The sequence below is a fragment of the Halichoerus grypus genome, chromosome 8 (assembly GCF_964656455.1).
Source record: "Halichoerus grypus chromosome 8, mHalGry1.hap1.1, whole genome shotgun sequence".
NCBI lineage: Eukaryota > Metazoa > Chordata > Mammalia > Carnivora > Phocidae > Halichoerus > Halichoerus grypus.
This window is the reverse complement of record NC_135719.1, coordinates 117,019,066-117,163,244: the sequence shown is the minus strand read 5'-3', so window position 1 is coordinate 117,163,244 and position 144,179 is coordinate 117,019,066. Positions and strand designations below refer to the sequence as shown.

The 144,179-nt window shown below is 45.1% G+C and overlaps 2 protein-coding genes and 1 long non-coding RNA gene across 11 annotated transcripts; 2 read left to right on the top strand and 1 right to left on the bottom strand.

The window, feature by feature from the left end:
* The first annotated feature begins 37,385 nt into the window (after positions 1-37,385).
* On the top strand, positions 37,386-62,426 carry MAX (MYC associated transcriptional regulator X). 9 transcript variants are annotated; one of them, XR_013440735.1, is made up of 5 exons: positions 37,386-37,539; positions 46,164-46,271; positions 59,566-59,689; positions 60,168-60,268; positions 60,943-61,081. XR_013440735.1 is itself a non-coding variant. In XM_036120208.2 (5 exons), the coding sequence occupies exons 1-5, from the start codon at positions 37,714-37,716 to the stop codon at positions 61,128-61,130; spliced, it is 483 nt and encodes a 160-aa protein (XP_035976101.1). In that variant the 5' UTR covers positions 37,546-37,713; the 3' UTR covers positions 61,131-61,370. The 9 variants fall into 9 exon arrangements, 6 of the variants coding, with proteins under 6 accessions (XP_077909945.1, XP_035976101.1, XP_035976103.1 ...); XR_013440736.1 differs by having other exon boundaries at positions 60,168-60,256; positions 60,943-61,069; XR_013440737.1 differs by having other exon boundaries at positions 60,168-60,252; positions 60,943-60,975.
* A 1,283-nt stretch (positions 62,427-63,709) lies between these two features.
* On the top strand, positions 63,710-69,358 carry LOC144382789 (uncharacterized). Its single transcript, XR_013450190.1, has 2 exons — positions 63,710-64,019; positions 65,637-69,358. It is a non-coding gene; the product is annotated as an uncharacterized LOC144382789 (long non-coding RNA).
* A 3,755-nt stretch (positions 69,359-73,113) lies between these two features.
* Positions 73,114-135,024, bottom strand: FNTB (farnesyltransferase, CAAX box, subunit beta). Its single transcript, XM_036120202.2, has 12 exons — positions 134,739-135,024; positions 122,012-122,076; positions 111,130-111,202; positions 108,876-108,967; positions 100,154-100,300; positions 99,972-100,055; positions 95,224-95,310; positions 88,582-88,711; positions 85,819-85,951; positions 80,262-80,373; positions 79,342-79,456; positions 73,114-74,511 (listed from the first exon to the last, which is right to left on the bottom strand). The coding sequence occupies exons 1-12, from the start codon at positions 134,880-134,882 to the stop codon at positions 74,380-74,382; spliced, it is 1,314 nt and encodes a 437-aa protein (XP_035976095.2). The 5' UTR covers positions 134,883-135,024; the 3' UTR covers positions 73,114-74,379.
* Positions 135,025-144,179: the final 9,155 nt, after the last annotated feature.

Genomic DNA, 144,179 nt, shown 5'->3' with positions numbered 1-144,179 from the left:
TGACCCCAGCTATGTAAGCAGTAGCCCCCAAACCTCCACCTCCCATGAGATTAGCCATTCCCTTGCTTGCTCCCCCCAACCTGCCCTCGATTTCCTCCTGCAGCCGCAGTCCCTCTTTCCAAGAACCCCGTATCCTACCTACCACACGATGCAACCAAAGGGAGAAGACTGGCTCCCACTCTGGCTCAGCTGCTTGGGGTTGTTCGTCCTTGGGGAAGTTTCTCAACCTCCTGAGGCTTGTGTTCTGAGGCCTAAATAGAAATTGTCATCAGTGCTATTGAGAGAATGAAATTGGAATGTGTGTGAAAAAGAATTTATAAATCAGACTGTTACATAAATGGTTATTTTTCTGCCTGAGAGAGGTATTTACAATGTGTTTTTTCTCCTTATAAAAGGAACATGAATTCTTTGTGGACATTTTGAAAAATACATTTGAATAAAAAATAAATAAACAAGAATCCCTCAGAGTTAACTACTATGCACATTTGGTATTTTCCCCAGGTCTTTTTTCCCATCTGTATAGAGATATGCCTTTGTTAAAAGCGAGGATAAGGATACTTATGACCCAAGGGTGGTGCTCTCCCCTTCACCAGCCCACAGACCTGCTCCAGCATTCCCCTCCATCCTCGCTGCAGGGAAGAGGGTGGACTTAGTCTCTCACTAGACACAAGGCTGGGGGGCCTGCTGGGTCCCCAAGTAAGGAGACCTTAGACTAGAACCTGTTCTTCCTGATAGAGACCTTCAAACTTTGTACTCTGCAAACCATTTTGGAAAGATCATATGCCCCTATGGATCACTTGTCTGCCTATCCTCATTTACAAAATAAATTTTTAAAAATTAAAAGAGAGGGTGCCTGGGTGGCTCAGTTGGTTGAGCAACTGCCTTCGGCTCAGGTCATGATCCTGGAGTCCCGGGATCGAGTCCCACATCGGGCTCCCTGCTCAGCAGGGAGTCTGCTTCTCCCTCTGACCCTCCCCCCTCTCATGTGCTCTCTCTCTCCTCTCATCCTCTCTCTCAAATAAATAAATAAAATCTTTAAAAAAAAAAAAATTAAAAGAGGGAAGGTTTTTGCTTAGTAAGGCATATGCTGCTGCAGCAGTGTTGTTAAAATGCTCCTACTCACGGGGGCGCCTGGGGGGCTCAGTCGTTAAGTGTCTGCCTTCAGCTCAGGTCATGATCCCAGGGTCCTGGGATCGAACCCCCATTGGGCTCCCTGCTCAGCGGGGAGTCTGCTTCTCCCTCTCTCTCTCTCTCTCTCTCTCTCGCTCTCTCTCTCTGCCCCTCCTCCCCATTTGTGTGCTCTCTTTCTTTCTCTCTCTCAAATAAATAAATAAAATCTTTGGAAAAAATGCTCATATTCAGGCCCTTTTCAGTGTGGAACTGAATTTGCTGTAGGAAATACTTTTGGAAACATCACACATTTTTCAGTGACTGGCCCATGAATCGCCAAAGGAACCCATGTAGAACATGAATGCAAATTTGCTCCACTGGGTTCTCTCAGTATCTGACAAAATATCATCTTTCCATCAATGTGTTCCATCTTTCCAACCAAGATTAGCCCTTGCTTCTGCCCTAAAACAGGTGTTTCTTGGCTGTCAGCAACTGTCTGGGTCTCCTCTCATCTGTAATGGCAGCGGCTGGCTCCTCCTGCCTGAGTCCACCTCCCCTTGACTTCTCCCATATTCCAGTCCAACTGGGAGTAGGAGTAACTCGGGTCTCTGAACCCTTGAGAGGGGGTGGCAGATGCTCACAGGACTTAAAGTGCGTTGTTAGGAGAATGTGTCCCAAGCCAAGTCCAAAAGTCACTTCTGAGTGGCTGTATGTACCAGAAGAGCCGGTGGCTAAATATTTCCACTCCAGCTGGATAGCGGTGAAAACCAGGGCAAGCGCTCTTCCCTTGAATGCCAACGACAAGTGCAGCAGCTTCTTTCCAGATGCACATAAACCAAGGAGCAAAGGACACCCACTCTGTTGGTCCTCTTGCTGCTGCCAGAAAAAAAGGTCTCAGGGACTCCTGTCTCGTAAGAGAGTGTTCAGCCAGAGGACAAGTCCAGTTGTGTTCCTTCAGAGTCCTGCATGTGTATGGAAGGCCACAACAGTAAACACCTGGGTTTGGGACCCAGGCTGACCTCAGCTTGAATCCCCACGCCATTTCCCATGAACTTTGGCCTCAGGCAAGTGTCTCTACCTGGGGGCGCCTGGGTGGCCCAGGCGGTTAAGCGGCTGCCCTCAGCTCAGGTCATGATCCCGGGGTCCTGGGATTGAGCCTCCGCATCGGGCTCCCTGCTCAGTGGAGAGCCTGCTTCTGCCTCTCCCACTCCTCCTGCTTGTGCTCTCTCTCTCTCTCTCTCTCTGACCAATAAATAAATAAAATCTTTAAAAAAAAAAAAGTGGCTTCTACCTGGAGCTTGAAGCAGGGGCTATGTGTCCAGAGGACATTTGTAAAAGAATGCTTTGCAGGAGTTTAGGGAATGGAACAAGACCCCTGCAGACCCCCCAGCGCAACCATGTACACAGCCTCCTTCTTTCCAGGGGCAGAAGTCAATGTAGAGGCAGAAGACCATCTAAGCCTGGAGACCATCAGGATAATTTAATTATGTTTTTCATCTGTCACCACCAGAACCCAGGATGTCCAGCTCATCCCTTATCTCCAGCGCTCTTCTTTGTAAGGCTCAGACGTCACCCGTCAGTGAGGCCACCCCTGGACAAGTACACCCTCCCCACCATTTCCTGTCCCCCGCTCCCTATTGAATGCAAAGTCTCATTTTCCACAGAGAAAAGTTTAAGAAAGCACTTCTCCTCCCAAACTCTCTTGAGATGTGACTCAGACAATGTCACCCTCAGAGTCCTTCCCTCAGGAAACCAGACTTCCGGCCCCTCCCCCAGTCCTGGGAGCAGCGCAGCTCTGAGGGGTCAGTAGGATCATTGTGGGAAGCAGCCATCACATCCCTCATTCCGGGGCCAGCACCGCAGTTATGACAAAGCAATTTTCCAAGATCCTCATCAGACAAGCGGGGAGCCCTTTGGACCCGTGGAATAGTAATGAGGGATAAACCTCTGCTTGTTTCCCCACCCGAAGCGGTCTCCCGCCCAGGTTACAGAGGGCCCCACAGGCCCGCAGAACGGGAAAGCCACAGAGGGAAGCAGCCTCTGACTGGGAAAGTGAAAGGCACCAAGAGCCCAAAAGCTCAGATGACTTGTAGGGGCTGGTCTGGGAGGCCAGAGCCAAGGCTTGGAGCTCGGAGACACTGGAGACAGAGTGGAGACAAGGAAAGGGAACTGAACCGTCGTGGTCCTCTGGCCTCCCGGGCTGTAGCTGCCCCTCCTCCACTGACCCACCCCAAGGACAAAGTCACCTGCTGCATCTGCCGCCAGCACTTCCTAGACCCAGGAATCACAGAGTGTGACCACAACTCCTGCCAGGCCTGCTCACCCGCGGCTGGGAGGGGGCCTCACCCACCCCTCCTGCCCCCTTGTCCCCGGGGCCACCACAACCCCCAGGCTGAAAGCTTCAGGCCCCACAGGCCCCTGGGAAACATGGTGGACACGGCCAGGCTGCTGCTGGAGCAGAAGGAAGCAGGATCCTTGCTCCTCAAGGTCCACCGGGAGCACTTGGAGGACATAAAGCTGTTGGTGAGGACCAGAAGGCCCACATTCCGCGGGGTTTGCCCAGACAGCTGAGCAGAGTGAGGATTCCCGTTCACGTAGGCCAGCACAGGTTTGGGGCAAAGGGATGGACAAGGGGGTCTAAGCTGGAGACAGGCAGAGATGGGGAAGGGAAGGGAAGGGAGGGAGGAAGGGAGGGGGAAGGGAAGGGAATCTCATAGACATGCCTGGTTTTAGTGGAGTGGAATATTTCCCAGCATCAGCTGCCAGATAGCTGCCCAACATGTTCACAGAGTTATCATTAAAAGCTTTACAGGAAAGTCATTTTTCAGGTGGCCTAGTGGCTAAGGGATCTGGAGTCTGTCATACGTAGATTTAAATCTGTGCTCCGTATCTTCCCCTAGGAGTCACCTTGGATAAATGTCTTTAACTTCTACAAACCTCCATTTCCTCATCTATAAAATGATGACAGTAGTTCCTAGCTCTTAGGGTTGTTGTAAGGATTAAGGGAGGAAACGTTCATAAAGCCCCTAGCACAGTGCCTGCCACATAGTAAACTCTCGATAATTGCTACTCTATTAATTTATTGCTGTTGTCATTAGTGGTGGATAAGCATCTGCATAACAGAGCTTCATTTCCCATGGCTAGCCTTTATGAAAGATGCGTGTCCAGCCTAAAGCAACAAGATCCAGAAAACCAAATTACAAACTGCTAATGGTGGAGTGTTAATGGTTCCTTCTACAGTGTTCGTTGGACACGGCTTGACCTAGGAAGTGGGTAGTCAGACCCGCTGCAAACGTAGTCCATTGTGACAAAAACAGGCAATTTGATTTCCCTTTTTCTTGTTTCTTTTTCTTTTTTTTTTTTCCTTACGGTAAATTTTCTCTGCTTCCCTCCCAGATGAGATCTGCAAGGACAAGGAATCTTACTAATTCACAGGAAGGGGGAAAGCATTCCCCAGACCCGCTCATGGCCATCACTTGGGCTGTAATCCTCTCTGCTCCTCCCCAGAATATGCACGGAAGGAGTGAAGACGCCACGATACATTTCATGTTTCAGGGCTGAACTGTGATGTCAGGAGATGCGCCCAGCACTGGCAGCTTGAGGCCCCCCGTCTCAGTGTTCACAAGGTGACCTTCACTCTCCTTCAATCAGGAGAGGATTGCAGGGTCTTGAGCTACACAGTCGTGATGCGTCAGGAGCCCCCAGCTCTGTGGCATGAGGTCAGAGGTGCTGTAAGACCTGCCCCTCCAAATCTCCCTTCCACACCCTTGGCCCAACACCTGAAACTTAGACCATGAAAGTCACTCTTTTGGTCATGGGGATGGCACGTGGGTTTCACAGTAAGTGCCAGCTCCAAATTATGGAGAGTAGAATTTTTTCAGAAAGGTTCTGAGGTCTTTTCTGGGCTTAGCAGTAGGAAGTTTGTGATCAGATAGCAGTGTCTACCATGGAAAAAAAGTGCCAGTGGTTTTGCTACAGAATTGTCATCCTTAAAAAAATTTTTTGACATGTATAGTTTCAACTCTATGGCCAGGAGAGAACGTACAGGAACCTGTTATTGCTGACAACCGTTTCTGCAGGGCCCTAAGGGCACAGGAGTCAGGACAGGGACTTTCTGATGAGGGGGTTTGAGAATGGCATGCTGCCTGGTGTTGGCAGTTGAGGAAGACAAGCCCAGTTGGGGGTGCAGATAGAAATCTGGGATGGTCTTGGAGCAGCTCCATTCCTTGGGTGTCTTGGGAAGGGACCAAAATGGAGACAGCAGCCTCCAAAAGGGTCACCACAGCAAATTCTAGTGCAGCCCCATATTTTCTGCCAGTCTACAGCACTCCCATGCCCTTTGCCCAGAGGGGATTCTGACTCCAATGTAAGTAGCAGGCATCATATGCCTTCCATCTACCAGCTTCAAGCTTGGTGTCTTCACACACCTTTAATCCAATCCTATATGGTAGGATTTTTTTAATTCCCCAATATTATATATAACCGATGTAATTACTTTTAAAAATCATGTGCTCATAGTTTTAAAAAATTCAAATAGTATTGAAGGGTCTAAGGTGAAGAATAACAGTACTCTCCGAGCCCTGGTCTCACTTTCCAAGGATAACTCTTCTTAAAAGTCTCTTAAAGGACATCCATGTTCATAGAAGCATTATTCACAATCGCCAGAAAGGTGGAGGCAAGCCTAGTGTTCATCAACAGATGAATGGATAAACAAAACATGGCATATATGTACAATGGAATATTATTTGGCCACAAAAAAGGATGAAATGCTGACACAGGCTACAACATGAATGAACCTTGAGGACATCATGCTAAGTGAAATGAGCCAGACGCAAAAGGAAAATATTGTATGATTCCACTTTATATAAGGTACCCAGAATAGCAAACCCATAGAGACAGAGAGTAGGAGGGTGTTTAGCAGGGGCTGAGGGGAGAGGGGGAGGAGGAGCTATTGTTTATTGAGTACAGAGTTTCAGTTTGGTAGGATGGAAAAGCTCTGGAGATGGAGAGTGGTGATGTTTGCACAACATTGTAAATATATTTAATGTCATTAAATTGTACTAAAATGGTAAATGTTACGTCATGTATATTTCAGCACAATTTAAGACGACAGAAACACCAACAACCGAAGTCCTGCCCTGCAGGACCACAGGGGACCAGCAAGCTGAAACCATTCAAAGGGACCTCGATTGTCAATGGGAAAAACTACAATTGTTCTTCGACCTTTAGATTTTTTTGTCAAAGCACTAAAAACTCTCTCACTCTCAGTTTTAAAAATAGAGGAAATTTTTTTAAAATAGTAACTCTAATATTTACGTGGCACATCTGTTATTTTAAACAGTAGGAACACTGAGTTAACATGTTCTATTTCTCTGTAAAGAATTTACAAGAGTAGTTTGGACAGGGTTTGCCTTCTTTTTCTCATATAATTTACAATACGGTGTGAACATCACATATACACTTGGTGAATGTTCATGCTCCTTTGGATCTTAACCTCTCTGTACCGCAGTTTCTTATCCAGTAGGCAGAGGGGAATGGTACCTGGTTCTGAGTGGTTTCTTGAGAATTAAGTATGTTGATATGATAATTCCGAGCAGCGCCTGGGGCAGAGCGAGTCCTCTATGTGGATGCGGCCCTGAGCCCTCAGCCTGCACAGAGTGTTCATCTCTCCATGAGGATGAATTCATTTAACCCCGGAAACAGTCCTCAGTATTTCCGCTTGGCATCTGAGGAAACTGAGACCCACCCATGTCACTCACCCCTGAAGTGAAGGAGCCAGACTTCAATCCCAGCCCCCAGACCCATGCGCACCTTACACTGCAAACATAAGTGGAGCACAGCAAGAGAGATGTTCTAAAGTAGGACAAACAAGTCCTCGCTTCTTTGAGGTCCCGCACTCCCCCATGTGCTCCCCTGGTATTGACTCAAAACCCCTTTTGTTGCCTCGATCCGGTTGCTTCTCAGTATCAGCTTCCACCTTTTCATTTTAGAAATACCACACCCAAGTGTGCAGAGTGCACTGCAGCATGGGGATGAACACGATATTTGGACTATGTGAAAACAGGCAGGATCAATGAGAAAGGGAAGAAAGGGACAGGTTCAAAGATGCTTGGACACTAGAACCTAGTGACAGGTACATACAGGGCTTGAGGGAGACGACAAATCCCAAGTTTCTCAACTGAGCCTGAATGACTTCTGTATCCTCAGTGGAGCAGCCGGGGAGTCAGTGCTGAGACTGGGGTAGGAGACTCGGACTGGCCGTTTGTCCCCTGCAGAGCTGTTGCCTTGTTATACAAAGAAGGTGATCTGGAGAACTTCTTTTTTAATCTTTACTATTTCATTTCAAATCATTTTTATTTAAAAACCATTTTATTTTAAATTATAGATTAACTCTTTTTTAAAACACAATTTTTTAGCTTTTATTTTTTTAAAGATTTCGTTTAGTTATTTGAGAGAGAGAGAGGGAGAGCAGGAGAAGAGGGGAGGAGCAGAGGAAGAGGGAGAAGCAGACTCTCCGCGGAGACTTGGGGTCTGTTCCCAAGACCCTGGGATCATGACCCAGGCTGAAGGCAAATGCTTAACCAACTGAGCCACCCAGGTGCCCCCAGATTAATTCTTAATAACAAATGATAACCGAAATTTTTCTCTTGTTATTATCTGTCCTCAAACAGCTCTTCATCATGTTAGCTACCAAAAGCTTCAAGAAGATAATCACCCATCTCGAGGTGCTTCTCTAAGCATTACGTGCCTTGGCATCTGAGTGACTGCTCTGTGTAAGACTTTGAAGACAAACTGAGGCATGGGAGACATGACCTCAGCCCTCAGTCTTTGGTGTAAAATGCTTCAAATCAAAAGAATAATGTTTGGATACTAAGGCCATTAGTCCCTCCCATTGACTATTTTATGTCTGGTGTTTGGAAAAGTGATTTATCTTAGGTTACTATTAACAAAATTTCCAAGCAGCTTCGGGACCTTCTGGATACGGACACTTAAAGGAAAGGAGAGTTTCATCTCTTAGCAAAGGACATGACTGAAGAGGTTGGACTGCGCAAGCAGATGGACGGTTTAAATCGGGGCTCTAGCTTCACTGGCTGTATGTGTAAGTGCAACCTGTCTAAGCCTCAGCTTTCCTATCAGTAAAATAGGAAGTAATCTGCCTCGTAGGCTCAATGTGGCAGTTAGGTGAGAAACTACATGAGAATGACTGAGAATGTCTGATGCTTGGAAAGCATTCAATAAACAATGGTTTATATCAATCATTAATTCCTTATTCATTCAATGCCCTCAGTCTGGACAGGTGAGCTAAACATAGTTACTGCCTCTTTTTCCCCATGTTCTCCATCACTTTGTCTAATCAAAGCCACGTTGGTCGGGTAGAAGAAATTCTACTCCCCTTTGTCTTGGATTTTTTTCTATAGATGCTGCATTATACATTCTTTATTTGGTGAGAGTGCTTCCTGGCCTATGACAAGCTCCTCCCCCAAGTCACTGATGAGACGTGAATTGGGAACCAGAACTTGAGCTAAGATCTATTACGATCCTTTTCAGCTGATTCCTGTCACCAGTGATGAATAGTGACAAATTAAGGGAGCATAAGACCATGGTTAGATTTACTTGTAGCACAGAGAAAGGCACACAGTAAAAATTGACTATTAAATATCTCAGACGATTTTTACATATTTTCAACACGTTCCCCCTAAAGCATAAGCCATGCAATGGGAAACCCAAGTGCTGGCCATCTGGCTGTCTCCACGTCCTCCTGCTGGCTCTGGTCACTTGCATGATTGGAAACCCAAAATGTCCACATGCTCCCAATGGGACTGTGTTCCCTTGGCCACATTTCATCCAACTTTTTGTTTACGCTGAAATCTGAGTCTCCTTTTAACTTTGCCTCCTTACTACTGTTTTGTTCCCTCAGCCTGCATAACCCAAACAAGGAAATCAGTCCCCTTTGTCTTTAATTTGCCAGCAGGCCCAACACCAGGCTGTTTACGTAGCAGCTTTTTAGCAAGGGTATGGAAATAAAGGTGTGGGGACAATTTCTTTTCAGTAAAAACAAAGTAAAAGTGATTAAACATCATGAGGGCTGGGCTCGTGGGTATGCAACTAATGAGGTCTCATAGGGCCCTCTGCTCAGAGGGGTCCCTTAGTTGGGGTTTCAAGCTCTGTAGACCCTGTCTTAAAGTCTTAATAATTTTATGTTTGAGTTTGTGTTTGTAAGTGAAGTCCGATAGCTCAATGGAGCGTGTACCAGGGACTCATGCTCAGTCCTGCGTCCCAACTCCCTGCCTTCCTAGGCCAGGTTCTTGGCTGACTTCCAACTATCTTTCACCTCTGCCTGGGGTCCCAGGCCTCCTCCCCACCCATGCCCACTGACCTGTCCTCCGCCTCCTGCTTCTCACCAGTCCACCATGAGCTGGGGCCATGGGAAAGGGTCCGACTTCCCACTCCTAGCTTACATGGCCCCTGGGTCCCGAGGCTGGCATGAGGGAGAGCCTTCAGCCAGTGGGCTGCCCACATAGGCACCAAAGTCACAGAGCTGGACCCCTGGATGCCTACAAGCATCTGCACTGTGGATTCCCTATGCCCGACTTGATATTAAATAGCAAATCAAAAACAGCATGACAAATGCACAAAGAGATTGCAGCTGAATGGAAAAAGCTTTATATTTTAGTAGCTCTAACAGCCCCTTTTGTTACATTTTGAACGGTGTCATTTTGCAGTGGGCTCCACAAATTATCTAGCTGGTCCTGGCCATCACTGTTCTGATGTTCTGTAACCCTCTCTACCGTAGGGAATTTCTCACCGGCCAATCTTCCCTGCCAGGTTTCTTTGATTCTTCTCAAAGTCCCACAGACCCTTCTCATCTCTGTCTTTTTCTGTCCTGTTCACCTCTCAATCCCTTTTCCGAGGCTAGCCCCAAACTCCAAATCACCCTCACAGTGCTATGCAGAATTACTTAATGCTCTCTTTGTTTCCATTTCCCATCTTCCAGATCAGTTCCTGGAACTTAACTTTTCATGACCAAATGACCTGCTAAAGTGCTTTGTGAAACAAAATACAGGTTTCCCTCTGAGAGAAATTCTACTAGAAGTTGTTTTTTTTTTAAGTATCGTTAACATACAGTGTTATAGTGATTTCAGGTCTACAATGTAGCGATTCAACATTCGGTACATTTCTCAGTGTTCATCATGATAAGTGTACTCTTACTCCCCATCACCTATTTCAGCCATCCCCCTACCCACCTCCTCTCTAGCAACCATCAGTTTGTTCTCTGCATTTAAGAGTCTGTTTTTTTGTTTGTCTCTTTTTTTTTCTTTGTTTATTCACTTGTTTTGTTTTGTTTTTAATTCCACTTTTGAGTGAAATCATATGGTATTTGTCTTTCTCAGACTTATTTCACTTAGCATTGTACCCTCTAGGTCCAACCACATTGTTGCAAATGGCAAGATCTCATTCTTTTTATGGTTGAGTAATATTCCATTACATATATTCATATACACCTGTTCTTTATCCATTCATCTATTGATGGATACTTGAGTTGCTTCCTTATCTTGGCTATTAAATGTAATGCTGAAATAACCATAAGGGTGCATATCTTTTCAAATTAGTGTTTTCATTTTCTTTAGGTAAATACCCAGTAGTGGGATTGCTGGATCATATGATAATTCTATATTTAATTTTTTGAGGAACCTCCGTACTGTTCTCCACAGCGACTGCACCAGTTTGCATTCCCACCAACGGTGCACAAGTGTTCCTTTCTCCCACATCCTCAGCACCACTTGTAATTTCTCGTCTTTTGATTCTAGTCATTCTAACAAGTATAAGGTGATATCTACAAGTTTTTTAAGTAGCAAGATTTTCCCCCATTGTCTAGATATAAATCACTAATACTTTTCAGTGGTATTTATCAATAAGTTATGTTCCCTGAAGCACTAGTCCCACAAAAAAAGCCCATTCAAATAAAGTGAAAGAGAGAAAAAAAGAAAGAAAAAGAAAAAGATTCCATAGCCAATAAGTTTGGGAAACAGCAAATACTCTGCTTTCCTCCTCCCTGACACTTTTTTGTAGATTTCCAAGTCTCATTAGCTTATTAAAGAAACTGTTTTCCTTTTTAATTTAATTTAAAATAGTATTTCCCAACTTATTTGGAGCCCTTTTTTCAGGGACCAGCTACTAACTGCCCACTTTGCAAGTCTTGCCATAGAGCAGACAAACTTTTTCTGAAAAGGGTCGCTAGTAAATATTTTAGGGTTTTAGGTCTCTGCAATTGCTTACCTGTGCTCTTGTAGCTCAGAGCAACCACAGACAATACATAATGAATACGCTTGGCTGGGTTCCAATAAAACTTTATTTACGGACACTGGAATTTGAATTTTCTATTATATTCACATGTTACAAAATATTCTTCTTTTGATTTTGTTTCAACCATTTAAAAATGTTAAACCGTTCTTAGCTCAAGAGCCAAACAAAAACAGGCAGTGGGTGGTTCTTGGCCAGCAAGTAATAGTTTGCCAATCCCCAACTTAGAAGAAGACCAAGAAAAAAAGTTACTTGGAAACACAAGTTGGGTATGGTCTCTCTATCTTAACTGTTACTGATTCTGAATTTTTTCTAGTTAATCATTTTACACTTGGGTTTTGTTTTTTTTTTTAAGCATTATTACCATTTCTGGTTCAGATGGCTTCAGTTCCCAGTACTTCAGCTCATAGTGGTTAATCTTTAATTATCTCACGTCTGCTGCCGTCACTCAGCACGCACCCTCCTAGTCTGAGCAGGATAGCCTCATGGAGCGTCTCTTCATTCTCCATCACGGAGTCGCTCTGTTACTTGTCAAGATAGAGTCTGGATGCAGCAGAACCAGTCGTGTTCCTTGATCTCTCCCCATTTGCTCATCTGAAGATAGATAACTCCCCTAGAGCCCAACACCAGGGCCAACAACCAAACCACAAGGCAGACAGCCACATGGTTTGCAGAGAACTCACCCATTTCCAGTCTTTTCATAATTACGCCCACAGACACATGTTCTTGACTTCATGACACATTCCGTTCTCCTCTTAGTAATACATGGGCGCATCTATGTTTTGAACCAAAATGAATTAAAATTAATTTTCTGAGAAGTTCATAATTAAGATTATCCTTTAAGATAGCTGGAGATAGCCTTGGAGTTGCAAAAACTCAATTCGAAATCACATTGTGTGACATACACTCTAAAGTTCTTAAGTACGTTTATGTTTTGTCTCTTTTTTTAATTTCCTTACGGTGCGTATGTGATGGGAATAGAATCAAACAAAGAGGAAATTATGGGGCAGCATCTTTGGGCAGGATGAAAAGGAAAGATGCATGTGACTGCTTTCGTGTTCGTGTGGCATCTTATCTCTACCTATTTTAGAAACAAACAGAAATTGAATGACAGAAAGTCACTTGTGAGTTTGAGAAACCCCATCAATTCCTAGAGGACAGAGAACAAATCTTCTGTCCTGAGAGGCATTCACAAAGACATTTTAAGAAACCAACATGAAGGGCGCCTGGGTGGCTCAGTTGGTTGGGCGACTGCCTTCAGCTCAGGTCATGATCCCGGAATCCCTGGATCGGGTCCCACATCGGGCTCCCTGCTCGGCGAGGAGCCTGCTTCTCCCTCTAACCCTCCCCCCTGTCATGTACTCTCTCTCTCTCTCTCATTCTCGCTCTCTCAAATAAATAAATAAATCTTTAAAAAAAAACAAACCAACATGAAAATGTGAACAAAGACTTAAATGAGAGGTGTCTCCTTAACGGCCCACCCTCAGTCAATAAAGTGTTAAAGGAGGGTGCCCTGGAGGACTGAGAATCAGGATGGCGGCAGCGGGTGGGTGGCTGGCTGGGGACACTTGCTGGGTTGAGGCAATTCCAAGCATGTGGTTTGGCTGAGCTGTGGAAAGACAGATGAGGGCAGCCACCAAAGCAATACTCCAGGAGGAAAGCCATTGGTATTGTCCATGTTTAAAGCTCCCCGAAGACATTCAGGCCTCACTCTAAGGAAGGGGAAGTTGAACACCTGAGTCTGGTCACTTTTGACATAACACTTTTAGAATAATTACACCTCAGCCCAGCCATTGCTGGGGGGCATTGTGTGGTGAGTCAGAAGAGCTAGACTGTCGTCTCAGCCCTGCCACTGACTTGCTGGCTAGGCTTGAATTCCCCTCTCCAAGATGCTTATTAGCACATCAAGACCTTGTAGCTCAGTGGTTGAGAACATGAGCCCTGAAGCCAGACTGCTTCCAAATCCTGTCTTTCACCTACAAGCTGGGGAGCCTTCTTCATATTATTTATCATCTGTCTCTGGGTTCGGTTTCCTCTTCCATAAGCATGTTATAAATGTTAGTTATTATTGTGAAGATTAAGAAATTGGGGTACCTGAGTGGCTCAGTCAGTTAAGTGCCCAACTCTTGATTTCGGCTCAGGTCATGATCTCAGGGATGTGAGATGGAGTCCCATGTCTGGCTCCACACTTGATGTTCCCCCCTCCCTCTGCCCCTACCCCCCACCACCCCACTCACATACACACTCTCTCGAAAGAAAGAAAGAAAGAGAGAGAGAGAGAGAAAGAAAAGGAAATGCCCCAATCCCCTCCTAGCCCCTACCTCAAGGGGTGAAGAGAGAGCCAGGTCTAGCCCAGGTGGCCATGAGAGTCTGGGAATTTAGGGGATACAAACAGAAAACTGTCATTGGATGCAATGAGACACTGACAACAAGGAGGGGACAGCATGCTTACTGAGAGTTGATGATATTCCTTTGAGGGTAGTATAATGTGCACAGAACAACTCTGTGAGGGCTGTTACTCTGATTCTTACCAGTTCCATTTTGCAGCTGAGTAAACCAAGACTTGAAGAGATCGGCAAATTATTCAATGTGCCAGAGCAGGTAAGGGGCAGAACCAATCAATATTCCAGCTCGGACTGGGTGTTACACGCAAACAAGAAATCATGGAACACTACATCCAAAACTAATGATGTGATGTATGGTGATTAACATAACATAATAATTTAAAAAATAAAAATAAATAAAAAATAAATTTAAAAGACTCCACTCATTCCCCCCCCACCAAAAAAAAAAAATTTCCAACTCGGGTTCCCCACTCTAAAGTGCATTCGCAAGCTAGGGACCACAATGCCAGGTTTAGGAAGTTATTGTTTAATGGGTATAGTTTTTGTTTGGGGTGATGAAAAAGTTCTGGAAATAGTGGTGATGGTTATACAACATTGTGAACCTGCTTAAGACTACTGAATTGTTATTTAAAAATGCTGAAAATGGTAAATTACACATCACGTATATTTTACACACACATACACAAAAAAATGCCAGGAGAGAGGTTGAAAGGGCTTGTCAACAACCTGAGGTCAAAGACAGATATGGAAGTCAGGTACCAAGCTTGAGTTAGCAATTGAGAAAAACAAAAACTAGAATGTACTTTTGTCTTTCCCATGCAAAGAATATAGTTTGCAAAACTCTGGAGCAATAATAAACTTGAGTTTACTCCTTGAAGAAAGCATTTTGCACCTTTGGAAGCCCACAGGTTCAAACACACCACACTTAGGAACCATTCCTAGGGCTTCACAGAGAAAACTTATTGAAAAAGCTGAGGAACTACCAAGAAGAGAGAATTTTAAATTAAGAAAACCTTAATCAATACAGTAAGAACCGTGTCTGTTGGACAATATTCCTTTCTTATATAATTAAGACTTAGAATAAAAAATGTTCTTGCCAAATAATGAGTGAAGTTAAATAAATGCATGAAAGAGCAGGAAAATAGAACAGACGACACCTCTGTAAATCCCACAAGAGAGATTTACAATAAGCAGGTTATTTCCAGTCATAAAAGAACCTATAAAACAAAGGCACAGGATGAATGCTGGTTCATTTTGTTAAGGAGGCTGTGAATTATCTAGGAAAAGTCAGGAAGTCGCACGCAGGACAAGACTGGGGTTGGCATTTGGGAGGTACCTGAGACCTCTATGTTTTTTTTCTTTATTTTTAATTATTTGTTTTTTAACTTTTTATTTTAATTCCAGGTAGTTAATATACAGTGATATACTACTTTCAGGTGTACAATATAGTGATTCAACACTTCTATACATCACTCAGTGCTCATCATGACAAGTGCACTGCCTAATCCCCATCACCTGTTTCCCCATCCCTCCCCCCTTCCCCCCCCCCAACCATCAGTTTGCTTTACAGAAGAGCAGGAACATCTTAAACAGGGATGGGGGGTGGGGGGCAAGGGGGAAGGACTGTGGTGTCATTGAGATGTCATTGTGATGGCTTTTACTTCTCTATCCAGAGAGTGAAGCAGTCTGAAAATGAACAATTAGCCTGGCAGGCTCTGACATGATTAACAACATCCTCCTTGTCTCCTTTCCATTCAAGGCATTTGACTGGATTCCATAGAACCTGGGAATGGCCATTTTTCTATTGTAGTAGTGGCTCCAATCCAATGCAGTGGTCATTAGCAGTTGCTGGAGACCTGGAGCTGATAAGAAGGTGGTTCACTGAATACCTTTTAGACTGGTGTCCATGTGGCATTGAACCCTGGCCCAGTGCCTCCCTACTGGCTTCTTCTTTGGTGGTCCAGAGCAAAGGTGAGGGCAAGAACATGGAGAAGACAGCGTCTCCATAGAAGAGGAAGGTCCTGGAAGGGGAGTTGTTTATTCCTGGCAAGGAATATGCCTGGGCAAGAGGCTCCCCTGCCCTAGGCCCCAGGCATTAGAAGTCCCCTCTCCAGCCCTCCATGGGCAGCTGCCCTCCCTCAGAGTCAGAGATATGCTCACCACACACCCAAGCCCCAGCCCTCTCTTCTAGACAACACACCCAGAATTTCATGCCCAAAGAGCCCTGAGCCTGCTTCCAGGACCTGCATCAACCCCTTCTCTGGGTCTGCTCTTCTAAGGACAGATCTGCACACAGGCAAATACTCCCCAAACCCAAGGGGTGGCTAAGGAGCCTGGACACGTGGGCTGGGCTGTCTGCACACGTGTGCATGGGCCCCTTCACAATGCAGAGCGGAGCCAGGGTGGGAGGAAAGGGGTCGGGTGGTGTAGGGCCTGGACAGGCACTCCCTGCGCTGCCGGGCCCCTGTGCAGAATCCTGAGAAGTCCAAGAATTTTCCATTCGAACCTGACCTTCTAGGTTGTTGTGAAAGTATATGTGTCATATATACGTATTCTTTTATTAAGCAGTTCACTGCCTTGGTGTGTAACTTTTAAAGAGGTGGACATATGGTGTGTGGGCCTTCAGTTCTTCTCTTGCTCCAGGCCCTGCAAATGTGAGGGCGGGCCTTGATCCTCAACTGTAACCCTCTCTTCCACATGCCATTTCTGGAGAGCAGACTGTTCCATTTGCCCTTCTCCTTCTTACAGCTAGGAAGTAAATCAGCTCATTCTTGATTGGCAAAATGTATTCCCAGGGGTGAAACTATTTAAGCTAAACCATCAGTCCTCAAGCTAACTAAACCGGGCAAGAGGACTGACACTTTCTTCGGGAGGAGTAAACAACTCAGTGCCCTGCATGAGTTCAAAAGTAATGAAAATTCCTGCTTGTTCTTGGGGTGGCCACTATTGATCTAGAAGCAGAGAAGGGAGGTCAGACTTCTCCCTGCAGCTGGCTTTTTTTTTTTTTTTTTAACTTTAAAAGAAGATACATGTGGAAGGCACCTGTTGGCTGGGAGCTCAAAGCATTTTTCTATCCCTAGAGAACCAGGCCTGGAGGAAGCGGGAGGTAAATTGCTCAGAATAACAAGCCCGGTGAGGCTATCTAAATGGGCACTAGCCCATGCTCCTTATGGAAGGGAGGGGGATAACACGTCTGGCAAACCCTGGAGATTAAGCCAGGTTTGACAGAAATCTGCTAATGCCTGGGTATGCCGAGAGGGCACCAGGCAGGCCTCCTGCGCACATTTCTCACAGCCCTAAAGTGTCTCAAAACACTTAAGAAGAGCACATAGGTAAGGGTAGAGGGTGTAGAGGGATGATGGAAGGGAATCAGGCCCAGGAGGAAGGAGCAGTGAACAGTGGGTGTGAGCCCAGCTGTCTGGGCCTGTCAGGCCGAGCTTGGCCAGCAGCCTCAGGATGGCAGTAAAGACCAAGCCTAAGAAAGGCTGGCTCCGTCCCTAAGTTTCAGCCCAGTGCTGGGAGAGTTGCCAGAACTCAGGGAACGGGGCACTCGCCCGACTCCAACAGTGAGCAGCTCCTTTTGCTCCATGCCCCAAGCACCCTGCTTGCCCGCCCTTGCCACACCCAGCAGGGGTCTCTGGGGCCCTATGCTGACCACACACTCCTGGGTTTCCCAGGTGTGCCCTGTCCTGCGAGAGGAAAAGGGAAGCCTGTCACAGAGAAGGGGTCCTCTGACAGCCAGTGGCTCTCCAAGCCTGGAGCACGCCTGGCTCCCTTTCCCTGGGAGAGGTGGGGGGGCGGGGGCGCATCCAGCCCCAGCCTTTTGCGGGCTTAAGCCTGCTTTCCCAAACCGACTTCTTCCCTGCCCTCAGCTGCCTATCCAGCACTCCCACTGGTCTTCTCTCCCCCCAGCCCCTCCGCGCCGTGCTCCTGGCCCCAGAAACTGCCAGCACGTACCTCAAGTAGTAGGTGACCTGAGCAGCATAAACACAGAGGCGGACTATCTGTCCCTTCCAACCCAAAGTGCTCCTCTGACTTCGGTGTGCTGGGCACTGTGGGGCCTCAGCAGACAGACGCTGCTGGGATGTATAGGTGGCCTTTGGCATCTCCTGGGGGCTTGGCATGGTCAGAGAATCTGTGTGTAAGAAAGAGTGGTTTCCACCAAAACCTGAAGAAGCCTGAGCTATAGGGCTCCAGGGAGTTGTTATCGGGCTCTCACAGACCTCGGCGCTAACATCTTCCCAGAAGACAGACCCGGTAAGACTCGAGGGTCTTCGGGCTACAGGGCAGGCCAAGTGTCATTCTACAATGTGGAGAGTTTCACCCCCATCACCACCTTCTCAGCCATGTTTACTGAGAAAATCTTTCCTTTGTTCTGGTGGTCCTCCAAAGGTGCCAGTATCACTCTCTGCTCCTAGAAAGAAGCCACTTCTGAGCATATTCCTTCCCAGGAAACTCAGGGTGTGGGTCACAAGCGTCCGGGAGCTGCTGGGTCAGCCATCTTTGCTGTTGCCAGGAGAACATGGGACTTCTGTTGCTTATGGGACAATTTGTGTGGTTGACAACATAGCAGAAATAAAATTAACAGGAAACCCCTAACCATGCACTTTCCCCTATTTTTGTGTGGTAGTCAGACTTCTCAGAGCTCATTCTTTTCTTCTACTTTCATCTTCACCAAATGCCATTTAAAATTCTACTTTGACCTCTCAAATAAAACCCAACTGGCCTGCTCTAAAAACTCTCTTCCAGGGACACCTGGGTGGCTCAGCATCTGCCTTTGGCTCAATTCATGATCTCAGGGCCCTGGGATCAAGCCCCACATCAGGCTCCCTGCTCAGCGGTGAGTCTGCTTCTCCCTCTCCCTCTGCTGCTCCCCTGCTTGTGCGCACGCTCTCTCTCCCTCTGTCAAATAAATAAATAAAATATTATAAAGCATGTATGATTTCTAAACAAAGAGCTACTTTAACAGGAAATTTGTGAGATGTTGTTTGTTCTCTTTTTTTATTGCAACCATCAGCCTATCTTCTGGGGTGGGCGTTGAGCTCTTGGAGCTCCATGCAGAATTACAATAGACAGACACCGTAACAACACACTCTGAAGCCTGACTGGACTGACTGGATTCAGATCCTGGCTCTGCCATTTACTGGCTATGATGTTTTAGGGACCTCGCAACCTCCCTGTGCCCTAGCTCTATGGAACTAATGACAGTCTTACCTCAGAGGGCTGTTGGAGGCTTGCATGAGCTACCATTCACACAACACTAAGCTTATAGTTAGTACTAGAAAAGAGTTCGTAAAATTAATATATAATTACAAGTCTATTCATCTTATATGCCTCCCACAGGAAAACTAAAACCATTTCTTGGTAGTGTTAAGAGGTCTCAGGCCCCATAGAGGATTTCCTAAGGGTCTCCCATAAAAGAAGCTCAAAGACTTGTCAGCATCACAGAGCTCAACAAAGCCACAGAACTAAAACAACACCTGATATAGACCCTCATCTTAGAAAAAGCTACATAAAAATTACCCTCAAATAAGCCCAGTGAAAACTGAATTACTCCCTGAAACTACTATAGACAGTAATTATTTTAACAGAAGGAATTTAAATTACTTATACTTAGAGGTGGGTTTTACAGTTTTCCCTATATTGATTTGGACATGGACACAACTGGTTTTTTTAAAATAACTTATTGAGGTGAAATTCACACAATTGTTCTTTAATCTTTAAACCACCTAGTTGAGAAAATTGCTGGGAAGTATATCTCAAGCTTTCACTTGCTAGCAAAGCTACTCCCAGCCTACCCAACATGAGCCCTCCAGGCAAGATTTCACCACCTCACTGGGTAAATGAGAATGACTGTCCTCATACTATAAATATACTAATTCATACTGTTCGAATTGTATATTTACTATGTAGTTATTACTATGTTGTGAAACTGTAACAGGCAGATTTTTACAAGACCCTTCATTGTGTATCAGGACTCATTTGAATGAATCATCACAAAATGTTTCTAGAGTGGAGCCAGAGACCTAAGTAGGAAGGGCTGAAAGATGCCCATCAGCATTGCCTGATAGCTCAGTTGTGAACTAAGTGTGTCTTTATACCAACTTGCACTAGACGAGAATGAGAAGCTTCTAGAGGTTCCAGAAGGTTGAGTTTTAATGGAGCTGGGTTTGTCCTTACATGGAACCAGATGTATTTGTTGGACCAGCTTCCCTGGATTAGGAAACAAGATGGTACCCAAAGATCACATGGCTACGTGCAGGAAGAGGAACTGGGAGAATAGGAAGCCAGACCAGATGTCTACAAACTGATGCTGGGGCCTTTAAGAGTTAGAATGAAATTACTTCAAGAGCAGGGAAACTTAGGGCTATGTACAGATCTTAGATATTTTCACAGAATTTTTTTAGAATAAGAAACCAAACATGGGTGGCTCATTTTTGTGTTGTATTATCAGACATTATTTTCTTTATTCCGTTGTTTTTTTATAAAAATTTTCATTCATGTTAACTCTTTCAACTCTATTAAAGGAGTTTTGTCCATGCTTTCCTTGGAGTGAATAGGAATGTGTTTTATCCTTGGAGCCCTGAACAGTGGGGAGGGAGGAATAAAAAATGAGAGAAGTTAAAGGACAAAACTCGGGAAGGAATCTGCTTATCATGTCACCTAAGCATCTCCCTCTAGCCACCCACCTAGTTCAAATCTCTGAACCAGGGGCCTACTCCTCGGCACTCAGAAAACAGCCATATCTCTGCCTCTTATGACCCTCTGCTATTCAAAATCCTCAAAATCCATCTCATAACCAAGACCTTTCCAGTTGTGCCCCATTTGTTCAGTTTCTCTCAATCCTCCCACACATCTTTCATTCCTTTTTTTTAAAGATTTTTTTATTATTTATTTATTTGAGAGAAAGAGAGAGAGAGTGGGAAGGAGAGGGAGAAAGAATCTGAAGCAGACTCCATGCTGTGTGCAGAGCCTGACGGGGGGCTCCATCCCACAACTGTAAGATCATGACTTGAGTGGAACAGACACTCAACTGACTGAGCCACCCAGGCACCCCCATACATCTTTCTTCCCTCCTATATCCTCAAACATTTTTTTAAAGCTGCAGTTTGCTTCTAAATTTGTGTTTTCTCTCTGTTGTTTTTATAAGTATTCTGTGCCACATAATAACTTTTACACTGTCCTATTAGACTTGAAGTTCTTTGAAGGGGAATAGCTTCTATCTCCTTTGTAAGCCTCTGCCACATCATTTATATTAAAAAGTTCTTCAAAAGTGAAATCTCTTACTGTGCTTTTCACCCTAAGAAAAACCCAAACAGTATAGAAAAGAAGAAAATTCATAATTCCATACCAAAGAAATATTAACCTTTAACATTTCAGAATACATCCCCTTGGTGTTTACATGTACAAAAATTGATAGAAAAGGGGGTCCTGCTTCATATTCTATTTTATGACTTTCTTCTCTTATTTTTATGCTGCTACATAGACCTATTTCAATCTTCAGAATAGCCATATAATATTCCAAGGCACAGATGTTTCATAATATTATTGGTCTATCAATAGATATTTCAATTGCCCTAAATGGACTTTGAGGTTGTAAGAAACCTGCCAAGGATGACTCCCTTGTTCCAAGCTTGTTTCTGGATAGATGGTGGTAATGCCAATTAAGATAGAGAATACCAGAGAAGTAGTCCGTCTTGGGTAGATAAATTGCTTCTTTTTTGCTGATTATTTTCTCTTTACAATATTATAACCATTAAAATCATAAACCAGCATCAATACATTAGCATGATCTAATTCTCATATTCCATTCAAGTTTCACTAATTGTCCCAATATCATCCTTTAATGCCTTGCATTTAGTTACCATGTCTCTTCAACTTGCTTCAATCTGAAATCGTTCCCCAGTGTTCCTGGTCTTTCACTGACTGGAGACTTTTAAAGATTATAGGCTAGTTGTTTTCTAGAAAGTTACTTATTTTGGGTGTGCCTGATATGTCCTCATGATTAGATTTAGATTATGCATTTTTGTCAGAGGTATCACAAAAGAGATGCTGTGTGCTCTTGATTGCATTCTATCAAGAGGTGCTTAATGCCCATTTGTCCCATTACTTGTGATGTTAATCTTGATCACTTGATTAGGTGGTGTGTGCCAGACCTCCACTGTAAAGTTACTCTGTTTTCCTTCTTAATCATCAAATATTTGTTGGGAGGTATTTTGAAGTGATGTAAATTTCCATTCCTCATTCAACTTTCACCTACCATGCATCTCTTGATGGTTCTTGACTGAATTTTTTTTTTTAAGATTTTTATTTATTTATTTGACAGAGAGAAACACAGCGAGAGAGGGAACACAAGCAGGGGGAGCGGGAGAGGGAGAAGCAGGCTTCCAGCTGAGCAGGGAGCCCGATGCGGGGCTCGATCCCAGGACCCTGGGATCATGACCTGAGCCGAAGGCAGACGCCCAACGACTGAGCCACCCAGGTGCCCCTTGACTGAATTATTTTTATTATTTTGGTTGCCAAAGTGATTTTCTAATTCCATCATTATTTTACATTCATTTGTTGACATTCCATGGTAAAGAAGAGCTTTCTCCTTTCCCCATTTATTGTTCATTTATTTATGTCAGCATAGACTCATTGATTCCCATTTTATTAAATGGGTTATCATCTGTAATTATTATTACTTATCTTGATGCTCAAATTATCCCAGATTTGGCAAGTAGGAGCCCCATCAAACTGGCTTCTTTGTTCTTTTGACATGTCTCCATTATTCTTCCAGCACTCCTTAATTTCTGACACAAAAATATATTCCAGACTCACCTTGTACTTTCCCTGCCATAAGCCTTAAATCAGTCATTTCTCTGAAGAGCTTTAGGGGAGAATGTTATTTAGAAGCCAAGATCTGGGTACTAGGTGTGCTCATTGCTATTGGGATGTTATTTCTCCCAGAGGATAGAAGCTAAAGAGATCTATTTTTGTATATCTATTGAAATACGTGAAAACTGTAAGTTTACACAGTTACCCTCCATTCTATTCCAACATCACAAGATTCATTCATTCTAGTTACCTTCCTCTCCATATCATAACTTCTTTCTCTGATCAGGAGACACCTGTCTTTCATTATTCTCAATATGTTTCTTTATTTTATCAAGGCTCCATGTGTAACCAATCTTCTGTTGCTATCATTACCCTTGCACAGATGCCCTCATCACCTCACCCACTCTGGGCCCAACCTCACCCCCTACACTGGCATAGAGGCCTTCCTCTCTCAACTCAGACCCTGACGATCCTGTTGGGCCGTCACCACTCCAGTTCACTGATGCTGCCTCAGCCCATTTGGGCTTCCATACCTAACAGGTCACTGAAACTCTCACTCCCCACTGATGCATACTTTGTTTGGCACAAGCTAATGGTTTTACACTAAATTATTCAGAAGTACGGAAAAGAGAGAGAGAGGAAAAAAGTTTCCTTGATTATTTTTTAATTTAAAAATTAATACAAATATCATTAAAAATAAAGAAAGACTGAGGAAATTTTTTTAAAAATAAAGGATACTCAAGAGACATGACAACTAAGTGCACTGTGGAACCCTGGACAAGAATAAGGCCATTACTGAGAAAGTGGTAAAATTTCAATAAGATATATAAATTAATTAATAATAATATATCAATTTAATTTCCTGGTTTTGATAATTATACTATGATTATGTAAAATGTTAACATTAGGGAAATCTGGGTGAAAGGTATATAGGAGCTCTCAGTACTGTTTTTGCAATTTTTCTGTAAGTATAAAATTATTTCAAAATAGAAAAATTTTTTAAGCATTGCATTCTCTTTAGGAAAAAATTCAAATAACGTAGAAATATTCAAATTAAAAAATGAGGAAGAAAATAAGGAAGAAATAGTACCAAGTTTACACAAACTCTCTCTCAGGAAACAGAAGAGGAAAGAACACTTCTCCCTTCATTATCCTGATATCAAAATCAGAAAAAGAAATTACAAGAAAACTGTGAGCCAATATCCTTATGAATCTAAACATGACAATTCTTAACAAAATATTAGCAAATCAAATCCAGAAATATATATCAAATATATATCAAAATATATATATTTTGAAATCAAATATATATAATAACATATTAAAATATATATACTTAAAAATATATATATAAAGCCATATAATAGCCAAGCAGAGTTTATCCCTGGAATGCAAAGTTGGTTTAACTTTCAAAGAAATCAACAGTGTAATTCACCATGTCAGCAACCTGAAAAAGAAAAACCATATGGTTATCTCAATAGTTTTTTTAAAAAGCACTGGCCAAAATCCAACATTTTTTCATAATAAAAACACTCAGGTAACCAGGAATAGAAGCTTTCTCAAACTGATAGAGGACATCATACTTAATGGTGAAAAACTGAATATTTTTCCTCTAAAATTGGGAACACAACAAAATGTCTGTTCTCACTGAATCAGTGCTCTTTGACAGTGCAATAGACGAAATAAAGAAATAAAAGGCATACACTTTAGAAAAAAATAAAAATATTATCATCCACATAGAAAATCCCAAAGAATTAGGGTGCCTGGGTGGCTCAGTCAATTAAGCGTCTGACTCTTGATTTCAACTCAGGTCATGATCTCAGGGTTGTGAGATTAAGCTCCACATCAGGCTCCAAGCTGGGTGTGGACCCTGCTTAAGATTCTCTCTCTTCCTCTCCCTCTAACCCTCCCCCTCCCTCTCTAAAAAAAGACCTTAAAAAAAAAAAAGTAAGAAAATCCTAAAGAATCTACAAAACAATGAATAGAATAGAATAAGGGAATTAAGTAAAGTCAGAACATAAGATCAGTTTACAAAAATCATATTTCAAGATAGTAAACAATTGGAAATTGAAATTTTAAAAATAACATTTACATTAGCACCAAAAAACCATGAAATTCTTAGGAATAATCCTAACAAAAATTGCAGTATCTAATGCTGAAAACTATAAAATACTGCTGAGAACAATTAAAGAAGACCTAAAAAAGAAAGGAGAGATATACTAAGTTCATGAATAAAGAAGACTCAATATCATTAAAATGTCAATTCTTCCTAAATTAACCTAAAGATTCAAAGCAACCCCAATCAAAATCCTAGGTGGCTTGTTTTTTTTTTAGAAATTAACAAACTGATTCTAAGATTTATATGGAAATGCAAAAAATGTAGTCAAAACTATTTTGAAAAAGAACAAAGTTGGAGGCCTCACATATCACTTTTTAAATCTCTTATGAGGCTATATTAATCAAGACAGTGTGGTTTGGGCATATGGATAAACATGTAGATCAATGAAACAAAATAGAGAGTTCAACGTGACTCACACATATAAGTCCATTGATTATGGACAAGGATGACAGAGTAATTCACTAGAGAAAAGATAATCTTTTCCACAAATGATGATGCTGTAACAATTGGACAGACATGTACAAAAGTGAACTTTGACGCTTATCTTTACCATATATAAAAATTGACTCAGTAGGTAAATCTATAGAGGCAGAAAGTAGATCAGTGGGTGCCGAGACCTGAGGGCGTGGGAAGAGAAATATGGAATCACTACTAACTGGTAATGAGGTTTCTTTTTGGTTTGATGAAAAGTTTAAAATCAGATTAGTGATGATTGCAACTTTAAATATGCTAAAAACCATTGAATTGTACACTTGGAATGGATTAAATGTATGATATGTGATTTATACCTATTCAAAAAGCTGTTAAATATGAGAGACTATGGACTCTGAGAAACAAACTGAGGGTTCTAGAGGGGAGGGGGGTGGGGGGATGTGTTAGCCTGGTGATGGGTATTAAAGAGGGCACATATTAAATGGAGCACTGGGTGTTATACACAAACAATGAATCATGGAACACTACCTCAAAAACTAATGATGTACTGTATGGTGACTAACATAACACAATAAAATAAAATTTAAAAAATAATAATAAAATAAAATAAAATAAAAAGCTGTTAAAAATCAACTCAAAATGAATCATAGACCTAAATGTAAGAGGAAATCTAAAAAGTTCTAAGAGAAAATATAGAGAAAAAGCCTTTGTCACATTGGGTGAGGCAAATAACTCTTAAATAGGACACAAGAAGGAAAAACTACATAGAAAAAAAGAGAACAAATTACATTGCATCAAAATGAAAAACTTTTGCTCTTCAAAAGAGACCATTCAGAAAAATGGAAAAACAAGTCACAGACTGGGAGAAAATATTTGCCAAAACAACTCTCTAATAAAGAACTTATATCCAGAACATATTAAGAATGCTTACAGTTCAATATTAGAAAGATAACCCAATTTTTTATTTTTATTTTATTTTATTTTTTGATAACCCAATTTTTTAATAAACAAAAGATTTGAAGACCCTCATTGAAAATAACATACACATGGCCAACAAGCACATGAAAAGATGTTCAATATTATTAGTCATTAGGAAAATGCAAATTAAAACCATAATGAAGTAATACTACATACCTACTAGAATGACTCAAATCCACACAACTGCGAACAAATAAAGCTGATGTAGATGTGGGGCAACCAGATATTCATGGTGGGAATGCAAAATGGTACAGTCACTTTGAAAAATAGTTTGCCAGTTTCTTATAAAATTAATCATACATTTAATATATGACCCAACAATCTCAATCCTAGGTGTTTACCCAAAAGAAAACTTATAGCTACACAATGACTTGTACGGAAATGTTTATAGCAGCTTTCTTTATAATTGCCAACAGCGGAAAACAAGCCACATTGGTGAATGGAGAAACTATGGTACAGTGTAGTAGGAGTCACCAATGAAAAGGAACAAAGTCCTACAAGTAACAGCATGGTCGAATCTCAAAAGCATTGTGCTACCGAAAGAAGCCAGAATAAAAAGCTACCTGCATACCATAAGATTCCATTTATTGATATTTTTCTTAAAGATCAATGGTCATTTGGGGCAGGGAGTAAGAGCAGGAGATTGACTGCAAAGAAGCAGAAGAAAACTTTCCAGGTGATGGAAATGTTCTGTATCTTGATTGCGGTAGTGGTTACATGACTGTATAGATTTACCAAAACTCATCTAACCACACACGTTTAAAACAGTGCTTTTACTAATATAGATGTGTAATTACTATGTAATTATATGTAAATTTGACTTCAGTAAAACCCGACTTTAAAAAAAAAAATGATATTGTAATAATTACCAAAGAATACTGGGGGGAAAAAAGCAGCGCATTCTCTTCAGGAAAAATTCAAATAATAACCAAAGTATACTTAGTGAAAAGTGAAAATTCCCTCTCTGCCTTGTTCAATCCCACTTGTATATATTCTTTTAGATAATTTACATACTCATTTGTTTGTAAAAATACCTAAATGTGATATCATGTTACGTATTGTTTTGTAACCTGCTTCACTGGTGTCCCTCTCCGCTGTGGGCATCTTCCTGTTGTTTATCACTACATAAAAATCTCTATCCTCTCCTGCCTCGGCACATCTCACTGTCAAGGATGGAGTGGGCTTTCCATAAATGTCGTTGACCTTCTCCACTTGCCAGTAGTCATCTGGCCAAAGAGGGTCGGCCTGACCATCAGGAAGAACACACTTAACTCCAGCAGCTGTCAGCATCCAGAGGACGCTGTGTTCTTTGGACTTGTTGCCAAACCAGCCAGGTCAGTTTCTCCTCCTATTCCAAAGCAAATTTCCTCTCATTCTCCTTGAATTGCCACAGCTTTTGGCCTGTAATGGCGTTACAGAGGTGGGGGAGGTGTGGCCTAGAAGAAGATCTTTCTATAAACACAGAACAATTGTTCACACATTATCATTCCTATCTATCTGTTTGTTTTAATCAATATGCTTACAGCTTGAACCGTTCAGCTGATCCCCGAGAGACTCGTTCCAGGTCACACAGGTCCTGGCCGTGGCGGGAAGGAAGAGCGGGAGACGCTGTGTTGTCTTCAGTCAGCGGGCAGGCTGGGCCGGGAGCTGCCGTCCCTCCAATGCCCCGCGCAGAACGCCCGGAGCGCGGGGTTCAGCTCCGGCAGTTGGAAGAGACTGTTGGATTTTGGAAAGTGATATGACAGCTGCCACAGCCTTTTCCCCACCTACCCTCGGAAAGAGCCTCTGAGTGTCCTAGACACCTCAAGGTCTACTTTGTAGCCCCAGGGAGCCGGCGTCTCTAACTGCTGCCTTTCCTTGCCCTGACACCCCTTGAACGCCCACCTCGGTCAAGGGCATGACAACTTCAGACTATGCTGACCACACGGGGGTCTCAATCCATACAAGGAATTCGCAAGCCAGGCTTCTCCAACTCACTATTCTACCAAATGGGGCGGGCAGGGAGTAACTTCACAGAAATAGAACAGCAACTATGCTGTTTTTGACCAAAAGGAGGGGTTTGGGGTCATCTGACTAGGTCATTTCCAAGCTTCCTTTCCATTCTAAAGCTCTCCCTTATGTTCCTAATCAAGGCAGCGGTGAAGAGCACACATTTCAGCATCCCAGAGACTAGGTTTCAGATCCTGGTTCTGCCACCTACCAGCTAAGTGACCTTGGGCAAGTTACTTGACCTTGCTCAACACCAGCTTCTGGGAGGTTTCTATGACGCCACGCAGGGCTTGGCACCGCGCCTGCACGGCGAAAATGCTCAGTACCGGGCTATCATTATTTCTATTACATATTAGGAGCTTTATCTTTCTGGGAATACACACAGAAAGTTTTTCTAGCCCTAAGGATCCTTTCTTCTAAAACTATTACTGAGTAGAACAAAGGAGGATGTGATAATCTGAAGGAAAAGACTAGCCAGATAGTTCTTTTTATTTTTTTACTCTAAGAGATCTGAATGATGGCCAGAAGGAGCAGTTCTCAGAGATAATCGCGGAAGATAAGTGAGAGGAGAAGTTCAGGGACTGCTCAAGATCACAAAACTAACTAATTTGACAATCCATTTTTAGCCTCAAATTTCTCCCGTGTCCCAGCCAAGCATCCGGTTTGAGGCACCACACGGCCTAACTCTAACTCTGCTCTGAGAAACGTTAATGTTAGAAGTGTCACTTACAGTCTCTGTCTTGTATCAATAATAAGCTATCACTTATTAAGCACTTACGATTTGCCTGGCCCTGAGCTCCAATCATTGCTTATGCAGTCCTTAAAACACCCTGTATGTATCACTTCCCTATTTTATGGGCAGAGAAACTTAGGCACAGAGAGGTCAATCACCTTGCCAAAGGTCACACAGCCAGTAAGCAATAGAATCAGAAGTCCACAGTGAATTAATTCTGTGGGTCTGAGGGGTCAGAATATGTGATCTTCAGGGTCCCTGTCAACTCTAAATCACAGCTATCTGGATCTGATGATTCCAAGGCACTCGGAAGCAACCAACATTTGGAATACAAGTGATCCCCCTACAACTCTTCCTCCTTGGGCTTCTGCGTGGTGGCAGGAGTGGACCAACATCCAAGCAAAAGCTGGAGAGGAAGAACCGGCTCCAGTTCTTGGCAGCAGACTCTCAGCCCAACCTTCTCAAACTGGAAGGGAAAGGTCATTCCCCTGGGGTTTCCTACATTCAATGGCAAGAGGCTGTCTTCCCAAAATATTCTCCAAAGAAATGACGTGTGACTTACAGCATGTTTCGGAGGAAGCCGGGAAGGCTGAGAGTGGAGGACTGAGCCCAGTTTGGATTCGAAGAACAACAACGGAAAGTCCCAGAGCTGCTGGGCACAAAGCTTGAGTTCTGCCCCGTGTTCCTGGGCCCAGTTTTTGTGTGCAAGGAAAAGCAGAAGGTAGAATCTGATGAATGCTAATAACTAGTAATTATAAGGAGCTAAAACACCAGCATAGGGGAGCAGTTTTAAGGATACGGTGTCTGGAATCCAACACACCTGGATTTTATTCCCTGTTAGTTCTCTTATAGGCTGGGTTGCCTTTGTTTGGTATGTTGTTTACCCTTTTTGGGCCTTGTGTCCCTACCTGTTAGGTGGGCTAATACTAAGGCCATTGTGAAGATCTGCGTAGAGCAGGAAACTCAAGGCCCAGGGCATGGTAAGTGCTCGATAAATGTCTGCTAGTATTAACTGTGATCCTAAATAAACAATATTCTTTGCAGCATTGCTCCAAAGACTCAGTAAACATTCTCAGCTGATTTCTGTGCGTTCTGCTGGCAATCTGTGTGTTTGGCAAACAATTTAGAGTTGTCTCTAAGTTGCCCCTCTCAATCCTGGGAAAATTGCTTTCTACCTACTTTTATAAGTGATATGTAGAAATTTTTATTTTTCAAAATATTATCACAGCACTCATACAGTGCTGGTGGGGATGCAAAAGAGTGCAGCCACTTTGCAAAACAGTTTGGCAGTTTTTAATAAAGTTAAACATACACTTACCATAAGACTCGGCAATCCTGCTTGTAAGTACATATCCAAGAGAAATGAAAACTTATGTTCACACAAAAACCTGTCTGCAAATGCTTATAGCAGCTCTATTCATAATCGAAACTGGTCAAAACAGGAAACAACCCAAATGTCCTTCAGCTGGTAAATGGATAAACAAACTAATACATCCATCAATGGAATACTACCTAGTAATCAAAAGAGTGGACTAGTGACATATGCATGAATGAGTCCGAAATGCAAAGCAAAAGAAGCTGGACCCAACAGGCTACATACTGTCTGATGCCACTTCCGTGACACTCCAGAATGGGCAAAATTATAGATATAGGAAATAGGTCAGTGGTGGTTTTCAAGGGCCAAGGATGGCAGGAGGGGTTGACTAGAAAGGGGCACAGGAGAATTTTAGGGGGTAAGGGAACTATTCTATATATTGATTGTGGTGGTAGGTTGCATGACTATATGCATTTGTCAAAACTGACAGAAATATACACTAAAACGGGGCCTCTGGGTGGCTCAGTCAGTTGGGCAGCCGACTCTTGGTTTCAGCTGGGGTGGTGATCTCGGGGTCATGGGATCAAGCCCCACATCGGGCTCCACGCTCAGTGCAGAGTCTGCTAGTTCCTCTCCCTCTGCTCCTCCCCCCACTCACTCTCTCTCTCTCTCTCAAATAATAAAATCTTTTTTTCAAAAAAAAGAAATATACACTAAAAAGGGTTATTTTACTTTATGTAAATTACACCTCAGTTAAAAGAAAACCAAAAGAAAAATGTTGGTGTACACATAATCTCATTTTATTCCCAAATCCTCATCATCTAGTGCAAGTTCTCTCATGTTTGCTCTGGGAAGATGAGGCATGTAGAGGGAAGTAGAACTCCAGCGGAACCAGCACCCCAGGGCCCCTGCTTGGAGCTACTTCCACTCTGACTCGCTCAGACACCTCAGTGTTGGACCCGTGCAGCCACTTCTCTCTCCCATCTTCCCTTTCCTATGAATGTCTAATGTTTTAAGCCATCGGCTTAAATAACACCATTAATGAACCAATTGATTTGTTTAAAGTTTGGCAATGGGTATCTGAATTCCACAAAGTTTCTGAGAAACATTCTCTGTCCAGGGTCTCTACTTTGTCCTGGGGAGGAGACAAAGGACGCCCTATTGAGGAACCACATGCCCTGGGGCGTCCATGTTCCCCTACTTGTAATATCTGTAGGCAAATATTCTTGCTCCAGAAAGCAGGAAGCCAGATCGAAGCTGCGGAATCTGTCACACTACGCGCTGACTTCCACACTGACCCTTGTATTATTTTTGCCTTTTGGAGAGCGTCACAATGGAGACTGATTAAATTATTATTTAAAGTAAAAGTGATCGTCCCATTCAACCTCACACATCTCCATTAAAGATCTGTGATTTTTATTTATTTGCTCTTTGTAACTTGGGCTTTGATGCTATGATGGAACAAATAATATATGCAAAATTGTTCCATCGTATTAAAATTCCTCCTGCATAATATAAACTCTATTGTATATCACTGACAGTAGCCAAAGTGATCAATGGAACAAATTCCATCAACAAACTTCCAATGTCTGCAAGGAAGCTAACCCTGGCTCAAATGAACAAAACAGCCCCCGCTGGCTCTTTCTTATACAAGCTATGAACCAATGCCTTTGGTTTCCTGACAAAGGAATCAAATTAGTTCAAGGGCTACAAGTAAAGTATAGGCTAAACACAGATTGGCCCTTGACATAATCTCCTCCTCTCCATCCTGACCCCTAAGTCCTCAGAATTGTTGAAAGCCATTTTGAGAATTCCAAGCCAGGCACTGTTAGCAGGACTGCCCTGCCAAGCACAGTGTGCCGAGCAGGACCCAAATAGTCTCTTGGTTTTCCATCCACCCAGGGATGTTTAGGCCAGGGAGGGAAGCTCTATTCAACCCCCAGGGCAAAGATGAAGCAATCTTCATGATTTTTTTCCCCCAGATACTTCTAAGAGTGTTTTAACATTTGTCCATGCAGCCTATAAAGTATGATGGGGTTGAAATAAATAATTGCAAGGTTCAGTCCCACCCTATTTATTGTACATCACACCCCCCCCCCTCTTTGCCAGCTACAGTGCTGGTGCCATGGATATGAGTAGGAGCAAAATGGGCACGGTCCCTGACCTCCTAGAGCTTATGGTCTGAGGTGGGAGGGTGATAGTTCATAAATAAATCAACAAACACCAAATCAAAACAGCTGGGGATTGTCTTAGTCCATTCATGCTATCACAGAGTACCACAGACTGGATGGTTTATAACAACAGAAATTTATTGTTCCCAGAACTGGAGGCTGAGGGTTCAAGGGACTGAATAGTGCTCTTTGCAAGGAAGAAAAACTATGGGAGGAATACTCTGGCATTCCTACTCCATCTTTTATTCCCCCTGGGAAGAGGAGTGACTCATGGGCTTGCAGACTGAGAGGAGAAACTGGCTCCCTGCGGTTCAGCCCAGTCTCCTTAATCCAGCTTTGGAGAATCCAGGGGGAACTTCCTGATGGAGGTGATGGCTAAGCCCCAAAGGATGAGAAGAAAAGAGGGGAGGGGTGATTGAGAGTATTTGGGGGAGGTAACACTCATGGCAGAAGGAACAGCATATGGAAATCCCTGGACACAGAAGAAAACATGGTCCTTTGGGAGAACGGCAAGAAGTTCTGCATGGCTGGATTTGTAGAGGGTGAGTGAACAGGAGCTAAAATATGAGGCTGGCAAAGGAACCAGATCATGAAGGGCCTTATGTGCCAAACTATGGAGCCTAGGTTTTATTCTGAGGCATTGAGAGGGATAGAAAGGTTTAACTGGAAGAGTTAAGATACTTCATTCCTGATAGATCCATCTTTCTGCAGGGTGGAGAATAGGCAGGAGGAGGATTGGAAGTTCCAGCTCTCTCTGAAATTGTGAGAAGAGGAAATAAGGGTCCTTTGCAGTGCCAGAAACCTTTGTCTTGGCTTTCCAGATCCAATTGTCCTGGGCCCCAGATCTGAGCTCCTTTCAGAGGGCCCTCTTCATACAGCCTCCATCCCAGCTCTGTTAACCACTCATTCTCTCTCCCCTACAGGCCTGGGTGGGCACAAAGTCCCAGGGGTTCTGTGCAATTCCTTGTAGTTTCTTTACACCCTGCCCACATATTTGTAAACAACCCCATTATTAACAACTCCGTGAATGATCCTAATTTGAGTGTGCCAGCTGGTTCCTGCTGAGCCCCTCATGGTTACACCCCCACCCCCTAAATAAGGAGAAAGCAAGCATAAGTGACACGGGAAAGGGATGGGACCATCTTCCTAAGGATTATGGCTTGAGAAGTTTGCTGTTTAGGAAAGATAACAGACTTACTGAGACAGTGGTTGTCTTTTAATAGCCCTACTGTTTGCTCGGGAATGATGCTGCTCACTTAAAAAGAAGAGAAAAATCACCGGAAGTCCCACGTCCCAGAAACAAATGCTATTAAATGTTTGCTGGCTATCCTCCATATTTCTCGACACGTATATACTCATACAGATATGTTCAATTTTGAGTGACTCATACTTCAAATGCTGTGTCAAACCTACTTTTTCTCATTCATCCATAAGCCTCAAGTTTTGAGCTGCCTGTGGAAGAATCCAAGTAGATGTGTCCAGAAATAAATTGAATATAACAATCTAGAGTTTAAGAGACTTGGTCTTGGGGCCACCATCGGAGAGGTGGCCATGAAAGCCTGGGGAGGCAGAGGATCCCACGAGGTAGAGGGTAGGAGGGAGAAGAGGCAAGGGCCAGCACAGAGCCACTGGAACACACTGACAGGCAAGAGAAACCAGAGGAGACAGATAAGGAGGTAGGAGGAGCGGAGGACTTCTTGGCCTTCAAGAAAGAGGAGTGGTCAACAGTGAAGAAGGCCACCTCCAGGTCACATAAGATAAGGGCTTTGGATTTAGCAATACAGGGTAGCTGGTGGCCTGGATAAGAGTGATTTTAGCCAAGTAGTGGACTGGAAGCCACATTGAGGAAGAGCTGAGGAGAAAATGGAGGTAGTCTGCTTGCCCTCCCCACTGGCTGGCCCCTGGTTCCTCACCAGGGCTTCTCAAACTCTGCTGTGTGGATGAATCACCTGCGCATATTGTCGTATTGCAGATCTGATTCCGTGGGTCTGGGTGGGGCCTGTACTTCTAACAAGCACCAAGGTCATGTGGACACGACTGAACCAAACTTGAAGTAGCAAGGGGCTAGATTAGGTTGCCCGGTGACAATGCCCAGTCGTGATACATTCACACAGGACTTTACCAAAGACACTTAAGCATGCAGAGATGAAAATGAGTTCTTAAGGGTCCAAGATTATTCACATCGGAAAAGTACTAAAAAGGAAAACTAGAGGAAATTTTTGTTCTTGTATGTCTGGTCCTTTCCTGTGTATACGCCTTGCTCGTGAAAGTCCCTCCATTTGGGTCACTTAAAAGTGTTTCTTAAGTTCCAAACTTATAAGGATTTTTTAGTCATCTTTTAGTTACTATTTCTACTTTAATCGCGTTAGGTTCAAGAACATGCTCTCCGAGATTACAGTCCTCTGAAAATTGTTGATACTTGTTTTATGACTGAGAACATGCTCAATTTTTGTAAATGTTCCATGAGTGCTTGAAAAAAACATATTCTACTATTGTTGGGTGTAGTATTTATGTCTCTTAGGTCAAATTTAATAACTGGGGGGCGCCGGGGTGGCTCAGTCGGTTAAGTGTCCGACTCTTGATTTCAGCTCAGGTCATGAACTTAGGGTGGTGAGATTGAGCCCCGAGTTGGGCTTCGTGCTGGGCTTGGAGCCTGCTTAAGATTCTCTCTCTCCCTCTCCCTCTGCCGCCCCCCCCCCCACCCCGTGCACGTGTGTGCGGGCGTGTGCTCTTACTCAAAAAAAAATTTATTAACGGGGTTGATGGGCTTCATATTCTATCAATTACTAAAAAGAAATGTGTTAAAATCTGACTGGAAAGCCTTTCTCCCCCACCTCTCCTATGTGCCCAGGCCTCCATCCAACAACTAGGGATTCATGGTGACCAAAATCTGACGTAGTCTCTGCAGACTCAGTTTCTGCCCTGATGGAGCTGACAGCCTAAGATTTACCTAATCACCAGCATCTCCCCACCCCCCTCAGATCTGGAAATATTTCTCCCTCCTCTGAGCTCTTAAGGCATTCACTGCCTGTGTAACTAATTTAACAAATACATAGTCTGTTTTCATTGCAATTATTTGTGTTCCTAATTTATTCCCCTATCAGCTCTTAGATTCCAGGTGGGCAAAGATGATCCTATTTTTTATATAACTGCTCTATTGAAATATAATATTTGACAAACTATAAAATTCACTCTTGTAAAATGCATAATTTCATGGGAGGATATCTTATTTAACTTGGCCTCCTCTGTAGCAGTGGTTCTCCACTTGGGCTGCACATTGGAATCACCCAAAGAGCTTTAAAAAAAATACTGCTACCTGCTTCTTGCCCCCAGCGGTTCTGACTTAATTGGTTTGGGGTGCAGCCTGGACATCAGAACTTTTAAAAGCCCCAAAGTGATTTGATTTTATTTTTTTTTAAGATTTTATTTATTTGTTTGACAGAGAGAGACACAGCGAGAGAGGGAACACAAGCAAGGGGAGTAGGAGAGGGAGAAGCAGGCTTCCCGCTGAGCAGGGAGCCCGATGCAGGGCTCGATCCCAGGACCCTGGGATCTTGACCTGAGCCGAAAGCAGACGCTTAACGACTGAGCCACCCAGCGCCCCCCCAAAGTGATTTTAACTTGTACCCAGTGTTGCCCTATAATGCTTTGCACAGAACTGGCACCAAATAATTGTTTGTCCTAGTTTCTAATATGAGTTAGCCCTAGTTTCTAATACCCAGCTAATTAACTCACTCAGAACTACTTTCCTGTCTCAGCTCTCATAATGATCTGCCCCATTGGACGTGAAAGGAAGACTAGGAGACAAAAGTATTTATTAGAAAAGGTAAGTTTACTTGCAAAGATGTGCCAACTTCACTAGGATGGGATCACTGAGTAAAAATTACAACAGATATTTAAAGGAAAAAATGTAAAGGGAAGATTACCATAGTTTACATTTGTGTCTTAAGCACTGATGTTATGCTCACATGGGAAGATATGTCACATATCCCCAAATTTCTGTATTCAAAAGCTAGTGATAAAATGGTTTTCATTAGGGAATTGGTAATTTATGGGAAAAGCCCGAAATTTCATTCACTTTGGACACCTGATGTAAAAGTCAGTTACTTTATCTCGGGTTGAAAGAGTCTTACTTTGTTTTTTCTTCCTGTGGGACTTGAGGTACACTCTTAAAATGATGGCCGTGCAGCATTTTTGTTTCCACAGCTGTGAGCTGCATGAAGTCAGGGACCAGTCTAATCTCATACATTATGGTATCCCCGTGCTGGCACATAGTAAGTGTTCAATAAATATTGATGGAATAAATATGTTTTAACTGGATAGAGAGCTGCACAAGTTTCCCGTTTTGATACTTTTTGCAATTCTTAATTGCAGCACTCTGAACTGGCGCTCTCTAATCTACCTGGGCTACCACAAACTCAAAAGGGGTTTTACTTCCACGTAAATGGTAGTTGAGGATCGGGGTTCCATGAACGTATGAGCCTCACGGTGAGCAGCAAGGATGGTCACCCCCGGATGAATGAATACAAAATTCTCATGGCTGGGAGCGGTCCGTCAGCGAGGCCGGTCATCCTGCCAGTCCTGTAACACCACTTAACACCTGCCATTGACTCCTCCCCACTGCCAGATCCCAAAGGTTCGCGTGGGCATTCGGAACCGCGCCCCCTAGTCCGCCGCAGCAGGATTGCCCCCTCCCCAAGAGGGTCACGCCCCAGGGCGCAATGCAGAGCGACTCAGGCATCAAAAAAACAACGTAAAACTAGTCGCACCAAGGAGAGGCAGCGTTATTTAGGCAGCCGGCTACTCCCCCAGAGCCTCCACCCTGTCCCCTGGGCCCCGCGCCGGGCGCTCAGACGGTGCCGGGCTCCAAGCGCCCCAGCTCCCTCCACGTGTCCTGTCTTCCCAGCAGCCTCCTCTGCAGCCTCGGGAAGAAAACCTCCTGACAACTCGCGGTCTGCGGACTACGACTCCCAGCAGGCACCGCGCCGCTTCGCTCTCCACCCCCTCCACAGGACACGCAGACGCTCTGGGCTCCGTCAACAGACAGGACTGGCGACGACCGTGTGCAGTTCCTTATGGGATTTGTAGTTTTTCTGGAGCCAGCTGGGCCGTCAGTCAAAGGGACGACAACTACAAGTCTCAGCGGCCCCAGCGTGACGGACCCGGTCACGTGGCAGGGGGCCGACCGGGCGTGCGTGCCGCCGTTGATCCGGTGCTGCAGTGAGGAGGTGGTTCTCGCCCGTGTTGTGTGTGTGTGTGAGTGAGAGAGCGAGTGAGTGAGTGAGTGAGTGAGTGTGTGTGTGGGGGGACTCGGCTTGTTGTTGTCGGTGACTTCCCCCTCCCCTCCACCCCTCCCCCCTTCCCCGCCGCCGCTGCAGTGGCCGCTCCCTGGGCCGTAGGAAATGAGCGATAACGATGACATCGAGGTGGAGAGCGACGTGAGTCCCGGGGCTTCTTCCTTCCCGTGCGGGTTGTCAGGCGGGGACAGCGGCCGGGGCTCTCTGCGGGGCGACGGCAGCAGGGGGCCGGGCAGCCGCCTCCTCCTTCCCTTCCCCCCCCCCCCCCCCCCGGCTGGGACCGCCTCCGTCGCGCTCTCGGCTCGCTCCCCTCCGGGCTCCTAGCCGGAGCGGCCTTCTGGGACTGGAGGTGGGGTGGAGACACGCGGCCTTTAGGACCCCCACCTCCCCCGGTGGAGGAAGGTGCTGCGGCCTCCGGCTCCCACCCTATCCCGCTCAGGATCCAGGGGACTGGGACGGGGTGCGCCCGGGATCCCATTGTCCGGATCCCGGGGAAGGGGACGACGCTCAGGACCTGCCCCCTCGGTCTGCTATCACCCTCTTCCCGTGACCCGCGGATCCTGGGGGGTTGAGGGAGGGCGGAGAGGGGGTGGGAGTGCCCAGATGCCCCGAGCTGGGTGTGAGGGGAGGAGACAGTTCTCTGAACCCCCTCCGGCCAGAGTCGGATCCCGGAAGGAGGGGCGGCGCTCGGGACCCCCCTGCCCCGCTACCGGATCCCGCTGGGGGGAAGGGGGCGTGGGGTGGGGAGGGAGGGAGGGGGGTCGGGCTGACTCCCCACCCGCCGCTTCCTCCGCCGCCGGCATTTTCTTTCTTATTATTGAATGTGAAGTGTAAAAATAACTTCTATATTTTCTATTTTTTTCTCTCTTATTCCAGGAAGAGCAACCGAGGTTTCAATCTGCGGTACGTCTCCTACTCTCCATTTCATTTTCATTTCCGTTCAGTTCTAGTTCTTTTTGGGGTCAGAGAGAAAAAGAAATTGTTTTATTATTTTTAGTACTGTAGTAAACTCTCCTGTTAACCGCTAAGGTGAGGCGGGGCCTTGTTTGGGGGTTCTAGGTGGGGGGCGGGTATGCAAATCTCCTCATTCTAGACTCTCAGGTGATAAGTTTCAGTGACTGTAGGTGAGTGAAAGGTGTTGTTTGCAAAGAAATGAATCGTTCTGTAGTTTCCAGGTGGGGGATCTAGCTGTCACTATGTAAGTGTAAAATGAGAAATATCATTCTGAAGTAAACTGTTATTTCGGGGCAAAGTAGTCAGATTTACTTTGGAACAAGCAGGCTCTAAACCGTATATGCATAGTTGTGTGAAGCTGAAGCCACATGAAAAAAATCATCTTTAACCAAAAGTTAGGTGGTCATGTGACTGCTGTAGACCTGTAGAATCTAGCACAACCTGGTATTATTCTAATGCAGAAATTAGAAATGTAGGGGAACCAAAGGTTGAATATGAAAAGTGTCACAAACAGCTTATTCTGGTCTGCCTATTTGAGTTGAAGGAGAGGTATAAAGAAAATAGAAGAATTGTTGAGGAGAAGTGGCATCGCAGAGATAGATTTGCTAAAAGGTGGTGGCTGAGACCATTCAATGTTACTGGTAACTTCTCAGGGTTTTGATATTAATGTTCTCAGTAGATGGTTCTGTGGACTTAGATAGACACTAATCTCGTGCCTTTCCAGTCTGGGACAGGACTGTGGGTGTTCCTTGAATAGATTGGAGAAAGAAAAAAAGAATAGACACAAAATAAATCAGAGTCAGAGAGAGGAAGAGAAGTACATCAGAGTGTCTAACATTTGACAGATGGGAACAGTACGAAGTTAATAGAATGGGGGTCAAAAATTCAGATGACTCTGGGGGGCCCAGGCAGTAAGATCGTCAGGAATAAAGTAAAGAGCAGAGGTGAGGACTGGGTTCTGGATTGCACATGTCTCTTCTGAAAAGACAGCCACCAAACTCCAGTGGGTTGTTGTTATGTGGGAGTAAGGGCTCACTGTTGCCAGATCTTCCTATTTTTAAAGAAAGTTTAGAAATCCAGATTTTTGTGTTATTTTTCTGATTTTTGAAATGATGTGTGGGACAACCAAGTTGTTTGGGAACTTGTTAGAATATGCAGGATGCCACTTTGATACCTTTGATAAAAGCAAGTCCTTGTCCTTGTACCTGCTCTTCATTAGAGCAAGCAAGGTTTCTGCAGGTTGTCCAAGCAGATAAGCATTAAGGAAAAATGTTGTTTATTGAGAGCTGATATTTTCTGTAAAATCTGGAGTATGCAGTTCCAGAGGGTTTTAAAAATTATCCCTGGGTAATAGTCACTAAAAAGAGTTTGTTGTGCTTTATTTTTCCTTGAAATATTGTCAGACACTTACCTTTACGCATGTATATGGAAATGCAGTTCTTTTTTTCTAGTCACTACGACCCTTAATAATGTGACCGTGGAGTTTCATGTTTGGTATCCAGTCTATTTAAAACACTTTTTTTCCCCCCCAAGTCTCCAGTTATAAAATGTGCCCCAGGGCTTGATCAGGGTTGGAGGATAGGGATTGGTCAGGCCTCCTTTGCAGAATTATTATTTGACTTGGAATTACATTGGCTTTCCAGTGAGAGAAAGTTTTCTTTGTGAAAGTTTGGCTTACAGTTCTTGAAAGCTTTATGCTTTTCAAAATATCCATCCACATGGGTATTGATGTAAATTGCATTATTAAATTATTAAAATGTTCCCACTCTCCTAGAATGCTAATGTCATTGTTTTTTCTAGATATTTTTAGTTTGGTGTGAAGGTGCCTAGGATTTTTCTCTTTGATTTTGGGAGGTGGGCAGTGGGAGTGGATTTGACCCTCTGTTTTTAATTTGACACATCTACTTGCTGAAACTTTTAAATATTATCTGGCACAAAATAATCACAATAGCATGGAGAGAAGAAGCAATAGATAAATTTTATAGCATATCAAACAGTTACCGTGAGCAAGTAGGGTAAAAAGGATTTCGGGTTTTTTTCTCCATGAATACACCAGTTTATTTCCTGCTATTTAGTATAGATAATAAATATATTTTTTAAAATTTGTTGGAAACTATTCTTAAGCTTGTATTAGTTCAGAAAAGGCTGTGGACTGTGAACAACCAAAGATTTAGGGCTGTAGAAAACCTTGTAAAAAGTTATTTGGAAAAGGTTCTGTGGGTCCCGATGGAAAAAGAGGCCCTCGTTTATGTTTTATAATGTCAGTACAGTAGGCGCAGCCTTGCTGTGTGGGAAACGTAAGATTCTCAGCAAGGACAGTTAGGAAGTGAGGCTAACTATAACAGAAAGTGAAACTGATTGACGCATATTGTTTTCTGTTGCCTCAGTGCAAACGGAAAACATCTTCTCTAGTGACCAATAAGCTTTGTTGAAGGAAATAATCCCAAACAATATTTTTATTACTAAATTTTATACACCTCACAATTCCATTGATGCTATCTTACTATTTTTTGGAGGGAAGAGGTTACGTTTTAAAGATATTTTCTGGGACAGGTATGTTTCACACGAAGTGATCCTTTGCTTTCTGTTTCTGATTCCTTTGTTTCTGTTTGGGAAATTCCTTTTGGGAATAGTGAAAGTATATGAGAAATGTAGGGTCCGTGTGTTAGGAGGGAAACCCAAAGCCTTTTTCAGCATCTTACCCTCCATTATCAGCTGAATGTGTTGCAGTTACAGTACATGTTAGGGGGTGTAAAAACAGATTTGTGCAGTTTCACTTGTCGACCTTCCTCATATGAAATATTTTTAACTTCTCAGCGCTCTTTGCTTCTTTAGGAATTGTAATCTGTTTGGGGGCGCCTGGGTGGCTCAGATGGTTAAGCATCTGCCTTCGGCTCAGGTCATGATCCCAGAGTCCTGGGATCGAGCCCCGCATCAGGCTCCCTGCTCAGTGCAGAGCCTGCTTCTCCCTCTCCCTCTGCCATTCCCTCCACTTGTGCTCTCTGGCTCTGTCTCTCTCTCTGTCAAATAAATAAATAAAATCTTTTTAAAAAAGGGTTGGGGGGGAATTGTAATCTATTTAGAAGGGAATGAGCTTGGTCACCTTTGAGATTGGAATTTACTCAGGAAACGACTGTTTTACCTGGAATTCGTTGCGTCTCAGAAGTGCTGCACGCTGCATGTACTTTGTGTGTGCTTCAGAATGTCGACAGTGATGCAGAAATGCCAGTGTTGCTTCCTAAATATGCCTGTTTGTTAGAGGAAAAGGTGATCTTACGTTTTAAAGTTCTTTTTCAAGATACCCGTAATGGGGAAATAGTTGATCATGGAATCCAGCGTGGTTTTCAATTAAAATTTCATGACCAAGACATTTTTACTCTCTTAAATGGCTATAGTTTGACAGCATATTTGGATCATAGCATTTCCAAGTTCTTTCAGGCACCAAATGATACTAAATAAATAAATAAATAAATAAGCCTCAAAAACACATGTATTTAGTAGGTGTTAGAAATACCTAGCAGGCAGTCAGCTTCCAGCAGGACAGGTGTTGGAAAGTTGAAATTTACATCTTTTAAGGACCTTCATGAGTTTCTCATCCTAGCTGCCTGTTACTTGGTGGTGTAATTTTCATGTTGCTTAGGTTGCTTAGAAATCCAGCTTTATTTATCCTATCTGCTTGCCATCAGAAGAAATAAATAGGTCTTTTCTGATGAGAATTTTGAACTTGTGTATTTTCCGTGTTTGTGTTTAATAAGAACAGCTTATTAATAATAAGCAACACTCTCCTCTAAAATGCAATCTTTGAAATTCTTTAAAACAGTGTTTAGTGGGCAACTCCAATTCAGCATAGGCTGAGCATTTTTTATATGGAAATCGAGAAGATTCTCCCTATAGATGGGGTTAGATGTCAAGTAGCCTGAAAGAAATAGCACTGTTCTGGAGAACCTTGTGCATCCTTGAATAATGGAGCATTTATTTCCCCATGCTATTTGCCTACCTAGAACTTGCAGGAAATGAGGCTGCTAACTGATGTAATGCCTTGAATGAAGATGCATTCTCTATGCAGTAAGTTGGAAGGAAATAATTTAAAGAGATTCCCCTCAATTTTGAACAGCTTGAATGACCTCCTGCAACTTCTTGGCTAACAAAATAATGTTTACTTTCAACATATAACAACACTTAAGATATACGTCGCTTGTTAGTGTCAGAGGTGGACAAATTGTAGGTGAAGATTTGTATTCTGGCTGCCAGTGGAAAGTTTGGTGGAAATAAAATTGAGAGGCTGAGTAAAAACCTTGGCAGAGACGTCAAAGCTGGAAGCGATTTGGTGCTGGAGTTCCTGTTGAGCATCTGTGAGCCACTCTTGAGTATCACACAGCCCTTTAGGATTTCTGTTAGCTTGGGATGCCCTGAAGGAAGGGTTTTTTGGCAGAAACTGCAAATTGAGTGAAGTTGAAGGGTAGCAGCATCCAGCCACTGCTCCTATAGGATGTAAGGAGGGAGGTATTTGGGGGCCTGCTTTTGTTTGGTACCACTTGTTTTCATTATCAAACATCTTTCTCAGTACAGGCGACAGAAAACTGGCTAATTTCTGAGTTGAGCTTTATTTGTTTTAAGACACACAGTTCTTTGACCCTTCCTCCATACCCTCCCCCCCCCCTTTTTTTTTTAACTAGTTTTGAGTTTGTGGGAGGATCTCAGATGCTTTACACTGGAAGTCTTTACCCTGTGTTTGATTCTCAACTCTGAAATCTTGGCCCTTTCGAAAAGGGTTGCCAGCAAGTGAAGACCGTTAACAAAGCAGTGATAAGCCTGGCAACTGGCCCTCCATTTGGATGATTTGGAGTGGGGGACAGAGGAGCATTATTATCAGGCTGGATGGATCTCTGTGGTTTGGAAATGTTTCCTGAACAGAATTCTCAGCTTTGTGTAAAGGTTTTTCATCTGCTCTTTCAAGCCACTAGAGGTATCATTTAGTATAGAGTTGCCTGGAGTTAGGCATGTTAGTTCTACATATTTTTAACTTGCTCTTTCAAATGAGGCCTAGGGAGGAGAAATACATCATTGCCATTGTCTCTGAGAGCTTTGAAATTGAGTCTGGTTAAGAGTAGCAGCTTGGGGATGGACATGGCAGCAGGGATTGGTCTAAGATTCTACTCTTCTGCTAGTTAAATTGGGCCTGGAACCACCACAGAAATTCCATCCACTACTTCGAGAACAACAGTCCCCAGCCCAGGCTTTCTACCAGGCAGTGGACTGCTGCCTTTCCTTGTTGAGCCAACTTCTCAAACTTGGCTGGCTCCCCAGATGAGAAGCCAAGATTTGTGCTGATGGTCCCCGGCCAAGTTCACTTAACAATCCTCTAACCAAAAGACTTGTCCGTTTGAGTCCTTTCAGGGCTCAGTGAATGGGAAGGGGGTAGTGCATTGTGGGGATGATTTGGGTGTTAGATTATACCTAGCTCCACCCCTCTAGTGCAGGCCTGAGTGAAACCAAGTCCAACTTGATTCTAACCTTTTGAGATTTGCAGGACTCTCCCAGAAAGAAAACAGACAATTAGGATTTTATTTGTATCAACAAGAGGAATTGTGGGTAACTCTGCTGTCCCTGCTTCTGTGCACAGCTTTTAAGCCGGGAGGAGGGCCAGGAATCAGGGTGATTTAGTAGACAGGAGTATCTTGGGCTGTTGCTGGAGACCAAAGCTGGGCAATTAATATGCATATAAATAAACCATCCTGGGAGTATGTAGCAAACGATGGAGAGGCAGGTAGATGCCAAATGCCATCTCCACCTTTTCAGTGCTTTAGGTATAGTCCAGGTAAGAGCTCAGCCCACCTTACCTATGTAGGTGACTAGAGGGGACAGTAAGTTAGGAAAGGACTAGGTCCTTAAGTATGGTTAATTCCTTCAAGTTATTTCATACTGCTGTTAGAAGGCATCAGCATTCTTGTTCTAATACTGTGTGATACAGCGTATGTCCCTCTAGCCTCAGGTTATATCTGGTTTCCAAACTTGATCGTTCCCAGTTTTCCCATAAATTCCATGCGTCACTGAGTTCAGCAAACACTTTACCATGAATTCAGACTTAGCAAGATTAGGAGGGTTTTAGAAGTGCCCAGGCATCTGCCCTCAAAATGAGTTGCTATGCTATGTAGAATCATGGCCTCGATGGGAACCAGGTGTCCAGTTCACCAGAGCTGTAGGTGAGGTGTTGTGCTTGAGAGACCAGGAGGTGACTTCAGTTACCACAGCTGCTCCCAGTCGCCTCTTCCTCTCTAATGTCTCAGACTTAGGATTAGATAAGAGAATTTCAAGTCCTTTCATTCCCACAACTCTTGTCATTATAAATTTTTGTCTGTACATCTTGTCTAGTTCAAGGATTCATTTGAGGCATTCTTGTGCTAAGCCAAGTTATTTACTCTTGTTGCTTCATATCTAAAATTCCTGGTGCTCTGGGTAGGTTAAAGCTATCCGAGCTTTCCCTATACAGACTTGCTCTCTGGGTTAGCTCAGTGCGACCTTGTGTATTCAGGGTAAATTCTCAGAGTATATTATTTTCCATAATTCCCAAAGTGTGGATGTGTAAAAGTTCTTGCTTTAGACTAAGTTAAGCATCTGTGTTCCATTTGGAGGGAATGCCCTTTTTTTAGGGACCTGCGGAAGCTCTCTTGCAGTGCTCTCCAGCACTCTCTTTTGCCTGAAGCCAGAGTATTTTGCCATTGCCAGTCTTCATCCCTCTCCAGCTGATAGTTCTTTGTGATGCTAAGCAGGACAGGATAAAGACTTTGGTCCATGGGTATTTAGATACTGCCAAATAAACCTGACCTGCCACAGGTGCCTGAGGAAATTTATTCAGAGCATGTGGGTGTCAGATGATATGCTGTCTAAGAACAACCTTTCTGGCACAGTGTGTGTGAGGGGAAGCCTTTGGCAGGATAGCACCATGGATCCACTTTAAAAAACAGGAACTCAGAATGTGGTTGGTGTCTTTATCAGCTCTGTCATAATCTCAGATTCATGGCATCTGTGCTTTCTAGAGGTTTTAGTTTCTATTGTAGAATTTGGTGAGCAGGTCTTAAATTAGTCCCTTTTAGCAAGCTGGAGACCAGACTCATGGTGATGGGTTTCACATGGAAAGAAATACTGCACCAGTGACCTTACTCCTTTCCTGGGCACCCACCATGGGGAATCTCTTACAGTGGGGGTGATCACATTTTATAAAGGGGCCCCCTAGAGCTTTTCCCTGGTCACTTCCCAACCATGGACTGGCGGCTGTTCTGTCATATAAGTAAGCTGTGGGGGAAGACTGATGTTGCAGGAGAGTTACACTTTGTCCCCGTGAATAACTTTTATTTTACTTATGCATGAGCTGGATGCATCGAGCTACTTTGGATGTTCCTGTCGCAAGCCTTGCTCACCCCTTTCTCCCCCTTTAGCAGATCCTAATTCTGGAGACTCCTAACTGCCCACCTCGACAAATCCTTCCCAGCCCAATCGCCAGGGACAGCGCTGACAGCATATACTTCCAGGCTATTCCCCACCCACCTATACCAAGCAAAAGGAATGACATTGCTAATGTGCTCTTTCTCCCATTCTTCTAGGCTGACAAACGGGCTCATCATAATGCACTGGAACGAAAACGTAGGGACCACATCAAAGACAGCTTTCACAGTTTGCGGGACTCTGTCCCATCACTCCAAGGAGAGAAGGTGAGTTTATTGAGAAAGCTGATGGCCACTGCTTACTTGAAACTTGCTGGGGGGCTTACCAGGGCACTCACCTGGCTGGAAAGAAATGGAAGCGGAGAGAGATATTCCAGTTATGTGATTTCCTTCATTGTTGATTCTTTGGGGTATCATTACACACCTACTCTGTTCTTAACAAATAATGACAGATGGGATGGAGCTGCTTATAAGACATTAGTAGGAGTCATCCTTTAAAATTAGAATTAATTATAATAAATTACTCATTCAAGAAATGATTATAACTCCACAGTGCAGAGAATAGCCCATAGAAGTTTGGGATGACCCGAAGGATTTCTGAAGTCAATGATTCCCTAGACCTCCATGAGAATTTCTTTCGTATGGTTCAAAGTTAGTACTTATTTTAAATGAGACCTCTCAGGGAAGGTATGTGAACCAGCCTGGACACCAGCGATCTTCCAGTTCCAACAGCTGTTATTTCAAGGCATACAAAGAGCATTTTAAGCTTTGGGACAAAAGACTTAGGGAAAGATACATGTTCATGAAATGGAGGGAAGAAAATAACTGGTCTTCTGCTTCCCTCCACCCCACTGATGGCCTTCCAGAAACTAATGTTTTCCCTGGAGAGGTAGGCACCAGCTGTTTCTACATCTGAAAAACAAAGTTGGAAGCTTTGAGTAAAAAGCCTATGGGTTAGGGTCACTTCTTGGAATTTGGAGAAAACATCTGTTTGCACAGTTAGTTATATCCTTAACACAGAATGTAGTCAGCTGCTCTCCGCAGCAGTTCAGTGATATGAATGGCAGACTGGGAAGAGGACCTGTGCTTTTTTGTTCAATGGTCCAGTGTTTTAAAAAGCAGCTATCTTAAGAAAAACCATTGCTCTCAGGTATGCTTTGAATGACTCTCCTGATTTAGCTCTGTGGCTGGGGGTCCTGAGTTGGTTTGGTTATCCAGAGTCAAATTTAGAACCATTATAGTTTCACTTTGTTTATACTGCCGCTCTGGTCAATCATGTGCTTTGTACCTTATCTAAGGTGTGGCTTTCTATGTGGCTGAAGCATGGAGTAGGAGTAGGTCTGACCTTCATGAAAAAGGCAAAACAGGCCATGTGAATACCTGGTATTGCAAAACCAGAATTTGCCATGGGTTAGGCCTACTTAGTGTTGACTTGGTTTTGTCGCCTTGAACTAAGGTGCTTACCTAGAATAACAACATTCCTGGGCACAACACTCTCAGAGCAGCACAGAAAATCTTTATGATGGAGAGACAGACTCATCCTTTTAGTCAGAGGATACATGTGCAAAGGATTATTTATCTCTTGTGCTTGTCTGAACTGTTGACAGTGCTTATTCATATGCCGTGGTATCAAAACGGCTTTGGTGAACTAAATGGACAGAGCTCCCTTAAGTCTCACAGCTAACCAGGAGTGGCACCAAGGCAGTGTTTCCCAAGAGGTGGCCTGTGGCTCACTCCCTTCAGATTCACTACTGACTGCCATTCTGGAGGCAGGCCTGGGGATTTAGGCATTCTTAAGTTTGAGAACACTTTGGGAGAAGCTGGTCATAGGAGCTCAACTATACCTTTTTCTTTGTCCAGCGTATTTTGCATTGCCGTAACATTCTTCTTTAAGTCCTTAAAATCACAGTATCCTGAGTCCCGTTGTCTCTTTTCTTCAAGAAAGTTGACACTTTAAATTTGGTAGCCTTACAAACTGAATAGTTTGTCATTCGTTGTGGCCTATTCATTTATTCAGTCACTCCATTCATCAAATGTTTATTGAGGGTCTTCTGCATGTTAGGAACTGTTCTAGATAGTAGGGAAACAGCAGGGAGCAAAACACACAAGCAGAGGCTCTTATTCTGGTGAGGAAAAGATAGAAAGTGAGCTAATAATGTAAAAAATTGTAGTATGTCAGGTAAGTGCTATGGAGAAAATTAAACAGGGAAGGAAGGGTTGCAGTTTTTTTTTTTTTTTTAAGAGTTTATTATTTATTTGAGACACAGAGATAGTTTATTTGAGACACAGAGATAGAGAGCACCAGCAGGGGGAGAGGCAGGCAGAGGGAGAGGGAGAAGCAGGCTCCCCCCTGAGCCAGGAGCCCGACATGGGGCTCGATCCCAGGACCCCGGGATCAAGACCTGAGCCAAAGGCAGGCACTTAACTGACTGAGCCATCCAGGCGCCCCAAGGGTTGCAGTTTTCAATAGGGCAGACAAGAAAACTCACTGGCAAGGCAACATTTGAACAAAGGTTTGAAGGAAGTGAAAGGAAGAACCAGGTATCTGTCTGGTGGTAAGCATTCCAGGCCGAGGGAAGGCAAGTGTAATAGCCCAAAGGCAGGAACCTGGGAGCATTGCTGGGCCTGTCAAGAACAGAGGCCAGGGTGGCTGGGGTGGAATGAGTGAAGGGACTGTGGCAGAAAATGAGGTCAAAGAAGTAGCAAGACTAGGGGAGAGGAGTGGAGTGGTGGAGGGGCCAGGTTATGTGGAGCCCATTAACAAAACCCTAGTGTGGGAATTGACCAGGTACCTTTCTGATCTCAGAATCCTGTTCTGTGTTATAATCCAGATATTTCACACTAAGCATGAGTAAAGTCACCCTGAGCCCCTTCCCACCTGAATTCCACCATCTGCATGATTTTCCTTGTCTGCCAGCATTGTTTCACAGATGCTGGAGGGAGGCTAACAGAAAGAATACTTTGTCTCTCAGTCTAACCAGTGCTCACTAAATGTTGTAATTTTTTAAAATTAGGGTATTTGAACCAAAGGAAATTGGCTAATTCTTGATTTGTATTGCGGTAATTAAGGTTGGGACATTATGTAAATAATTGTGAGTTTGCGGGAGCTCAGATCCAATTCTTGCAGGGAAGGCCTCCAGTCTCTTTTGATTTGGGCATCTTTTAAGTTCCAGGTGACTTCTCACTTAATATTTGAATCACCTATCATACGTGTCCTAAGCTTTTTGATTTTTAAAGCAAAACCAATACTGGGTGAATTGGATCCTAACCAAGAGTGAGGGGTACTTGTATTAAAAAAAAAAATAGCTTTAAATGTAAGACCCAGACTCTATCCTCTGTTTTCTTTATTTTTATTATAACATAAACGTTACAAAAAGTGGTCACCTTTTGCGTAAGTAAAAAAAAAATCCGTAATAACCAACATCTCTGTTGCAACATAGAAGTAAGTACAACGGTTCTGTGAGGTTTTATAGTAATAGAATTGGACATTTGCTATTACTGCTGTTCCTGCCATCATTACTGTAACATAGATGAGGAAGCAAGCTTGAGATCATGATCCCCATCTGTAGCTGGACAGGGACTAGAACTCAGGACTGCCGATTGCCAAGGTCAAGCTTTCTCCCACACTGGAGGGGTAAACAACTTGAAGGTATTTGAAGAAATCTTGCTTCAATATTTATATCTTTATATTGGGAGCTCCCCTTAGGTAGAGCCAGTAATCTTGGCTCTATGTCATACTGGGGCTATTATTACTAGAATACTCTCTCCTGAAGTGGCATATTTAGGTGACACTAAAGTACAGACAGTTGAGGATCATTTAAAGTCTGTAAATTTTTCTGAGTCCACATAGCTTCTCTGAGAAATAGACCATTATAGTTGGGCAGTCCATTTGGGTTTTGCCATAGGTCCCAGGGTTAGCAAGTATACTCTTGAACTCTATCGCTCGAGTCTCTTATTTCCGACGTAGTTCTTCCACTGGACATCCCATGGAGAAAGATGGGATGGAAATAGAACCATCAGCCAGTCAACCAGAGAAAGGGAGTAAGGGCAAAAACAACTGTTCTAAGGGTGCCTGGGTAGCTCAGTTGGTTAAGCATCTGCCTTCAGCTTAGGTCATGTTCCCGGGTTCCTGGGATCGAGTCCCATGTCGGGCTCCCTGTTCAGTGGGGAGCCTGCCTCTCCCTCTCCTTCTGCCGCTCCCCCTGCTTGTTCTCTCTCTCTTTCTCTCAAATAAATAAATAACATCTTTAGGAAAAAAAAAAACTGTTCTACAAGAAGACATTACTTTTTTTTTTTTGACAGAATTAGTATTTGTGTTAAGGGTGCTAGGTTGGGTACTAGGGAGTTTTGCCCAATGGCTTGCTGGCACTGAGCTCATCCTGTTTATTCGGGTTCAAGACCATCAGTTTGCCTTCACATGGAGATGTAATTCTGCCCTCTGCTCCGTAAGTTAGCCACAGCATCCAATCTCACTGTTTCCTTAGCATCGTTGACTTTAGTGATAAAAGGTTCTATTGCAGCATTGCCATTTGTAGCTGTACAGTGGTTTAGAGAAGGTTCTCATCTTTTAAGTCTCTTCCTAAGTGCCTGTTTATCTTAATAGTTAATTGCTCTCTCAGGCAGTTGTGCTATGGATTTCTCCTTTCTGGACAGAGCTGTGTTAAAAAGAGATAACATAGGGGTGCCTGGGTGGCTCAGTCGGTTAAGCAGTTAAGTCATGATGCCAAGGCCCTGGGATTGAGCCCCACATCGGGCTCCCTGCTCAGCAGGGAGCCTGCTTCTCCCTCTCCCTCTGCCTGCTGCCCCCCCCCGACTTGTGTGCGCGCTCTCTTTCTCTCTCTCTCTCTCTCTCTCTCAAATAAATAAAATGTTTTTTAAAAATTTTTTTAAATAATAAAAAGAGATCATATAACCTAAGATGAAAATAAAGAAAACCAGGGTTTCTTCTAGTGAGCATTAAGTTCAGAATTCCTTCCTTTGGGGTGAGAACATGAGTGCACTGCCCCAGTCAGCTCCTACTAACGACTCTGGCACGTGGCTGTGGAGAGCCACCAGAGGAAAGCGTGGGCTTACTCAGTCCTTGAACAAAACAGCAACAGCCAACGTGGTTGTGTGCACCTGCTTAATTAGGACCCAAGACCCATGTGAGTGCTGTAGAGGTTTAAAAGGTATAATAGACAGTTCTCCTCTTGAGGGTCTTGTTCTCTTGTTGGGAGAGAGGATTATACTTACCACTTAGCAATAAAAAGATGACGTGCTGAGCATTAAATAAGAGGTTAAAATACTGAGCTAATCGCTTTCGTTTCCATTAAAGCCTGCTTTTCTTAACATGTTAAGGTGTTGATACCAAATAGCTCCCTTATACCAGGGAACCTGACGATTCTTATAGCTCAAGGTCAGTCTCCTGTTCAGCTCACTCAGCACTATGACTGGGGCACTTATCCCAGTTGTAATTGTACATATGTTTGTGCGGTTACTTGGTGACTGTCTGCCTGTCGGCTATACTGCACCGTAAGAAGTACCGTGAAGGCAGGGAAAACATCTTCTGTTCCTATTTTTTCCCTCCGTGCCTGGCACACAGTAGGGTGCATGAGTATTTATTCACTGAAGGCTGGAAGCCCCCAGCCACCGGGCCATGTTATACTGGCAGAGGCTCATCCTGGTCGGCACCTTTTAAGGCATGCCGTTCATTCAGCAGCACTGTTTCTGTGTCATGTAGGGGCTGTTGAAGGGATTATCTTTTAAATAAAATGTAAGCCACAGCCCTCATTACTCATTAAGGTTATTTCCTAGCCAGACTCCAACCTGGGCAGTTATTTTCTTCAAAATTAATTTTTCAACAAGGCACCTGGGTGGTGCAGTCAGTTAAGTGTTCAACTCTTGGTTTTGGCTCAGGTCATGATCTCAGGGTTGTGGGATCAAGCCCTGTGTTGGGCTCCATGCTCACTGCGGAGTCTGCTTGAGATTCCCTCTCCCATCTCTGCCCCTCCCACTCATGCATGCAGGTGTGCGCGCTCTTATTCTCTCTCTCTGAAAATAAATAAATCTTTAAAAAGAATTAATTTTTTCAAAAATTTAATTTTCTACCTTAAATTTGTTGTCCATAGTTGCCCAAGTTTCCATTGAGCCCTGGGCTCAGCAACTGTAAATGTACTGATTTATTAAATTCTTTGTAAACTGTATTTATGTGCTACTGAAAACCCTCCCAAGGCTTTTCAGTGCCCATCAAGGTAAAGACTGGCATTCTGTGTTCTCTAAATAAGGTACCCACCTTGCCTTCCTGCTTTTTTCTCCTCCTTCCCTTACTGTGGAGGGGTGTATGCCCTCATCTGTTTCCCCAAGAATGTCATTTATCAGAGTTCTTCCTCTTCTCAAGGTCTGACTTCAGCCTTAACCACCCAGAGGACATCAGTGTTTCACAGTAAAGAGACCCACGCACGAGGGCCCCCCAGCCCGTGTACTCTTTCCTGCTGGAGCGCCTCCGTGTTTCTCCCTGCCTGGGCCTCCCCTGCCAGTCTGTGTCTCCCTGCCTGCCTTCAAGGCTCATATCAAGCAGTTCACCACCCAGAGAACCCCGCAGTATTGCTCTCCCATCAGCCCCAGCGGGCATGGACTTCATGGGGCTTCTCCTCTATGTCCCTTCCCTCTGTGACAGTCTTATCACCTGAGGGGTGTACTCCTTGAGGGCAGAAGCCTTGTCCCATTCTTCTGGAAGTCTCTGCAGTGCAGAGCAGGGGAGGGCTCACTCCTGTGGAGAGGACTAGAGAGCCAGGAGGCTGTTCTAATGCTTTTCCAGATTGAGATTTGGAAGGATACTGGATTGTTTCCTAGGCCTTCCTAGGAAGCATTTCTTTTTCTTTTTTCCCTGTAGCAAAATTGCAAAAATTTTAGGAAAATGGGAAGAAGAAAACAGTACCCCCTTTCTCTAACACAACTATAACCTTTCCTTTATTCTAAGATTCTGAGACAAGTGTTGCCCTGTACATGTTTAATGTGAGCCACAAATGCATCTTAAATTTTCTAGTTGACATAGTAAAAAAATAACAGATGAAGTTAATTCTAATAATATATTTTATTTAACCTAATATGCAAAAATAAGTATGACTTCAACGAAATCCCCTGTATCTTATACTTAATAGCACAGCTTAACTCAGTCTAGTCACATTTCAAGTGCTTATTAGCCATTTGGACAACAGTGCAATTCCGACATCGCTCCCCACTCCACGCCCTGTGTTAATATGACTGAAATTGGGTGCCATCTTACAGTGGGTGTCCAAAGAAACTTGCCTTTTTTTTCCTCCCCCAAAAAGCTGCTGTTGCTAAATTCATGGAATAATGGATGGAATCTAAGAAGGAAGGAAATGACAGTGTTATCAATCTGTGTATTCCCTTCTGGTTTCTTTGTATACATGCTTGACATGGGTGAGATGTTACCGCTTCCTGTTACCACAGATGATGTTTTTTGCCCAACTGATAGAGTGTTCATATTCAGTCATTAGGCATGTTTCTATTGGCCAGTTACGTTGTTCCCCGGTTTTTAATTATGTAAGAAATGTAGTGATGACCATCTTGGTGTAGATGACAGTTTCCATCGAATAGATTCCTAGAAGTTGGATTGCTGGGTCTAGCAGTAAGAACATCTGGTTTTTGCTGTGTGTTGCCAGAATGCTTTCCAAGAGGATTGTTTTCATGTCTTTATTCTTTCATTTCTTATTTTTTAAAGCAAATGCTAAAGACTAGTCTTTTTTTAAAAATCAGTTAATTAACATATAGTGTATTATTAGTTTCGGAGATAGAGTTCAGTGATTCATCAGTTGCAAATTAACACCCAGTGCTCATTACATCAAGTGCCCTCCTTAATGCCCATCACCCAGGTACCCCATCCCCCCACCCACCTCCCCTCCAGCAACCCTCAGTTTGTTTCCTATAGTTACGAGTCTCTTATGGTTTGTCTCTCCCTGATTTCGTCTTATTTTTCCCTCCCTTCCTCTATGATCGTCTGTTTTGTTTCCTAAATTTCCACGTATGAGTGAAATCATACGATATTTGTAAAGACTAGTCTTGACAGTGTTTTAAGAGTTCCAATTTTACCATTCTGGAATTTTTTTGGAGAGGGGGAACTAATTTAGTAGGCAAAAGGTAGTAATTAATTTTGTATTTTATTACTTGTGAGATTAAATCCTTTTCCACATGTTTATTTACCAGTTGTATGTCCTCTTTGGGGAACTGTGTGCCTCTGTCCTTCATGAATAAGTGTCACACCTTCATTTCAAACTACCTAGGGCACACAAAAAATACAAGGTTTGAAACATGATTTGTGTTGACCCTTAAACAAATGTCTGACACCTGGCTTTAAGCCCCTTAAAGGGCATGATGACTACCTTCCTGTAGTAACCAATAAAATGGTCCTTCAGGCTGTAGAGGGCCTGCCAGCAGGAAGCTTTGAGGGTCCAAGTGGCTGGGCTGGCTCTGGCCTTCACAGCCTTCCAGCCTCCCTTATTGGCATTGATGGGGGGTTCCAGTTTGGAATGAACTACTTTAATGTAGACCCAGATTTATTGTGCAAATTCTTTAATTTTTATTTTCAGAAGATGGCTTATTCAAATGGGAATGTATGTCAGCTTTGCCCTTTTTCTTTACCTTAATATGTATAAAAGCTTGTGCAGGTTTCAGAAAATAATGGTTTTACGTTTCCTTAAAATATGTAGTGCAAAACAGATGTCAGTTAGTGAGGCAGGCAGTAGTTCTATTTTCATTCCCCAGAATATGGCGTTTTGGTTCTTGCGGGAACGAGGCAGTGCTAACGTCAGCTTGGTAGGATCTGGTTGACAGTGAGGAGGAAAAGTGAAATATGGCCAAGTTGATTACTTCTCGAGTCTGGGTTAGGACCCTAGCGAACAGCAGTGGTATTCCTAACATGAACATTCCAGCACTATTCTTCTCTTCCTTACCTCTCTCCACCTGCTTTCTAAAACAACGTGGGTTTTTACACAAATCCAGATTACTATAATAAGATTTACATCTCCAGAAACGTGTGGAACTCTTGCCTTAGATAAAAAATTTTGAGATCTATCTTAAGTGGGATTTAGTAACCTTGGATTTCATCCTAACATCAGTTAACCACTTCAAGATTCAGTTGGGGCCTTAAAAAGGTTCTAATTAGAATCCAGCTCTTGGGTTTGGGTCCTTCTGTGAACTATGTCGTCATTTCTTGCTGCAGCACATGAGGTGGGTGCCCTGTGTTCCCGAGTACAGTTCCATTCAAGTGGGTGCCTCTGGAGGCTGGGTTGGCCCTTGCCTCTGTCTCCTTGTTGCTGTGGGCAGGGATCCACCCCGCAAGGAGCGGTGGCACGAACCCGAGTCGGGACAGGAACGTGCTGGGTACCTCAGCCACACCACCCCGGGGCCTCTGCTGTGTCCATCTTGGTCGTGCCCTTGTTAGGTAATGAAGCCAACAGCACTGTGGGGAGCCGGTGTCTCCCCTCCCCGGGGGCCAGGGTCAGTCCGTTCTCCCATGCTGTCTTGTATCCTCAGGCTTTTTCTGTGTGCTGCTTCTCTGCTGGAAGCCTGTGTGGTTTTCACCTGTCTTTAAAAGAAAAAGAGAAACAGTCTTCCTTCAATGGCTGCTATTATGACAAGCTACCTTTTTCTCATTGTTCACTTTTTCAACCTAATTCTAAAAAACCAGCCTTCAGCTTCAACTCATCCCTATGCTCATTACCTGTACGAGGATCATTTACCTAAACTCTGACTACCCCAAGGAAACCATCCTCACCTGGGTCTTTATTGACATGTTGTAGACGAATCCCATGACCCTTTCATTGTCCTTTCCCTCCTGCTCAGACTCTCCTATGACAACACTGTCGGCATTTCTGTGGATCTTTTCCACAGCTTCCTCTGTTCTCCCAAAGGAGAGGTGTCCTGGAGGGCCTGGGTTCAAATCCTGACTCCACTACCTACTAGTAAGCCAGTTAGAGCTCTATGCTTCAGAAAACAGGGGAAATAATACATCAGAAGGTTGTATGAAGATACCTGGTGTTTAATAAGTCCCCAGTAAGTGTCAGCTGCTGCCGTCACTGTCCTCACCCTCATTTATATCGCCACAGTGCGGGCATGGCTTTGGAACAGGACCTGGGCAAGGCTGTCTGGGGAACTTTCGTGCAGCTCCCAGAGGTGGGGCAGGAGCCTGAAGAGTCACTTGCATTAGCTCACACTGCTCCATAAGAGGCCCGGTACCTCTTTGTCCCCTCAGCCACAGTGTGTGCTGTCTCAGGGCTGTGTCGGTTTCTGCTCAGAAAGGCAGACTCAGAATTCGTGCCTCCTGATTGTAAAAACTAGCAGGAAAAAATTATCTGGGTCCTTACTAGGTATCCAAAGGCAACAGTTCATCTGTGGACACACTGACTTACCAAGTTCTATCTGCTGAGACACACACACACACACACACACACACACGACTCCGCCAACAGTGCATTTCAGAAAACAGAAACCGAAAGCTCAGGGCCATTCCATAGTCCATGCCATAAAGCCGGGGGCCACTCCACAGTCCGAACCATAAAGCCCAAGGTTCTTGTCTGTTTCTTGTTTACTGTTCACATAGCAGAAACTCCTAAAGTCACAGAAGGGCCTGCCCACACCTTAATCCTGTGGCTGGGCACATGATCTCATGGTTTGGAAAGCCAGGAAGAGGGGACTTTAGATGTCTAGCGTTTTCTAGTTTCAACAGTTTGCTTCCAGCCCCACCCCTCACCCGCCGGGACTAGACATGCATGTAAATTTGGGGGAATTCTGTATTTTGTGCTTTAAATTTTTTTCTTGTTGGATTTTACTTGGTGAGTACTCTGGATAGGGGAAAATAAAGTTAATTGAACCATTCTTTTGGACTTGGTAAGGGGTGGCCTGGGATGCTTGTGCTCTCAGCGGGGGATGGAGGAAGGGCTGTGCTTAGCCTTTTGGAGGCCTTGTGCTGGCTTTCATACCAGTGCAGCCTTCTTTGGGCACCTCTGTGTTGTGAGCATCTGTGCATTTTATCTTCATCTGAAAACTGCCCTGAAATGGAAACTTCCATCACTCGCAGGATCTTTTTCCCTCTTTGGTTTGTTGTGCTGTGCTTACTGCTCATTTTCACTTCATGGTTTCATGTCTGACTATGTGAAGAAGAATCTAGTAGCACATGGGCTGCTACTCACTGTGGTCATTCATTAAGAACAGTCCTCACTGAACATTTGCAGTGTTGCTTTCTGGGAACTGTTAGTTGAAAAAATAGGCAAACTTTAAGAGAGACTGGGATGTAAATATGCATAGCAACTAGATCATTGATGGGGTACATAGAATTTGGAGGGCTAGGTGGAGTCTGAGAGAATTTCTAGTCAGATAAGAAATAGCCATGGAGAGGGATGCCTGGGTGGCTCAGTCGTTAAGCGTCTGCCTTCGGCTCAGGTCATGGTCCCAGGGTCCTGGGATCAAGTCCCAGATGGGGCTCCCTGCTCCGAGGGAAGCCTGCTTCTCCCTCTCCCACTCCCCCTGCTTGTGTTTCTGCTCTCACTGTCTCTCTCTGTGTCAAATAAATAATAAAATCTTAAAAAAAAAAAAGAAAGAAAGAAATAGCCATGGAGAGCAAAATTCGGTCCGCGGTCACAGAGCCCAGAACGCACCTGTCTCCTCGGTGCCTAAAACTCTTCCTTGCCGCTCTGCCACCGATCCTACAGTAATTCTTTTCAATTCCATCTATAGTATACAGAGAAGCAGAGTATTTTAATTAGTCCTTTCTGATTATGTGCCTCTTTTTTTCAGTTTATCCCCTAGTAATTACATCCTAATAAGTTCCCTTCGGCAGAAGTGGGCAAGAGCATCGGAAGCAGCCTTGCGGCCAGGGTTGCAAGCCCCCACTGCTAGGGACTCTCAGTCTGCTACAGAAGCCGACTGACTCCAGAAACACAGCTGGCTCAGTCTCCACTCTCGTACCCCTGCTGTGCTGCTCTCCTTGCCCAGAGTGACCCTTTCCCACAGATGTCACCTCAGGCTAATGTGTGTGCGCGTGTGTGTGCGTGTGCGCGTGCCCACACAGCCAGGGCCAGCGCCTGGCACCCAGTAGGTAATCGCTCCAGCCAAAAGCCATCTTTGCCGTGGCCTTTCTCATCTGTACGACTCAAGTTACACTTGTCGGTGCTGCCCTGTGATTTGTCTGTGTGTAGATATATTTATCTCCTCAGCTAGATAGTAAGTAAGCTTCTGGGCCAAAGAAGCCATGACTAATACATTTTGTTTCCCCACAGTGTCTGCTCAGTACCTTGCACATAATTTGCAGCAGATAAAAATGGTTAAATATGAACAATTTCCTTTTGAGGAAATTGCCTTAAGCATGCTATATAAGAGGAAAGCCTGGAAGTTCTGGTACTTGGGAGGAGTGGTGAATAAATCCAGGCCTTGCAAACTTCTCTGATCCGCAGCCCAGCCTGAGGTATATAAATTGAGATTGTCAGGATTTAATACAAGTAGATTTAGTTTTGCTAGCCTGAGTGTAGATGTCTTCTTTGCCATTTTCCCCTGTTGTGTTCTGGTTGTTTAGGACCCGCTAGGATTGTAACACAGAACTGTCTGGTACTGCCCTACCCTGAGTAAGAAGCTTTGCCACCACACTCAACTTCTAGACTACCCTGCCTTGGGTGTCAGTCCTCTGGGCATTGTACCATTCTACCAGTTTGGCTGGTTAGCCGCCTGGCTATGAGTAACTCTGGCCATGTCTGCAACCTGAAGGGACTCTTTGCAGGCATGTTGGACCTCCAGGGGCCAAGTAACCTGACATCCATTTTAATGGCTTATCAACTTGTTCCTCTAACAGGGCAGCGCCTGGGCTGCCCATGGCCATGGTCAAGGTGTGGTTGCTTCCTGAAATGGCCCAATCTCCTGCCCTTCCTGTGTTGACATCAAGCTCAGACAGCTCTCACTAAAGTCTCTGCAGCCAGGAAGGCTGAAATAATGACACAGCAGCATGGCTCAGTTGGAAATGTTAACGCAGTCAGGGTTTGTCTGAAATCTAGGGACCTGGATGAAAAGCTTTACACCTACTGCAGTTCTGAGCTGGCTCCCCCTAGAACTTGCTCTTGTCTCTCTGGCCCAGCTGCCCGTATCACTCCCTAGCAGAGAGTGGGCAGCGTAAGCTCTCAGTTAAGTACTATTTTAATGTTTTCAGACGTAGCCAGGCTGAAGACTTGAAAGCAGCCTAAAGAACCAAAGGGGCTGGGAGGAGTACAAGTTCAGGAGTCCGATGGATCCGAGTTTGAATCCAGGCTCGGCCATATGTAGCTGCTGACTTCGAATAAACCAGTAAGGTTCTCTGAGCCTCGGGTTCCTGGTGGAGTTGCTTCAGAGCGTGCTGCCGGGAGGCCCCTGGACCGGCACGGAGAAGGCTCCCAGCAGCAGTTACTGTTTCCTCGGTCCTGTCCCACCTCACCCTCCTGCTTCTATTCCCCTGGGCTGCTCTTGCAGAAAGGCGTGGTTTCCTCACTGCTTGGACTAGGTCTTTATTTTGTTCCCTTTGCTTTTTCTCCTATGGCAACAGGCATCCCGGGCCCAAATCCTAGACAAAGCCACAGAGTATATCCAGTATATGCGAAGGAAAAACCACACACACCAGCAAGATATTGATGACCTCAAGCGGCAGAATGCTCTTCTGGAGCAGCAAGGTGAGCCCCTGAGCCGGTGGGGCCGCTGGCCCTGCTGCGCTCCGGCCAGGTCAGCGCTTCGCACCTGGGCCTGCAGAGGCAGAGCCAGTTACGGAGCGCGTGCTCATACGCAGCTGCAGCCCTGCTTCTGGGGCCTGAATAGTTGAGTGTTAGAACCATCCTGAGGAAGGACCTGAGCCGCCAGTGAGGGAACAGTGGAGTCTAGGGGTTGGACGTTTGGAGACTTTTTTCCGACCTGATCTCTCCCCTTCTTGGGGCTCAGGTGCTCTGCCTGCACTAGGGGTCACACCTGGCATCAGGTGTCTCAAAAGAGCGTTGAGGTCCTTGGATTGGAGTGTGCTGTGTAAGTACCAGAGCCTCCAGGTGTTCAGGGACAGTGAGCCCTCCCCGTCGTCAATGGTAGTCCAATCAGGGCAGCCTATGGGCCAGGCCCATGCTGTTCTCCAATGCTCACACCCGCCTTTTCCTACAACCACAGGGGAAAGCGAGAGCTGATCAAGTTCTTTGTTCCTGGGGAATTCACTTCTCTTCCTCCCTCATGGAAGATGCAAGTAAAAGGAAATGCAAGTAACCACCTGGGTTAGAACACCTCAAATAAAATAAAATAAAATAAGATAAAATAAACGGGTTGACCTTCCAGGCTCAAGATGAGCTGAACCCCAGGGGATGGGCAGCGGGAGGTGGCAACGGGTTGGTTACTGGGCCGAGCAGCCTGCATGTAGGGGCTGTGTGTAGAAAGGCCCAGGTATTCTGTGTGTATTGGTGACTTGCTTCCAAGTGTCCAGCTTGTCTTTCCAAGTGGATCTTGTACAAGAGAGCTAAGCCAAAACTTTTCTTTGGCTGACACATCCTATGTCATCCTTTCCTACTGTTGTGTGGCCTTCACACCCTTTGTGGAGCCTGGCATGGCCGGGCCAGCTTTCCCTCTGTCACTGCACTGCTGGGTCCCACAGGGAGCTTAGGCTCCTGTCTCTACACTCGGCTTCCGTGGCAGGACGGTGACATCACAGGCCTTCTCTTGAGGGTTGGGTGGCATTGCAGAGCGGCTGGCCATGTCCACTGGGCCCCTGGGTCTGGCTGGGAAAGGAGGAGGGAAATGAAGCGTGTGGGTGGAACAGCCACCAGAAGGGTGTTACTTCTGAGCCTCGGGGGCCAGCAAGCCCTTCGGAAGAACAGGCTGGACCCTGAGCTGAGACTTGGTTACTCCCCCAGTCTCCAGAAGGCTGTAACCCGCTCGCTTGGTTGCCTTTCAGTCCGTGCACTGGAGAAGGCGAGGTCGAGTGCCCAACTGCAGACCAACTACCCCTCCTCAGACAACAGCCTCTACACCAACGCCAAGGGCAGCACCATCTCTGCCTTCGATGGAGGCTCGGACTCCAGCTCAGAGTCGGAGCCCGAAGAGCCCCAAAGCAGGAAGAAGCTCCGGATGGAGGCCAGCTAAGCTCCGCGGGGCAGGCCAGCAATACAAACTGTCTGTCTCCTCCATCGTCCCATCCTCCTTTCAGTTCATCCCTAGAACCCTCACAAACATTTAAGAGACTTTTTTTCTCTTTCTATTTTTTTTTTAATTTTATTTTTACGTAGAAGCTCTTGGATAACAGCTCTCGTTCTCCTTCCCCATTTCCACAGTTTTTTTTGTTTTTTTGTTTTTTTTAACATTTCCCTTCAGGGATTCCCTGTCCCCACCAGGAATTTTTAAACCAAAACACCCCAACTTGGCAGCTTTTTCTGTGGAGGACAGACGGCCGGCCGGCCCTCCGAGCACATGGTGTCCTGACCAGCCACCAGCTCCTCCCGCCCTCCTGGGCCCTTCCTCCCGGGCCCCCCTCACCTCCGTTTGATAGACTTTGTGAATCTGTGGACTGCTCTACTTTAAGAAGATGACCAGTTTGGAGTAATCAGAATTAATCCCCCTTCTTTTAAGGGATTTTTTTTTTTTTTCCTAAAAAGCTATTTATCGCTCCTATTAAAAGACCAGATCCTTGAAGAAGTCTGTGGTATAAAAACAAGTGGGGACAGAGTTGCAGCACAGTCTTTGGCCTGTTTCACTCCTGCTTCTGTCAGCCAGCCTTAGGGAGGGCCGCGTGACACTCATGGGGTACGTGTGGGGGGCAGCGGTGAAGTGGTAGCCGCCGAGGGGTGGTGGGGGTGGGACCAGGAGGGAGGATCGGGTCGGGGAGAGGTTTTGTATTGAGGGCCAGTGATGATGTTTTGATATTTATTTCCTGCTACTGAAATTTGAATCTGAGTGAATTGTCCCTATTTCTGATGATGTCGGTATTGCAAAGCGGCAGATTCATAAAGTAATGATCAAATCTTCCTTTCTTTCCGTGTGTATTTCTAAGAAATAGAGCCAACTGATTTTGTATGTAAATACCAAGAGCAATTGACCTGGTACTAAACCCGCCCCCCAGTGCGGACCCTTCCCCGCCCTCACCCCACTCCCGTTCCACATGTCCTGGAACCCGTTCCCGTCGTGTGATCCAGCCCTGGTCCTGGCTGCGGTCAGCAGATCCCAGTGAAGGGGTTTGTGTGTTTAGGCCTCATTTCTTTGTCTTTTTCCTACTCCGTTCCTGGCATTTGCTGATTTCTAGTGTGTACTCTGTAGTCTCAGTCCGTGTTTGATTCCATTCCATGGAAATAAAAAGTATGTTGTACATACTGCCCAAGAATTGTCTTGCAAGTTAAGGCTTTCCCCTTTACTATAAGACTATAAATAAAAACTTATTTTATCCTTCTTGGTGGTGGTGTCTTCTTGCCCTTGCAGAGGCCAAGATGGTTAAGGGAAGAGCCCTCTGGAGGCCACGGGGCCCGTGGGGAAAGCTAAGAGAAGGCAGAGGTCACTTACGTGGGCTTGCAGAATCTGGAGCCCCTGGAAGTCACAGCAACCCCCTTCTTGTTGTAAGCACTCAGCTCAGCTGGCCAGGCCAGGGGATGGGTAAACCAGTGGTGGTGACTTTGCTCATTGGAGAGTAGCTTTTAAAGTTCCAACAGGGATGGGGTTATCCAGAGCAACATTTCTAGAGACCGTTCCTGTTAAATAAATGACCCTTGGGGAATTGGTAGCCCAGAGCTGTGGGTTTGGGTTTCTCTTGGTAATGAATGCCCAGTTCAGGGGTGACTGGTAGTCTCTAGCTCCTTTGTGTTTCTAGAGAATTCCACCACAGTAAGAGGAGGCAGCAGAGCTGCCCAGGGCTGGAAATACAGGAGGCTCGTTCACAGCATCACGTTAGCTCCACTAGGCCTAGGGACCAACACTGGCCTGAACTTGTTTCACCTTGAAAGGAAGAGAATTTATGGCCAGAGCGCAGCTCAGCTTTGGTTTTCCTGTCTGGCTGACAGGAAACATTGCTATTCCTAGACCAAGGGAGGGAGTGAAGTTAAATCAGTTCTTTGATTTGTCCCTCTCTTTAGAATGGTAGTGCTCAGGCTCCTGTCAACCGGATGTCGAGTTCAGAGCATCTCTTTGGTTAATGGGAGTTGATAGGTAGGCCGTGTTTCTACAACAGGCAGTTTGGAACATGATCAAACCAAACCCCCAAAACCATGATTGCAATTAGGAAAACAAGGATGCTGGGAGAACAGCATCCTATTTATTAAAGGCACTCCTTTCCAAGACAGGAATAGAGACAAGAATAAGAAAATGAGAATGAAGTTAGGTGATTTAATAAGCCCTCAAAGGTCTCATGCTTTCCTCTTTTTTGTTGCCGTTTATTATATCTGTGTATATCTGGCCTTAATTATAAATCTCCTACACAATTGGCTCGGAAGGGAAGGGGTGGGCCTCAGGAGCAAGCTGCAGGTGAAGCTGTGTTTTTGAGGTGGAAGGAGTGTGCAGCTGGGTACGTGGGAGGTGGGGAGCGGGGAGAAGGGCAGTTGAGCCGTAGGCGATGGCCCCGAGAGCCAGCCCTGGCTCCAGGATATCGGCTGGACAAGGGCTTGAGTTTTCGGCTCCTCAAAATTTCAACAAACCAGTTGGAAGAAAAGGGCCCGGATGGGAGGCTACTATTTCCTGGGAAGATGTGAACCACCTGACTACATGCTGTGATGGAAGAAAACAGCTTCCCAGAAAAGAAAACAAGGTAGGAGACCCAAGCTGGAGGTTGTGCTCGCTGCAGGGGACAAATGAGAGTCCCGGCTCGGTTCCTTCCGGTCTGTCTAGGAAGCCAAGGTACGCATCTCCCGGGACACCGAACGCTGACCCTGGGTTGTTCGGCCAGCGAGTCGCTGCGCTGTGGCAGGTGGCAAAGAGCTGGGGAACCTGGTGATGTGCCTGGTCACTGCGGCACCGAGCGTCCTGGAGAAAGCCACCTGTTTCTCTTTCGCAATGGTAAGCTTGGTATTTTCCTACCTTTACGATTGTCCCAAGTACAAGGGTATTTTAAATGGCCCGGTTTTTTAAAATTCTTGCTATGCGGACCCCATATGTAGAGTAGCTACAAGTTCAGCAAAGAATTAGCTCACCGAGCTATCATCTTAGCTGGGAAAGGTTTGAGAAACAAGACTAAGTAGATGAGCGGAGATGGAGCCCTGACCTGGGACTGAAGAAAGCAGAATTCTGTTTCTAGAAATAGAGCGTTCTATGCTTGGGTTCCTGAAATCAGACTGCCTGAGTTCAAAATCCTGGCTCTCAGTGGCTGCTCATCTCGGAGCCGCTTCTCCCAGCCTGTGTCCTCATCCATAAAACGAGGATAATCATAGTCCTAGCCTCATCAGGTGGCCGTGAGGGTTAAATGAAATCATGCTTATAACGTGCTCGACCTCAGGCCCTAGTGAGCACCCCGGTGCCAGCTCATTAGCTACACAAAGCACATGACCAGGGCTGACCAGAAGGTGGAAAAACCCCGCTCCTGCAACCAGCCTTCCCTGCAGTATGTGAGGGCGGACATCCGGGGGTCCCACAGACGCTTCCCACCCCTTCCAAGGCAAGGTGAATAAAGAGACAGCAAGGGGACCCCAGGACTGGACTGACACGCTCTTTAAAACCGAAGAGGCACCTGTGGGTTCCTTAGGCCTGCTGTCAGCCCGAGCGAGGCGCTGCCGTTCCCTCCTCCCGCTGTTCTTTGGAGCCTCTGAACTTCGGACGCTGGTGTCGTGCCCATGGTGCTGGTACTCAGGGTGGGGTCCTTGAGCCACGCCCAGGGGTGCTTGTTCAAAGCCTTTCTGGGCTCCTGCGTCTCTGACCTAAAGCATGCTGTGGCCCGACAGCCAGAGCCCGTCTGTTCAACGGGCTCTCCCACATGGTTCTTATGCACTTAGGTTTGACTCCCAAAAGGAAAATAATGCAGAGAACAGAAAGAAGCTGTTGGAGGAAGTGTGAGGCGCAGCTGAGCCAAATTAGCAAAGTGGGCGTAAGGTCAGGCCCTCTAAGGCTGCACTTGGGAGAAAGGCGGGGGGGGGGCGGGAAGAGAGGGGCTTAGGAAGCCATCCGCTTGATAGGACTGCCTTGCTGGCGTTTTCCCTTTTCCCAGTGGCGCTCTCACACTCTTGAGGGCTGCCTAACGCCTGCTTTTGAAGCCCCCAGCAAGGGTGATGGCATGGGGCCTCCCCCATCTTTATACCACACACTGGCTGTCCTCTGATGGCCGGGCAGGTCTATAGGCCAGTCGGAGCAAGGCTGTCTCTCGGGCCTGTTGGCCAGGCTCCACCCTGGACAGCCTCCGGAAACATGAAACCAGAGCCTTTCTTTGTTCCCAACAGTTTCTCTAGCCTGAGGAGGAAACGCAGGGTAGGGAGAAAGTTTGCGGGCCTCTGCATTGGCCATCCAATGGAAACACCACGGGGAGAACTAGGGCCCTTCGGAAGCCCCACTAGGTCACGAATGGGCGAAGACAGAAAGCCCTCCACTGTGTGGGGTTATTAAGGCATGGACTAATTTAATTAATACAGCGCCAGGCTTCCCTCGGGAAGGGGATAAACAAAAAACCTCTTCTACTTAATTCCTGAGATGGAAATCAAAGTGGCCAAATACCCCATTCCTGGACAAGTTTGGATAAGCAGGCTCACGCCGGGCCGGAGTGACGGCATCGGGCAGTCCCCCACTGGAGTTCCGGAGGCTCTCCCGGCGAACAGTCACCAGCTGGTGAGTGTCCTCGTCGCTCCGTCAGGGTCCGGGCGGGGCCGGGCAGCTCCCGGGCTAGTGCCTGATGCTCAGGCCCCCGGCTCCCTGTGCCTCCTGGGTTGGCTCCGGGTGACACTGCCCCGGTGTCCTGAGGCAGAACAGGAGGACAGAGATAGCACCAAGTGCCATGGTGAGGCGTACGGGTATAAGTGCGAGAGCCCTTCAACTGTGCCTGGCACTTGGTAAGTACTCAGATGTTAGCCAGCCCTAGGTCTGTCTGCTGTTGTGGGCCCTGGGCTGTGTGACCATTCTGTTTGAGTTTTGTTGAAACACGGAGGGAATAAAACCCATCCTTCAGTGCATTTCATTTTAATCGTTAAAAGGAAGTAAATCCATGTTGAATACCAGAGGGTGGTAGCAAATAGGCTTTCCTTGATTTCTGTTGGAACTCAAGCAAGACCACAAATCTTACTACCTTTTGAAAAACTCTGGACATGGAAACGAAATACAGCCTTGCTAGCTGGATCGGAGCCATGACCCATTACCATACTGGTTCCTTCGCCCTATTCTCCATCCTGGTTTTACTTCAGATTTCTGCATCGCCTGGCGGCCCGTGCTGAGCCATGCACAGGGATCCTGCAAGCCCATCTTGTGGCTGCTCGCTCTTTCCTGCCCGGGCTTGCTTCCGATAGCGGCTGAGTCCTTGTTGTTCAGCCTTCCCTCTCGGGGGCCCCTGGAGCTGAGCTGCCTGGAGAGGTGAGGTGGGGACAGACTAGCCTGTTCTCTCCATGTGGACTAGACCCCAGGGCCCACACACTCTAGCTCACGCTGACCGACATGTGTGTACCTTGTGCACGCACACACACCCAGCGGGATGGGCGTGTCTAGAAGAGAGCCCAACGGGTGGCCCTGGACAGTTCCCAACCAGCTGGGCAGGCCTGTTCTGACTGGCAGGCCCCATTTAGGATTGTTTTCCTCCGATGTCCATGGCAGAAGTGGGGCCCTTGTATACCGATAGACTTCTCCAGGCAAAACTGTCCAGCACAGTCTCTTAATTTTTCCCAGTAAATTGAAGGCCAGAGGGGGCAGCAGGGAAGAAGAATCCAGTGTTAAGAAATCTGTGCCAGAACCTTCCACTCCAGTGCTGAACGTGAGGAGGGTCTGAGTGTCCTGCCAAGAGAAACAGAAACCTGACAGCTACCATAGCAGGCCAGCTGAGAAGGGTACATACCCCATAAGCTGGCTCCTGCCAGGGCCCAGTGAGCCACGCAGGGTCTGGGCCAAGAAATAACCCAGTGGGCGTGCGGAGCCGCCCCCCACCGCCTCAGTCACCCCCAGCCGGAGGAGCCGACAGTGCGGCTCCCACGCACATGCTTGAGAGCTTCCTTGTTTCCTATCTCCCGTGCCATCGACGGCTCACAGGTGGCAGGGGCGGGTCTGGGGCTAAAGGACAGTGGCCGATGGCTTTGGGCCAAAGGCCACAGCAAGGCCAGCCAGCCAAGAGAAGGAATGTCACGTCCACAGCAAACAGCCACCACAAGGCCAGTGGGAGACTTCAGGGAGAGGAACTCTGGTTCAAACAGCTCGGCCAGGTTTCCCACCCAGGAGATGAGTCCGGGGCTGGCCACTCCGCGCAGAGCTGCTGGGAGCGCTTCGGCAGGCATTTCCGGCTGGAAGCTCCCCCGAGGCCAGGGCCTGGTCTCCGTGCTCGCTGCTTCCTCGCTATCACAGAGCCTGGCCTACCGCGGGGTACCCCCGCCCCCCCCACACACACAGGTGCACATGCCAAGCGACTCCAGCCTCTGGCGCACGAGCGTTTCTGTGCGCTTGCCGGCCCGTTCTGGGGTTGCCTCTAGGAGGGTTCGGCCCAGGTCTGTGAGCAGCACGGATCTTGAGCCGAGCGCGATGGCAGGCGCTGGGGAGATTCCGGGCAGCTGAGGAAGCGCGGAGGAGGCAGAGACCAGACTCGAGCACATGGCCCAGAGGTGCACGTCTGCACTCCAGAAGCCGAAGGGATCTGAAGCCCGGCCCTCCACGACGGACTTGGCATGCGGAGGGGCAAGGAACAGGGCCAGGCCCTCGCTTCCCGAGCTCTGGTGTGCTCGCCTTCCTCCCTCCCCACAAGCGCCCAGTGGAGGCTTTGGGTGAAGGGAAGGTGGGCCAGAGCCTCTGCTGCCCATTCCACCAGAGTCACTGGCTGCCTTGGTATCCAGGCCCAGGCAGCCACTGCTCCCGAGAGAGAGGGGGGGACTGGATGAGCCCTCCTGGGAGCGCAGCATAGCTCTCCTGGGTATTGTCATCCCCCTCCAGAGTTGCCCCTTGCCGGACCCTCACCACTCTCCTGCCAGGCGCTGGTCAGCCTGCCTGGGGGACAGAGCCCCATGCAGTCCCAGGGTCCCCTGGCCCTGCCCTCGATAAGGCTGTGACATTTAGCCTTCTCTGACTTGGGAGCCGACGTCCTCAGCTCCTGTCACCACCTTTGTCCCATCTGCCCAGGCCATCACAGGTACGGCAGAGGACAGCATGAAGTCTCACATCCAAGATCACTGGCACGCAGTACTTTTTATTCTGGAAAGAACTGAATGTTATCAATGATTGAGAGAGTAATGTACTGAACCCTAATGTACCCATTCTCCAGTGTCAACAATTGTCAACATGCCATACTTCTTGAAAGAAAAGGGATGACAAAATGCATGATTATTACTTTTTTATTATTATTTTCTAAGTAAGGAAGTGTGGAGATGTCAAAGGGACACAGGAACCAACTGGAAGAGTTAATGGCCAAAGCCAGAACAATCTGAGCAACATAGTATGGAACATAACCCAAAGTATAAAATCAATACTCGTGAGTCCATACCGATATAAACACGATTGAATAAATAAATGGAGAAAAGACAAACCTCCCACAGAAAAATTCCAAATAATTTATGTAGATACTCCACCTTTAAGGATGTGGGACATAACTCTCCATTCCCGCCATATGAATCGTGCACAAGGACTTCCTACTAAGGGGGACAGACAGTCTGGAAAGGGGAAGAAAGAGGAATCTCACAGTGGGGTAACCAAACACACTGTTCAGCCAGGTGACCAAGGTTAACGGCCCCAGGGATAAGCCATGTGGACACACGGCCCCTTGAGAGGATGTGAAGAGAGGGTGCTTGGCCTCTGGGGCCTGCCTTCCAAAACCCACAGCCCCAGTCTAATGGTTTTCACACAAATCCAATTGACGGACCCTACAAAATATCTGACCGGTACTCCTCAAAACTGTCAAGGTCACTCAAAACAAGGAAAGTCTAAGAGAAACTGTCACAGCCAAGAGCAGCCTAAGGAGAGACTTGATGACTAAATGTAATGAGGTATCCTGGATGGGATCCTGGAACAGAAAAGGGGCATTAGGTAAAAACTAAGTTATTTAACTGAACTATGGCCTTTAGTTAGTAGTAATGTGTCGATATCGGTTCATTCGTTGTGACAAAGGTTCCATCCCAGTGTAAGATGCTTACACTAGGGAAACTGGCTTAAGGGGCCTATGGGAACTCTGTCTACGATCCTTGCAATTTTTCAGTCAATCCAAAACTGTCCTAAAATAAAAAGGTTGTTTTTTAAAATGTGTTCCTATTGTTGTTATTTTGCAGGAGTCGTGTTTATGCAGGAGGGGCAGGGGGCAGGGAAAGTTTTCCAGTAAGCTGGGCTGGCACCGCCTGCCTGGTTGTTCTTGGATGTGCTCAAGAAGTGGGAGGGAGGCATCCGGCACCTGGCCCCGTTCTCTGAGCCTCCTGCACCAGCTGGTGGAAAGCAGAGGCGAGGTTATTGCCGGGAAGTGAAGAGGATGTCCAGGAACCAGCTAGGCAGGCCAGGCCAGGCTGTGGAGGGCGGGCTGTTTTCGGGGCCGTGATCTGCTCCCAGAAAGACTGACTCACCACGACCTTGCTTGGGAGTCACGCGGTGTCACACTCCGCACTTGGGGTGGCACCCATTTGGGGCGGGGAGCGTCGCTCTACGCTGAGGACTTGGCAGAGTGGGAGGTGGCTTAGAGGGGTGAGGTGAGCCTGCACCTGCTGTTGGCTGTCACCGTCCTTGTCCTGGTAAAAGATGGGGACAAGCATTTGCGGTCTCAGCCATCCAGCCCTGGAGGTAACCCATGCATGTTTAGCTCCTGCCCCCATTCGTGAGACCACCCATCTCACCTTCCTTTAGACACCTGGAGGCATGGGAACACATGGGCTTGGAGGCAGCGGATCTGGGGTCAGGTTCAGACTCCACCACTCAAGAGCTCGGAAACGTGGGTGATTCACTGAAGCTCTCTGCCCTGTTTCTACAGCTGTAAGACGCAGATAATACACCTGCCTCACCCGCCTCATGAGGCTGAGTCAAGGATCAAATGAGACAAGGCAGTAGGTCAGAAGGAACACTCTTAGGGGTTATTCTTTGGGTGGATGTGGCAAGAGGGGGGTCAGTGTCCTTCAGGCAGCAGGTAAGGACTTTGATAGCCAAGGGGCTAATATGGGATCAGGTTTTGTAGGTATTAGGATGCTTTTGGTTGCAAGTAATAGTAAATCCAACTCAGGTTGGCTCACATAGCTGAAAAATCCAGAGACCAGGCAAGCTGCAGGAGTGGTATGATCAGGGTTCTGGCCACGTTTCTCAGTGAGTCGGGGAGTCTGTGTGTACTGCTTCTAAGACTGGCTTCCTTCTAGGTAGGAAAATGGTTGTAGGAGCCCCAGGCCACACATTCCACCATCCCTCACGGGAGAGAGGTGCTTTTCCTCCATCATATAATGTCCAGGGCTTCTCTCTCTTTGGTCTGTTTTAGGCCACGTGCTTGGCCCCACATCCATCGGTGGGGCTGGGCCAAGCCATTTGACTGGCTTCGGCTTGGGTTATTGCCAAACCTGAACAAATTACTGAAGCAAAGATGGATGGATTAAGATGATTGGCTTAGGCCAATCAGGGCCTGGACCTGGAAAAAGGAAGGGGATCAAATCCACACAAGCCTATTGGCCGCCACAGTTGGGGAGGGGAGGAATGGATGCCAACAATGTCCACCACAGGTTTCCATCTCAGTAATAATCCACGGTTGTAGAGAGCAATGGTGATTTGTCTCGCTAGCATCCGTGTCCTCCCTTAGGCTACAACCCTAATCTGCATTTGCGGCTTCATTCCTTCCCCATTCTTAGACTGTGTGTTTCTGATGGAACCCCACTGCCCACTCATGGGAGAAGCATGTAATCCAGACTTAGGTCAATGGGTGCACTCTCATCTCCTGGCCACTGGGCTGCTTCTCGGAAAGGTCCTTGGCCTCATCAAAGCCAATGACACATAGTGACTCTTGCCAGCAAGGAAGACCCGGACAGTGCCAGTTGCTCGTCTGCTGGACTTCACCGAGAGGCTGTAAGGTCTGGAGCTATTGCTGCTGACATTTTACACTCACGTGGAGAGAGCCTGAGGTTGGAGCTGATACAGAAAGATGGAGAAACCTACCGAAGCCGTGCAGCCAAGCTAATTCCTGGATGTCTGTCTGTGAGTCAACACGTTTCCTCTTTGCGTGAAGCAAGTTGTAGCCATGTCTTAAATCACACAGTTCTCCTTCCTGTTCAAAGGCAGTGAATGCCCTGAACTGCTCGTGTGGGTGGCTGGAATATTTGATACAAACTTTACCAAGCCCATTTGTCATTTGAGACTAGTATTACATGGAAAGCATCTCAGCCATGAAAGATGTGGAAGAATGCTGAATGAATACGGATGGGGTGTAGTCTAGATCAGGGGTAGGCGAACTACAGCCCACTGGGCCAAATCTAGCCCACCACCTGTTTTCATAAAGTTTTACTGGAACACAGCCACACTTGGTCTATGGCTGTTTGTACTACAATGGCAGACTGAAGTTGAGTAGTGGTTTGCAAAGCTTAAAATATTTAGTATTTGGCCCTTTACAGAGAAAATTTGCTTCCCCCTGGTGTAGATGGTAGACTAATAAAATAGCAAATACTTCCCCTCAGCTGAATACCTGTGTCCCCAAATGGAAGCAACAGTGAGTAGCGCTCCATGATAGACCTCTGTATTGTTTACCTCAGGTCTGATTATCAGCATTAGGAAAGCAAACTTTCATCGAACTGAACTTAGCCCAGAGAATGAGAGACATCCCACATCTTTGTTAATATTTGGTCTCTGCAGCATTTGTATTTTAGTAGTCCTGACCACAGAGAGCCTAGGATAGCCCGCAGACATAAAGAGCATTTACTTCCCTGTCCCAGACCATGACCCTTCCCTCGGAGTTGGGATGCTGAAGCTACTGGAGAGTTCCTGCAGGTAGCCCAACTTATATGGGGCTCAAGGTGGGTCTGAAATGGATCCAAGGGGGAAGCCGGGGCCCATGTGGATATAGAGATCTGTGGTAGTTTTGTATTTATTGATGGGGAAATATTTGGGGTAACCCACCTTAAATGCTACATAAGTGCCTTCTACTTAAGGACCCACATGATAAATCTGAGAATTCATCTCTACCACTCACTTGAATGCTGTAAAATCAGGAAATCCTCCAGACCCAACTGGGAGCAGGAAGGGAGTCTCATGATTATGCCAGCGTAAAGCCCTGAGATAAGCATGCCAGCAAAGGACCCTCTCTCCTCTACCGAGAGACACTTCACCTACCCCTGGGGCCGGCGCAAACCCTGCGGCCAGGGTGTAATAAAGCCAGCTCATACCAGGGCGATCCCTTCTGTCTCTTAACCACACCCATTACCGCAACCCATGCCCTACCACCGTGCGAAGCTCCCGGTGTGCGAGGGCTTGACCTTTAGTTACAGTGACAGCAGGGATGCATCTGACCATGCTGCTCTGTGGCCCAAGCTTTGTTGTCAGGACACTGGGAGCACAGGGGCAGGGATTATATTCCAAGAGGAGGACACCCTCTTCTCATCCCTCGACGAAAGCCAGCTGCCTGCAGGATTCTGGCCTGTTCCTGTTCCGGTGACAGCCCCCTGCCTCTGGTCAGGACGACCGCCCCCACCTGTTGCTGAATGCTTGCCTTAGGACTCAGGAGCACAGTCCCTGCTCAGAGTCAGATGGAGGAGACAGACACACAGACGGACCATGAGACACGGTGTACAGAGTGCTGGGGAGTCAACCAAATTGCTCTGGGGAGCTGGGGAGAAACAGCTTCTCCTGCCGGTAGGCCCACTGTGGCCTTGGCTGGAGCGGGTGTCTGAAGGTGGGGCCCAAGCCAGAGCCCCGTGACCGCTAACGCACAGGGCCCGGAACCTTGCACGCAGGAGACTGGCGATCCGGGAACAATCTTCAGTACCGCCAACCACTGGACATCCGGAGGGAATTTTCTCGGTACCAATCACAAATGAGAGCCATCATAGAAAATGTTATTCTTTTTTATTTCAAGGAGGTAATACATAGCCCCATCCGCCAAAGCAATAGGGAATTAGAGGCTGCGAAGGGCAGAGTTTTCGAGAAGAGCCTCTGCTGCACCTCCGCGCTCCGGTCGGCCCGCAGTCCGTGGCTGCGTACGTGAAGGCCGGGTCAGCCGCGCGGACAGGTGGCCCGACTCAAGCCCCCACCGACCAAAAAGGGTTCCCTGCGTGCAGCTGAGGCCCCGACAGGCTGAGCACTCTGGGCGGCCCCCAGCCCATCTAGCACTTGATTTTATTTCTGTGAGCCTAGAGTGGGCAGGACGTGAATAAATCCTGAGTCAAATTAAGGTGAAAGACTTAGTAGCGTTAATACTTGGGATGAGAGAAGACAACACTGCCTCTGAGGGGGCCGGGAGTCCAACGGGAGGTGGAAACACGCAGAGTGGCCACGGGCCGCCGCTGCTGCCTTGCGGACACGAGAGGGGTTTGTCATGGTACATGATGGGGTCGGGGAGGGGTGGGCACGGGGCTGCTTCCTCGGGCGCAGAACTGAACTGGAGGTTCATTTTCCACTGGTAACTGGCTTCCTGGGTCAAAGTCACCACACAGGTGGCTGAGGCCCTGGGGAGAGGTGTGGCTCGGTTCTCGGGTGCGGAGGCGGAGGAGCTCACAACCCAAGACCTTTCTCCCCCTCCCCCAGCTCCTTTCCCTTGCAAATGACCGCGGTGGGAGGTGACAGCCCTGGGCATCTCCTAGTGAAGTCCCACCATGATTTTTTCTGGAGAATTCATTTTGATGGGACCAAAGCCCCCCCTCCCCCTTGGCACAGGGCAGACTTATTTCCACCCGTGGGAGGGCACCTTCCTGGCGACTTGACGGTGGTGTGCAAGCGGGGGTCGCAGCAGTGACTCACAGACACCACTCATCTCAATACGACTGTCTGGGCCAGAGAGCTGGCGGCGAGGGGCTGCCTCTGCCCGGCATGCACTGTTCCCCAGCAACCCTGGCCGGGCCAGAGCCGGGGGCAGGTGCCGCGCGGGCTGACAGATTTTTGGTTTGCCAGAAGTGGAAAGAAGTTTTAAAAAAACCACGCCACTATGTTCTCCAAACCCAGAGCCATCAGTTTTGTTTTGTTTAACAAGAAAGGACAAAGGACCACAGCTCCACAGTGGCCAAGGCTTGTGCAGCACAGAGTGCAGTAGGTATCGAAACGTATACACCTTGGTCCGACCGGGGAGGTGGGTGAGCACAGAGCCACGGGCCCTTGTCTTCTAGGCGCTGGCGGTCTCTGCTAGTGCCTCATCCTCGTGCTCTTCAAAGCCTGGGACTGGCTTCTGCAGAAAGTGCATGGTGGCCTGGATCACCTTATCTGGTCCAATATTGTACACAGGGTGAGTGGGGTGCTGCAAAGAGAAGGGCAGATGCCAGTTAATCGCCCCAGTGGTCCTTGGGAATGTGCACAGCCTTGAAGCCGTTAAATTAAATGCACCTGTAAGAATTTAGCAAGAAGAAGGACTCATCAGAGACACCCAGGGAGATCCATCCCACAAAGCCCTGATGTCCACGGACAAGGAATTAGTAAAAACATTTAATAGTACATGGGACACAAAGGAATATTATGTAGCCACTTAAAAACATGCTTTCAAAATATTTAATGATATGGGCAAATGCTTATAAGGTATTAAGTGAGGAAAATGGTATGCACAACGTTATCCCAAACTTTTTGAAAATGTGTTTATAGATGTGATTTATAGGCAAAAATTGGACATATACCCAAACAGGAACAGTGATAGGATTGTTTTAAATTTTCTTAATTATACTTTTATATATATTCCAATTATTAAAACAATCACCATGTATTTACATTTGTAATCAGGAAAAAGGACCACAACCCTATGATGCAGTAAAGGTATCAGGCCATGTTTAAATTCTTTTCTATCCCACTACATCACAGAAACCCAAAAGAAACTTTTGGTCTAAGAGCACAACTGGAGGCCAGTATTCACGACTCTTCCATTTGGGGAGAATGAAGAAGGGGACAGAATTGCAGGAGAGGTTTTAAAACTTTTTTTTTTTTTAACATTTTATTTATTTATTTTAGAGAGAGAGCACAAGCGAACAGGGAGGGACGGGGAGGGAGAGGGAAAGAATCCCAAGTGGACTCCACCTTGAGTGCAGACCCTGTCACGGGGCTCGATCTCATGACCCTGAGATCATGACCTGAGCCAAAATCAAGAGTCGGATGCTCAACTGACTGAGCCACCCAGGTGCCCCTAAGTTTTAAAACTTTTAAGAGAGAATACTATGAGCGACTTAATGCCAAAACATATAAAAGTACAGATAAACTAAGTAACTCTATAGAGCAATACAAGTTTTCCCAAAATTTACTCAAGTTCTTTAAAATGTACATGAATAAATTAAATCAATAATACAGTTGATTATTCTGCTCCCATCATTCCTGCCCCAGGATACCAGGCCTAGACAGCTTCTCAAGCAAGTGCTATCAAACCTACAAGAAACAGATAATCTCTAACCTGTACAAATGTTCTCAAAGACTTAAAAAAAGAAAGGCGGGGGGGGGGGGGGGGGGCGGAGCGTGGCAGGGAGAGAAAATACCCACCTAATTTTATGAGGCTAAGATATTATCCTGAAATATAAACTGGAAAGAGCAATACAATAAAACAAAAATTTTAGATCAGTTTTTCTTATGAATATCATGCAAAAAATCCTAAATAAAAATAGCCAAAAAATATTAGCAAACTGAATCCAGCAATGTATTAAATAAACACACACACACTGTCCTATGACTAAGACGGGCTGATCCTGGGAATGTAAGGTTAACATCAGAACATTTATTAACAAAATAATAGCATATTTGATTAAAGGAGAAAAATCAGGTGTAGAAAAAGCACTCAATAAAATTTAATATTAGATTATGATTGAAACAAACAAAACAACAACCTAGCAAACCAGGAAGAGAGGGCAAGTAACATCATTAACCAGATCAGAAGTATTTATCAAAACCCCCCTGGGGCACCTGGGTGGCTCAGTTGGTTAAAGTCGGCCTTCAGCTCAGGTCGAGCCCCACATCAGGCTGCCTGCTCAGCGGGAAGCCTGCTTCTCCCTTTCCCTCTGCCCCTCCCTCTCCCTCTGCCCCTCCCTCTGCTTGTGCACTCTCTCTCTCTCTCTCTCTCAAATAAATAAATAAATAAAATCTTAAACAAACAAACAGTAAGGATCCTACGTGATGGTGAAATTATAGACGCCTTCCCATTACAACCAGAAGCAAGATAAGGAGCGCCCCCTATGACTGTCTCCAGTCAGTACTCTATGGAGGTCTTAGCCAATATCCCAAGGCAGGAAAAAGAAAGAAAACTCTTAAGAATCAGAAAGAAAGGGGTGCCTGAGTGGCTCAGTTGGTTGAGTGTCCAACTCTTGGTTTCGGCTTAGGTTGTGATCTCAGGATCATGAGATTGAGCCCCGGGGTCTGCTTGAGGATTTTCTCTCTTCCTCCCTTTCTGCCCTTCCCCCCACTTGTACTCTCTCTAAATAAATAAATACCTTTAAAAAAAAAAAGAATCAGAAAGAAAAAGGCAAAACTGTCCTCATTTTAAAATAACATCACATTCTAAATAGAAAATCCAAGAGATTCTACAAACTATTGCAACTATTAAGCAAGTTCAGCAAGGTGGCTGGATACAAAATTAAAATATAAATATCATTTCTGTACATTAGTAACAACCAGTTACAAAATATAATGGAAAAAATATTCCAATCACAACAGACACAAAAACTATAAATTTCCTAGGTACAAGTCTAACAAAAGATGTGATAGTCTTTTGTGGAGAAAATGGTAAAAGACCACTGAAGGACGTGTAAGATAATCTGAAAAATTGTGTTCACAAATGGAAAGCCTCAGAAGTCAGTTCTCTCCCATTAATCTTAAATCCAGTGCAAATTCCCATAAAAATTCCATTATAGCTTTTTGTGGAACTTGATAAGCTGATCCTAAAACCCACAGGAAAAGGCAAAAAGCAGAGACTAGCAGGGCAAATTTGAATAAAAAGAACAAGGTGGATGGGACTTGCCTACCTGCATTTAAGATTTGCTTAACATAGCGCAGACAGGGCGCCTGGGTGGCTCAGTTGGTTAAGCAACTGCCTTCAGCTCAGGTCGTGATCCTGGAGTCCCAGGATCGAGTCCCAGGATCAAGTCCCAGGATCGAGTCCCACCTTGGACGCCCCACTGAGTGGGGAGTCTGCTTCTCCCTCTGACCCTCTCCCCTCTCATGCTCTCACTCTCTCTCTCTCAAATAAATAAATAAAATCTTTAAAAAAAAAAAAAAACATAGCACAGACAGGCGAACAGACCAAAGGAACAGAAGAGTCACCTCAGATATAGAAACTTGAGTACGTGACGTACATGGGACACACATCAGAAGGAAAGTTGTAAACTTCCATTAGTGGTGATGCTGGTGAACTGGGCATCCAAATGGAAAAAAGATAAAATTATATCCCCCCCTCACCACAGACAAAAATCAATTCCAGGAGAATTAAAAATCCAGATGGGAAGAGCAAAACTTTAAACTGTTGGGAAGAAAATATATGTATGACCTCAGGGTAAGAAAAGATTTCTTAAGTACCCCTCCACACCCTCAAAAACCAAAAAGGCAATAAAATTATTCACTATAAAATATAAATCTCCTATTCAACAACAACAACAAAAAACCCACGAAAAGTGAAAAGACAAGTCACGAACTGGAAGAGATTCACTACACACACACCACCGACACAGGATTACTATCAAGAACACACAGAGAACTCCAACAAATGTACAAGAAAAGGGCAAACAATTAAAATTACAAATCAGCAAGAAAGAAAGCAGATGGCAGCCAATTCACGGAAGCCGTAACACAAATGGTCAATGAGCTTCTGAAAAGATGCTCAAGCTTACTAGTCATCAGGGAAATGCAAAAATAAAACTGAGGTACCACTTCCCATGTATCGAATGGCAGAAAGGAAAGGTCGCACTACGGAGCAGCACCCTGAGTACTGTGTGAGCGTCAAATAACACAACCCTGGGGGGGACGGGTAGGCGCTGCCTAGTGAAGATCAAGTGTGTGTTTCTCTTTAACCCAGCGAGTCTCTCCTAGACAAACTAACACAAAGGACACTGCAAGTCTGTCTGCAACAGCACGAACCAAAACCACGTCGATGTTAACCGAGAAACTGGGGGTACACTTACACATGGGAATGCCGTATAGTTGTTAAAATGGATAAACCAGAGCAACACGTGAACGCAGATAAACGTCAGAAGTACACGGTCAGCAAGAAAAGCAATGCACAGTATGCGGTGTGGCGGATCGTGCTCTAACAGGCACGAAAGCCTGCCCTGTGTTGTTGACGGACACACACACAGTGACAGCACAAAGACACCTGCAGCCATGGCGAGTGTCAGACTTAGGACAAGGTGATGCTGGGGACGGGGGAGCGAGACAAAGGGAGAAGGGTTGCGTGGGAGGCAAATATGGAAAAATGTTACGACTTGAAAAAGCTGAGTGGTGGTTACTTCCATTTTCCCTGCTTATCAGTGAGGCTGAGCATCTTTTCATCCATCTACTGGCCATCTGTGTTCCTTCTATTGGAACTATTTCGTGGCAGTCTGCGCGGGCCCCATTATCTGTTGGCTGCGGACAGTGCCGGATGGACTCGTGTCCCAGGCTCACGTCTGGGCTCAGGGGTGTTTCCTGCGGCCGGGCTGCTCTAGGGCTGGAGGCGGGCCGAACACGCTGCCCTCGCGCGGCTGCCAGTTTTGGGGGGCAGCAGCCAAAAACAAGTTAAACACACACATTTCCAAACTGCGCTGAGTGCTGGGGGGGCACACACAGGGCGCCGTGGCGGCGCATTTTGGGGGGGACCTCACTTACAGAAGCTCCTCTGGAGAGCCGCTACGCCAGCCGAGGGCTCCCACAGACATGCGGGGGTTCCAGAAACGTACTGCCTCTGAGTACGCTGCCTCGGATGAACTAATGGCAAGAGGTCTGGGTCCTGAGGCGGGGGGTAAAGGCACAGAACTTTTGTCACAGATGGATCCCCCCACCTGGAAGCCTGAGTTTGCCTTGAGGCGGTTCCCTCGTCAGTCACCAGCTCCTCCCGGAAGGCTGCAGAGGGGATGCGTGGACGGTCCTGGGGACCCTGTGGAGAAGGGGTGTCAAGCCCCCCATCCCGTCTTACCAGAGCATTTTCCGGCACACCCAGGACCACATCGTGCACCATGGCCCCACTGCCGAAGTGCTGGGCTATGGACAGGCCACTCAGGCAGTAGCAGGTGTGGTAGAAGTCCCGAGACCTGCGCGGACAAGGTGGCTCTGAGCAGGGGCTCCTCCGCTCCCCACAAAGCCCCGCAGGCGCAGCCTCCAACAAGAGATCCGGGCCCAGGATGCACCCCCACATCCCACTGCCACCCGGCGGCATTTCTCAAAGCCCCGTCCTTCCGTCCTGCCCCACAGCGGGAACTGGCATTGCAGAGTCGGCCCCTCCAGGGGCCCTCCAGCTGTCTTCTGGAAAGGGCTTTCCAGGGTGGTGCTGGTGCTAAATTAATATACTTCTCCAAAAGACTACCAAAATGCTCAGAAAACGGGTCAAATTCTTCCTGATCAACTGCTGGGGACCAGCCTTGAGCTGGGCCCTCCCCTGGATGTCGACAGGGGCAGGGTGTGCGCATGACCAATAGCGAGGGGGACAGGATTTATCTGATGTCCCTTTGCTTTGACTGTGGCGCCTAAAAATATTTAATCTACGTGGTAATAGCTGTGATTATAATTTCTGTTTACGACACTCAAGGGTTTTAAAATCCTGTATCCTATTCTATTTAGATCAGTTTAATTTAAAAAAAAAAAAAAGGAGAAAAGAAAAGCTACACCCCGGCAATCTGTATACCTACCTGGAGAGGGGGGGTGCATGTGAGCTCAGGGGTGCCAGGATGGTACTGCAAGGGGTGCCCCCACGGGGGTGCTTCACCCTAGTACTAAGCATCTGGATGGAAAGGGACCCCCCCCACCACCCGCACACACCTCTGCAGAGCTCTGGGAGGCCTGAGTGGCACACCCTCTCTCCCTTCCCTGCCCCTCCCTCCCCCGAGAGAAGGCACTCACTTGCCAGGTTTGTCCAGAAGCCCCCCGGCGGGGCACTGGCAGCACATAAGGATGTACTCCTGCAGGGCCTGCTGATGAAACATCCAGTGGCTCATGCTGAGAGCAGGGTCGCCTGCAGGAAGGCAGAGGGTCAGGGCGGGCCCACGCCAGGGCAACAGCCAACACGGTATCAGTTACGTCTTTGTACTTTATTACCCACCGGGGACAGTTAAGGTTCCCTCTATTCTTCCTGGACTAATTTTGAAAATTACATTCTCAGGACACTTAACACCTTCACGCGAGTCCCATGATACGTCCCTCTCCTGACCTTCGACTCGAGTCAGAGCAGCGGTGCTGAGTGGGTGCCCATCCGAAACCACATCCCTGGAGGTGTGAGCAAGCTGGCTAGCTCCGCCTTCCAGATCCACCCTGTGACTACCCCTGATCAGTCCACAAGTCCCTCCTCCTCTTCTTTTTTTTTTTTTTTCTTTTAAGATTTTCTTTATGTGGGGGCGGGAGAGGGGCAGAGGGAGAGGGAAAAGTCCCAAGCAGACTCCGTGCTGAGCTTGGAGCGCGACACGGGGCTCAATCCCACAACCCTGAGATCACAACCTGAGCCAAAACCAAGAGTCGGACACTTAACCAACTGCACCAGCCAGGCGCCCTATACTGCTCTGGGCTTCTTAAGACACTTCCTCTAGCACGTCTGACTCCAGTTGGCTAAGGGAACTCTCAACAGGGGTGATGTCTGTTCCTTCTCTTTTCTAAGCCTGAACTTAATCTATCTCCAAAGGGCGTCCTCCAACTTTTCTCTTGGCTCAAAAACTTTTCCTAAGAAGCATTACTAGTAACTGCCAGGATTCTTGCGTCATCTAATATGGTAGCAGCAGAAAATGGCAATTCTGGTAATAATACTAAAGTAGGGACAAGCAACTGGGCTTCTACACTCCGAAGCTGAATCCGTACAGTCAGAGAATTCCGTGTGCTGTATAGTTATCAAGTGGGGAGGAGAGACAGACTGCCAACAGATGGATGTTTGCAGAAGCACTTAAATGGGAATTGGTTTTTAAAAACTACACACATGCATTCAGTCCTTGGTTAATTTTATACTTTGATCCCTGGGCTACTACAAAGATAGCAAACAATCTGTAAATAGCAATTAAAAGCTAATTTTTCTTTTTCCAGTCTTTTTTTGTTTCTATGCATTTTTCTATATAGTTATTATCATTTTGTATTTTGTGTTTTTCATTTAACACTACAGGCATACATTTTTCTCTGCTGTAATCAATCAATCCTTTGTGATTTCTTTTTTAAAGAAGCCTATTTAATAGGTACAGGGACTTTGGGGAGGTGATGAAAATTCTAAAATTGATTATGGTCATGGTTGCACAAATCTGTGACGACACTAAAAACCACTGAATTGTATATTTTAAATAAGTGAATTGTATGGTTATGTGAATTATATCTCAAGGAAGCTGTTATTTAAAAAAAAAAAAGCAAATGTCTTAAACTGCATTAAACATCTGTACAAAATATACCTTTATTCTATATCTTAAAAGAAATAAAAGACTATTATTTTAAGGTAAGTGCTCACCTATCACTAAAATCGGAATCTGAAAAGAACCTGCTACGTTTACTATCAGATAGATTACAGAGTGGGTCAATGACGTGCTGTGTTACTGAAGTCTGCAAGCTCAAAGTTCACAAACCCGACAAGGAGCTTCCAGGGATCTTGGAATTCGCGCAGCACCACACATCATCACGGAGGAAGGTAGACGGCATTACAGGGTGCTGCTGACGGCCCTGGGATCAGCCTTCTAAATCCTTCATGCTTCTCCCTCACCTTACGAATCCCCATCATCATGTCATTTTGCATCGCAAAGATTCCCTTAGAAAAGTGTTCCCAAACAGTAACGGACAGGTACAGCGACATGGAGCTCAACTTCAGTGGACAAAAACAGGCCTGCAAGTATGCCTCCGAGCACATTCGGGCCTCTGGTAACCGCCAATCCAAACACACGCTCACAGGCCTGCTGCTTTCCTACAGCTCCACGGAAACCAAAGAACTCTCTCATTTAGTCAGCATTTTATAGTTTAAAAATCTTAATAATTTGTTCTTCTCTTCAACCACTGCGTTCTACACCCACACACCAGCGACCTGTGTGGAGGTGGCTGGTGAGGTCCGACTGGGTGTGCGCGCCGCCAGGGGTCGGCCCCTTCTTATCTCTTTAACTAGCAATAGGATCATCGCCTTTAAAAAAGTGTATTGGGTCGCTTACTGAGATAAAAGTAGGAATGCACATGGTTAAGAAAAAAGCAGAGTATGGTCCAGAAGGAAAAAAAAAATTCAATACATAAGTCTCCCTCCCTTCAACTCCCATCTTTCTGCCAGAGGTGCCCATTGTTAAAGGGGTTTTGCTCGCTTCCAGGAAAAGCTGTGGGGCTCTCAGCCTGTGTGCACACAGACCACACTTTCTACACTTTATGTTGGGTTCCGGAGAGTTTTCCATAGTAGCCCATTGCATGTAACCATGGTATGGAGAAATCGTAATATATTTAACTATTAACTTTTTTTTTTTTTTTAAGATTTTGTTTATTTGAGAGAGAGAGCATGAGCGGCGAGGAGGGGCAGAGGGAGAGGGAGAAGCACACTCCCCAGCTGAGCGGGGAGCCTGATGCGGGGCTCAATCCCAGGACCTGAGATCATGACCTGAGCCAAAGGCAGACGCTTAACCGCTTAACCTGTATTAACCTTTCCATGAGCAGTTCGGTTGTTCGCCATTAAACTCCACCTCAATACACATCCTTTGCTAATATCTCTGCAGGTAAATTCCTGACCGTGCACTAGCCTGGTTTAAGTAATTTAAACAAGTCTCCAAACTACCCTCCGAAAACCAATACAGCTGTTTACACCCACATTGACAGTACAAGAGTGCCTGTTTTCCCACACTCTTCCCAACGTTGGGCACCACGTTTCCTCAACTCTGGCAATCTGACAGTAAAAATGACCAGTGTCCCACTGATTTTATTTGCATGTCTTTCACTATCATCTTTTTGTTCCATTTATGCCATCTGCGGCGGTTACACCGGCATAGGTGGCGATCGGGTATCATAGAGCAGGTCACTGAGCCTCGCTGTCCTTCGTTTCCTCATCTGTAAAACAGGGGTGACAAGAGTACCTGTTTCATGATATTGTTCTGAGGCTCAAATGAGAAAATACGAGTGAAGGACTCCGCTGAGTCCCAGGCTGAGGCTGAGTGCCCGGGGGGAGGGGCAGTGGTAGCAGAAGTAACACCACCAGCAGTTCTTTCCCTGCCTGTCTGGTATCTCCCTGTTCAGATCCTCTGCCTGGGTTTCAGGCGGGTTGTTCAGCTATTTCTTAGTGATTTGTAGGAGTCTCTCAAATTAAAGAAATTAGCCCTTTGTCATTTGTCGCAAATAATTTTTCCCACCTTGCTACTTGTTTTGTTTATAGAATTTCTCTTCTTTTGTAAAATAACATTTGTTTTTCTTTATGCAAGAAATACAAATTAATTGTAGAAAATCAGAAGATACAAATAACAAAGAAAGAAAACAAATATCACCTGTCATTTCACAACCCAGATACCTTCTAGTAATTTTTTGGAGTCAACTCTTCACTAAAAATGGAATTATAGGGGCACCTGGCTGGCTCAGTCAGCTAAGCATCAGACTCTTGATTTCGGCTCAGGTCAACCATTTCAGGGTCGTGAGATCGAGCACCATCGGGCTCCTCACTGGGCGTGGAACCTGCTTAAGATTCTCTCTCTCCTTCTCCCTCTGCCCTGCCCCCACTGCTTGCACTCTCTCTCTCTTAAAAAAAATGGAATTATATACATACTGCTTTGAAACCTTTGATCATAGTATGAGTATCTTTCTACACATCATCTCCTTTTGACTCCCAATGTCAGTATTATGCCCACTGCTTAAGACATTTCCCTTTTTCCTTTATCACTGTTGCTGAGAAGTGGGTGAGCTTCAAGCCCAACCCAGGGCTTCTCCCAAGCAGTGAAAAAAGCTGCAAGGCCCAAGATTCACTGGCAACCTTTTCCACAGGCAAAGCTTTGCATGCGATTAGGCCTCCAGAGCGTGTGCTACAATAAACAAAATGTCAGCCCCCCATCGTCCCACCCCCCCAGCCCCCCCAGGAAGACACTGGCAGGTGCCGCTCCTGTAACAGCTCTCTCCGGGATGCTCCTGGCAACAGCACTAGGACCGCGTCGCATCCCCCCCAGGGGCAGGTTTGTGAAAGGCTGACCGTTTTACCAGGGGCTTCACCTCACCAGTTCCAGATAAAGAAATCACTAAAACCCCAAGCTATTTTTGCTTTGAAACATTGGACTCTTGGGGAGTTCCTGACTTCTCTATTACAATGGTCAAGCCAGAGACAGTGCAGGCTCCAGAGTCAGGGGAATGATATATCTTAACGCCCTGAGACCGAAAGCCCTGGAGCCCCAGGCAAGGAATCTCAGGACAGACTACGACTGGGAGAATGGGAAGATAGGGCAGAGGTTCTGTTTACCTCAAGTCCGTATCCAAAGTGGCCACAACTCAAATGAAATGAAGAAACTAAAGAAAAGGGGCTCAGAAAGAACAGCCAAAGAAGAAAAAAAGGCATGGGGGGATGGCAAGGCAGTAGGGAGGAATCTCATCTTCCACATTTGAGCAAGTAATTACCCAACTACTAAGTCCAAAGAAAACCTTCCCTCTGGGCCAAGGGATCTCACTCCAAGAACAGATCAGGACCCACTGGGGCAGCCATGACTTCCCCTCTCCCACTGGTTTCCTCAGGGACACCCTGCTCTCACATAAAATAAATAAGGATGATTTGGGAGTCCATAGGCAACCTGAGATTTCAAGAGATAACAAAGGAAGGCTCCCAGAAGTTTTGCTTGCTCTCTAAGTGCTTTGGTTTGGAATTCCCATTTGAGACTCCACAGAAATGAACACAGGTCTCACCACTCCAGGCGTAGGTGGGAACAAACTTGCATTTAGGACTCTCCAATGAACTTAAGATATTTCTAATGGCGGCAACTACATTTCTAATGGCAGCAACTACATTTCTAATGGCGGCATTTCTAATGGTGGCATTTCTAATGGCGGCAACTACAAAGCCCGTCAGACATGGTGGATCTTTTCCGCACGGGTTCTGTTTCTCTGCCCCTTTCTGAAAGTGCCTGTGTGGTCACTGTTGTGACCGTGACGTGCAGAGCGTGGGTTCTCAGTTCTGATATGACTGGTACAGAACTCTGCACTGGAAACTGGCTTCACACCCAGCTGAGGTGACAGTCACCCCGGGGCCCAGGACACACACCCACCCCCTGCCGGCCACAGCCAGTTTGAAGCAGCACCCGTAACGCAACTGAAACACTGGAGTTAAATCCTGGTCTGCACATGCATGCCCAAGGCAGGAGGTTCCACACCGGGCACTCGAAATCCAGGACAGACAGAGCTCATTTCCGCCCCCCTAAAAAAGCACTCTGGCTTCCTGACTTGGTGAGCAGATGCAGGACATCGCCAGGCCCCCGCCAGCCCCTCTCCCCCACCCCCCCGGGCTCACCTTGAGCATGCAGTGCGCGGTGCAGCAAGGGCAGGAGCCCCGCCTGCCAGAAGGAGTAGCAGCCGTCCACCAGCTTGTTGCAGCGGCCCTGAAAGCCACCTTCGAAGCGCATCTGCCGGCTGGTCACCCATTGCTGAGAATGACAGACAAGGGAGAGGCAGTTGTAGGCGAAGGTCCCATCCCCTGGCTTCTTGTCACCGGCAGTCCCAGTGCGTGGGCTGTTCTTCCTGCCCCTCACTGCCGCAGACGCAGTGTGGAGCACTTCAGCTGGACCCCTTCAGGGCAACCGGTACGCATCTCGGCTCCGTGCCTAACAGACAACGGACCACCTCTTCCCAGGTTTCAGATGGGTTCTGGTGCTGACAGGATGAAGAGGCCAGGCTGGCCTGCAAGGAGACCTGCAAGTGTCTCCCCGTAAACAAGGCTTAACTAGGAAATGTAAGGCAAGACCACCAGGGGCTCGTTTCTAACCACTTTCCCTGCTCAGGGAAGTTTATTAAAAGCAGGTAAGTGGAATTTTGTGCTACGTCTCGTCAGATGATCTCAAACCGTTCCTGACTTTGACTTGGCACCTGAAGAAATCCATCCAAGGTTTCTTAGCAAGTCACTTGCAGGACTGGAAGCAGAAGCCGTTATCCTAACCACCAATGACGGCTCTGTCCGGTCTAGACCCTCTGCTTCTCCAGGGGAACCTGGCTGCCTAACAGAAGAAAATCTTTCACTCTGACCCTGGAAAATGGCTCCTGATGTCACTTAGCAGTCACCCATGATGCTGCCCTTCCCACTTATCTCCAAGTCTCCTAAACATGTGCTGCTACCAAGATCAAGATAGCCATGGGTTTGGCCTCCAGGAATGAGCAGAACCAACTGGCTGAGCAGATAATAACATCTCCATTTCCCTCCCAGGCCGTTCCAGCCACCAGCCACGGATTTTCAGAACTGAACGGTGTGGAATAGGGCATCTCCTCGTCCCTAGGTTCTTGCTAGACTGAGTTCCTGAAAGGAGCCACCAAGGACCCTTTTTGGAGTTGGGGGGGGGGGGCGTCCAGCCTGCTTTTAGTTAGCAGTTGTGGAGTTTAGATTATATCCCTGTTCAAGGCAACACTCACCCATAAGAGTCAAGTCCCAAATTCTCAGAAGAAAGACATAAAAACTAGACTGCAGGTGCAGGCACTAATATGTCCCCGGTGAGGTTTCAATGAGCCAGTGCTTTAGGGATGACGCCATTTAATGAAAGTAGGTGAAGCATCACTCAAGGAAAGAGAAAACAGGTACTACAGTGAGGAGACCATTCGTCATTTTTACTTACCCTACAGACTAAGGGTTGGTTTTTTTTTCCCCCAGACTAATGGTTTTTAAGTCAGACTAAATAATTTTTTCCAATGCCTAAGCCCATGGGTTTATTCTGTTTCCCTTGGCTATATGAACTCATAAAATCCTTCAGGCATGGGTCCTAGGTCTCCCAGGTAAACGGAGGGGAGAGAGTGGTTTGGGTGAGAAGGACACTGGCATTTAGTGAGTACCTACTATATGCCAGGCTGGTTTATAGATTTTTTCTCCTTTAACTCTCAGAGTCCAGACTGCTAACCTCTCCTTTAAGCTTCAAAAAACTGTTATCTCTGCTTTATAGAGGAGAAAAAAATTGAAGCTAAAACAGACAAATTTCCTAAGGTCACATGGTTAGGACGTGGTAGAGACAGGGCTCCAATCTAGAATACTGCCATTGTAACTGAGGCTTCTGCTAATTATATTCCTATTTCTGCCTGGGAAATGGGACTTCCATATTTCATGCCTTATTGGTGATCAGACTTTTAAATGTCTAACAAACTCTAAGTCCAGTGCACAAAGTTGGCTATTTCAGCATGAACCTTCAAGGAAAGTGTACTATGGGAGGCTTCCTAGAGACGAGGACAAAATACTGCTGGCCGTGTATGTACAGAGTACACCAGAAACCTTCCTGCAAGCTCATGATGGGTCTCACCACAGTTCCTATGATGAGAGGCTGACATCTGAACTTAGGGAGAGGAGATGAATGTCAGTTGCAGCTGGTTTGCTTTGAGGTCATGGTTGGGAGTAAATGCTTCCCAGAAGATGGTGGCACTGGGTGTGTGTAAGTTTGTACACTAGGCCTCTGATAATTTCAGTGCAGTCTAGTGACTCCCTGAAGCTGACTGCTTCCTGAATTCCTCTCAGTATTTGTCAGGAGCCCAGAGTCCAGACGCACATGCCAGGGCTACCTGCTCAATGCAGCCACGCTGCTCTGCCCAGCTCATTTAAATGTAGTTACTACATGTTCACATATTGCAGTGAGTAATAAAAGCTCGGCTTCAAAAGGCCTGAGAGCCCTTCTCATGACGTTTTCTCTTAGGAGATTCGTTCTAAGACACACAAATTTAAGAGACTGAAGCTACAGTCTTGGAAGTATGAGGAAAGTACTCTGGCTCATGCCAGATGTGTGAGGGACTCAAGACAACTATGGAGTTGGCCTAACACACCACAGAGAGGTTAGAGCGGGAAGATGGAAAGGCAGGAAGAAAGGAGCCAAGACCAAGAGCAGACGTTCACCCCTCCCGCTTTCCTGGAACAGTGCTAAGTGCCCCAACAACTGCGATGAAAAGCTTCATTACAGGTCATTTAGTTCGTGGGCTCAGGGCAGGAACTCTAGGCCCTTCCCACAGCCGAACAGTCCCCAAGCCTGTGAGGCTGAGCAGTCACATCGCCGGGGCTGGGGCCCAAGAGAAAGAGGGGTCAACAGACACTTACCAATAAGCTCTTCAAGTTCAAGGAACGTTCCTTCTTGAGGATGACCAGTGCGGCCAGGCCACAGAAAGTATAGCCGCCGTGGGCTTCCATCCCCGGCACCCCACCAATTCCACCTTCCCAATTCTGACACCTAGGAGGAGATCAAGGAGAGCAGGCTGAGTGGTCGGTGTCAACCAACGAGCGGCCGGCAGGAGTGGGGGGGGGGCGCGCAAGTGCGGAACCGCCCTGGACGGCAAAGCACGAGTTTGCTCAGGTCACCACATGAACCGTCACAGCTAGGAATGGAAAGATGCCAGCTAATTAACTTTTGCAAATGCCTGTCCCTCCAAAAAAGGGGGGGGGGACTCAGAAATACTCCAGTTATGTAACATAGTATCTCAAATCTTTACTTTTAGGGAAAAAGTTATAAAATCATACATAGTATGACAACTGGTATTTAAATGCTGTATCTATTGCTGGTATTTTTCCTCTTTTCTGTATTTTCAGCAAGTTTCTATAATGAACATAAATACCTTTATTACTATCAAAATAAACTTTTTTATTTTATTTGTCAGAGATAGAGAGAGCATATGAGCAGGGGAAGTGGCAGTCAGAGGGAGAAGCAGACTCCTCGCTGAGCAAGGAGACTGATGCGGAACTCAATCCCAGGACCCTGGGATCAGGACCGGAGCCGAAGGCAGACACTTAACCGACTGAGCCACCCAGGCATCCCAAAATAAACTTATTTTTAAAATGATAACTTCCTATTATTCAAGTTATTAATTTATTATTATCATAATTGTTATTATTTGGGGTTACACTATATATTAATAGTGTTTCTCTAGTCATAAAAACATGCCTAATCTTTGGACCGGCCATAGAGGGTCATTTCTAGGAATTAATCCTACAAAATAAGCAAAAATGTATTCAAATAGCAGATTATAAGAATGTTTACCATTCCCATTTATAACAGTGAAATATTAGAAACAACTCTGGAGCTCAACAGTAAGGGACCGGTTATATAAATTATGGCATATTGTACAATAGAAAACCACTCATTTAAAACGATGCTATGAAGTATATTTAAAGATGTTCCAAATATATCACATGCAAAAAGTTACAAAGTGATAATGTACTGTATAATTTTTCTGGAATTCTAGAAAGATATACACCAACAGAGTGGTTGATGGTAGATTCCAAGCAGTTTGGATGTTCTTCTTTTTGCTTGCCTATAATAAATGTTTTATCTGTGAAATAAAGAAATTTTCTTAGTCTAGTTTCCTGTAACAGTGCAGGCCTTTACTTCCCGTGACCTCCATGTATGAACACGGGCTCGTACTCTGCAGGTGTGTCCGCATCCCAGTCCCAGCTGGAGAGCAGGTGCACGGGGGAGGAGCGCTTACTCCAAAACTTGGCAGAACTTCCGGACGGAAGTGAAAAGAAGCAGTAATCCTGCCCGTCTTCCAGGCACCTCTCCCTAGAGGCCTGGCATCTTGGGAATTCACAGGCCTTTTTCAGAGCAGTCCCCGGGCCCAGGGACATCACAGTGTAGAGTGCCAAGTCAAAAACGGGCTACTGTTCCCTGCACAGACTCCTCAGCACCTCTGTCCCAGGACCCTGGCGACCGCCCCCCACCCCCCCATCCCCCCACCCCCAAGCGGCGAACGTTCCTTCTCTCACGTTTGGCTGCATGTAGCGTAGTAATAGTTGTGAAGAGTCTGATGGGTGAGGGACATGCCAGGGACCTCTTAGCATTTTTCTTAATGTAACTTACCTTTCAAAAAACATTTTGAATTTAAAAAACCAGATAGTGTTAAAGAACAAATAATGAGAAGTAAATCTCCTGCCCACCCTAGCCCCCAGTCCCTGTCACCAGCAGTGACCGCTGTCGGTTTGTGCACCTCTGCCTCTTTCTCTCTCTCTCTCTCTCTCCAAACACACACACACACACACACAGACGTGCGAACGCACATGGTTTACATTCTGCTTTTCCTCCCTTTTATATGCATGGGAGCAATTATAATCATTGTAAATTAGTAAATTTAGTAAAATTCTTCAGGAGTGTCTTCTAGCTAAACCTAACAGATTGAGCACAAGAGCCCAGTAAAAGGAAAGGAAAGGAATTTCAAAAGGGATAAACCCACAAAGGTAAAGAGCATAGGAGAAGATATGAACACAGACAGGAGATAACAAAATTTCAAAAGCCAGGAAAGGAGAGAGATAAGAAGTAACGGACCTAACAGATTAGAGAGACCTGCCCTCCAGCCCAGGGCAGGAGGCAACAGAAAGCAGGGTGATGTGCTCTGTGGAAGGACCAGGACCTACTGGAGGCACAGGACACCTCGAGAAGCCGCACGAGGTGGAAACAAGTTAATTGGCTGCAAATGTATGTAAGAATCAATTAGACCCCCAGGTACCTAGCAGAAGATGGGGCGTTCCAGGGGTTTAATCAAGATGGTCTGAACTCCAGGATATCCAGCACAGCTGAGAGCAGGAGGGAGGCATCACACTGAGCAGGGGATTGCGTGAGAATCTATAATCTGAACACAAACACCCCCCACCCCGTTTCCTCCTAGTATTTCACAAAGTTGGCTGCCAACTTCCTACCCCAACCAGGAATCTGGAAGATCCTCCTCAATGGAAGCTGATGAACCCAAGGGAAAAACCCCAATGGGGTGAAAGGCTGAATCCTGGCACACGTAGCTCTCCATCAGCTTTTTAGCACTTGGCTCCTAAATACGAACACCAGACATTTCAGCAGTCTCTAATACGAAAGAGAGAGACCAGAACAGACACACAAAAATAAGTTGGAGAAATAACATAGGGAGCAGAAGGAAACTTTTTAGATAAAATACTATATGAGATAAAAATACTTCAAGAATAAAATATGCCTGAAACAAGAACAGGAGAGTATATAAAAAAGTATTTCTTTTATAAATGAGAATAAAATAAGCTCTGGAAAATTTAAAATAGAATTGCAGAAATAAAAACTCAACAGAAGGATTAGAAAATAAAAGGTAAGGGAATCTCTCAGAAAGTACAATAAGAAAGGGGGTGGGAGGATGGGTTAGCCTGGTGATGGGAATTAAAGAGGGCACGTTCTGCATGGAGCACTGGGTGTTATACACAAACAATGAATCATGGAACACTACATCAAAAACTAATGATGTAACGTATGGTGATTAACATAACAATAAAAATTTTAAAAAAAGAAAGATTAAGAGTCTTGACAGGCAAAATAATCTGAAAAATTAGAAGACCAACCCTACTTATAGGAGGTTATAAAAACAGCAAACACAGAAAACAGAGGGAAAGAAATTATCAAAGAAATAATATAATGAAGATTCTTGGAACTAAAGGATATGCAATTCCAGATTGAATATACCTGCTGAGTGCCAAAAGAAATTTAAAAAAAAATCCGTATCATGGTTCATCAGCATGAAGTTTCTAAACAGCAAGAATAAAGAGTCCAAAAAATTTCTAGGGAGGGTGATATGGTGGGACAGAGAAAAAGAGAAACAAAACATAAGCATCTGCCTTCGGCCCAGGTCATGATCCCACAGTCCTGGGATCGAGCCCCGCATTGGGTTCCCTGCTCAATGGGGAGCCTGCTTCTCCCTCTCCCTCTGCCTGTCGCTCCCCCCCTGCTTGTGCACGCTCTCTCTCCCCGTCAAATAAATAAAATCTTAAACACACACACACACACACACACACAATGGATTGGGAATACAATGGCACTGGGAGGCAGTGGTTACCATAACAGGTTTTGGCCACTTAAATTCCTTGCATTTCAGGGCGCCTGGGTGGCTTAGTTGGTTAAGCAACTGCCTTCGGTTCAGGTCATGATCCTGAAGTCCCGGGATCGAGTCCCGCATCAGGCTCCCTGCTCAGCGGGGAGTCTGCTTCTCCCTCTGACCCTCCCCTTCTCATACTCTCTCTATCTCTCTCTCTCAAATAAATAAATAAAATCTTTAAAAAAAAATTCCTTGCATTTCAGCTTAACATCAAATTCAATATCCCACCATTTGACATCCAAGGAAACTATGGCATGGAGAAGAGAAATAACTTGTCCAAAGCTACTAAAAGCGACAAAACTGGGATTGAAACCCAGGTAGTCAGAGTTCCGTGTCTAGTAAGTGCCTAACAAACCAATCCTCCTGCAAATACTAGCTACCCACTCTGGACAAAATACACAGAAACAACTTCTCCCGAGGTCTTAGTAGACTGAAAAGAGGCAGGCAGGTTCTGGTGGGGTTTAATGGTTGGAGCAGACAACAGCAGGCAGGCAGGCTCCTCCCTCCCCCACCCTATTTTTTTTATTCCCAGCTAGCCCTGAGGATGGCCGCAGTCGGCCAGTGGTGGAAGTCAGTGGAGGGCAGCCGAAGTGAATAGAGAGCCCACCATTTTTCTGGTAAGAAGAACCAGGCTGACAGAAACGGAGGAGGAATACCAGAAAGAGGAGAGCCAGAGAAGGCAAACTCCAAATTCCGTGTTTAAACGTCACTGACGTTTCTACCTGACTCCGGAGCACACATGCACTAGGCAAACTGAAAGCAGCCTGTGACCCAAGAACTGATCAAATTGCTGAACTGATGCCCAGAGCACGTACGACAATCCGCACTTTGGGTCTAACCGAGTTGCTGCTAAAACAAAGCCATCAACACTCTTTAGAGCAATCTAACAGAATCCAATCTCTACAATATAACACCACCATGTCTAGGATACAATCCAAAAATTACTTGACATATGCAGAATCAGGAAAATGTGACATGCCAACTCCAAGATACCCACATGTTGAAATTACCACACAAGAATTTTAAAGCAGATTTTATAACTATATATTTACCTCAGGAAGATGGGAAAAAAATACACTTGTAATGAATAAAAAGATGGGAATTCTTAACTGAGACAGAGAAAGTATAATAAAGATCCAAACCCAGGCAGGTTAGCTCAAAAGCCTATACTCTAGATCTCTAAACTATAGCTACCTTACCAGTGAGTATTACATGCCAGGTCTTCAGTAAATGTTGGTTGTTATTATTGTCAGCCTTTTCCACAATGACACTGGAAGCCAAAAGATAATGGAGGAATGCTAAAAAATTCCGAAGGAATACAGTTTATACAGTTTCCAATTTAGAAATCTCTAACCAAATAAAATCTCAGTCAAGCATGAGACTAGAATAACTATTATGCACAATCTTAAAAATTCACCTCCTAAGTGCTCTCTTTTGGGATCTACTGGAGTATGTGCTTCATTAAAACATGTAAGTAAGCCAAGAAAAAGGAGGGCAGAGGCTTCAACAAAGGAGAGAAGTGAAGTGAATTTCATGCTGAAAGGAAGCTTCTGGATGCCTGCTGTGCAGCAAGCTGAGAGCAATCTGTCCAGACAGAAGCAGGAGGGCAGAGGGCTCCAGGAAGGAGAACTCAAGATACACACACACACACACACACACACACACACACGAGAACTGATACATTACCTAAAGTGTTTGACTGTACTGAGAGTGATTTTATAGCTCTGGCAGAAAATTTGGGAATAAATTCATGACGTATACATTTTAAAAAAGAGGTGATGATTAATTCCAGGGAAATAAAAATTATATAGGAAAGTAAATATGATCATAGTTTACCATCTGATTTACCTGTAAATTATATTTTCACAGTAATAGGTACTACTTTGGTAAGAATAAAAATGTAAAAAACAAAATAATAAAGCTTGGATATCATTCCGTAATAGTACAAAGGTATCTACTATACCTTTCCTTTTTTTTAAATCACGAGATACTTGAAGCATCTGGGAAAGTATAGCAAATAATACATAGAACGTACATGTATGTGACACCTAGCTTTAGCTGAGTCATATGCACTTCGGGTCTTTCTTTTATTTTAAAGAAATGAACCATTACTGATACAGCTGAAGTCTCCTGTGGAGATGGACAGACGTCTCCTGATTTCATTTGCTCTGCTCTCCCCGAGAAGTTACCACCATCCTGAATTTGGTGCTTATTCTTCCCATGCATGTTTTTATATCGCCACATGTGATTCTTTCTATAAACAATACAGAATTATTGTGCGTGTTTTCAAATTTTAAGTAAATGTGCTAATCTGCATGTTTTAACAGCCTTTATTTTAACTCAGTGTTGTTTTTGAGATTTATCCATCTTGACACATACAGCTCTGGTTCGTTCATTTTAACTGCTATCTTATACCGCAATGTGACTACACCACGACTTGCTTCTCCATCTTGTGCTTATGAACATTTAACCTGTTTCTGGGTTTTTGCCATTACAAACAAGTCATATGTTTGTCTCTTCCGTGCAGGTGTGTGAGCTTCTGTAGGTGTGGGGTTATTGGGTCATTAGCAAAGGCATCTTTAAGGTATTACCAAGTTGCTCTCCAAACTGGTTAAATTACATTTAGATGCCAACAAGTACTGTTTGAGCAAGGTTTTGATCCTGGCCAATCTACACAATAATACAACACTGAAGAAAGTTTGGAAAAAAAAGAAATCTTTTGAAGTATTTTTGAAATGCACAACGCTACAACCCCAATCCATCTCTTGTAATTTTTATATTCCCTTCCACTCCTTTTTCATTTTCCTTATTTTCAGAATCTTAACCACCTGCTTTCTAAGAGGCCAGGACAAATGCCGGCAGCTCTCACCTTGCTATCCATTCGGCAGTGCCCTCAAAGAGGTCTGGGGTGATGATGTTGGTCAGAGAGGCTACGGAGGCGGCACAGTATGCGCTTCTGGAAGGACAGAAACAGAGGCGGGTAGCGTTAAACTCTAAGGAAGGGCTAAAATAAGGTTCACTGAACTCAGGCACACTGCTCTCTGCCTGCTAAGCTGTAATCCCCTCTTGGCACTCGGTCAGTCCTCCTGGGTCTCCGACTGAGAGGTCTGACATTCTATTTGGATAGAGTTGCTCACAGCGTGACTTCAGGGAAAGGACATGACATTCTAGTCTCCCTACCTCCACATGGTCAAATCTACATCAGAGGAAATAACAGCCATATCAGTTCATGTCCAAAGTGAACTCAGCTCTTCTTTCAAAGACCTATCATGGTTCCCAAACTTCTGCGGTGTCATTCGGCTACTTCTGATACGCTCATTCATTCGACGTCAGTAATGTTTTAGATCCAGGATTTCTGTTTATACATGGACACATTAAAGGTTAACTACATATTTTTTTCTGCAACAGACACTCCAAAGCAGGGCACTAGACCCTAATGGCTGCTTAGTCCAGAACAGAGGAACAGGAATCGATGAGTCCACTTAGACACTTTCCTTAGGCCTTTAGAGAGAGAAAAGAGCTTTGATTTCCAGCACCCCACCAGTAAATGTACACACACACACACACACACTTTTAAATGAAAAAGAAAGAGAACTTTTTTTTTTTTAATGTTATCCTACTTGATTTGGAATAATTCTTGCCATTCCATCCTGCCAGCCCTAATTCTTCTCAGGACACATTTTATTTCAGCTTCTCCCTCTATTACAGAATATATCTACAAACTGTGTTTTCTTTCCTTCTACACCCTTTTCAAATATCCAGCATCTCAGCTCCATTTTACGATGAAGACAAAAACTGTTTGTTCTAATTCTGCTTACAGATCCTTTTTCTAAGGGCTCCTAAGGAATATAAAAGGGAGGAAAGAGGAGGGCCTAGGTTCCATGTCGTTCAATATGGACATAATTATGAAGCCAAACTTAGGAGGTATCCCAAAGAAATCTCTGCGGAAGCTGCGAGCGTTGTTTTGCTACAGCAGCCTTTTTATCAGCCTGCTCGCGCTGGCCGCGGCACGGCAGACGCCACGTTACTCCAGCAGGCATCAGAAGCATGCGAGGGTCCTGCGTGCCAAACAGTATCACTGACCATAAGCTAACCTCAGAGGCCTGATCTCATTTCTTTCAGATTTTGAGCCTCTCAGAGGGGTTCCCCAGTATTTGCTCTTGAACCTTAATGTAACTTCTGAGGTAGAGAGGTGGCCAACCACGTAGTTTGCCTCTCACAAATGGAAGAACTGAGAGCTGAGGCCAGAAGCCACTAGTCCTAGATCTCACAGCGGGGGAACAAAACACATCTTTTTCGTGCAGTTTCTTCCTCTCTCCTTCTATCTGCTCATCACATCTCTCAGATTTGTTCACTACTCTCCATCCTCTCTGCTGTCCCCCAAATCCAAGTCACCATTACCTGGATCAAGCTCCTGCCTGGTCTTCCTCCCTCCGGCCCTGAAGTCAGAGGACTTTGACTAAAACACCACAATCTATTCACTGCAACTAGGAGAAGTTCTAATAAAATACAGATCAAATCACGTCATTCCCTACTTAAAACTGGTCCATGGCTTCCCACTGCTCTTAAACTCCCACTTCTTAAGATTTCAGGATCCCTCAGTCTGGTCCCAGCCTGTTCTTCCAGCTTCACTTCTACTGCCCATGAGGCCCTCTATACTTCAGCAACACGAAACTGCTTTCTTGAACACACTCTATGCCCTGTCACCTCAACTTCTGCAAATGCTGGGTCTCTGTCTCCCCCCTACCCTCACAGAATGCTCCAGATTCTATAACCTAGATTAGGAGGTCAGTAATAAATAACCTCCTTTCTTGAGAACTGAGAAAGGATGGCACTTGCTAGGAGTTCACTGCGGTCTGATCACCTGTGCCATAAACCCCTGAATAAGCTCATCCCAGAAACTATCAGGAATCGTGACAGACAGGAAAGATCAAGAGGCCACTCTGTCTAACCCAGAATGAGACCTGCTAGCCTCCAGATGCCCAAATGCACCCCCCACACACACCCCGCCTGTCACTGCTGCTTCTCTCCTGGTCAAACCCACTCAATAAGCACTCTGGACTCCTGGCTGACACTTTCTGGCAAAGGACAATTAAATACCAAGCAAGAAATGATGGAACTAAGATACTAGAAACCAGGCAAAGCAAGGAGGCATTGTGACCCTATGCAAATGAGAAGCATGGCTGAAAGGGAGCACATTACCAGAGGAGCTTACAGGTGAGGTACAGGTGAGATATGGCTGCAGGGCTCTTGGGTGGAACGGATCGATTTTACTGGAGAAGTTTACTACCATTTGTCTAGCAGATATAAATAAGAACACAGAAAAAAACTCATGCTGGAACTAATAAGCTAGAGAATATTCACATCTGAAAAAGGTATGTGATACAATGCCAAAGGAACCTGCCTTTGCCTCAGTGTCAGAAGTTTTAAAAAGCTAAATTTTGAGATTGTGCATATTCAGTTGGACTATCTGTAGAAGAGAAATGAAAATCTAGTGTCTGTGAGGGGGAAAAAAACGTTTAACTTTTTCCTTAAGAAGATCAACACAATACTGCTTTTCTTCATTAGTTATATTGGCTTTGTTGGCATTTACAGGGTTAAACACAAAACAACAGGCCCCAAATGGAGTCACTTATGCTAAGCCCCACCTCACCAAACTGCAACTTAGTAATAGTTTCAGCTCTCCAGAAATGAAGTCTTAAACCAGTTAATCAGGAAGCACCTGATCAGCACTGGATAGGTCATCTGCCTGATAGAACCCTGCTGTCCCCTAAAGGAAAGTAACCTCGCAATAACTACCCACTTGTTTGCCTGGTATAACTTCCTTGTTCCTGGTCCCTTCTGCCTATAAAAGTCTCTCATTTTGTGTAGCTCCTTGGAGCACCTTTCTATCTCCTGGGTTAGACGCTGCCAGTTTGACTAGATTTTTGCTCAAACTCTTATATTTTTTTAAATATGCCTCATTTTATGTTTTAACACCAGATACTGGGATAGTATGATATAATAAAAATATATATTCGGCCTTCTCCCAGATTCCTGGTACAGCGCTCCTAAAACCCTTGGAATTTCCTGCTTGACAGGGGTGACAGGAGAGTCTCTAGTTATTCAGAACAAGCCCTGGTGAAGCACACCTGCGTTATGCTAATGAGGTGACTCCTGGAGGGTGGGCTGCTTGCCAAAGGAACTAGAGGGTTGGAACTCTCAGCCCCACTCCCCTGAGGAGAGGGGCTGCAGATCAAGTTAATCAGCAATGGCCAACGATTTCATCAATCATGCCTACACAAGATAACTTCCATAAAAACCCTAAATGATGGGATTTGAGGAGCTTCCGGGCTGGTGAATGCATCCATGTGACTGCCTGGAGGGCGTCCTACCCCAGCTTCACGGGGACAGAAGTTCCTGCCCTCTAGACCTTTCCAGACCTCGCCCTATATACCTCTTCATCTGGCTGTCCATTTATATCCTTTATAATATCCTTTGTAATCAACCAGTAAGTAAAGTGTTTCCCTGAGTTCTGTGAGCCCTCCTAGCAAATTGTTGAACCTGAAGAGGGGTCATGGGAACCTCTGATTTGTAGCCAAGTCAGACAGAAGTGTGGGTAACATGGGGAAGCATCTGAAGTGGGGGTGATCTTGTGAGACTGAGCCTTTAACCTGTGAAATCTGAGTAAATCTGGTTAGTTGGTGTCAGAATTGTTTAACATGAGGAAAAAAAACACATGTTTGGGGTTGGAAGTGTTGTTAAGAAACCAGTTTTCCAGTGGACAACAGGTTTTTGGTTTGAATAGACACGTTACATGGTTTTTTTCTCCCCCTTTACTTTCAAACCAATGGTTAAGCCAGAAAATTAATCAACTTATGTGGAAGCTAAACACATTTACAAACAAGGTAATAAGATGGCTTTGCTATAGAAAGCTCGAGAAAACATATTTCTCTGACTAAATAATAACAATTTATCATAGAATTTCAATGATCCACCACCTTTGAGAAATGGCTTAGTCAGTGAATTCCCCATATGCTTCAGTAATCTCCTGCCAGATGAGTGAGCTACTTGCTAGGTACATTAGATCATTCTAGAGTGAAATAATAATTTTGAGCCAACCGGTTCTAATCAGTTATTGAAATTCTATTTCCCTGCACTCTACTGGCCCCCAAGGGTTTTTGTACCTCCCAAAGCGACTCTCATGCAGGTGATGGACATTCTCATGATTTCATCAAATTCATTCAGAAAATATTTACTAGGTCCCTACTGGGCTTCCTTCTCCCTTCCTATCCCAGAGAGATGAAAGATTATGTTACACTATACAGTTATTTTATGTTATGGTATGTCATTTTCTACCAACCAGATAAGTTTTTGATTCTTAAAAGCATTTGATTTTGTTCCTGTCTTACTTATATTTTGACATTTACAAAGAAGAAGTCAAGGGACAGTGACACCTGAGGACGTCTGCCTCATGTTTGCCATGATTATGAACTGTGTCCCTGACACGTCATTCTACGTGTCCTTCTGTGAGACAAAGCAGCAGGTTTTCCATGTTGTTCCTTGGGTTTGGCATCTCCAATGGCAGATAAGCTCTAGAATCTACTGATGGGGCAGCCTGAGAAAAACCCTACTCACCTCACATCCACCTCACCTCCAACATGCATGAGGAAAGAGCCATCGGGTTGCTTCAGCGAGTACAAATACTGAAGAAGCTTCTCTCTGAGAAACAAACAGGTGGGAGGCAGGAGACAGCAACGGTCAGGGCAGTGTCAGCAGGGGGGGCCCCTGGCTGTCCGGTACTGCTGCTTTGGCTGTACCTGTTAATGACGTCATAGGCCTCCTCGGTACCAATGATGCAGAGCGCACTGACTGCCGCATACGTGGGTGCAAGATGCGGGTACTGGCCAGGGCCCCCTCCAAAGCCACCTTCTGGACTTTGACACAGCTCCAGGAACTGACACACGCTAGGTACACAGCCAAAGGGAAAACCAAAGTCAGAGAGCATTCACTTCCAAACATCAAATTCCACCAGAGTCCATGACTTGCCCTCAAAAGAGAAAAAAAACAAAAACCTCTCCTCCCAACTACTGAACATATGTTGAATATAACCTCTGAGAAGGGCGTCTCTACCCTGCTATTTCGAATGCCCTTCTTTCTGAGTTTTGCATTTAAGGACCCGCCTAGCTGTGAAGCAAGGAGAAGCCCGGGCAGAGACCAACAGCTTTTCATAGAATTGGGAGTAAGCCTTATGCCTCTTGACAGAATCTTTCCCATACTTTCCCCTCAGTTCGCCATGCTGGATCTGTGGACCCAGCCCCTTCTCCTTGCCTCTGAGGTCCCTAAATTGAGTTTTGTCTCAATTGTGATGGTGTCCAACCTCTGTCCACGCTAACCACTCTGGACTGGAGCCACCACCTAGGCCTACCCAGGATATTTAAAGAGATGTCTTCTTACTCCTGTTGTCACCTAAGCCCCGGGGGTTTCTGACTTTTATTCCTACCACCACCAAGAAAGAAGCTTCTACAATTGCAGTACTGGGTATTTATCCCAAAGATACAAATGTAGTGATCCGAAGGGGCACGTGCACCCCAATGTTTATAGCAGCAATGTCCACAATAGCCAAACTATGGAAAGAGCCTGGCTGTCCGTCAACAGATGAATGGATAAAGAAGATGTGGTATATACACACACACACACACACACACACACACACACACACACACACACACACACCATGGAATATTACGCAGCCATCAAAAAAATGAAATCTTGCCATTTTGCAGTGATGTGGACAGAACTAGAGGGTATTATGCTAAGTGAAATAAGTCAATCAGAGAAAGACAATCATTATATGATCTCACTGATATGTGGAATTTGAGAAACAAGGCAGAGGATCATAGGGGAAGGGAGGGAAAAATGAAACAAGATGAAACCAGAGAAGGAGACAAACCATAAGAGACTCTTAATCTCAGGAAACAAACTGAGGTTGCTGGAATGGAGGAGGGTGGGAGGGATGGGGTGGCCGGGTAATGGACATTGGGGAGGATATGTGCTATGGTGAGCACTGTGAATTGTGTTAAGACTGATGAATCACAGAGCTGTACCCCTGAAACAAATAATACATTATATGTTAATTAAAAAAAAAAAAAAGCTTCTAATGGAGTCTGCCTCCATGGCTAGGAGAACAAAAGAGAAGTGTACTTCTATCACGCTCACCTCAGTTGTGGCAAACCTCAGCACTGCTAACTCATATCACAAAAATGCATCCCAGCCTGTAGGCTTTTGGAGAATCTCCAGGTCCACCACTGAGGGAAACCTCCAAGCATGGCATCAGGTTGCCCAGAAGTTACATTCTTGTCTGAGGTCAAACCAAGGGAGCCCCTATTTATCCAAGGTCCTCTGAAGTTCACCAGTAAGGGGTGCCCCAGGAAAGTCCTGGTTATTGAGCTCTTTCCCCACAACTCAGCCGGGATCACAGGCTTCCAATTCGGACAAGCCTCCGTTTAAGAGAACGAGCTGCAAATCTCTGCCCTGGTGCTCAGGCAGCCTTCTTCCCCTGGACTCTTTGATCTCATTCTTTCTTATCTACTGCTGACAGAGAAACCACATAGACTCTAGCTCATCTCCTCTAGGGCACAAGCTTATTATTGCTTTTCCACATAATATCTGATGGCTTTTGATTTCAGACCTTCCATTATCTCGCAGGGATAGCAATAGAAAACACTGCTGACTCGCTACTGGAGCTCTGAAGTCTTCACAGGTTAAAAAAAAAAAAAATACACACTCCCTTCAATCTGCACCTCTGATTTTACTGCAGGAAACACGAGGATTGAAGTGGAAGTTGATCAGCAGAGAAGGAAGACAGTACTGTGTCATATTTGTAATAGCAATTAATTTTCACTGAGAAAATGAGTTTGTTCCTAACATATTTTCCAAACCTTCATCAATTCATAGCCTATGTCCTGGAAACAAATAGCTAATAAATTCATGTCCTGACAAAGGCTGGCCACACTGGCATTTTTCTGTATCACAAAAACAAAAGGTTTTAGTTGATATTAAACTTAACAGCACATTAAAAAAAAAAAAAAGAAAAGAAAAAGAGTCACCTAGCTATCCATTCTCTTTCCCAACTCCCAAGATAGAATCGTGCCAAATACAACACCCCTGACCCTGTAGCCTCATGTCTGGAGAGCCAGGATCTGAATGTACTGGACACCTTTAAATCATCCCTCCATGCCAACCTCCCTCAGCTGACATGCAGCATCTGACTGGCCATGGGGCTATGCTGGGGAGCAGGCGGGGCTTTTCTGGACTCTCAGACGCTTCCATTTTATAGAACATTCTGCTCCACAGGCTTTCCAACTCCCACCTTAAGGAACTGGCAAACTGATCATGAAGCTACCAGCCGTCATTAGCAGAGTTCTTAGCAATTCTGAAAACCAAAATGTGAATGAGACTTCTATCTATAGAAAGGGGGGAGGAAAAACTTATCTTAAAGACCAGAAATTTACCAATTAGTTAAAAAAAAAAAATCACAAGCAGGAAACATGGTGCAAATACCAAGAGTGGCAGACTGTGTGAAGAACAAGTTTTCATGCATCATTCATTTAGTCATATGACTAAAAGGGCGAGGAGACCTGTTTGCTTTCAGGTCAGCAAGGCGTTTCATTCTAGCTAACGTGACAAATGCCAACAAAGTGGGGAACTATCTTTAAGATTAGGGATTTTCAAACCCAAAATGTGTGTATCACAATCACTGGAGAGTGAGTAGAGACAACAGAGATGCAAGAAACAAGCCTGGGCCTCCATATTTTTACCAAATTCCCAGATGATGTGAATACACACGAAGTTTGAGAATCACAAGTCTTAGCTGAGCAATTAGAATCACTTGGGGGATGTTTTTTTAAAAACCCAACACCCAGGCCACATCTAATACCAATGAAATCAGAATCACTGAGGGTGGGACCCAAGTGGCCATATTTTTTAAAATTCCCATATGGCTCCAATATACAGCCAAGTATCGGTGCCTCTCAAACGTGAGTGCACATGGAAATCACCTCAGAATCTTGTTAAAATGGAACTCTGACTCAGAAGAGCTAGATGGGCTTGAGTCTGCCCTTTCAGCAAACTCCAGGTGATGGCAATGCCACTGGTCTGGGGAACCACATTTTGGGTAGCAATGCGAAAGATCTGTGCTGTCCGATAGGTAGTGACTAGCCACATGAGGCTATTTAAATTTTAAACTAAATTAATTAATGTAAAGTTTAGCTCCTCATCACAGAAGCCACACTGCAATTGTTCAATAGCTACATTGTCCCAGTGGCTCTCACAAAATAGAGAACATTTCTATTATTGTGGAAAGTTCTATCGAACATCAACACTCTCTCATTCAACTATTAAAAACTATGTGAGACCTGTAAGGAGATCAAGTTCAAAGCAAGAGTATTAATGATTTACCGTCAGCCTCATAAGGGGTTTACTTGGACTTTGAGGTGATGGTTGAGGACTGACCTAAAGTGGTTGATTCTGGGCATCTTTGTCACCAACTTGGATGAAGTATTCTAAAGCACGTACAGTGAACAAACAAATAATTCCAAAGGAGCAGAGAAACACCTCCAAGGTGAGAATTAAAAGTCCAGAATAATATTAAACAAATCAGAAGCACATAAGAATAGAACAAATAAAACATGGACAAGTAACAGATAATATACTTAGGGATGGCAGGAGTAGGGGATGAGTAAAGCATATAAATATATGATGGGAAAGGACTGGGAATATAGGAGAAAAAGGACCAGAGGTTAGGGCCCGTGAGTTGTGAACGAAAATGAGAACACGTGTTAAGAGCATTATAAATGCAGTGCTGGGGGCACGTGGGTGGCTCAGTCAGTTAATGACCGCCTTCAGCTCAGGTAATGATCCCAGGGTCCTCGGATTGAGCCCTGCTTTGGGCTCCCTGCTCAGTGGAGAGCCTGCTTCTCTCTCACCCCCTGCCCCTCCACCCCGCTTGTGCTCTTTCTCTCTCACTCCTCTCTCTCTCAAATAAATCAATAAAATCTTCAAAAATAAATTAATTATTTAATACAATAAAATTAACTAAATAAATAAAATAAACACAGTGCTGGTCACAACTGTATCTGGCTCAAGCCTCCATTTTCTAACTCAAAGGAGGTTTAGGTTAGAGTTGTAAAAATGGCTAAATATTAAAAATATTAAAAGGCTTAATATTATAGGCAAGCACAGTGAGGAAGCCACCCAGAAAAATACCTTAAGCATGCAAAGAGTAACTGTACAAACTTTCTGGTAAAGAAATGAACACTGAAGCTGAACCACAGCAGCAGAATTTAGGTCAGATTTAAGAAAACCTTCAGCACCAGAATAGGTTACCACGGACAGACTGACAGCCCAGAAGAGGTTACAAAGATGACAGCTTTGGAAATAGCAACAGTCATCCTTGAGCAGGATGGCTTGGGAGAGGAGGCCAATACAAGATGGATGTGTGGACATCGGGCTTCCTCTAGGACGAAGTCTTTCGAATTTCATACCATAAAACAACTTGAGCTTAGAGCGAGGGAGAGAAAGTCCTCCCCGAGCGGAGTCCGGCAGTGACCGGGTGAGAGGCAGGGGGGCTCTGCACCAACCCCAGGAGGCCAGTGCTGCCTGGAGAGTCTGACACGTTGTTTGACTTCACCAAGTGCAGCCATCCTCTGGACGCTGCTGTTCTGGAACTATGGTCAAGGCTGAAGTTGGTCATTTTAGAGCAGGGCTTCTCCACCTTGGCACTACTGACATTTTGGACTGCGTAGCTATTCGTTGTGGGAACTGTCCTATGGAGGGTATCTGGCAGCACCCCAACTTCTACCCACTAGCCTGGCCAAAAAATGCCTAGGACACAAAGGACAAGATGAGGTATCTTCATAGAAAGGCAAGGAAACAGACAAATTATATTTAAAAACTAAAAGGAAAAATATTTAAAGAGCTACCCAGGGGATCAGCTACTAATAACCTTTTGAAAGGGAAATAGTAAAACACTGACACACGAAAATTGAAATGTAATACTTGGAAAAACTTAGTAAGCAGAGAAGTCCTAAAACAATTAAGTTAAAGACAATTTTTAGATCTTACAGAAGCTAAAAACCTAACTTTAACAGCGCAGTGGTCCTCCTAAGACTTCACTTTGTGTGTTACATCCAAGTACTTTTCAATAACAAAGCATGGGACTCTCATTGAAGGATGCTTCCTTCCGGGCTTAAATCATCAACAAATGTACTTAGTCCAGTTCCAAGATATTAATTGATTTCGGGTAAACACGTGCAAATTTGTGGATACGGTCTCTCAAGAGCAGCAAGCTAAATTCCTACCTATGAATATACTGTTCTTGAAAGGCCTGAGACCTGCAGTGAAGACCTGGCTTTGCTGGCTTCAGCAGGCACTCACAGCAGCTGAAAAAGTGGTTTTGTCCACTAGAGGGAACTCGGCCTGCCATACTGTCCCCTAAACAAACAGAAGCACAACGCTGAACAAAATAGGAAAGAGAAACGTGTGCGCGCACGCGTGCGTGTATGTGTGTGTGTGTGACCTGCACATGGTGGCGGAGTGGGAAAAGAAAGGGGCAGGAAAATAATAATACTCCAGACCTAAATTCTGCACCTTAACGAAGAAGTGAACAGAAATGTGACCACATTTTCTTTTCTCTGTGCAAAATAAACAAAAAGGCAATATCCTATACCAGATTGTCTTTTTAAAAAATCCCACATTTTTACAGAAGTCATTAAGATTTCTCTGTATCTTACCAAAAATAGCTTATTTCCTTATTTGTCAAAGCTACTAAGCTCACTGATAACAGATATTACCTGCACCTAGAACTAACTGTCTGCTAGGCACAAAACAAAATTCATTATTGGAAAGTCTAAGTAATTCTTTAAAAGTCTGTTAAATCAGTGCTCAGAAGAACCACAAGTAAAGATTTTAAGGCAGCTGGGAAGCAGAAATTCTCATTCACTATCACGTGGTTCTTGAAATTAGAACAAACTAGCTTTTTAGTTCTAAAGCATTCTTTTAACTACAAAACAATAAAATAAATAACATTTTAAAACATGCAAATAAAAGTCAATTATCATATGGTTTCACTTATTTGTGGAACATAAGGAATAGCATGGAGGACATTAGGAGAAGGAAGGGAAAAATGCGGGGGGGGGGGGAAGTGGAGGGAGAGATGAACCATGAGAGACTCTGGACTCTGAGAAACAAACAGGGTTTTAGAGGGGAGGGGGGAGGGGGGATTGGTTAGCCCGGTGATGGGTATTAAGGAGGGCACGTACTGCATGGAGCACTGGGTGTTATATGAAAACAATGGATCGTGGATCACCACATCAAAAACCAATGATGTATTGTACGGTGACTAACATAACATAATAAAATTTAAAAAAAAAATAAAACATGCAAATAACCCCACCATCCAGAAATAACTACTACCAGGTGGGCATATCTTCTGGTTTTCTCTATGCATGTAATTGGTCTATTTTTAATCTACAGAAGTTGAATCTTTTTAACTACCTTTTTTCACTTAAATCATGAACACCTTTCTACATAAATGTATGCATTTTTAAAGATTTTATTTATTTATTTGAGAGAGAGAGAGAGGGAGTATGAGCAGGGGGAGCGGCAGAGGGAGAGGGAGAAGCAGGCTCCCCGCTGGGCAGGGAGTCCGTATGCATTTTTATAAACAAATATGCACTTCCTGTGTATACATTTTTATTAAAGTATAATTGATACATAGTTATTTTATTAGTTTCAGGTGTACAACACAGTCATTCGGTATTTGTATATATTGCAAAATGATCACAGCAAGTCTAGTTAACATCTGTTAAGTGCAATTTTTAAATGGCTGCGCAGTATTTCACTGTATGCACCGCACCATGTTTTACTTCAGCTTCAAACACACTTTAACACACCCCTCCTGTGCAGAGTGGGCTCGGGTCCAGGTGTTCACTGTGAAAAGCCCTTTGAAGGGATCCTCGCTTCTGACGTTGCCACGGAAGCCGCCCCGACACTCCTTTCCTCAGCAAAGCCTCACCTACACCACACTGAGTCTACAACCTAGAACAAACCCCAAATCGAAGCCGACCCAAGTCTGACCCGCCGTCTTCCTCTTCAGGAACTATGTCCTCCTCGGGCACACCCGTTCTTCCCTGCCCCCGAATCCTCCATTTCTTGTTTTCTTCCCTCATGGGCGCCTCTCCCATTCCCCTGCTCTACATCCTGATTGTGTATCTGGGGGGGAGAAATTTCCCAAACACTCCACAACCCCCAACTGGTATTTCAAAAACACATGGGCCTTTGACAATTAAATTCCTGTTATTGCAGAAACTGGGTCCAATTCTACTTCCAGAGCTAGAAGCAACTAGGCTTGCAGCAGCGTCGTAATGAGGACAATGCATATTTTTCCTCTCCCTCAGAAAGCATCGTACACATCACAAGGGTTAACTGCCTAATTCTTTATTATCTTCCCCATCCACAGTCATCACAAGACACCCTGCCCAGGAAGGCAAGAATGAGAGGTTATTGTTAAGACAGAATGAATGAGACAATGTGTGGTTCTGTTCTTCTGACCTGACAGTGTGACCCAGGCAGGGGGCACTGGGACCGGGGCGGGGCCCAGGCCAGCCTCCACGCATCCTCATGGGGCCGGCGCTGTGTGCTTCGGGAATACGACCCCGGCTCAGGGGCCTTCCCTCCCGGACTCCTCTCCCTCAGGAGCGCCAGGGGAGCAGATGAACTCCAGATGTTTCCAAGGGAATGTGCTCTCTCTCTCTCTCCGTGAGAACTGGGGCATCGGATCTGATCCCTGGCTGCCCTTCCCTACCCCAGGTATCCCTAAGACTGGAGTGAGGATAAGGTTCTGCTTTAAAATATAAATTGTGATGAGCCTCTAAGGATGAGGTGCCACAGTCATCCCCAGAACACCATCTGCACCAGCAGTTTGGGGAGAATCTCATTTGCTTAGATCTCTACTCATAAATCAGAAGTTTAAGAAAATTGTGGGTCAAAATATCTGCACACCAAGAATGTAACACATCTAGTACCATCAAGAGCTACACTGACCCCCAGGCATTGGTGGGGAGGGAGGTCGATGGAGGTGTTTAGGGAAGGAAAAGGCATTTTTGTTCATTGGGTTGGCACATGCTTCCCCACAGAAGCTATTCAAATTCATACTGTACTTTCTGACAAAATCATGTCTCTCAGAATTGATGATGAAGAATTTTCTCAAACACCAGAGCAAGAGCCGAAAGAAAAGGCCATAGAAGAAACCAGAATCCTTCTCTTGGGAGTTCAAAGTCTTGTTCTACCCACGAGCTCACAATAGGCTTCTAAAGTGGAGGAGTTTCAGGAAGTTACTGGGGTCAAGGGGAGGGCAAGGGTATCTTTGTAGCCCGATGTGTTTTTCATTCAAAATCAATAAAACAGAAACAAAACAAAAAGAACCCCCGACTCAAAACAGAATTTCAAAGAACAGCCCAGACTGCCTGAAGCCGGACTCACTCTGTGGCCACCATCTGGGGGACGGGTTCATCGAGTAGTTCCAAGCTGTGCAGGATCCAGTAGCAGAGCCATGGGCGGCTGGCATCCAGACACTGCGAAAGGCACAGGGGAGAGAACACACCCCTTATTCAGAATCATCCCAAGATGCTGCTGACAAGGCGACATCTGGCTCACCCCGGCTGCCTGGAAAGGGGGAGGAGGGCACCCTATGAACAATAAGTGAATGAAGGACGCTTTGCTTTGTGGCCCCAGTCAGCAGCTGAAGGGACCATATGTGCAGAAAGGACAATGGGACAAAGAAGTCCACCTTGAGCCTACTAGGTCCTCCCCTGATAGGCGCCTAAGGAAGGCTCAGCAGAGGGGCACCCACAGGCTAGGAAGCTAAGTGATGCCGTTTTCTCAGCGTAGACCCAAGGAGATCTAGGCTCTCAGACAGCGATTTCCTGGATTAACTCATTCACCGATTCAACAAATATTTGGTACCTTCTTGTGTGTGCCAAGCATTGTATTAGATACGGGGGGCACAATAATGAATACAATTTAGTTCCTACTCTTGAGATGCTTGGGATATAGAATGTGTGTGTTTATCTGTAGAGGAAGAAGGCTCTAGATAGGTGCAGTTAAACACGAGTCACCTTACGGCTTTCTGGAACAAGACGGCACGTAACACATGCACGCATGTACCCGAATAACAATACACACTGCAATGGGCAGGAGCAGAGTCCGGACAGAGCACATGAAGAGCCTAATTCTGCCTCAGGGGCTGGGAAAGGCTTCCCAAGGTGACGCGTGAGGTGCTTGGGATCCCAATTCAACCCATAAACATGGATAGAGCATCCGAGGCAGGCAGGCAGGTAGTCGTACTGCTCCCGTTTTCCAGAATAAAAGTATATAAATGAGATCCAGGGAGATTAACTTTTTCCAGACGACGAAGACCATCAAACGTCAGAGCTGAGACAAGAAGCCAGGTTTCTGGACTCGCACTCCAGTGCTCCTTCCATTGGCCCAAGCTGCCCTCTTCATAAATGCACTGACCGTCCCCAGCTGCGGCTAGGCCACCACCCGGGGAGCTGTGCGTGTGGATCCCGCCTGCCTGGGTTGGAGTCCCAGCTCCCCCTCTTACAGCTATGCGCTTCTGAGCAGATGACTTAATCCTGCAACTGACCTCCGTCAGATAGTAGGTGAGGTAAGTAGGGGAGAGAGGGCATGGCAAGCTGCAGCACTCTGTTCAACTGTTAGCTGGTACAGTATTAACCGTGTCGGGGCTCACTGCACCTTAACCAGTGAGGACCCCCATCAAGGGTTGAAAATTTTGACCCCAAAGCCAAGTCTAGCCCATAGGCATGTTCTACCTGTTCCCTGTAGTGTTTTGTTTTTTAAATTAGAATTAGTTGCAACCTGTAGGCATTGGGAGAGTCACACAGAGATCTGGATTTCTGGCTTAATTTGAAAAAAGAGAGAGAGAGAGAGATCTGGCCAGCCTGGGTGTGCTGGAACAGAGGGAAAGCACGGGGCCTCGGGCATGCCTCCGTCTCCCTCCCACCTGCCCACTTCTCTTACTTACGCTACCTGCTTGGGTCCACAGCCGTCTCAGCTGGCCATCCCTGCTGCAAATAATCAAATGCAGACCCCCAAATAAAAAGCAAATTAAAGGCAGGGCTGCTGTGTATAAGGTGAGGCAGGAAGACTGGAGCCCTCCTGTTCACATGCATCCCCTGCCTGCCACCTTCCCAACACCCTACCCCCTCCTCCACCACCACTGCCCTCCCTGAGGCCCCTCTGTGGAAGCCCAGGGCTCTGAGGAATGTGATTTAAAATGCACTCTAAGTGCGGGCATTTTTACAGTGTTCAACTGTGGAAGTCCTCACTGGGATTTATATACTGATCCTTTGACCAGCATAGGAATTAGATCCGCTTATAGGGCAAAGGATTAGGGATGGAGAGGAACTGCCTTTTAGCCAGCTGACAAGCGGTGGCCAGGAGAAAGCACGTGAACCCCTCACCACGATCTAAGGTACGAGAAAGCCCCACCCCATGTAGGCTGCCCTGTCCGTCCCAGGGGAGGACACGACTAGAGAGCTGGTTCTGCCCTTTCAGGAGTGGGAGCGCCGGCTCCTGCGTACCTGGCTCCTGCCACAGCCACGGGGATCAAAGAGTGACTCGGCAGCAGGTCAGGCCCACGAGTGTTTCACATTCCAACAGCAAAAGGACCATCTGGCTGACCATCCAACTGAGCTCCTGGCAGCATGCTTACCTCATAGGCGTCTGTCAGCTGTCGAAGCCCTCTTTTCAGATAATGGAAGTGCTTCTCCCTCTGCAAAATCAGCCTGGAAAGACAAAGAGCTTGAAAACCTAGTCTCATGCTTCTGCTTCAGCCCCACTAGAGAAAACACGTGTGCACATGCACACACTCTCAGCTTCAGGGCACCACCCCCCCCCCCGGTCAACAAGTAGATAACCAGCATCTTCTTTAGCTCCCAAGGGCAGCTAAACCAGGCAGAAGAGGCCAGCACCTGACTGTCCCTAAAGCGTCTGAAAAATGTGCTGGCCGACGCTTTGGGTGAGTTCCTCTCCTTCGTAGTAGGTGACTTTGGGCTAAGCAAAAAGCCACAATGAACACACACAGCCAGGCGATGACAAACCATCCAGAAAGCTCCTCCAGGGTCTGTGAACAGACACCTTGTGGCTCCCCATCCTGTGGGTTTAATTCCAATCTGAGCCTCACCACTTCCCTGACTTGGTTAGCCTCTGTCATTCCAGTCATTTCTTCTGGGGTTACTTCTCCGAGGTGGGTCGTTTGTACCCTGCCTGCTCCTCAGTTGTGTGTCTGTGACTCCCTCCCTGAAATTCCACCTCCTACGTGCTGACCTACTGCCCTGGCCGCAGGATCTTATTTGTATTCTGCAGCCAGTTGGTCTCCTTGGCACTGATGTCTGTAATTTGGCTGTAAGATGGAATGTGCTGCCCATGGCCACCTGCACAGGCAAGGCCAAGGACAGGGGCTGCACTTCTTGCTGGGTCTCACAGCAGAGGCCTGTGTGATTGTGGGAGGAAGGAAAAAAGAACAGAGTGGCCAGACAGTCCCCGTGCTTAACTAATTCCACAAATTAAAAGAGAACCATTCTCTTTTCTAGGTGATCAGTTCAAAAACAATTTATTGAACTCCCTCTGTGTTATGCTCAGAGTAAGATCGTTCACGTAGTCTTTACCTCAAAGAGTCTCCCAGTTCAGTACTGGAAATGAGTTAAAGACACGAGTGGCTACAGTGTGAAAAACAAATGGGTAGGTTTCATAAAGGAAACACAGATAAAATACTACCAAGACTCTAAAGGGAAGGAGTGGGGGCATCTCATGAAGAAAGGAATGATCAGGAAAGGCTGTGTGGGAGAGGGGGAATACGAGGTGGGTGGCCCTGGTAGAGAGAGAAAATGTTCACAGGTAGAGATGGTGAGTAGGGAGGAGACGGTAGCGAGAAGGAACAGAAACAAAAAGGTTCAGACCAGTGCTGTCCAAAAGAACTTTCCTCGATGATGGAAATGGATCTGTGCTGTCCAGTAGGCAGACACCAGCCATGAGTGGTTACTGAGCATGTGAAATGTGCTAGTGTGACCAAGGAACTAAATTTCAAATTGTATTTAATTTGAATTAATTTCAGTTTAAATAGCTACAGGAGACACATGGCCACTGTATTGTGCAGTGCAGGTATTAAGTGTGCAAAAGGGGTGGGGATCTGGCCTTTCATTCATTAGGAATGAAAGAAGAGTGGTCAAAAAGGCAACTTAAGCCCTTTTATAGGAGTCTGGAATGCCACCTGAGGATTTCCTACTCAATTTAGTAGGCAAAGGTAGACCCTGAAGTTTTTGTTTTTGTTTTCCACTTAAGTTGGGTTGTTGTTATTGTTTTATTGAAGTAGAGCTGACACACAATGTTAACATTAGTTTCAACCTAGTAATTCAACAATAAGTTTATGCATTAAGCTATGCTCACTCAAGCGTAGCTACCACCTATCACCATATGATGCGATTACAATACCATTGACAATATTCCTTTTGCTGAGACTTATTCATTCCAGAACTAGAAGCCTGAATCTCCACTTCCCTTCACCCATTTTGCCTTCCCTCCACCCTTTCCCTCTGCAACCACCAGTTTGTTCTGTGTATTTATGGGTCTGTTTCTGCTTTTTGTCTGTTCATTTGTGTTTTAGATTCCACGTGTAACTGAAATCATATAGTATTTGTCTTTCTCTGTCTGACTTATTTCACTTAGCATAATACTCTCTAGGTCCATCAATGTTGTTGCAAATGGCAAGATCTCATTCTTTTTTTATGGCTAGGTAATATTCCACTGTATGTATCTACACCACATCTTTATCCATTCATCTACTGATGGACACTTAGGTTGCTTCCATATATTGGCTATTATAAATAATGCTGCAATAAACACAGGGGTGCATATGTCCTTCCGAATTAGTGTTTTTGTTTTCTCTGGGGAAATACCCAGTAGTGGAATTACTGAATCATATGGTGATTCTATTTGTAATGTTTTGAGGCACCTCCATACTGTTTTCCACAGCAGCTACGACAGTTTGCATTCCCACCAACAGTGCATGAGGGGTCCTTTTCCCCCACATCCTCACCAACACTTGTTATTTCTTGTCTTTCTGGTTCTAGCTATTCTGGCGGGTGGAAGGTGAAATTCTGAAGGTTGTGAGCTGAGAAAAAAAGTGACCCAAACTACGCTTTAGAAAGATTATCTGGCAGCAGTAGGTATTCAATATGTGTTTACAAACTGGGCCAAGGGAAAACACTAAGTGTGGAGAGAGGGGAGGTGGAAAGACGGGGTAAGGCGGTGCTCACAGTCAACCAGGGCAGAAGTACTTCGAGTACTTAGGGCTCAAATTAGCACGGTGACCCATGGGCAGGTGGGCTGTATGGCACAGGAAGTGTATTGAGGTGATGATGTCAGTCGCACCGCCGGAAACACATGTAAGACTCAGAAGAGGGCTCCAAGTGACACAGATGGACTAGGAGTCATTTATCTGCACGCAGGCGACAGATGAAGCTGCAAGAGTAGAGGACAAAGCAGAGAGAAGAGCTTGAATGCTGGACTGGGGGAAGACCCATCCTTATGGGCTTAGAGGACAAGGAGCCAGAGGAGAGAATTAAAGAACGTCGCGTAAGTGGGAGGAGGACAAAGACAATATCGTGTCACAGGCAAAACAGAAGGAGAGAACTCCATGGAGGTATTTAACTGTCGCAAATGCTGTGGCAAGACTGAGGAAAAAGAGAACAAATGACAAAGTGGCTGGTGACCTTTGAGAGAGTTCAGGGAGCCGTGAGCAGATTCCAGAGCATAAAGGAGAAGAGATGGCCAGACTCGATGTCTCTTTCAAGGAGCTCCGAGGGCCAGGATTCTGAGCACCCACTGTGTGCAGGCTGAGTGTCCCGCAGTGGGGTGGATGCTGACTCCGCTCCCTAGAGCTGCGGCCCAGAGGCGGTCACAGACAAGTCCATGGCAGTGACAGCCTCGGCCAAGAGAGAAGCGTGGTGGCTCTGGGAGCACACGGCAAGGCATGCAGGATCAGAACAAACTTCCCAGAGGACACAGCATTGCATCAAGGAATGAAGGAGACCGGAAGGACACGAGTTAGCCAGCCAGAAAGGAGGGGATGGGGTGGGTGTTTCAGGAAGGGAACGACGCGGCACATTTGTGTAGGTTTAGTTCAGCCGGAGCATTAAGTAGAAGGTAGCGAGCCATGAGAAGTCAGCCTGGTGAGACACACAGGCACCAGATCACGCGGGACTTCTAAATGCATCAGGAGTCACTGTGCCATCAACATCAGATGACCCTTGCAAAGTCTACAGTAAGTAAAAGAAGCTGTCACAGAAAGACCACATATTGTATGATTCCACTTACATGAAATGTCCAGAAGAGGCAAATCCACAGAGACAGAAAGTAGCTGAAGTGGGTGCCAGGGGCTGGGTAGGAACGGAGGAATGGGAGGGTGATGGCTAAGGGGGACAGGGTTTCTCTGTGAGGTGATGAAAATGCTCTAAAATTAACTGTGGTGATGGTTGCATAACTCTGTCCCTATACTAAAAACCACTAAATTGTACACTTTGGGTGAATTGTATGATATCTGAATTGTATCTCAAAGCTGTTACCAAAAAAAAAAAAAAAAAGACAAGTAAAAAAAAAAAATTTGAGGCAATCGCTGAAGTATTTTAGGCATGGGAAAGACATGGTCAGATCTGCATTTTCTAGATCCCAGGAGCTGCAGCATGCTGAATAGATTGGGGTGGGGATAAGACTAGTGGCAGGAGACCAAACCCACAATCCAAGTGTGTCTGTGATGTGTGTGAGGGAAGAAAGACAACAGACTGGCAGCCTGAGGGGGTTACTGGGGGTAAGGCAGAGGAGAGGTAAAAACTGCTTGAGAGCAAAGACGTTGAAAATACAAGTGCCCAGAGAAAATCCACCAAGGACGGTCCCTAAAGAAGAGGGAAGAAGGAGGGTTGGGGTGGAGAGTTCAGTAGGAGAGATGAGTCTGGCAATAAGGATGGATGCTCCATTCTCAGAGATGGAACTAGTGAGAGAAAGTGTGAAGTTAGACAAACATAGGACTTGGAAGTGGGGAAGAAGGAAGCTCACATGGGACAGCCTGGAGTTTCTCAGGAGGTAGGGGGCAAGACGGGTCACTGGGGTGAGTGTGTTAGAGAATCTACAAGAGATGAGTAAGGGGAGCACAGAGCAGTAGTGAAGGCCCAGCTAAAGCTTGTAGTATAACTTCTGGTGTAGCCACTCAGCAGGCAACGTCACATGACTTTTCTCCTTGGAAATCTTGCTGGGATCCTTCAGCAGAAGCAGGGATAGGGATGCCATGGTAAGGACTGGGAGGAGGGGAAGAGCAGAAAGGCGGAGGCGGGAGCGACCTGAATGAGACCAGGGAACTGGTGACAAATAGCTTGTGAACCACAGCGCAGGCTGAGAAGCTGGGGGCGGCCAGGATGGGAGTGCAGACAAGGAGAACCAGGAGTGTCCACGAGACCATCAATGAGGGCAGGCTGAGAAACCCAAGCCAGGTGAGGGCAAGTACAGAATCTGGAGGCAGATCGCCTGACCTCTAACTCTGAAAGGACCCATTCACAGTGCAGTTTTCTATAGGTCAATTCTTTCCTATCGAAGAAACAATCAAAGGAATTTGAATATACCAAATACCTTGAGAGGCTAAGCCACAGAGCAGAGAAGGGAGAAACAGAAGAGAACACTAGCCACCTCATTTGGAAATGTGAGGCAAGACAGTGGTTAAGGGGTCCTGTAAATAAGAATTTGTGATCCTAAGTACAATGCTAGGGAAAGGGACCAGGTGAGAAGGTGGGTGCACTTGTTGGAACCACGTGGTCAGTCTGCCTCCCTAGTCCACTGCCTTGTCACTCTGAGGAGAGCTCCTGCCTGGCTTCCACATCTGTGCCCCACACAGAGCAGGCTCTTGACATCTGTTTGTCAAATGAACAGAAGGAAGAATAAAGGAACACACAGTAAGGCCAGTTTCTGACCAACCTAACGAGACTGTTCTCCCTGGATATATGTTCCTTCGATTTAAATGAATGACAAACCTCCAGGGGAGTTCAGGTTCACTTGGAGAGGGCATGGAGAGGGGTGACTGGACTGGTTCAGGGGTCTGCCCCTCCAGCTCTCGCGCGCGTGCTCACGCCCTCCACGCTGAGGAGACCCGCCGGCCGCAGGCTGCCCTCCCCTATGGGACTGAGAATTCTGAGAGAGCCCAATTACGCACCTAAGCAAACCCTGCCTCTTACTGGGAAAACAGAAACAAGAAACTTGGAGAAGAAACCCTTTTCCTTGTCTTCTCCACGCTCCTCTCACTTGATAGGCAAGGGGCTTTTCAGTCACTGCAAAGTGACTGACCTCAGGGGCAAATGCTTTTCTGCCTCGAGGGGGTTAAGAGATCCTGCCTCCTGCCAGGTATCCTTAAGGATACCTGGAGCCTCGCCTGCCCAGAAGCAAACACCTAACTGAAGGGGGTCTCAGCCACCTTTGCTGCAGCTCTGGCTTGGGCCCTATGGGCAGGCTCCCCCATAGCGCCCTCCTGGATGAACCTCACTCACAGCCAGGCCCTAGCAGCCCTGCCGGGAGGGAACTAAGAAGTTCCTCTAGCTGGTTTCATCTAAAGACCAGCCACAGGCAAGAAAACAGAAATTCTACATAGAGCATTTCCACAAGGGAAACTATTCTTTCATTTTTGCTCACTTAATCAACACACACACACACACACACACACACACACACACACACTCTCTATATGCATATCAGCATTAGGTTATTCTAAAATCTTGCAAAAGGTCTCTTTGTTTATGTAGAGCTGCAAGGACCACAATGCTGACTGAATTTTAACTTCTCCTCTGAGGCTTATGATTCTTTTAAATTGAAGGGACACATACCCAGTTTCTTTTGGTCAGCAGAAACTGTACTAACAGCCTTATTGATATGGACTGAACCGTGTCCCCCGAAATTCATACGTTCAATCTCTAACCCCCAGTGTGACTGTATTTGGAGACAGAGTCTTTAAAGAGTTATTTAAGGTTAAACAAGGTCTGGTGACCCTATAAGAAGAGGAAGAGACACCAGGGAGGAGCATAGACAGGAAAGGCCATGTGAGGACACAATGAGAACGCCACCTACAAGCCAAGGAGAGAGACCTCAGGAGAAACCAACCCTGCAAGCACCTTGATCTTGGACTTCCAGCCTCCAAGACTGTGAGAAAATAAATTTCTGTTGTTTCAGCCGCCTAGTCTGTGGTATTTCATTACAGCAGCCCTAACAAACTAATACCCTTACTATTCCTTTATTCTCAATTCACCTCTGTCCAAAAATCTTTTCTGTGTAAGGAGTTAAAATAGAAATTCCCTTTCTTTGCTGAACAATTCAGCCCTACAGCCATGCCATTAGGTGAAGCAGAACAACATAGGCTCTGTGCAGAAGTGGGGCGGGGGGGCGGGGAGTGCAGGGTGTCAGTGCTCGAGTGGATGAGAGGACATCTATGTGGCCGTGCAGAGGGGGATGGGAGATGGGGAGACATAAGAGAGAGGATCAAGTAAGTAAATATGTTAAGGATCCTGGGAGTCCACCTCTACTATCTGAAAAGGAACTTTGAAATATATGTGTACTAGGGGCGCCTGGGTGGCTCAGTCGTTAAGCGTCTGCCTTCGGCTCAGGTCATGATCCCAGGGTCCTGGGATCGAGCCCCGCATCGGGCTCCCTGCTCAGCGGGAAGCCTGCTTCTCCCTCTCCCACTCCCCCTGCTTGTGTTCCTGCTCTCGCTATCTCCCTCTGTCAAATAAATAAATAAAATCTTAAAAATATATATATGTGTGTACCAGGTAGCGATGTAAATTATAAATACAATGTAATTTCCTACTATGACTTGAATCCCTTTGGGTTTCAAGACCCTCTGTGATGTGCCTCTACCTACTTCTCTCCAGCCTCATCTCATGCCCCCACTAAACCCAGTCACACCGCCTTCTTTGTGCTCTGTGCTTTTCAGTCTCGAGACTTTAGCTCATGCTGTTCCCTCCGTCTGGAACACTGCGACCACCTCCTAAACTCCGACCAACTCCTACTCACCCCCTAGGTCTCAGCCGGAGAGCCACTTTCTCCGAGAGGCCTTCTGCTAGAGACTGAATGCTCGTGTCCCTTCAAAATTCATGTTGAGATCCTAATCCCCAGTGTGATGGTATTAGGAAGTGGGGACTTTGGGAGGTGATTAGGTCATGAAGGGATTAGGGACCTTATAAAAGAAGCTCCAGAGAACTCCCTCACCCCTTCTATCATGTGAAGACACAGTGGGAAGATGGCCATTTAGGAACCAGGGAGTGGGCCCTCATCAAACACCGTATCTGCTGGTGCCTTGATCTTGGACTTCCCAGCCTCCAAAACTGTGAGAAATAAATGTTTCTTATTTAAACCACCCAGTCGATGGTAATTTGTGGTAGCAGCCAGAACAGACTAAGATATATTCCCTAACTTCCCAACCTAAATTACATCCTCCCTATTATTCTCTCAGAGCATCCCATTCCCTTCCTTGACACCCATCCCATTGGTAACTATGTATTTGCATCTGTTTGTTTAATGGCTACCTCCCCCATGAGACTAAGAGTCCAGTAGGGGCAGGACCTGGGTTAGCCTTGATCACTCTGTTTCCCAAGAGGAAAATGACATGGGAGTATGTGAGAGTGAGAGAGAGAGAGTTTAGTTTATGCATCTCAGATTTCTTACTAAAGCTAATGTAATAAATGGAAAGGGGTAAATTCCTACATGTGTGGAATAACCACAGGGAAGGGGAAATTAGCTTTCACGGGAAAGCAGGCTACTGACTAACAAAACCGTTAAAATCACGGTCAAAAAGGTCCTTTGGGAGGGACTACCTCACTCCAGGAAAGGATGCAGGTTTCACGGTCTTAGAGAGAGAGGGAAATCACTTCTGGAATGGGGAATAATTGTAGAAGGTACTGACATTCAGCTTCAGCCGTGAATTTCAGCCAAATCTGGTATTTGGCCGTGGCACTGGAAGGTTCAAGAGGCAAATGCCTCCCTCAGCATCATTCCTGGCATCCCTGGACCTATGCGTGGTCAGTGGTCCTGGGCGTGTGTGTGATACTATCACACTGATCAGCACCATAACCTCAAAAACAAACACGCCATGTCATTTAGATTTATTGCTGGTATCTGCATATTCACTTCAGCTAAAAATGAAGGTTTGTTCCTCCATTATGTCAGACTTTTAAAATTTGACTTCTAAAATGTTAAATATTGAAATCGTGGTAATAATTTTAAATTTTGCTAAATTTTCAGGTTTATTCTTCTATCCTAGAAGTTAGTTCTATGATGGTGATGTTTGGCTTCAGCCTTACATTGATATGTTGATTTCTATCAGCCACTCACTCAGCCTTTCTGCCAAAATGTGTAATATCTCTAATATTAATTAGCATGCTGTGACATAATGAGATGCTTATTAGCATCCTTTAAACACTCACTTTCAATAGGCAACAATGATAAAAAGGGAAATGTCAGATTCCTGAAATAAACCCAGAGCCCTGATATATTCTACTTCCAGAAGGATCCAAACCCAAGAGGAACATTGTCTTCCACCCACACCTGACCTAAGACCTACAAATTCAGGGGATTTAATTTTTTTATTGTCCTCTACCACCACTCCCAAAACACCACTTCTTCCTCCCAGACTATGTAAACTCCCATTCTCCCTCACATCTCAGTAAGAATAAAAGAAAGGTCCAAGGGTCTATTCTGATGGTGGATGAAAAGGAATGTCAAATGATCAAAGGTCCCTTTGGAAACACAGGGAACATGTGCCCACAGAGCCCCAGACAGCAGACAGTGAGTCAGAGCCCAGTCAGGTGAGTCACCGGGGATGCAACTGCTAGGCACAAAGGCCCTCCTAAAGCAATCAGACCCCTCACTACCACCAGGTCCCGCCACGTCTGGAGAAGCCTCGCCTGTACCGGGCAGAGGTGGTGCCCACCCGCCCCCCTCAGCTGTTTGTTGACTGATTTGTAAAAACATTCTGCTTTATCTTTAGCACAACTGGCAGAGTATGACATATTTTTCTATATTTTTATTTTTCCATTTAATATATCTTGGGGATTATTCTAAGATATAAACCATGTTTAAATAAAAACTTGGAAGAAAATAAATATTTTTAAAAGCCTATTTTGTAGAAATGTTATTTAAGTAGAGTTGACATACACTGTTATATTAGTTTCAGCCCCCAAGCTGTTGAAACAAATGGCTTCAGTTCCTAATCTCCAGCTATGGTTCCTGACGAGCAATAATTCATTTATTGAAGACTGAGCTTTAGGTTAATACAGAGATTTAGTTCAGCAGTTTGGGGAAAGACTCCTCTAGTTAGTTCATATTTTCCCTCTTTCCTTCCCCAGGGAAGAAACATGAAGATGACCTTCCCACCTGCCTTTTCCTTTTTCCAATTGTTTTCTGCCTTGGCTAATCAGAATTTTCAGAAGAAAATTTCTTTTTCAAGGAAATAGTGGCAAAACATAATGGTGGTAAAAAAGACACAAAGTGAACTCAGGCTAGAACCATGTGTGATGTTTCAGTAAATCAGAGCACCCAGAGCCTGACTGGCCTGGGGTTATTCTGTTCAGTCTCCGAAGCACAGGGCTCAGGGCTCAGGCAGGACCTCAGGCCCCCCCTTCCCAGCCAGAGCGAATCAGCCAGCAGCCCAACGGCCCTTTGTCCAGAGGAGTCAAGGCAGAGTGCTGTATCACTAAGATAAAACATGACCACACACAGTTTCGACCTCCTAATCCATTCTGATGGCTGGAAATATGACACAGGATGGTTCTGGAGAAACAACCTGGGACTGGGAGAAACATGCTAATAGAGGGGTGAAATATCCTCCTGAAATCCTAGTGTGATACATTATAAACTACAAAATAAAGAGAAAATAAAGGTTCAACTTAAATAATAAGTTTCTGCTTATAGTCCCCTTTATGGAATTTCTGACATCAAATTGCTTAGAAAACTTCAACTTGCTAAGTGCCAAGGAAAATAAAAGGCATTGTATTTTCTCCCTGGAGACTTCATCCTTGGGAGCAGCTCCACAGTTACCAACAAGGGCCAGGCTGGGAGAAGCTCAAACTCGTCACCTCTTCCCAGTCACATTACAATATACATCAAAAGAATCCATCCTTTGCCACCCCCTGGATGCTACATCTGTTTCAAAGTGTCATATGACAAAGAAAACCTTGAGAGTTCTAATCTGAACACCAGAGCAGCAGGTCACGACTAAGCAACAGAAACATGAACTTCCTCTCCCCATCTTCAGACCTCAGAGTTCAGGCCTTGAGGGGTCTCCCCATGTACCACCTGATGGTTCAGTTTGAGGAGAGCATCTCCTCTAAACATCTTTCTAATAGAGGAAGGAGTTGGGGTCATAAGCTTACTAGGTGGCCACAAGGTCAAGAAACCCTTCTCCCAACAGACTTATCCCTTGACGTGAATAGGCTCAAGGAGGAAAGAAGAAAGGCTCTCACAGGAGGTGGTGTCTCCCAGATCCCCCCAAACTCCTAACCACAGCTTACCTTGGTACAAGGTGGTTGAACTTGTAAGAACTGAAGACGTCTTGGATCTTTTCTTCTACTTTTGCCTGGTAAGAATGCAGGAGATGGGAGAGAGAAAACAAATACAGATGAGTCCTCTGTCAACTTTTTCTTCCTGTTGTCACAAATGCCCACTGGCTACAGTTTCTTGGTGTGGTTTTGTACTTCGTGGGACTGTAAGACTCGATTCAGGGGCTCTGCAGATGGCAGGCTCAGGACAGACAAAAAAGAGAGAAGGTCCTGTCCATGCTGGCATTACAATCGACTCCTCCAGTAAACTATCCATGTATCCAAACTAATGGCAGTCCTGGAGCTTGGCTCACTGAAACCAGTTACTTAGGGGGCAGACAAGGCATTTTGCTTGAGAGATTTATTCTTGCCTGCTCTATGGAGTTGTTTAGGTGTTCACTTAACTGGCCATTCACAAATACAAAATTAATTCCTGCTAAGGGTCAGACTTCTTAATTGTCAGACTGAACCGTTTAAATACAGATTGAACAGTATTAAAATTCCCTAAGGGATTTACAAGAACATCAATCACTGAAACACCTATGAAATAGCACATCTGGTCATTGGGCCTATGTCACGCATAGGACTCCACAGTCCCATATAATACAAAGGATCTCAGAAAGCCAGGTCACAAAAAAATCCAGACCACCTGTTTCCTCTGAAGACCTACCACAACGTGGTCACACAGTTCAGCTTCTGTAAGGAAAGGATACAGCAAGGCAGAAGTGGATTGGTTAACAGGAGACAGGGTTTCTCCTTCACTGGCATCCCTGTTTTGTAGTGAGGTATGTCCTCATTGAGATTTCAAGATACATAATAATGTCCTCTCTGGGAATTTCAAAATGTATTCTTTATTTCTGAATCACCCACTGAGTTAGAGCGTCTAGGGCCCTTGACGTATGTGCAAGAATTATTTGTGATGATGAGGGGAGCAATGATGTGAATCATCCAAAATGGCAGCCAATCTAAAATTCATTTATACTTGGTTTCAGGATATACTTTGGTATTTGCCTCTGAACATGAGTTTGAGGGATAATCTGGCTAAGAATTCATAATACTTCAAAAAACAGACTGAAGTCGCTGTCAGAATCTGACTCAGGAAGAATAAGGAAGTTGTCCCGATTCTTCACAATTCTTTTCCTTTCCAGACTCTCACACAAGACTAACATAAAGCACCAGCCTAAATGGAAGACAGACTGAATTTCTCAGTTACGCCTTCCTCAGCTGTAAGCTGAAAGGGACAGAAAAATATACAAGAAACATACGTCAGTAAGATCATGCAATAAAGATTTGCCTACAATATTCCATTAGAGCTAAGTGAATTGATGAATTCTGAATGAAACAAAATCAAGTGGGAGGAAAACTCACTTCCTTTACCCAAATACAAGCTGATTCAAATCCACACGACTTAATAATATTCCAAGGCTGATGGATGAGCCCATCACCTCCTTAGCATTCTGACACTGAGACCCCTAGAGAGAAAAGGGTCCAGCCAAGAACTCCTTCATGAGACCCACCTTCAGCTCCCCCTCGGACAACATAAGCAGCCAAGTACTAGATGAGGAAAATGGAGTTTTACTGCTAAACTAGGATACCTGACAGACAGAAGGCAGAAAGTGCTTAAAATATTCCCAACACTGTGTCATTTCTCTTCGGATTTCCTAATCACTCTTCTGCAGAATGAATGAGCGATATTCCAATGCAGTTAGTAACGGACTCATGTCTGAAAATCTAAGTTATGAATTCTAATAAATACCTGAGTGTTATAGGTCAGCGGTTCATAAAAATGGACAAATAACAATTCCCTTTATCTTCTCTTAAGAACTGGTGTATTTTTCGAATAGATTCATTGAGATATCATTCACACACTAGTCAATTCATCCTTTATTTAAAGTGTATGATTCAACGGCTTTTAGTACATTCAGAGAGTTGTGCATCCATTACCACAATCAATTTTAGAACATTTTCACTACCCCCAAAAGAAATCCTGCACCCCTTAGCAGTCACCCCCAACCCTCCATCTTCCCCAGCCCCTGTCAACTACTCATCAACTTTATATCTTCATAGATTTGCCTATTGTGGATATTTCATATAAATGTAATCACACAACATGTGGTCCTTTGTGACTATCTTCTTTCACTTAGCTTAATGTTGTCAAGTTTCATACATGTTGTGGCATGAACCATTATTTCATTTCTTTTTATTGCCAAGTAATATTCCATTTTATGGATATATCACATTTTTTAATCTATTTTTCATCTGTTGATGGGCATTTGGGTTGTCCCCATTTTGGGGCTATTATGAATAAAGTCGCTATGAACATTCTGGTATAAGTTTTTGGATGGACATATGTTTTCATTTCTACTTAAGTATAGGTATACACCTAGGAGAGGAAGTGCTGGACCATATGGTAACTCTACGTTTAACTCTTTAAGGGACTATCAGACTGTTTTCCAAAGCAGTCATAGCATTTTACATTCTCACCAGCAATGTATGAGCATTCTAACTTCTTCACATCCTCACTAACACATGTTACTCTCTGTGGTTCTGATTACATCCATCCTAGTGGGAGTGAAGCAATATTTCATTGTAGTTTTGATCGCAATTCCCTGATGGCTAATGATGTTGAGTATCTTTCTGTGGGCTTATTGGCCATTTGTATATCTTCTTTAGAGAAATGTCTAGTCAGATACTTCTTTTTTTTTTTAATTGGGCTGTCTTTTTATTATTGAATTGTAATAACTTCTTATATAGTCTAGATACAAGACCCTTATCCAATACATGATTTACAAAAATTTATTCCCATTCTATGGGGCACCTGGGTGGCTCAGTTGGTTGAGCTACCGACTCCTGGTTTCGACTCAGGTCATTATCTCGGGGTCATGGGATCGGGCGCACGTCAGGCTCCCCACTCAGCAGGGAATCTGGCTTGAGATTCTTTACCTCTGCCCCTCCCCCCACTCTCACTCTCTCTTTGAAAATGGATGTGTGAACCTTTAAAAAAAAAAATTTACTCCCATTCTATGTGTTGTCTTTAGGAACTGGTATATTTTAGAAAAAGATCACCTTAGAGCACACAGAATGGTGTCTAGAGTACAACTTTAAAAATAATACTTAGCAATAAGCCTGCAATTTTTTTGACAAATAGTAATGGATTAATATAGAAATTAAAAAGAACTCATTTGGCGAAGAGAAAATCAAAGTCATCTCCAAAACATGCAACATCCTTTTTTGCCTTCCCTTCTCCCCATATGGCCTGCCAAATGTTATATAAAATCTGAGTAAATTTGTTACTGAGAAGACACAAGCATTCTTTGCTCCGATTTGTGTAGCAGAAGGAAAGGAAAAAAGCTAGTTGTATACAAAGGAGTCACCATACCAACTGTGAGACTGCTATCCTTAGAAAGGCCAGCTTGAACGGCTGACCCTTGGCTGGTGTCTAGAAACCTGAATTTGGGGAGGGTCCCCACCATTCCAAGAACTGATGTGTGGCTCACTGGGCTGAAACTGCATAAAGAACCTTGTTTATGCTGAACAGCTTTTTTTCTGGGAGTCTGGAATTTTGAGACATGCTAGGCAGAAGGTGCATATGTGACCAACCCCAGTAAAAACCATGAGCACCAAGTCTCTAAGGAGCATCTCTGGTAGACAACACTTTGCATGTGTTATCACAATTTGATGTCTGAGAAATTAAGTATGTCCTATGTGATTCCACTGGGAGAGGACTCTTGGAAGCTTGCGTCTGATTTCCGCCAGACTATACTATGAGCCTTTCACTTGCTGATTTTGCTTTGTAGCCTCTTACTGTAATAAATCATAACCATGAGTACAACTATATGCTGAGTTCTCTGAATCCCTGTAATGAATCAACTAGAGGTGGTCTTGGGGACCTCTAATACATTAGTAGACTTAGAAATTTAACCTTTGGGATAGAATTAAGAGAAACAGTCATAACAACTGCTTAATATCTATAGGCAAGATCTATAGCTAAATTCCTTTTTATAAATTTATCCAAATCCTCACTTTAAATAAAAGAGAACTGACATTAAGTATTAAAAAAACAAAGTTACCTCAGTCAGCAAAACTCTGAACACTATATAGCTCTCAAATCAGAATTTTTTTAAAAAATCAGCTTCAATACTGCATAGGGATGCTAAACCATGCCCACTTTCCCTGAGCTCTCATTTTATCTTAGATTTCCATGCTTCCTTTCCATCCCAAAGGAACGGACTATTATATTCTAGTCAATCTCTCCTTTCAGCATGAGAACCCCAATAGGCAAGGCAGTCATCAACCGGGTACAATACAAAGGCTGATTAACAGCCCCATAACAACAGATAATTTTCTTTTGTATAAATACCAAAGGGTCCATAGGTTCATTTCCCTTGGGTACAGGGCACACAGCTCATGACCATGTTAATGAAAGTGATATGACTCTTTTGGGAGGAAGATGACAGCCTAAAGCATCTGATCTGTTTCAGAAACATTGCTATATGAAATGTTATAAGAAAGGCAACCAGGATTAGTCACCAGAAGATTTAGTCCCAAGGAATTAGCTCTTCAAAATTCTTAAATAGCCTGGAAAAAAAAAGTAACTTTGACTAGTTCAAAACATACACACACACACACACACACAAAGAGATAGAAAGATTCTTGGGACAATTGGGGAAAACAAAAAATTTAAAATGGGATATTAGATGATATTATAAAATTATTTTTTTATTTTCTTAGGTGTGATGCTATTGTCCTTAATGTAGAAGAATGTTATTCTTTAGACATGCATGCTTATTATCTTATTGTCAAAGATTCAGAAAAAAATATTAGTCATATACATATATACACATGTGTGTACACACACACACACACACATACAGAAAAAATTACATCCTGGCTAGATGATCCATTGGCTTATCTCCTTTTTTGCCCTTAACTAGGCTGTTTCACACTCTGTAGATGTAGAAGTTAATTTGTAGAAAACTGATAGTTATGCAAATAATTTCTACCCATAGATATGAATATGATATCTGGTAAAATGCAATTAATGATCACTGTATGTATACCGACCAGTTTTGCATGCATTTGTAAATTCACCTCAGCACTCCTTACCAGACGTGAATGTGTGGCACTTTGAGTTCTCCTCTGAATTAGTTATCATATCCTATCAGTTCCATGAGTTAAATAAAATCTTTGATGTGTTCATTTTATATTTGTATGAGTCTTGATTTTATCCTCTTGTAAAATTTATCCTTTAACAGTTTATATTTATACAAAGGATAAAGATTAGGTGAAAGGTAAACAGATGCTGTCTATTGTTCGGTATATTTGAAATTTTTTTATAATAAAATGTTGGAGGGAATTATTAAGAAATCAAATCAAAACAAAACACTTAATACCAAAATTTCACCATGACTACTGTATCTAGGCATAAGAAAGATTTCTGAAAAGTCAAATCATTTGCAGACACACATACAATGCATCCATATCCCAACTAAGCCTTGACTTTTGTACTTCTGTGGCCATGTTTGCATCACCCAATTTTAGCAAGAATCCTACCAAATTGGCTCAGCTAGAATCCCCCATCCTTAGTATCTGATCATCCTCAGTATCTGACTGGGTTCCTCATCCTCCATCGTCCCCCAGTGATGTCTGCTCACACTGGCCTGCCTTTAGGAGGAAGCCTGTTAAATTGGTTTAGCCAGAATTCCTCCTTTCCTCTGACCCTTCCTCTTAGTAAGTTTCCATCCAACAATCCCTCCACCTTGCTCCTTGGCTATGAATTCTCACTTTCCCTTGTCGTATTCAGAGTTGAGCCCAATCTCTCTCCCCTACTGCAATCGTCACTGTAGTAATAAAGTCTTGAATAGAGACTTCCTTTAACAAATATCACAAATAACTTCTTCCTTAACAATACCACCCACAACCGCTGGCAGAGTGACTAAAGTTGAAAAAACCAACAAGACCAAATGTTGGCGAGGATGTAGAGCAACCAGAACTCTTAATATACAATGCAAGTAAAGGTATAAAATGTACAACCACTCTGGAAAGGATAGCAGTTTCTTATAAAACTCAGCATACACCCACCCTATGATCCAACAATTCCGCTTTTAGGTCTTCGCTCAACAGAAATGAAAACATATGCTCATAAAAAGACTTCTACAAGAATGTAGCATTTACAGCCGTTAATATCCAAAATCTAGAAATAGCTCAGTTGTCCATCAAGAGGAGAAGGAATTAAAAAAATCAACAACAGTGTTAAAAAGAAAACCACAGGCCCATAATAAAGTCACTTATGCTAGGTCACCAGACTGGAGCTTAATACCTAACCCTAAGTGCATTTTCAACCTCCCCCGGGGAATGTAATCTTAACCAGTCAAGAATTTTCTGGTCAGTGCCAATAAGGTAACCTGTCCCATGGGCCCTCTCTATGGACGTGACCATGGGAAGGGGGAACTCACCCAAAATAAACCTTTTCTTCTATGTGCCTTTAAAAACTTTTCCCTTTCTGTAGCCCTTTGGAGTTCCTTTCTACTTGCTAGATGGGATGCTGCCCGATTAATGAATTGTTTAATAAAGCCAATTAGATCTTCAAATTTATTCAGTTGAATTTTGGTCTTTAACAGATTAGGTGGCAGCACTGCAATCCAAAGCAAACTTGTGGTGGCATCTGGAGACAACAAGAAACAGATGTGGTGCCCTGCAAACCCCTCTGAGTTCACGGTCTTTCTCGCCATTTCTGAGGGCCACCGGTGAGCTCCTCTTGGTGGAGCTCCCCATCTGACTGGCTTTCCAGTCTAGGGTTACTGGTCGGTCTAGCCCCAGTCCTTAGCTCTTGGTTGAATCTACAATTCCACGTTGGAATCCCTTCCCCAGTTCCAGTCCACAGTCCCCATTAACAGAGTCTGCCGGTTTAATCCACACTGGAAATTGCTGGTGGTGCACTCAGGGCCTTCTATTAGCCAATCTGAAGTAACTTCTAAACACCAGCCCTCGGTTCTGTCTTCAGATTCCATGCTGGGAACTGCAGCTGCAGTTCTCCATTTGTTTAGAATCAATCCACAGTCCCCCTTCTTTGAGGTCTGCTGGTTCAATCTTTTCCCCACTCCCTAGTTCTTTGGTTTCTGCTGGTGTCTACATTTCCATTTCCTCAATATTGTTGGTTTCTGTTAATGTGCACACGAGGTAAAGGCTTAACTAAAAGAAAAATAATAAATTAATAACAATAGAATGGCATCCTTAAAATCCAAAGAATTAAGTGCTCACCTTCTGGCACATCTGCTTATTTTATTTTATTTTAAATACAAAATACCAGTTGGGGTTGACATAATCAGCCTAAAACAAACTCAGTCAAGGTTTGTTTTGGCTGCTTATAGAGGTAAGTTGATGGAACCAAGGAAAGATGATAAATTAAGCAAAGATTTAGCAATTATTCCTGAGGATATGAACTCACACTTCTACAGGTTAAGTTGCCATTGTAAACCCTTTTAAAGATCACTTAAAAAAGTAAATAGTAGTTAAGTTGTGGTGATCACAGATATAACCAACTGGACATGTTGTAAAAGGATCCTAATGTTACACAAGTGGGTACCTGTAACTTGGGATGAAATATTCTTACCCATATTGAAAAGGGATTTATCTCAAAAAATGAAAATGTGATCTGGAAAAATACATTGGTTGACCCAAAATGTGGCTCCAGCAAGATAAAAATACTAAGGTCAAAGTTGTACATGAAGATTTTGGAGAAAATTTTTTTATAAATAAAGAGGAAAAACAATATTTCTAAATTAGTGTGATTTTACGAAGTGTGTGATTCTAAACAGGTACATGCACCTAAATTTAAAATGTAAATTTTGTAAGTAGGGATTTGATTTGTTCACCTATGTACTTAAAAGCATATGTATTTTCGGGGCGCCTGGGTGGCTCAGTCGTTAAGCGTCTGCCTTCGGCTCAGGTCATGGTCCCAGAGTCCTGGGATCGAGCCCCGCATTGGGCTCCCTCCTCCGCGGGAAGCCTGCTTCTCCCTCTCGCACTCCCCCTGCTTGTGTTCCCTCTCTCACTGTGTCTCTGTCAAATAAATCTTTAAAAATAAAAAAAAAACAGGGTTTAAAAAAAAAGTATATGTATTTTCAAGTTGACCAAAAAACATTTTTTTTTACTTTTTAATAGGGAAATTTGATATTTGGGATTGTCTTAGAGTTGAGCAACATGATACATGCTGAATTTCAATAAAGCAAAACTGATTGACCATAGCTAGCCTGTTGACCACGTAACCAAGCAGAGCTCTGGTCTCTTTTACCAGAAGCGCAAAAAAACTAGTAAGTTTGATCATATTTAGTGACTTGTTTCACCTCCATTTAATAATCTTTCAGAGATTATAACTTGAAACAAGTCAACCGCAGGCGTCCAGGATTCATTCCTGGACCCCTGATGTTCCCTCTGTCAGGAGCTGCAGTGGCACAATGCTCAACACTTGAAGACAGCTCCTCAGCCTGTCTCCATCCCGCTGCCCCCACCCACCCCCAATCCCACTGGCTTCACCCGCCCAGCTGACCTAATTTCCTACCACAGCCCACGGGCCTCCTCCATGCCCAGTAGGGTGGAGTCTTCCCTCCTAACAGCTCCTCTGACTGGAACGGCTACCCCCCAACTCCATCCTTTATAACCCGACACTCTCCATGAAGTTGTCCTGACCACCTCAGTCCACAACATATGGCTTCTGCTCCCCCAAACCCTTGAGCAATGCAGTCATAATTTAGCACTTCCATGCTTTTGTAAATTATTCTGTGGTTGCTTCAGGCATGTTCTTTCTTCTCTCTAAGAGAAAAGAATTTTGAGGGCAGGAACTAAGACTGATAATCCTTCCAGATACTCCCCACAGTTGACTGTCCCTTGACTGAATGCTGTCTAATGACCTCATGCCATTTCAAGTGGAGGATGCTTTTGCCCCTGTTTCTAAGGGCAAACTAAAAGAAAAACAAGAGGAGTACCTTCTGTAAACAACTGTTTTTGGCAAACCTGCTGCTTCTGAGACTGTGCCGGTATTAACCTACTGGCCTGAATCAAAGCGCATTTGCAAAGGGGTGAGTGCAGATAGCACAAAAAAGGAAGACAACCACATCTTGTTTTCTAGAGTTGTAAAAGGTTCTCCATGCACCAACCCATCAGGGAAACAGCTTGTCAAGGCAGAAATCTTTACAAATACCCAGAACCTGACCACTGCTCGTCACCTCCACCATCACAGCCCTGAGCTACGCTGCCATCATCCATCACCTGGAGTACTTACTGCAAAGGCCTCCTAACCGGTCCCCCTGCAACCCTCCTCACCTCCTCACAATCCCAACACTCATCTACATGGGCCTGTTAAAATGCTAGTCAGATTGGATCCAAACTCTCGGATCATGGATCAGTCTGACTCCTGGCAGGAAACAGATGGCACATTCAAAGTGGGGGATTTGAGGAGGGTTTCTAAAGGAACTAGTTACAGTGGTGTGGGCAGGTGCAGGGAAACCACAAGAGAGAGTACAGAACTCTAGGGCAGGCAACACAGGGGTACTCAATCTCCTCCTACGCCTGAAAAGTGTGAAGAGAAGGAGTGGAAAGGGTGCCAGAGAACTCCAGTGAAAGGCACCTGAGAAGACTTGTGACCTCAAGTCTAGAGACCCTCCAGACCATGCAATCTGTCAGGAAAGGAGTAAACGTGTGATCTCATTCTCCCTCTCTCATCCCCTATCAGTACACCCCATGGCCAAATACACCTAGAAGCCATAAGGCAAGGGAGCCTGTCCACACAGGTCCGCCTCTCGCGGTGCACCTACAGAGCAGGCTGGAAAAGGGTACTGTGAATCTGGGGAGGTAAAAAGAAGCTATCCAGCCAAATGGCTCCCCATCTCAACAGGGCGACTGAAAGTATACTTACAATGGTCTGTAAGGCCCTACATGATGCGACCTCATCTCCTATTCTCCTGTTTACTAACCTCTCTCCTCACAGTGCCCCTTCACTCACCAGGCACTAAGGAGGCCTCAGGTCCTTTACACTTGCTGCTTTCTCTGCCCAAAATGCTTCTCCCCCAGACACACACATGGCTTGTTCCCTCACTTACTTCACGTCTCAGCTCAAGCGGCAGGCATATCATCAGACGTTTTCCCTTACCACCTGATATAAAAACCTTTCCTGCTCCCACCACACCCATTCCTGGCATACTTCATCTCTCTTATCCTGTTTCTTTTTCTCCACAGCACTTCTCATTAAAATTAGACAGACAGACAGATGGATATTTACATAGATAGATAGACAGACAGGTTTTTTTTTCCCTTTTTTGTTGACTGTCTCCCTGGCCTAGAAGAAAAGTTTCATAAAGGCACCAACTTGGCCTCTTTTGCTTATTGCCTGATGTCCAGTGCCTTGAACAGAGCCTGGCACATAGAAAACACTCAAGTATTTGTTGAACAAATAAAAATGTGAATGAATAGAACAGAAGAATCCATAGCTAAGGGCTCTTTACACTGTTTATAGGTTTAATTCCTATTATCAAATTGTTGCTTAACAAATAAATAAAGTTTCCTGATAATCAGACAGGAAACAGGAGATAAGCATTTGTTCTTATTGGCAATGGCACAAAATTAAACCCTGTCAGTAAATCCCTATGAATAAATGGACAGAACCAAAAGAACAACTAGTATCTTCTGTAGACAACTCCTCCTAACAAGGTTGGTATTTCTTATGAATATATATCCTTATTAACTTACCCACCTAGTACCTCTAAGCCTCAGTTTTCTCGTCTGTGAAATGGAAAAGGATTGAGTGATACAATGTATAGAGAGCATTTAGCACAGAACTGGGACTCAGTAAATGGACACTACTATGATTATTAGTAGTGTTGACACTGAGGTAACCATCTGTATGAGATACTACATCATCTTCCTACTCTCTGGAACTGTTTATCCCAGACTTTTAAAATGTGAACTGGAAGAATGACATGGAAAAGACAAACAAGATGCTTTACTATCTATCTACATAGTTGGGTCTACATTTGAAAGACACCCTATAATAACAATGTTCCATATCAGCGCCTAGCCTTGGCCTTGGCTGACCTTCTGGCAGCCCAGAATCTTGTTGCCTCCATTTTTGCATCACTTATTATGCCTAGACATTTAAAATATAAACGCTAGTATTTCCTGGCAGGAACTAAGCAGGGGCATTCGACTGAAAAAATAAAGTACTACAGGAAAAAGAGAGCAGATCAGCAAAACTCCTGATAATGTTCCTGTTTTTGACTTGCCCCTTTAACCATGGAAGTCTCTGTCCTGGTCTCTAAATTAACAGACCAGCTTCTGATCCCCTTTTCTCCACTAGTATTCTGTCCATATCCTTATCTGCGGGGTCAGTTAATTACATAAAAAGTGACCCAGTAGTCTTACGTCACATAAAAAGGAAAAGGCTTCACCTGAATAAACTCTACAGTCCATCGCTTAGGAATACTACAAAGATCCTGTAGGTTTTTCATTGATGGGAGATTTCTTTGCAATCTTTTGCAAAAGACTTCTGTAGAAAGACACAGTGGTGGGCTAACTAAGCTGGGGAGCTAGATTCAAAAGGTAAGGGCTAAAACCCATGTAGCATAAAGCTCCAGTTATAATATTCTTTCTGCTACTATGTGTATAACTGTGTATTCAAGTCCTTGTTTTTTGTTATAAATTTATAATTATATTCATAGTCATAAATATAAAATATGATAACTATCACTACTAATTGCCTAAATGCAGGCTTCCAAGTTCAGGTATGAAAGTCAAAGTAAGTCCCTCCAATGTTAAGCCTGGGAACTGATCTTACTAAGAGATCTTATTTCATTTGTTAGTACTAAAAAGAATCATCTCAACCACTTCTAGTGACGGATGGACAAACATTTCCACAGTAACTTGGGAACAATTCCAAATGGAGAATGAAAAGAAAAACAAAACTAGAGTTCACTACTCATTCCTCAAGCACTTTTCAAAGTGATAGGTTCGAGGCCTCAGTGAATGAAGGATAAGTCGTCTAAAAATGTATAATTTTATTATAGCGCTTTCCAGACAGTATTGCTTTCCTCAACTTGGCTGTGCCATGCTCTTAGTCAGAAACTGGCTTATTTCTTTGTATTTCCAGCGTTTAACATTGCGTCCAATACTTTGCTGGTGCTCAAATGATTGAATGACTACTAAAATGCCCACCCACGAGGCAGGCCCTACACCTAGCACTGCAGGTCAGAAATTAAACAGATCCTGGAATGGCATGAACGCAGTCTGGCCGCTTCTCTTCCCCTCTACGTCCCAAACTACGAGCAGGGTGAGGAAAGTGCACTATCCATCTGAAAACCTCCCGATGTCCCGGCAGAATGAAACGGGCTGTCTGACCCGCCCAGGCTGCTTCAGTCCTCCAGGCACAGAACACGATTCTCTCCGCTTCCTTAGGCAGAGAGGACCCGGGTACTGTCCTTCCCTCCAAACCCAGCCCTGACAACGACCTCTCCCCAACCTGGCCCCACAAACGCTCCATTCCCCAACACAACCAAGCCTGGGCGCCCAGAGCTTCCCAGAGGGAAGGCGCCGCGGTGCACTGTGGGAGTAGTAGTTCCCCGGTGAGTTCCGCACGCCTACGGCCCTGCGGACGGAACTCCCGCTCCCAGAAGCCCCCGCGTGGGCGCCTCGCTCAGTCCGGCCACCTCACCTGTTCTATGGACGTAACTGTTTCCACCGAGTCGTCCTGCAACCGCTCCCGCGCGTGCTCGGGCCTCAGACTGTACAGCGGCTCTGACCAGACAGGGGAGGAAGATGGAGGGCAATAGTAGGTGAAGGAACTCGGAGAAGCCATGATCAGGAGAGCAGCAGGCGGTGTATAGGACGCCCTTCGTCAAACAACAACGCGCATTGAAACTCAAGCGGGCTAAGTAGCTACGGAGAGCGGATAGAGTCAAAAAGACTTTGAACGCGAATCTCTCTCCACCCACCTACACATCTTAGGGAGCGAGTTACTAGGATGCTGCCGCCCCCCATTGGGCAGAGGAGCTGCTGCAGGAGGCTCGGCTTCCTGGCGCGCAAGGAAGGAAGGAAGGAAAGATGTGTCTATCCATCTGGATTTCATTTCAGAGAGATGGTGTAGGACGCCTCGGTCCGTTATGCAAATTAACGCACGCACGCACACTTCAACGTTGTGCTAATTGTCACCTAATTGTAATGGCAGTAGTTCGCAGTTTCGGGTCCCCAAGAACCGTGAGTGGAACTGTAAAAACAGTTTTGACAGCTCTCCTGACTCAGACACGCTATCGCTAATAGAATTACTGTGCACCTTTGCGTGCTGCGTGACCGCCGCCCAGGAGAAGCCTTCGGCTTCTCAACAAGGGAATTGCCTTCTCGGTACTCCCTGATGGAGGGAAGGGGCATTGTAGCCGTCTCCTGTCCCCCAGGGAGTTAGCATGCAGGAGCAGGAACTGAAGTGAAGCAGAAGGAAGAAGTATAAGGGCAACAACAAAGGAAATAGTCGTTTATTCAGCAGTTGTTTAGGGAACCCCTACTATACGTCACATGCTGTGCTAGGCTCTAGAAATACAGAAGTGAACAAAACAAACAAGGTCCCTGCCCTTGGGAACCTTACGGTCCAGTGGAATAGACAGAATTAATGAATGAACACAATAAATATATGAAGACTTGAGATAAATGGTATGAAAGAAAATAACAGGGTCTACGAGAGAGAGGAAAGGAGGAGGGGACTCATTAGATTGGGTGGTCAGGCCAAGCCTCTCCGAGGTCTCTCCGAGACCCAAAGGATGACAAGGAGCCATCCACACGAACGATGTGGGGAAGAGCTCCACGAGAAGGAACAAGTTTGAGAGAAAATTGCTACAGATACACGTATGTATGTGTATTAATTCTGATGATTTAATCTGAAGGTGTTCAGAATAAATAAACTTCTCATTGAGTAGGGTTAATCATCACATATGCCTACATAAAAATGTTAAAGTTGTGATTTTAGGAAAATCCTGTCTTTGGACAAGGAATAGAAGAGAATCTCTTGCAGGGTCCTGAAAGGACTACATCAAAATTGTAATACCAAGAATTGGGGCAGAGGGACAGAAGATACCATAATAACAGGCTTTCCAGAGAGACTCGGACAATTTCCTGCTGAGAGTATCTTACTCTGTTCCCACTCAATTCCACATCACATGTCTTGAACCCAAGGAACTGTGCTGTGGTATTTCACAACCAACCATTCTCCTCTTACCCATCTCTGGTGTTAAATAGAAGCTCTCAGATTCTAAAGATGAGGCTGGGATGCCCTAAAGGCAGGTAAACACTATCACCATGTCCATTTTAGTGGTCCTGTTGCTGAGTTAAGTCCTGTAGGTGGCTGAATGTTTCTAAATCTGAGAATAAGTGACACTGTGTGGGTTAGGGTCATGGATATGACTGCACTGTACTTCCCTCTCTATTTGCATCTTATTGTCTTTCCCTTGGTTCTGTTTTAGAAAAAAAAAAGGTCTGATAAGGTCTGAGTCACATCTAAGGATTCTTTGTAAAGAGTTGCTTTGCTGGCTAGAAATTTAAGTTGAGCTACTGAAAGAGTAGCTGGAACAGTTTTCTAACAAGTTGTTATATCTGTTACAGGTGCACCTAAAGCAATTGCAAATTGTATTCAAGAAATAGAAATCCATTTCTGAAATGCAGTCTCTTCTGCATTGGGATCTGAAAGGCGCATGGCAAGAGTCTCCTGCAGGATACCGTCTATTCATTCAATAGGTATTTATTGAGTCCCCATTATGTGCTGAGCACTGAGCTAAGTGCTGAGGAGACATTGGTGAAAAAGCCAGACACAGTCTCAACCCTTAGAGGGTTCATGATTTACCAGAAGAAACAAGACATTAAACAATCATTACAAAATTGACTATTTCATTACAGTTGGGGGAAATGGCAGACCCATAGGCCATTGTGAGATTATATAACAGGGAAATTTATGGTATGGAAGATCAGGAAGGACTGATGTAAGGAAATGAGTTAATTAATGCAGGGTGAGGGAACATCCCAGGTGGAGGAAACCCAATGACAACCAAAGGTCAAGGGAAACAAGGAATGAAAAATATGAGGAGTTTGTACTCTGTGTAGCATTGAGAGGATTGCTTAGTCTTGGATCAGCAATGGCCCACCAGTTGTCCTTCCTCTGGGTTTGATAAAACCACTGGTTCAAGAAGCAGAATGGACATAAATATTGGCAGTATGGCAAAGAATGATATACTTACAGGAGAAAATAATGATAATAGCAACTCCAGCTTGGACTGCAGATGGTTTGGGTTTATTTTACTCAAATGCCTGGTATTTTTCTAAATTGAGCTGTGAGTCGTAATTGTTTCTTTAAAAATAATATAAAATGTGGATAGTACTATTTTGTACATTGAAGAGCAAGAAAACAAGAAAAAAAACTAATGACCTAAATGAACCACTAGAGGTCGCTCCTGACCCTAGAGTAAGCTTACAGAGTAGGCTTTAAAACTGCTCTCACTGCATTACTCACAGAAGCCCATATGTCGGCATGAATCGTTTCTTTTAATATCTTCTGAAAGTATATAATAATACACATCTTGTAAAGATTAGAAAATGGAAAGAACTCATCCATTATCCTGCTAGATAATTAATTTCCTCCCCACATTTACTCGTCTACCAACATCTGTGGCCTCCTATTCTGTCCTCCCTGTCCCTCCTCTTTCTCTGGACAGAATTACTGCCCAGCTCTTACTGAGGGCCAGCCCCACCCCCTCCCCTCATGCACTACCCGTGGATGTTACTCCAGCAATTCTCCCTTGTCTCTCTTAAAATGTCAAGTACATTATCCCTGTACTTGGTTATGCCCATCACCCTCAAACAGGCTACTTCTCCATTCTTGGGGGAAAAAAGACATTTTTAACCCTCTTGATTCCACCCTCCTTCAGCACCTTCCCATCACTTATTTCCTCCCAGTGTCTCCAATTCCTCTCCTCCAAATACCTCTTGAACCCATTCCCATCTGGCTTCCCCATCAGCTCTTGTCAAGTCCCTGTTAAACTCCATGTTGCTAAGTCCAAGGGCCAGTTCTCAGTCCTCATCTGTCTTCCTGCTAGATTTCCTAGCAATATTTGTTATTAGCAGTTCCCTTCTCTAGAAATATTTTCTTGTAGTGTCCAGCACTAGCCTTTGCTACTTCTTCATCTTCCTGACACCTTAACTTTGGAGAACCCCAGGGCTCTGTCTACACTCATCACCTGTGAGCTCAGAAAGTCCTGGTGTTTTAAATACTACCGTTGGGTTGAAAACTCCTTCATTTATATCTCCAGCCTGGATCTCCTGAACTCTGAGTTCATATCTAATATCTAATATCCTGTTTGCATTTCCACTTACATGTCTAACAGGCAGCTCCACACCAGAGCTGCCAGCCTTCCCTTCCAAGCCTCTGCACTCAGTCTTCCCCATCTCAGTTGTGCTAACTCCATCCCTCCACTTGGAGTCCATCCCTGATGCCTCTCTTTCTCTCACTCCCCATAAATCTTGTTGAAGACATATCCAGAATCGGACCACTGCTTATTGATTCCACCGCTAGTGTCCTGGTCCAAGCCACCACCATGTTGCTTGGATTCTTACACTCATCTCTTAACTCCCTGTTTTCCGTGTTTCTGCTCTTGCCTCTCTGCAGCCAAATACAAGCTCAAAAGCCAGAATGAACCTTTTCAGTATGAGCAAAGTTACCCTTTTGCTCAAAGCCTTCTTCTCATCTCACTCAAAGTCAAAATCAAGGTCCTTAACCATGGCCTAGAAGGCCCCGACAACATGGCCTTTCCTCCTTGTACTCTCCCGCTTGCTCACACTGTCCCCCCACACTGGCCTCATGCTGGCCTCAGAGTGCTTATGCTCGCTACCCCCTCCCTGCGATGCTCTGCCCTCAGGTACAGACAGGATTTGTCCACCCACTTCTTGAAGTCTGACTCAAGTCTTTAGCTTAACTCAAATTCCTTTCCCTTCAGGCCTTTCCTGAGCTCCCCATACAAAGCTGAAATGCCACCATCTTGCACCAACACGCTGTCTTTACTTTTCTCCATTGCACTTATCACCAGCTGACAGACCTTACCTTTAATGTATTTATTTTATTTACCAAAATGTAAGCTCTCAGGGCAGAGATTTTTGTACTGGTCATTGCTTATTCTTTGGCACATAACAGGCATTGAGTAGGTTAAATGATGTGAGTGATTTGCAGTCATTGCAATACACGTTTTGAGTACTCATTTCTAGAACACACTGTAGAAGATGAAGACAATGAACATAATACTGGCCTTACCCGTCAGGAGCTCGCTAGCTAATAAAAACAGACACTGTGTACATACAAAATAAATAAATGTATTTAAGTAAATATAAAATAAAATATTTAAATACATATAAACAAAATAAAACATATATACAAAATGCAGTGGGAGAATAGGAAAGGAGTAATTAATTTTAATCTATTTAATGAGAATAGCACCTTAATATGTAATATTTGTGCTTAGCAATACTTTCTTTTTTTAAAAAGATTTATTTATTTATTTCACAGAGGGAGAGAGCAAGGGACTGGGGGGAGGGGCAAAGACAGCGGGAGAGAGAGAATCTCAAGCAGACACAGGGCTAATTCCCACGACCCTGAGATCATGACCTGAGCCGAAACCGAGAGTCAGATGGTCAACTGACAACACCACCCAGGCGCCCATTTAGTAATACTTTCAACAGAATAAATATTCTCTGGTAATAATTTTTAAATGACTACATTAGAATTTGGAAACTGTGAAATTTTATTTTTTATTCTTATTTCCTGTAGCACACAAAAGGAAATATAAAAAGTTTCAAATCATTCAAAGAATAGTTTTCTGAATACATGATTTTATGGCACAGGGAACAACTGCACTTCTCAGAAATCAATAAATCATCAATCACACATACCTGCATTATTTTATTGTGTCATATATTGATATAAAATTTATCAAATTATATAGTATTCATTACAGATACTCCATTACTGAAAACCTGTCCAAAGTATTGACTCTTAGTCCCCTTTGATCATGGCAAGAACTATTTTACGAGCAGATACAAAATAGAAGCCAATTAAAGAGCACTGCTCCCAATGAGAAGGCTGAGAAATGATTTTAAAAACTGTTGAGAGACAATGTCAGGGGTACACACTCCAGAGCATCCCAGTGACTCTCAACCCAGGCTGTGCCTTTGAAAATACAGATTCTCCCAGGCACCAGCCCAGGCCCACCGAGTCAGAATCCCTGGGGCCAGAGACCCAGCACCTGCGTTTTTTAAAGCACCACACGTGATGCTCATACACAGGGTTGAGAGCTGCCAGGAATCTTTCTACGCAGCAGAAATGCTGGCTGTCCACCAGAGTTCTGTTCCCCTTCCAGAGCAGGGAGTCGCAGCTGGGCGCTGGTTGCCCAGCAGCGCCCTTGCGTTTAGGCAGGGCCTGGTGACTGAGCTCTGACCAGTGGACCACGGGCAAAAGTGGTATCTACCAAATCCAGGCCTGGCCCTTCAAAACCTACTTGATCCTCTATTTCCTCTCTTCCCCTCTCCCCCAGCAGGATGTCAGTGCCCAGGGCAGCCCTCCACATTCAAAAGAACTTCATGCCCTGCGTTCTAAAAGTTCAAAATCTCAAGTAACAAAGAGATCTTCAGTGTTTTCTTCCACTGGACAAATGGCCATAATCCCTTTAGAGATTCCAAATTATTTTCTGGGCAAATATTGTGATCTCTTCCAAATGTGTATTATTACTACTTCAAATAGCCTTTTTGAAGTTTGCTAACTTACTTTTTTAAAAATTTTATTTATTTATTTGACAGAGAAAGAGAGAGAGAGCGTGCACAAGCAGGGGGAGTAGCAGAGGGAGAGAGAGAAGCAGGCTTCCCGCTGAGCAGGGAGCCCGACATGGGGCTTGATCCCAGGACCCTGAGATCATGACCTGAGCTGAAGGCAGACGCTTAATGACTGAGCCACCCAGGTGCCCCGAAGTTTGCTAACTTAAGACTACAGGGTCAACTCTCCCCTCCCCTGTTGAGTTTCATCTTCCCTATAGAGTATCACACCCCCCGCCCCCCCCCACTGTGTACAAGGCAGTCTTAGAGGGGGGTCTCAGGGGTATAGTTAGAAAAAGAAAGCCTGTAACCTTGAAGTGTGAGGGACTGGAGGGTGGTATTTCCCAATCCTTGCTTGGTGGGCACTTTCCTTGATCCTTCCTGCAAAGCAGATCCTATAAAGAGCATGTCTTGCTTTTAAATTGAGTCCCACAGTGGAAGTCCTTATTGAAAACAGCAAAGCCTCTGCCACCCTGGGTGCCTAAATGACTTTGTAGCACAGAGCCACCCCCATTCCCACCTCCTTGCTGCCCAACACACTTTACATGAGAAGGAAGTCTTTATATGTGAGTGCCTGAGATTGAAGGGTTTATCTGTTACAGTATCTAACATTGCCTTAACTAATACATATAATGAATGATTTTATTCCTACATAGATTCCTAAGTATGGGGTCCCCACCCCACCCCCCCAAACATAACTGTGACAGTAAAAGTCTGATATGACATACATTGCCTGGTTGGTGGTTACTAGTTATGTCTTCTCAACTCTAGTCTCATAAAGGGAAGAATCTTCTGAGGTTGTCCCATCATGAAATCCTCCCATCGACAGTCTAGACCACCTATTAGGAAGCCACAGGAAAGGTTTAACTTTTACATCCTATTCCAAGATAATGAAATCATTCCTAAAAACTATCTGTGCATAGGAAATATCTGATGAGGCTCCTGGATTTGTTCTTTATCATGGGTTGAATTGTGTCTCTCCCCACTCCCCAATTCATACGTTGAAGTCCTAACCTCTAAAGCCTCAGAATGTGACTATTTGGGGAGATAGGAGCTTTAAAGAAGTAATTAAGGTAAAATGAGGTCATATGTTTGGGCCCTAATCCAATGTGACTGATGTCTTTGCAAGAAGAGGAGTAGGACACAGAAAGGCATAGAATGTGAATAGGAAGATGGCCAGGTGGAAGGAGAGAGGCTTCAGAAGAAACCAACCCTGCCAACACCTTGACCTTGGACTTCTAGCCTTGAGAACAGTGAGAAAATAAACTTCTATTGTTTAAGCCACCCATTATGTGGTACTTTGTGATGGCAGCCCAAGCTAATCCAGTCCTGAAGGTGGTGGCCAGGATACCAAGGACAACCTGAAGTGGTACTGTGGGTCCTTTTGTGTTAGCTTGACTTACCATCAGGATTGTTTCCTTTGGTCCCCAACCCCAAAATGCATGTGTCTCTGAGAACTTGCCTTCCCCCCCTCTTCCCTTGTCATTTCAGTCTTCCCCCCTTTCTCTATTTATTAGAGATAGAAAGGAAAAAGGATGGGGGCACCTGGCTGGCTCAGTAGGTAGAGCATGCAACTCTTGATCTCGGGGTGGTTAAGTTCAAGCCCCATGTTGGGTATAGAGATTACTTAAAAATAAAATCTTAAAAAAAAAAGAAAGAGGATATGAATGGAGGATAATACTGAGATGATGGGGAGGGGGGTTCTGTCCTGTTTCTTCTAGTCCTGAAATAAGGTGGAACTCCTTCTACAAGGTGAGCATATCACTTATGTCAGTCAAGGTTGGAAACACAGGTGTGAGTCTGGAAGACACATAGAGTTTTGCTAATGAAGAGCCCCATGGTCCGGCTATGTTGGTCTCAGCAGTGGGCTGCCTATCAGCGCATCTCTCCCATTATTCAGCTTTGGCGATGGCAGATCCCACAATGGTGCTCCTGCTGGCTGCTTAAACAGGGAGCATGCTCTGTGTTTGGGCCGGGGCAGGGGAGGGGGGGTCGCAGGAAGCAGGGGCAGGCACTTGTCTCCCTGGTAAAAGAATGAGCATAACATAATTGAGAAACTGATTCTTGGAGGCTTCTTGTGGGAGAGACATCCAGCAACCATTCTTAGACGTCTCCCAGCTCTACTGAAACCTGTCCCAGTCCAAGTTGACCTCAACTGGGGAGGATGCCAGAATGTCCCACTGAGTGCTGATGTAAGGAGGTGGAATTAGGTATTTCATTTATAAAGTCCCTGGTTAAAGCAAACTGTGTTGTCTTCACTAGTTTATATAGTTCTTTTGCTAACACTGTCCCAAAATCATAGCTCTTCCATCTCATAGTGTGTGAAACACACACACACACACACACACATATTTCTGAAAGCAGCTGAGTCAGGATGTGAATGGACAATCTAGATGTCTAGCTTGGACTTCTAGATGATTCCCTTTTGCTTTTCTGTTTTTAAAACAATGTAAGCTACTGAATAAAGTATAATGAGATATCCTTAATTTTTTTATGAGTATAAGTATTTATTTCCCCAGACTCATTTAGGAAACCTCACTTCTTTTCCTGTCTTGCCTAGGGAAAGCCATTTCCTTCAAAGTGAAGTTTCTTCTTGGACTAGGCACTTACCTCAGGTTGCATCTTCTTTCCTATTTCTTGGACAGAGGCAAACAGAGAGCCACTAAGGGTCCCACTAAGCAGGCCTGCAGAGAATATTTATCACTAAGATGCCAATCAACGGGAAGGCAGCTGCAGTGCCCAAAGGGGGTCAGGCTGAGTTGAACCTGCACTCCACACTGTGTGTGGTAGTGTGGATAAGACTCACAGCAGGATGGCTCGAGTTCCTGGAAAACATCCCTGACCATCTGTGGGATACACTTACCATCCATGTATGCATAGGGAAAACATTACATGGTTTCTGTCCCTCAGCACTTATTGAGTACTGTCAAGTGCTGTGCTAAGTCCTCTCCACACATTATATCATCTTTCCAACAATCCTGTGAAGATATCCCTATTTTACAGATGAGGAAACTGAGGCATGGAGGCATACAGTAACATGCTCAAGGTTGCACAGCCAGTGAGTGGAGGAGCTGTGGTTAGAACCCAGTGTGCCCAACTCCAGAGACCCCACCACGCACCTGAAACCCAGTGTGAATCCAGTGAAGAAAAATACACCTGGAAATCTTAAAAATGTTAATGGAATTCACAGGGTCCATTTTCTCAACTTTTCTTATCATCAAAGTAGCTATCCGGTTCAGGAGTTTTTCCTCTTTATTATAAATTT

What these genes read in the sequence shown, in the direction of transcription:
- MAX (XM_078053819.1), top strand. Translation starts at nt 37,387, where the DNA reads ATGGGATTTGTAGTTTTTCTGGAGCCAGCTGGGCCGTCAGTCAAAGGG. An exon ending in TCCGGTGCTGCAGTGAGGAG is followed by an intron (nt 37,540 to 46,163) that starts GTGGTTCTCGCC and finishes CCATTCTTCTAG; the next exon opens with GCTGACAAACGGGCTCATCA. An exon ending in TGCTCTTCTGGAGCAGCAAG is followed by an intron (nt 59,690 to 60,942) that starts GTGAGCCCCTGA and finishes GTTGCCTTTCAG; the next exon opens with TCCGTGCACTGGAGAAGGCG.
- FNTB (XM_036120202.2), bottom strand. Translation starts at nt 134,882, where the DNA reads ATGGCTTCTCCGAGTTCCTTCACCTACTATTGCCCTCCATCTTCCTCC. An exon ending in CAGTTACGTCCATAGAACAG is followed by an intron (nt 122,077 to 134,738) that starts GTGAGGTGGCCG and finishes CATTCTTACCAG; the next exon opens with GCAAAAGTAGAAGAAAAGAT. An exon ending in CCCCAGATGGTGGCCACAGA is followed by an intron (nt 100,301 to 108,875) that starts GTGAGTCCGGCT and finishes CTGTGTACCTAG; the next exon opens with CGTGTGTCAGTTCCTGGAGC.